The 144,179-nt window shown below is 45.5% G+C and overlaps 1 protein-coding gene across 4 annotated transcripts; it reads left to right on the top strand.

Annotated features, from left to right (window-relative positions):
* The first annotated feature begins 10,048 nt into the window (after positions 1 to 10,048).
* Positions 10,049 to 99,166, top strand: smarcc1a (SWI/SNF related, matrix associated, actin dependent regulator of chromatin, subfamily c, member 1a). 4 transcript variants are annotated; one of them, XM_055664701.1, is made up of 28 exons: positions 10,049 to 10,279; positions 16,345 to 16,464; positions 21,145 to 21,230; positions 25,071 to 25,152; positions 27,689 to 27,781; positions 29,754 to 29,823; positions 30,533 to 30,602; positions 31,192 to 31,267; positions 35,137 to 35,268; positions 39,698 to 39,822; positions 42,474 to 42,598; positions 44,060 to 44,119; positions 49,149 to 49,186; positions 51,866 to 51,993; positions 54,628 to 54,699; positions 57,663 to 57,776; positions 58,532 to 58,685; positions 60,909 to 61,043; positions 62,842 to 62,901; positions 66,587 to 66,845; positions 67,839 to 68,000; positions 70,353 to 70,411; positions 72,424 to 72,544; positions 73,119 to 73,285; positions 74,659 to 74,793; positions 78,296 to 78,599; positions 95,333 to 95,512; positions 98,919 to 99,166. In XM_055664701.1, the coding sequence occupies exons 1-28, from the start codon at positions 10,118 to 10,120 to the stop codon at positions 98,990 to 98,992; spliced, it is 3,363 nt and encodes a 1,120-aa protein (XP_055520676.1). In that variant the 5' UTR covers positions 10,049 to 10,117; the 3' UTR covers positions 98,993 to 99,166. The 4 variants fall into 4 exon arrangements, with proteins under 4 accessions (XP_055520676.1, XP_055520674.1, XP_055520675.1 ...); XM_055664699.1 differs by having other exon boundaries at positions 10,050 to 10,279; positions 95,330 to 95,512; XM_055664700.1 differs by having other exon boundaries at positions 10,050 to 10,279; positions 70,356 to 70,411; positions 95,330 to 95,512.
* Positions 99,167 to 144,179: the final 45,013 nt, after the last annotated feature.

Consider the following 144,179-nt stretch of genomic DNA (forward strand, 5'->3'; position numbering starts at 1 on the left):
TTTGATTTGTCCTGCCAAGGTGTAGCACCTCACATTTATCAGCATTAAACTCCATCTGCCATCTTTCAGCCCATTTTTCCAAATGGCCTAAATCACTCTGTAGACTTTGGAAATCCTCTTCATTATCCACAACACCCCCCCTATCTTGGTATATTTTTGGGCACTTCTTGGGCACTGGTATAATTGATGCCCTTTTAAAGCATGTGGGGACCTCAGACCTCAGAAGTGAGAGGTTGAAAATGTCCATACAAACTCCAGCCAGTTGGTCCGCACAGGTTTTTAGAACAGACCGGGTATACCATCAGGTCAAGGTGCTTTTCGGGGGTTCACCCCTCTGAAGGATTTCCTGACGTTGGCCTCTGTGACTGAGAATGAAATACCATCACATTGAATGGGGGCTCGGGAAGGCACATCAATGATCTCCTTATCGAAGCGTGTGTAAAGGAGATGAGGAAGAATGTCTTCAGTCAGCGGGTGGTGAATCTGTGCTGAACGGGATATTGAGGTTTGGTGTAGTATTAGAATTGTGTAGCATCTGCTCCTTTGAGCTAGCGGCACACAAGAACCTAAATCCCCTTATCTCAAGAATGTGATTCAATTTACAAATGTGGCAAAGGAAAATAAGATTCTTTGCGTGTGGGAGTGAGAATTGAAAATAATTTGAGCTGAGTACATTGAAAAATTCTTCCTAAAATGCTCACAAATGCTCACTTTGAATCTTCTGGAAAAGATGGGAATAGAAGGCTACAAGACCTATGCGTCAATTTGTTTGTTTGTATGTTTGTTGAAGTGGCGGCGCTGATGAATGGCTGCGGCTCGCCTGCAGTCCGTTTTTTTAAAACTTTTTTTGTGTTGTTTTTTTCGTTTTGTCTAGTTAAGTTTTTGGTTTTTAGGTTGTGTTTATGTGGGGGAGGGGCTGGGGGGTTCAATGAGGGCTTGCTGTCTCTCCCTTCAGGGGAATGCGACTTTTTTGTCGTATCCCCATTCTCTGCCTCCGTCTGCGCTGAGGCCTAATGGCGGAGCTGGCGACCTCGAGACTCCGGAGGCAGAGCCAGTCAGGACTTGCCCTGGGCTCGCTCCCGTGAGGGCGGTCTGGCTCGGGGCTGGAACGGCGCTCCCGTAAGGGGTTGTGATGCTCCCGTGAGGGCGGCCTGGCGCGGGGCTCGGACTCTCCCGTGAGGGGCTGTGGCGCTCCCGTCGGAGCGGCCCAGCTCAAGGGAGGTACGGCGCTCCCGTCGGAGCGGCCCAGCTCGCTCGAGGGAGGAACGGCACTCGCGCGAGGGCGATCCGGCTCGGGGCTGGAACGGTGCTCCGGTGGCTGGGACGGCGTTCTGGCGGCGGTGACCTGAGTCTGGGGTTCAGCCGCGGGCCGGCGGCTGCGTCCGCTGGACTGGAGGGTGGCAGCTTCGACCACCCCGGGCCGCGGTGTTTGAGCCGGCCCGTTTGCGGGGTTCGGTGAGCCGCGGGACTGTTTGTGCCATCGCCCGGTGGGGTATCGCCTCAGCGCAGAGGGAGAAGAGGAGGGAAGAGACTGCAGCCCTAAGATTTTTGCCTCCACCACAGTGAGGAGGTGCTTGGAGGATACACTGTGGTGGATGTTAATTTGTGTTTATTGTTGTTTATTATTGTATGATTGTATGTATGACTGCAGGCACGAAATTTCGTTCAGACCGTAAGGTCTGAATGACAATAAAGGTATTCTATTCTATTCTAATTCAATTACATTTTTTTTAAGTATTGCTGCAAAGATATTGCGAAACAAGAAACCACTATTTTGACCTTTTAAAGTCTTGTTGGTTCCAACATTCATGAAACATGGAGGTAGGAATGTTTTTCTCAATTGTGTTTAAGAAAATATTTGCTTAAAGTCGTTGCCAGTCCTGAATCATAACCATATGCACTGATTTGGTTCCTTCGGTTCTGATAATCAGGTTTTGTTTTTCTCATACTGACTTGCCTATTTTTTTCTCCTGAGTCTTTTAGAAGGCAATGTATTGCTTTCTGAATAATCGATTAGAATTTATTTCAAGTAAGATAATTACTATATGAGTACCTTTTTGGAATTGTACGTGTTGATACATGTTGGATCATAATTGATCAAGTGACTTATGGATGGATGTCTTGTCATTTAGATAAGATAATTATGATGTAGTATTTCAAGTTGTTTCTGTATATAACAAGGTGTACTTACCAATGTGTTCATTGCCTTCATTTTAGTTCAAAGGGCATTTTCCAGTTTACTCTCCAGATCGCTGATTTATTGTTCAGCTATGGCTCTGCAGGCATGGAAAGATCTCCCTTGCACAATATGGTTGTTCTTCATATGCAGAATTTGACGTTTGCTGAAAATTATAATCTCAGACATTGTCTCGGATATTACAGTCTTCTTCTTGCGTATGGCCTGCACAGCCTAAAGTTGTAGGTTAACTTGTTCTATTTGATCTTATTTGTGCACGTCGGGTTCATTTCATTAGTCAAAACAGGGTGGACCATGTGAAGGTTGCAATCTCCCACCCCAGATATTACAGTTGTCAGTGCAAATTCAAGTCCCGTATTTTGTCACATGCACAAGTACAGTGAGGTACAATGAAAATCTTGTTTGCAGCAGCATCACAGGCACATAGACTCGGCCAAACACATAAAGCCATTAATTTTACATAAAGACTGCAATAAAAAATTCAAGAAATATGGGTAAAACACAATTGGATAAAAAACATGTCGATGGCAGTGCAAGTGGTCTACGACCAGCTCTTCATACTTGGCCATCTTCCTCTCGTGGGCCTCCTCCAGACGGTCCTCCCACGGCACTGTCAGTTCCAACAAAACAATGTTTTTGGTCGCCTCTGGGACCAGGAGGATATCTGGCCTCAGGGTGGTCGTGGCAATGTGCTGTGGAAACTTCAGCTGTTTCACCAGGTCTACGGAAAGCTGTCAGTCCTGTGCAGTTGCCAGGATTCCTGACTGATTCCTGGCTGCTGTGATTCTTGGCAGCTGCACACCGGCCTTCACGAAGGTGATCATCTGGGTGGTGGGGCGTTCTCATCTGCAGCTGTTGATTCCCATGCTGATGGCTTCTGCAATGGGTTTGAGAACCTGGTCGTGACGCCATGTGTACCGGCCCTGCCCAAGAGACTTTGGGCAGCAGCTCAGGATGTGTTCCAACGTCCCCTTGCCTGAGCATTGCGGGCAACCTGGAGATTCCGCTTTGCCCCAGATGAAGAGGTTCGATGGGCTGGGCAGGACATCATACACTGCCTGGACCAGGAACTTGATGCGCTGTGGTTCAGCCTGCCAGAGCTCAGTCCATGTGACTTTTCGGTCCATGGCCTGCTCCCACCTTGTCCAGGCTCCCTGCTGCCTCAATCCACTTGCTCTGGTACACCTCTCCTCCTCCACCACTGCCCTCACTTCCTCCTGGACCAGCCTGCGCCTCTCCTTCCCCTTGGCCTTGTCAAACTGGGGAGATGGGAAGATTCCCAGGCCTGCTCTTCCCCGAGTCACTGCTCCCACCAGGACTCTGTGGCGTATCCGGGACTCTGCTTGCAGCACGGCTTCGCCGGCTCTCCACTTCCTCCCAGTTTTCACCTCCACCCCTGCTTGAGCCACTTTGGGGTCGCTGGAGTCCCTGTACAGCATCATCTCTCTGGCCCGAGTCACCTTGAACTCCTCCTCCAGGGACTTCAGGAAATCCAAGGAAGAGGCATATAAATTGGTCAGAAGAAGCGGCAAACCAGAGGACTGGGAGAAATTTAGAACAGAGGAGGACAAAGGGGTTAATTAAGATGGGGGGAAAAGAGAATGAAAGAACGCTTGCAGGGAATTAAAAAACTGACTGTAAAAGTTTCTTTAGGTATGTAAAAAGGAAAGGATTAGTGAAGACCAATGTAGGTCCCTTACAGTCAGAGACAGGTGAATTTATAATGGGAAACAAGGAAATTGCAGAAGTTAAACAAGTACTTTTGAAAGATCTACTGAACCCCACGGCAGAGTGACCCACCAACAGTGACAGGCTGTACGCAAAACCAACGTGGGCGTGAAGGCGCCACACTTTGGTTATGCCTTCACTAAGGAAGACACAAACAATCTCCCGAAAATACTAGGGGTCCGAGGATCTAGTGGGAGGGAGGTAGTGGGATCTAGAGGGAGGGAGGGAGGGAGTTTCCCAAAAACCCTTTCTGGCTTAAGTCCTCCCCCCACCATCTCCAGTTTAAATTCCAATTTGGAATATTTTGGAGGACCAAGAAACCAAGAACCAAGGAACTGAAGATGGCCAAAAATCACAGCGATACAGGGTAGCGTTCTTTCTAAAATCAAGATACAGTGCAGACAGTAAGTGGTCAAGATGAGACTTTCAATTATATAGATATCTTGTTTATAGTGCACTATGTTTACATATTCTGTTGTGCTGCTGCAAGTAAGAATTTCATTGTTCTATCTGGAACATCAGATGCTGGAGTAACTCAGTAGGTCAGGCAACATTCCTGGAGAACATGGATAGGTGATATTTCGGGTCGGGATCCTTTTTCAGCCTGAGAGTCAGGGGAGAGGGAGACACGGAGATCAGGAAGGGTAAGGTGTGAAAATGACAGATCAAAGCAGATATAGATTAAAAATGCTGGAGTAACTCGGCAGGACAGGCAGCATCTCTGGAGAGAAGGAATGGGTGCATTTCAGATTGATCTTCAGACTGATATCGGGGGAGAGGGAGATACGTAGATAAGGAAATGTAAGGTGTGAAAACAGGACAAAGGGGATGCAGATCAAGGAAAACAAAACGTGGCCATGGTAGCAAGTCTGGGTTAAAACAGATTCGAAGAGTCGGAGAAGAGTAGGAATCATAGTGGAAGGAGCAAGAGAGGATGTTGCAGAACTCTCGTCGGAGAGAGGAGGAGAACCTCTTCAATGTAGACATACCTTGAGGAGATTTTGCAGTGGAACAGACAAAATGTGAAGGAAGGAATTGCAGATGCAGGTTTATACCGAAGATAGACACAAAATGCTGGAGCAACTCAGTGGGACAGGCAGTATCTCTGGAGAGAAGCAAAGCAGATGCTGTGGAAGGGTTAATTGAAGTTCGAGAAATCAATACACATACAGTACTGCTAGGTTGTAAGCTGCCCAAGTGAAATATGAGGTGCGGTTCCTCCAATTTGCGCTGGGTCTCACCATGAGGAAGTTACTGGGAACTGCAGATGCTGGTTTAAACTGAAGACAGACACAAAATGCTGGAGTATCTTAGTAGGTCAGGCAACATTTCTGGAGAACATGGTTAGGTGATGTTTTGAGTCGACCCTTCTTGAGACTGAGAGTCAGGGGAGAGGGAGACTAGAGACTCCCTCATCAGGGGTTATGGGGAGAAGGCAGGAGAATGGGGTTAGGAGGGAGAGACAGATCAGCCACGATAGAATTGTGGAGTAGACTTGATGGGCCGAACGGCCTAATTCTGCTCCTATTACTTATGAATTTAGAGATAAGAAAGGGTAAGGTGTGAAGATTCATGGAAGGTGGTCTTGGAGCGGGGAATGCTCAAACTGCGGAACATCCTGGACAATACATCTCACACCCTCCATGAAAGTAAGCATGCAGGTACAGCAGGCAGTGAAGAAAGCTAATGGCATGTTGGCCTTCACTACGAGAGGATTTGAGTCTAGGAGCAAATAGGTGCTTCTTTTTTTGTTTTTTTTTTTTTGTTTTATTTATTTTATTAGAAGTTAATACAGCACAAAACAGTACAGTGGAACCTAATATTAGGTGCCAACTATGTAATACCGTAATCCATTCTATGTACAACCTCTAGTTTTATGTTATGAGAAGGAAGTAAGCAAGACAAGAAAAAGAAAACAATAGAAAGAGGAAAAAGTGGAAAAATAGATGGTAGAGAGTAGAAAAACGTGAAGTGTGTATATAAAAAAATTAAAAAAAGAAAGAGAGAAAGTGGAAAGTAGAAATAGAAGAGAAGGCCCAGTTTTTTCACACAGAGTGGTGAATCTCTGGAACTCTCTGCCACAGAGGGTAGTTGAGGCCAGTTCATTGGCTATATTTAAGAGGGAGTTAGATGTGGCCCTTGTGGCTAAGGGGATCAGGGGGTATGGAGAGAAGGCAGGTACGGGATACTGAGTTGGATGATCAGCCATGATCATATTGAATGGCGGTGCAGGCTCGAAGGGCCGAATGGCCTACTCCTGCACCTAATTTCTATGTTTCTATGTTTCTATGGCCCCTTAAAAGAGAATTTTTCAAATCTGTATTCGGAGATGTAGATCTATCCGCGTCATGAACTGAAATCAGCAATCTTACGGTACCGCTGCATCACATGATTCCAAAAAGTCGATGACTTCATTTGTATTGGGCCCTGGTGAGACCACACTTGGGAGTATTGTGTGCACTTTTGATCTCCTAATTTGAGGAATGACATAATTGCTATGCAGCGACTGGGCTTGTATTCACTGGAATTTAGAAGGATGAGAGGGCATCTTATAGAAACATATAAAATTAGGGATTGGACACGCTAGATGCAGGAAACATGCTCCCGATGTTGTGGCAGTCCAGAACCAGGGGCCACAGTTTGAGAATAAGGGGTAGGCCATTTAGAAGTGAGATGAGGAAACACTTTTTTCACACAGTTGTGAATTTGTGGAATTCTCTGCCTCAGAGGGCGGTGGAGGCCGATTCACTGGATGCATTCAAAAGAGAGTTAGATAGAGCTCTCAGGGCTAGCGGAATCGAGGGATATGGGGAGAAAGCAGGAACAGGGTACTGATTGTGATCAGTCATGATCACATTGAATGGCAGTGCTGGTTCGAAGGGCCGAATTGCCTACTCCTGCACCTATTGTCTATGTATCTGTGGCACACTTCTCATCCTGACGAGTACCTTCAGCAACAGGATGGTCCCACCAAGATGCAGGACAGAAAGCCACAGGAGATCCTTCTTCCCTCTGGGTATCAAACTGTACAACTCCTCCCCCTTCTGGCGTGGGGTAGACTGACTCCCCTCCCCCCTCCCCAGTCTTTCCACATCCCCAATTCCTTTCCACTCTTCACTTTAATTTCATATTTCATGTATCTTGTTGTCTTTTATGATTATTGGCAGATCAATTTCCCTCCTGGGATAAATCAAGTTCTGTCATCGCAAGCATGGATAGGACAAGTTTGGATGGATATGGGGCAAACGCAGGCAGGTGGGACTAGTGTAGATGGGACATTGTTGGTCGGTGTGGGCAAGTTGGGCCGAAGGGCCTGTTTCCATACTGTATCACTCTATGTCCCAGCTACACTAGTCGCACTTGCCTGCGCTTGGTCCGTATCCCTCCAAACCTGTCCTGACCTTGTACCCGTCTAACTGTTTCTTAAACGATGGGATAGTCCCAGCCTCAACTACCTCCTCTAGCAGCTCGTACTATAGGGGGGTTGCACGAAAGGTCACCGGGTCAGTGGGCTCGACGCATGGAGCAGCTAAATCCAACTGGAGGACATCCGTCTCTTCCGGTATATGTTATTAATGCTAGAAACGCGTACTTTCCTACCTGTTTAAAAACCGCCAAAACGTTGAATTTTTGTGCTGAAAAAAAATTGTGGGAGTCGGGGTAAGTGTGAGAGACATGTACCCAACTTCAGAATTCCAAAAGTGAAGCGAAATGAAGGTATAGAGAAGCGAGAACTGAAGTGACTACAGCAGCTGAAGTGCTTGGTAGACATTGAAAATATTGGGAATTATCACATTTGCTCACTGCATTTCATCCATTATTTGTGTTTTTTCTTCATTCCTTTGGTATCTAAAAATTCTCAGAAGTGATAAATCTGGCTGTAAATTTTTCTTCAGATGCCTTTTCATTTTGTATGTAAAAACCCACGAGAACCATGGGCGATTTAAAAAAATTACAGCCAGATTTATCACTTCTGAAACTTTTTAGATGCCAAAGGAATCAAGAAAAAACACAAATAAGTCAAGTCGTCAAGTTTATTCAGATGTGCAGTGAAATGAAAGTGGCAATGTTCGCGGACTTTTGTGCAAAAAGACAAACAACCAAACAAACTATAAACACAATCATAACACACATATTCTTTTACATAATAAATAATGGAAGGAAAAACGTTCAGTAGAGTTAGTCCCTGGTGAGATAGGCGTTTACAGTCCGAATGGCCTCTGGGAAGAAACTCCAATGTTAATGGCCAATGTTCGCCAAACACTCTGGATGTTGTTGTCCCTTCAGCTCTCGTTTCTATCTACCGTCATTTCTCCTCACTTTTGGAATTCTGAAGTATGCTAAATGTCTCACTCGCTTATCCCAATTTCCATAATTATTTACAGCGCAAAAATTGACAATTTCAGCGGGCTTTAACGGGCCCGCTATGCTGGAAACAATGGTAAGTGCCTACCTGCAGTTCATCGCGTGTACTCCATTTGGAGTAGCGTAGCAACAGTACGGGTCATGGGTCGTGACCCGGCTGCCGTGAAACCACCCTATAGGGAGCAAGATGCCAATTTCCGAGTATGAAAATGGCCATAACTTTTTTAATACTGAAGATATGAAAGTGAATTAGTTGTCAAATTAAACTTCTTTTTATGCTTTATCTGATGGGATAAATTAAAGACTTGATTTTGTGTGTGGGAAAAGTTATCCCTCGGATTCCCATTAAATCTTTTCCCCTTCACCTTGAATCTATGCCCTCTGGTTCTCGATTTCCCTGTGAGAACCTGTGCATTTATCCGGTGTATTACTCTCATGATTTTGTACACCTCTGTAAGACTCTATGACACCATGTGTGTCCTTTCACCCTTTTTTATTTTTTTTTTTAGTCCTGTCACTACAAAATGTTTGTTGGAGGTCTTCTTTTATGTGGTGGGTGGGGAGAGGGGAAGGGGGAAACTATTTTAATCCCAGTCCTACCTGGTCGGAGATGCGGTTTTCCTCCGAACCGCATCTTCGTCCTCTCTGTGCGGCCTACCATCGAGCTGGAGCGGCGTTTCCTACCGGGATTACAGCTTTGCCGGCGGTGCAAATGCTGGGACACCAACACGGAGCGGGCGATGCCTTAGCGGGTCGCCTTGCGGTAAGCTCCGGGGCACTGTGAACGCCGTCTGCAACATCGTTGAGCTGCGGCTGCAGAGCGTCCAGCCGCGGGCGGGCGGCACTGGATTTCAACACCGCGGGGCCTGGTGTCCGAGTTCGCCAGCGTCAGAGGTCCGGCCGGCGCGGCCTGAGAACTTTGGACATTGCAGTCTTCGGGGAGGAAGCGGCCGCTTCAGTCCAGGCCGCTGACGAATGTTCACCCGACGCCGATGATCCAGCTTCGCGGCAAGAGGGCCTGAAAACACCGTGTTGGCTGAGGAGGCCATATGTAGACCCCGACCTCGGGTGGACTATGAGGAGGAGGAGAACTGGATATTTTTAGTGCCTTCCCTCACAGTGAATTCTGCTGTGGGGGGACGTTGATTTCTATAGTGTACTGTTCTGTGTCTTTTTTCTTTTTCTTTTTCATTTTATATGGATTTATTGACATTTAATCTATTCAATTAGTTTAATCAATCTCTGTAAAGCACTTTGGTTCAAAGTGATTTTGTTTAAAAGTGCTATATAAATAAATATTACTTACTTACTAACACACGTGGGTGCTGGAAGTGGGAGAGAGGGGGGCGTGTGCGCACGCGCGGGCTGGTGATCTTTGGTGGTGACGTGGTGGCGCGTGCGCAGGGGGGTTGGAGGTGGTGTGGGCAAAGATCTTATAGCGCTTTGGTATAAGATGGTGGCTGGAGACGGTGGCGCGTGCAGCAGCATCTAGGAGCGAAGGAAATAGGAGACGTGGTTTTTTGGCGGTTTGGGGGGTTCGTGTGCGCACGCGCAGGTTGGCGGCGGCGGCGGCGGCGTGTGGGCCGTGTGCGCACGCGCGGGCTGGCGGCGGTTGGGGTGCGTGTGCGCACGCGCGGGCTGGAGGCGGTTGGGGTGCGTGTGCGCACGCGCGTGTTGGCGGCGGCGGGGGGCGTGTGCGCACGCGCGGGCTGGCGGCGGTTGAGGTGCGTGTGCGCACGCGCGGTCTGTGAGGGGGGGAAAGAAGGGGAACAATAAAGTTGGGTTGCGCCGCTTTGTGTGTGTTTGTGTGCGCGGTGATCTTTGGTGATGGCGGCGACGGGAGGAGGAGGAGCGGCGGCGGCTCCCGGCTCCACGCTCTCCCTCACCCGCAAGAAAGACGGCGGTCCCAACGTCAGGTTCCTGGAGTCGTCCGACACGGTGGGCCAGCTGGAAAGCCTGAGGCAGTGGCTGGCCAAGAGCTACAAGAAGGTGAGAGGCTGGAGCCGGGTTAACCTGCAGCAAATGGCGGCCGGGGCTGGCGGGCCCCGCTCTCTCTCCATCTCCCCCTCTCCCTCTCCCTCTCACACCATCTGCAGCCTTTACTAGACCGCTGACAGCCAAGGGACAGACCTGGTGGCTCTCGCTTTGTTCTATGTTCTCCCCCCAAAACAACAGTCGCCACAATCAAATGGTTTATCGAGAAACCAGGAAAGAGCAGCATAACATTTAGACACAAGGAACTGCAGATGCTGGGTTGCACAAAAAGAAAAGTGCTGGAGTAACTCAGTGGGTCAGGCACCATCTCTGGTGAACATTGATAGGTGACGACATTTCAGGTTGGGGCCTTTCTTCAGACTGAATGTGGTTGGAGGAAGAAAGCTGGAAGATCTGCTCTAAGATCTTTGGTGGCAATGATAGGTGGATGCAGGTGAAGGGTGGGTTTTTAGCAGTCAGGTGGTTGGACAAAGGCCAGAGATGGCAAGGCGAAAATTGTGAGATCCGGACAGATGTGTGAATTGTGAAGCCAGAGAAATGAATCTAGGTGCAGAAACAACAACAGATGGCGGTTTATGTGAAAAGGCACAGAGATTCAGAATCAATTTATTGGCCAAGCATGAACACATACAAGGAATTTGACTTGGTGCTTTGCTCCACATGGTAAAAACACAATATACAGCAGACAATTAAAAAAACAAAAACAAAACATTAACTTATAAATGTAAAAAATAAAATACGAGTAACAAGAGATTCAGGAGTATTATTGTTATGTCGCAGATAGAGCAATGAAATTCTTACTTGCAGCAGCACAACAGAATATGTAAACATAGTACACTGTAAACACGATTCAAGATTCAAAATTCAAGAGATTTTATTGTCATGTGTCCCAGATAGGACAATTAAATTCTTGCTTTGCTTCACCACAACAGAATATAGAAGGCATGAATACAGAACAGATCAGTGTGTCTATATACCATTGTATAAATATATACACACACGAATAAATAAAACAGATAAAGTGCAAATAAACAGATCATGTTTATGTTCATGTACTCACAGTTTTGTTTGAGTTGAGTTCAATAGCCTGATGGCTGTGGGGAAGAAGCTGTTTCTGAACCTGGACGTTGCAGTCTTCAGGCTCCTGTACTGTCTACTTTTTACACGATGCCTTACACCTTATTCTTAAACTGTGGCCCCTGGCACTGGACTCCCCCAACATCGGGAACATGTTTCCTGCCTCTAGCATGTCCAAACCCTTAATAATCTTATGTTTCAATAAGATCCCCTCTCATCCGTCTAAACAAGCCCAGTCGTTCCATTCTCTCAGCATATGACAGTCCCGCTATCCTGGGAATCAACCTTGTAAACCTATGCTGCACTCCCTCAATACCAAGAATGTCCTTCTTCAAATTAGAGGACCAAAACTGCACAGAGTACTCCAGGTGTGGTCTCACACTATACAACTGTAGAAGGACCTCTTTCCTCCTATATTCAAGCAAATAGTTTCTGACATACCAAATCTCCGTAATTTTCTCAGGAAGTAGAGGCGGTTAAGTGCTTTCTTTATAATGGCATCAGCAAGGGGCAGTTTTGTTAAATATTACACATGTAAATATCTCAAGTGCACTTGGAGAGTTCCAAGATGCTGTTTTTGTGTCTGGATGTGGAGGCTTTGATAGATCGGAGTTGCCTCTCATAGGGAAGGACTTCCAAGAGTTTGTGGCCAGGATGAGAGTGGTCATAGTTGATCTTACCGCTCTCTTCTTGGCCCTTGCAGCGTACAGTTTATTGGTGGGGGGAACGTTGCAGCCAATAACCTGCTCAGCTGAGTGAATGATGAGCTGCAGCTCCTGGGTGTCATGTTTGGTGGCTGAGCTGAACCAGACCATGCTGGAGGAGGTGAGGACACACTGTGATGGCAGTGGACCATCCTTGCCTGTGGCACGTTGTGTTTCCTCAGCTGCCGCATGAAGTACATCCTCAGTGTTGGGCCTATTTGACTGTGAAGTTGATGGTGGCCTCCCATTTGGGGTACCTGGAGATTATGCTTCTGAGGAACTTAAATGTTTCCACAGTTGTGACTGTAGTGTTGTTAATGGCGAGTGGGGGGTTATCTCCTAAAGTCTACAATCAATTCCACCGTCTTAAGAGCATTGAGCTCCAGGTTGTTGCATAAGCACCAGGACGCCAGATGTATCACTTCCTGTCTGTAGGCAGATTCCTCCCCATCCTGGATCAGTCCAATCAGGGTTGTGTCATCCGCGAACTTGAGAAGCTTGACAGTGGAGTCAGTGGAGGTGCAGTCATTGGTGTAGACAGGGTAAAGGGGAGGGGAGAATACGCAGCCTTGCGGTGCTCCTAGACTGAGATGTTCTTTCTCAGCCTCGCATGCTGCTTCCTGTCTGTCAGGATATTGGTGATCCACTGACTGAGGGGTTCAGGCACAGTCATCCTGGAGAGTTTGGAGTGTAGTAGCTCTGACACAATGGTGTTAAATGAAGAGCTAGAATCCACAAATAGAATCCTTGTATAGGTCCCCTGGATGCTGGACGATGAAGTGCAAGCCTAGGTTGACTACATCATCCACTGATCAACTGGCCCGTTATGTAAACTACAGGGGGTCCAGCAGTGGTACTTTTCAAGCTGGTCAGGCAGTATCTCTGGAAGACATGCATGGGTGATGTTTCGTGTTGGGTCCTTTGGATTCTGTTTTACAAAATTGTACACGAAGTGCTTGGGTAACTGTGGAGTAATTATGTACAAGGAACTACAGAGTTTATGCAAAAGGATGCGGTGCTAGAGTAACTCAGCAGGTCAGCCAGCATCTCTGGACAATATGGGTGTTTTGTGTCTGGACCCTCCTTCGGGTTCAATGGAGTTTTTTGTCACGTGCCTAGATATAGTGAAATTCTTTGTTTTGCATGCAATTCTGCAGTTGTACAGGGCCCTAGTGAGACTACATCTAGAGTATTGTGTGCAGCTTTGGTCTCAAATTTGAGGAAGGACATTCTTCCTATTGAGGGAGTACAGCATAGGTTCACAAGGTTAATTCCCGGTTTAGACGATTGAGAGGGGAGATTATTGCTGCTTGCTTAAATTAACATCTTTACTCTCAAGCCTTTCTTGACGTCCTCTGAGGGAGGGCTTTATGTATGTACTTAATCTATGAACCAATTTTGTATAACGTTAGTTCCTCCACCAATGTAAAGCCCTTTGGCCAACGAGAGTTGTTTTTTAAATGTGCTATAGAAATAAAAGTGCCTTGACTTAACAATGTATCGGGTTGTGCGCTCGAAGATGATTTTCAGTGTCCTTTATGATAGAGCAGGGATCTCCAAACTATGGCCAATCCGGCCCGCCACGGGATTTTATCTGGCCCACAGCAAGCTCTTAACGTGTTGTGGGCTATTTGGCGGGTTCTGTGGTAGTGCGGTTTTACAGATACAGTGCGGAAACGGGCCCTTCGGCCCATCGAAGCGATGCCGTACGCACTAGCACTATCCTGCACACACTCGGGAAAAAATGAACATCCGCAAAAGTGGTGTGTGGGAGGAAACCAGAGCATCCGTAGAAAACCCACGCAGTTACAACCTCCGTACAGACAGCACCCATAGTCAGGATGGTACCCGGGTCTCTGGCGCTATGAGGCAGCGACTACCGCTGCTCCTGTGTTGGTAACGTGTGGTGGAGCGAGGAGGAAGGGGGGAGTTAGTTGGCGGGAGCGTCAGCCAGGGTGGGTGTGTAGCGGTCTGCTTGCCATGACGGTGACCCGTGAACAGCTCCCGCTCCGGGGCACCACGCCGACCTGGACCCTTTGACCAGGGGTCCGCCGACACGTGCCGGCGCGACCAGGGGAATCCTCTCCTGCCCTCCTCTCTCTGGGTGTGTGTGCCCGATGGGTCAGCATTATGCATGCTTGGGTCTTTGTTAATATGCCCGTGGGTGATCACAGTGTGTGTGTGTGAGAGAGAGATAGAGAGTGTGAGAGAGCCTGTATGTGTGAGTCTGTGTGTGCGAGTGAGTCTGTGTTTGTGTCGGTGTGCGGGTCTATGCATCTGTGTTTTGGTGTGTGGGAGTCCACGTGTGCGTTTCTGTGTTTGTATGTCACTTTGTGTGTGTGTGTGTGTGTGACATTTCTTTATATTTCCAATGCCCTGCAAAAATGTGCCAAATATATAATGTGACCCTCATGCTGAAAAGTTTGGAGGCCCCTGTGATAGAGGATAGACTAGAGCTGTACAGTATGGAAACAGGCCCTTCAGCCTACCGTAAGTCTGTGCTGACCATCAGCCACCCATTTACAATCATCCTATGTTAATACCATTTTAAAGTCTCTACACATTCTTATTCCTTATCAGATTCCATCATATGGACCTTTTGTCTTCTCCACATAACAGCTGTCTCTATCCCCTATTCCTTATCAGATTCCATCATATGGACCCTTTGTCTTCTCCACATAACAGCTGTCTCTATCCCCACCTGATTCATTTATCATGCAGCTTCTTCTTGGCCAGTTCCACATATCACTGGCTAGCTCCTGCCACACCCATTCCTCTCACCTCTTTCTACCAGGTATCTTCTCTCTACAACATCAATCTGAAGAAAGGTCCCCACAAAACGCCATCTGTCCATTTCCCTCCACAGATGCAGCCTCATCTAAGTTCCTTCAGCAATTTGTGTTTTTTTTGGCATCTTTTCAGTGAGGTATTGGTGCATTCAAGAGCAGTGCGCGTGAATTGTATACCAGCATTGTTCACGTGAAATCTGATGCACATTTTAGTCGGTAATGTAATTGAAGGAAAACGCATAAATGATCAAGTATAGATAAAGGGGCCACGTCGAGACGTGTTGTGGCTGTGGAAAAAAAACATTGAATGGCTGTTTAAATAATGGGGCGGAAACCCCTGCACATACTGGAAATCTGAAATAAAGAGAAACAATGAAAATGCAGGAGACATTGAGCAGATCAGACGACCTCCATGGAAAGATGAACAAACTTAATGTTTGTGGTCCAAGATCAATCATCAGTTGGCCTGAATTCACTCTTGCTCTTTTAACAGATGCTGTCTGAGCCGCTAAGTGTTTTGACGATTTTCAGAATAAATGGTGAAATATTGTTTATTGTGATTGCGCAGATTTGAGCAGTGGTGCTGTCACTTATTGCAAAGGGTGGAGACAAATTGAGAAGGGACAGGAAGGGTGCGTTACTCTTTTAATAGGACGTTGTTGATACTTGTTTTCAAAATGAAAGGGTTGTACATCAATGTTGTCGCAACGCAGTCTGAAGAAGGGTCTCGACCCGAAATGTCACCCATTCCTTCTCTCCAGAGATGCTGCTTGTCCCGCTGAGTTTCTCCAGCATTTTGTGTCTATCTTTGGTGTAAACCATCGTCTGCAATTCCAGCTGACCTCCCGGTGGCTCAGCACTTCAACTCCCCCTCCCACTCCGTCTCCGACCTCTCTGTCCTGGGTCTCCTCCATGGCCACAGTGAGCAGCACCGGAAATTGGAGGAACAGCACCTCATATTCCGTTTGGGGAGTCTGCATCCTGGGGGCATGAACATCGAATTCTCCCAATTTTGTTAGTCCTTGCTGTCTCCTCCCCTTCCTCAGTCCCCCTGCTGTCTCCTCCCATCCCCCAGCCTTCGGGCTCCTCCTCCTTTTTCCTTTCTTGTCCCCACCCCCCCCCCCCCCGATCAGTCTGAAGAAGGGTTTCGGCCCGAAACGTTGCCTATTTCCTTCGCTCCATAGACGCTGCTGCACCCACTGAGTTTCTCCAGCTTTTTTGTGTGTCTGCAATTCCTTCCCACATATCAATGTTGTTTTACTTGGGTAAGCTATGATGCATGCACATTAAAACCCAGCAATTTGGTTGATTGGACAACTGCTTGCGATCTGAAACGGCACTTCACTGGAGATACTAAATAAATGAGGGTAACAGATCTTGCAAGGACAGATTTTGCATATTGACAGTGAACTTTGAATTTCTTTGTTAGCAATTCTCGTATGCAATTCTTGTTTTGATTGACAATAACATTTTTAACTTTTTTTTCCAGTTTGTGCAGGCAGATTCCCCTTCAAACAAAACACTGGCTAGTCTTGTGGTGCAACTACTCCAGTTTCAGGAGGATGCGTTCGGCAAGCATGTCAACAATCCTGCGTTGACCAAATTGCCAGTAAGTGGTTTTCATTTGCCCTTTCTGGCAGGCCATTGGTCTTTCTATGTAATCGAAAATATTGGTCAGGGCTGGACTACAAGACACTAAGTGCTGGATTAATTTATCGGATCAAGATCCTACTTCAGATTGACTCTGAAGAAAAGTGCCGACCCAAAGTCACTTCTCCTTGTTCTCCAGGGTTGCTGCCTGACCCGCTGAGTTAGTCCAGCACTTTGTCTTTTTTTTTTGTGAACTAGCATCTTTCCTGTTTCCATATGGGCTGGACTCCAAGTGGCACATGAAATATGGTGTTGACTTGTGCTCCAATCTCGCATCACATGTTGCATTCAGGACATGGCAACATTAGGTGTTGGAGCACCACCTGCAATGACAAATGTTTAAGGGTCTGAGTGCTGGTGCAGGTTTCCCAAAAAGTTAATCTGCAAGTCGGATCTGTAATAAAGAAAGCAAACTCAATACTAGCATTTATTTCGAGAGGGCTTGTATACAAAAACAGGGATGTAATGCTGAGGCTCGATAAGGTGCTGGTCAGGCCGCATTTGCAATATTGTGAGCAATTTTGGGCACCGTATCTGAGGAAGGATGCGCTGGCTCCGGAGAGGGTCCAGAGGAGGTTTACGATACGATAAACTTTATTCATCCCCAGAGGGAAATTGGTCTGCCAGCAGTCACAACACACAACAAGGTGCACAAAAACTTGAAATTAAAAGTGAAAACAAAAAGAATAGGACAAGCGAGCGTTGGCTGGCTGGCTGCCGTGTGCACGGCGCCTAAACCGGAACGAATAAACAAACGCACACAGACTAATCACCCCGGCAGATTCTAAACTAGAGTGTCCCCCACATTAGGTCCCCCTTTGTTCCCCCTCCGTCCCTCATGGCAGTCCCCCAAGCTGGGTCCCCATTGTTCTTCATGGCGGTCCCCCCACGCTGGGTCTCCATTGTCTCTCCCCCCCCCCCCACGCTCCACCGCCACCGAAGTTCCTGTTGCCTCCGCCAATGCTCCGTTGCTGCCAAGGCCCCACTACCGCCGATGATCCCATTCCCATCGCTGTGGCTCCTTCAGCCCAGACAGGCCTCGCCGCCCGGCTTCTCCCCAGTTCCCTGGGAGACCTTATGGGGCGCGTCAGGCCTACCGCAGCGCGTTCTTGTAGTTGACGCCGCAGTTGTTCATCTGGTGGACTGGCCCGCGTGGCTCCCCGGGACACCAGAATGATCCGAGGAATGAATAGGTTAACCTACGATGAGCGTTTGTCAGCACTGGGCCTGTACTCGCTGAGGTTCAGAAGAATGAGAGGGGACCTCATTGAAGCATATAGACTAGTGAAAGGCTTGGATAGAGTGTATGTGGAGAGGATGTTTCCACTAGTGGGGGAGTCTTGGACTGGAGGTCACAGCCTCAGAATTAAAGGACATTCTTAGGAAGGAGATGAGGAGAAAATTATTTAGTCAGAGGGTGGTGAATCTGGAATTCTTTGCCACAGAAGGCTGTGGAGGTCAAGTCTGTGGATATTTTTAAGGGAGAAATAGATAGATTCTTGATTAGTACAGGTGTCAGGTTATGGGGAGAAGGCAGGAGAATGAGGTTAGGAGGTAGAGATAGATCAGCCATGATTGAATGGCGGAGTAAAATTGATGGGCCGAATGGCCTACTTCCACGTGTCACATGACATGACTTATGAGTAGTGTTAACTAATAATTTTGGAGAGAACTGTGAGATAGTTGGATGGGTGACATGAAGCTTATTTGAAGGTACGTTTGGAGAGGATGAGAGGCTGAGAGGGCATGCAAGAACGTGGGCACCAAGGACGTGAAAGCCTGTCCATGATTTCATAATGCAAATTGTAAATTAGGGAGAGGTCAGCACTGAGTAGAAAGATTAAGGCTGGTGAAACAGGCGAGGAACCTTTTCACACAGGGAGTGGTGAGTCTGGAATTCTCTGCCTCAGAGGGCGGTGGAGGCCGGTTCTCTGGATGCTTTCCAGAAAGAGCTAGATAGTGCTGTTAAAGATAGCAGAGTCAGGGGATATGGGGAGAAGGCAGGAACGGGGTACTGATTGGGGATGATCAGCCATTGAATGGCGGTGCTGGCTCAAGGGGCCGAATGGCCTACTCCTGCACCTATTGTCTATTGAAAGTTGGAGGAGAGATTTGAGGGGGAGAAATAGATAAGAATTTGAAGTATCATTACTGAAAGGTGGACAATTTTGAGCAGAGAGCAATTTTGAATATAGCTAATGAGTGAGCAAGGCTTGGGATGAGGATGCATGTTGGAGATTTTTAGGGAAGGTGGAACAAGGCTCGCCAAGAAAGCAAGGAAGAGTCAAATCTGAATGTGAACATTTACAGGGTAATTTGTTGCTGCTGGGGTGATGTTGAGTTGCATCTTGAAAGAAATGTTTCAGAAAGAACTGCAGATGCTGGGAAAAATCAAAGGTAGACAAAAATGCTGGAGAAACTCAGCGGGTGAGGCAGCATCTATGGAGCGAAGGAAATAGGCGACGTTTCGGGTCGAGACAAAATAGATTAACTTGATGACAGCATCTTGAAAGAAAGCCATCTTGTTGGAAATTCATGTTAAAGGGAAGTCGGAGTTTTGTGCTGTTGTGAACGGAATTGACGAGCGTGGAGTCTTAGGAATCCAGTTTGTGGCAGAAATTGATTCTTTATAATTCCTTATTGGAGTAAGATAATACTCTCTCAGTTTTGTGAGCAAAATTTGTGATACACCAGAAGATAATGTAAGTTAGGTGGTAACTTCAGGAATAGAAAGTGGGAGTTCTCAGTAAAGGTGTGCTTTCAGATGATTATAGCAAGGAGCAGTATAGGTAATTCTACTAATTTGACCTCTTATTTCACACCCGGTTTATTTCTAAAAGTTGTTAGAATCTAATTTGCCACACTAGTTGGTGTTTTTATCACTGCACAAAAGATAATTTCTTAGTCCAGCTATTTTACTAATTACTTTAAAACATTGATCTCAATTCCCGACCCACTCGCCAAATTACATTTCAACATTTAGCTCCCTATAATTCCCCCAGCCTTGCATATAGAAAAGCAACAGCAGTGCTCCAGGTCTTGCTACCTCTTATCGAATCCACACCACAAGATTAGAAATTGATCTGCCAGAGCTGAACGCATTTCTCGGCATCTGCATACAATGGCGTCTTGTGCTTGTGTGTAGTGGTGGCAAGATTGGTGGAAACAAGGCCGTGACCTCAACGCTCTTTCCTTGACCCCAGGTCTTGCTTCATGGTTTACTTTAGGTTCTGTTGATTAACTTGATGACAGCATTCTTCAGACTTCATTGAGAATTAACAGAATCTTGCCTTCCACATTTTATTACCTAAATACTATGATTGTTAGATAGTCTGGGTGTGTAAGAGATGTACAGCATTGAAATAGGCCCTTCAGCACAACATGTATGGGCCGAGCCTATCAATATTAATCTCATGTGTCTTTGTTAATCCATATCCTACTTTGCCATGCTCATTCAAGATGCATCTTCAAAATTGTTACTGTTCATTCCTCCATCACCACATCTGGTAGCTCATTCGAGATACTCATTGTGTGGGAAAAGCGCTCCTACACCCTTTAAAGCTACTCCCTCTCATCATAAACCTGTTTTTGACATCTCTGCCGTGGGAATTAGACGCTGGCTATCTCCCCCCTCTGTGCCGCTCATAACTTTACGTACCTCTATCATGTCACCTCTCGGCCTCGGCCTCCTTTGCTCCACTCCTTCTGACCTAGCTACCAGTTTAAGCCCTCCCCTGGTTTAACTTCCTAAAATGCATCACCTCACACATCCAAGTTAAATGCCATCTGTTATTCCCTTGCCCATTTTCCCAGTTAATCGAGAACAAGTTTCCTCATGGCCTACTCTGCTACCATTTTTGTGACATTCATAAAATTGCTGAAAATGCTGATCTTGTTATCATGCAAATAGTTAATAATGGACTGCAGTGGAGCCAGCATCGATCTCTGCAGCACACCATTGATCAGGGGCCACTAATGAAAAATAATCTTCTGTTACTACACTCTGCCTCTTACTGCCAAAACAATTCTGTATTCAATTTGTTGACTTTCCCTTGATCTCCTCTTGTTCTTCTGGCCCACCCCACCATGTGACTGGACTTGTCAAAGGCCTTATTAAAGTCCTCATGGACAACCTGCCCTGCCCTCTTCAATCCTCTTGATCACCTCTTCAAAAACAGTTAGGTCATTTTCTTTTCAGTTTCAGTTTGTTTATCATCATGTTTGCCGAGGTACAGTGAAAAGCTTTTGTTGAATGCAGACCAGTAAGCAGAAAGACAATACACGATTACAATCGAGACGTTATCGTGTACAGATACATGTTAAGGGAATAACATTTAGTTTCAGAGACACAAATCCATCTTGATTATCCATCATCAGTTCTAGCCTTTCCAAATGCAAATCAACCTGAGCCTCAGAATCCCTGGTAATAATGTTCTCATCTCTGCAGCAAGCCTCACCAGCCTGTGGTACCCTTGCTTAGCCTTTTCCCTGCTGCCCTTTTTAAAAATAAAGGAATATATCTTGTTGATCGATGCTGATTACCAATTGTAAATGTGTTTCTCAAAGCAATTGTAAATACTCTCGAGGGCAATGATATGATCAGCATTGAAGTTTTGTTTTGTTTCTTTTCCGAATCTAGGCGAAATGCTTTCTGGATTTCAAAGCAGGAGGAGCCTTAGGTCACATCCTTGGTGCTGCTTACAAATTCAAAAGTGAGCAGGGATGGTAAGTCAGCTCGGTGTCGAATGCATTGAGTGTTTGGGTAGGATTTGGTGCAGTGGTGCATTTTGTATTTAAGATGTCATTAGGTTGAGAGCATATCAGAGAGCATATCTGATTGTACTCCTATGAAGCAGCTTTTAAGAAAATGTTACACAACCTTGGTAAGAAGATTATAGACCCGCATTAAAAAAAAAATACATGAATGGGAGCAATCGTTCAATGGTACTTTGTTAGGATTGTATGATAGAAGCCCACACGGAATATGGAAACAGGGTTGCCATGTTTTAGGCACCATCTTGTACTCTTCTAGTACAACATTGTTTGAGTCTTAATGGCCATAAAGGCCTGTTTTTCAGACAGCAGCTCTGGATCGGTGATGCAGGGATCACCTGGCCAGGTGATATGTTGATGTCCTCCACTGCTGCTCCATGCCGCTGCAGGCTGTGTCTGTTTCTAGCTCCCCACCACTGGGATTGCGCATGTTTAATCGAGCTGCAGGCTCTTCAGGGCCTCCAGTGGCTCACTCTGCTGACTCAACCATCCTGACACTTCCTCAACATCGGCCCTAGAACCCGCCAACCCTCGGTCTCCGTGCCTTGTGGTGCATCCACTAGCCGACCCCGAGCGCCTCTTGAGTGCGCAGGATAGCCCCCAGCATGCGCACCACATCCCTCCCTCCCTGTACCCTCATCTTGAAGGATCCGAGATTTGATGCTCATTTAGCTAATTTTCTCTCCTTCTTCCCTCCCCCCAGCCAGGTTCTGCTAACAAGGTCATAAGTGTTAGAAGCAAAGTTAGGCCATTCTGCCCAACAAGTCTACTCCGCCATTCAATCATGGCTGATCTATCTCTCCCTCCTAACCCCATTTTCCTGCCTTCTCCCCATAACCCCTGACACCTAATGACCTAGTTGTATTTACTACTAGACTAAGTGGGACCCGTTCGGTCCCATGTTCACACGGGAGGGCTGGTCCCCCAACGCAATATTCCACCTCTCCACCAATTCCAATATTGGTGGCCAGTGGAGGGGGGGGGGGCTTTCTGGAGCACTAGTATGGGTGTTGTGGGCTGAAGGGACTGGGTTCCAGAGGGCTAGTATGGACATTGTGGACCAAATGGATTCTTGGTCTGGCAGCTTAGTCACTCGGGCCTGGTGGGCTGGCAGCTCAGTCACTCAGGGCTGATGGGCTGGCAGCTCAGTCACTCGGGGCTGATGGGCTGGCAGATCAGTCACTCGGGGCTGGTGGGCCGGCAGTTCAATCACAGCTATTCCTTGAAATTCCATTTCAAGCAGAGTTCAGGCCACCACATTCAATTTCACCAGCATTTCAAGCAGAGTGCAGGCCACCACATTCAATTTCACAGCATTTCAAGCAGTCACCAAATTGGCAAACAACTCATTGCATTGTCATTAAGGGCTAACAAATCATTTATTGCAAGTACATTGCAGACTCACAGTTCAGTTGATTCACAGCTTGTGGCCTCTCCCTAGCGATCTTCCAGAGTGACTGACTCGCATCCAGGCATCAGAGGTTTTATAGTCCTGCCCCCCTCCTTCCCCCCCCCCCCCCCCCCATCCCAGAAGGGGCATTACCTTCATCGTGGTGATTGGCAGGCGAGAGGACCAATCAGCTGATCTCAAGATTTTTTAAACACTCGTAACTTTTTTAATTTTCATCGATCAGAAAAATCCTCGGGGCTGCCTCAGCGGAGGAGGACTGTGTAAGATGGCCAAAAATCATAGCGATATAAGGGTAGCGTTTTTTCTAAAATCAATATACAGCGCAGACAGGAAGTGGTCAAGATGAGACTTTTAGTTATAGACTAGACCAAGTGCAGACCCGTTGGGTCTGTTTCCCCAACGGCGTTTGCGGGGGGGGGGGGCTGCGGTTGCGGCATCACACTCACACTAACCACCCCTCAAACACACAGGTGAGGGGAGAGGGAGACATGGGTGGGGAGAGGGGAGGGTGAGGGGATGGGAGTAGAGGAGGAGGAAACGCAGAGATTTGGGAGGGAAAGGAGAGCGGGGTAGGGGGTGAGAGAGGGATGGGGAGAGGGGAAAGAGGGGGAGGGGGGAGAGAGAAGTGGAAGAGTGGGGAGGGAGGGGTAGGGGGAGTGATGGAAGAGGTGTGGGGGGAGGGAGGGGGAGAGTGAGGGGTGGGGTAAGGGAGTGGTTAAGAAGAGGGACAGAGGGGTAGAGAGGGAAGGGGGCGGGGGTTAGAGGAGAGGGGGGGGGGGGGTAGAGAGGGATGGGGTGGGAGGAGGAGGGGGAGAAGGGTGTTTATTTGGTTCAAAATCAATTGTATTTTCACATTAATGTGAAGCTTTAACATTTTGACCTTTCTAGGAACGTTTGTATTTGGACTCCAATGAATTTCTGTGGTAGTTCAGTTGCTCTGCAGCTTTTTACACATTGAAATCCCTTACCAGTGACAGAAATAATCATTAACTTAATTTTCTTTTGACGAATGGTTACTTCCTATTATAGTACATTTGAAGATCGATTCAGTGAAATAGCAATTCATTCATCTGCCACAAGAGAGCAATTGCACTTCTTCAAACACCCTTTCCCAGCTTCTCCTGCCTGTTGTGATTGTATTGTATTCTTGTATTCAAATTTTATTGTCGTTGCCTCACTTTGAGACAACGAAATGAATTTCCCGTACAGCAGTATCGTTAAAAAAAATCACAAGAAAAATAATAAAAATAAATAATAAATAAATAATAAAACATATTAAAAAAAATAAAATTGAAATTGAATTAAAAATTTAACAAAAGCACAAACACAAAAAGTCCACAACACAACATAACATAAATGGCACCCAGGTGAGGACGGCACCATAGTCCAGTCAGATACATGATTTACTGCTGGGTTATATTTTTACATGCCTTTGATTTGACAAAGTGACAGAATTCTTAAGGCATCTGGCCAAAAGGATTTGAACAAGATTCAAAATAGCATCCAGAATATAATGGAACATTTGATTGGCACCCCATTGACGTACTGAGCTATGATCCCTTTAAGTGCTGAGCAAGTTTGAAGGGCACGTCTTGCATTAATGTTTTTTTTAAACTTGCTCTGACATCCGGATCACTGCAGTGTCATTGCTGCTCCTGTGTGTTTAATTTTGTTTAAAAAAATTAAGGATTAATAATCAATTATTGTTAAGGGGCAGCACAGTGCCAGACACCTGGGTTCGATCCCGACTATGGGTGCTGTCTGTACAGAGTTTCTGCATTTTCCCCGTGTGGGTTTTCTCTGAGATCTTCAGTTTCCTCTCACACTCCACAGATTTGTAGGTTAATTGGCATTCTATAAATGTAAATTGACCCTGATGTATATAGGATCGTGTTAATATGCGGGGATCGCTGGTCGTTGTGGGCCGTAGGACCTGTTTCCGCGCTGTATCTTTAATCGAAACTAAATGTGTACCATTCCGATATGATCACTGCATGGTTGTCAGCATAATTAAATTGGGGGTCATCTGAAATGAAGTGGGATTAAATCATTGTTATTTTTCCCATCTTGTTGCAAATGTTGACCTCGCTGCCATCATCCGTCCTGAAAAGGACCCAAGCTTCCGGCGACAATTGGTGGAAGCCATCACTTGTCGCAGTAGATGATGGTGGTAGCAGAATTAGCTCACGATACTTCCAGTTTCCAGCCCCCCGCTTCTGCTATGGGGCCATTAATTTTCCATGAATTGAACTGGTTAAGCAAAGTTTTCTCGATCAGACTGATGTGCGGATACTAATTTCAATTTGGTTTACTTTTAAGCTTTTCAGTGTAATTGTTTGGAAGTTAATAAACACTTGGACTTTACTCCATTTTTTTTTAAGGAGACGATTTGACCTGCAAAATCCCTCCCGAATGGACCGTAATGTCGAGATGTTTATGACGATAGAAAAGACATTGGTGCAGGTACGTGTCCCAGCGTCTCAGCCTCCGTGTGAGAGAAGAGAAGATAGACACAAAAAGTTGGAGTAACTCAGTGGGACAAGCAGCATCTCTGGGGAGAAGGCAGGGGTGACGTTTCGGCTCGAGACCCTTCTTCAGAGAAGCGGGATTGATGCATCCTGCTGAAGAACCTCCCCCAGAACTTTCCAGCATTTTCCGTCTTTATTTTATGTTTCCAACACCTGTAGTTTTTTTAATATTCGGGTTTATTTCTCCTCTCACAAGGAAAAGTCTGTCGTGAGCTTTTTCTGGAAAGTTGTGCTTGAGAGCTTCTTTGATAGAAACATAGAAAAGAGGTGCAGGAATAGGCCATTCGTTCCTTCGAGCCAGCACCGCCATTCAATATGATCATGGCTGATCATCCAAAATCAGCACCCTGTTACGGCATTTTCCCCATATCCCTTGATTCCCTTAGCCCCAAGAGCCAAATCGAACTCTCTTGAAAATAGGATGCTTTGTCTGATTCACTAGTCGTGGGATTGTGACAAAGCCTAGAAACAGGGCACATAATTTAGGGTTCTGGTGTGATATAAAGGAAATTCTGTCATATTTTACCAAGAATATTTAGGCTCATTTGTGGGCGGTGGTCATAGATATTTAATTAATGACTTCATTTTAGACAATGATGTATCAGATTTCAGCCATCAGAATGGCCAATTACCATTCATGTATGATATCAGTGAATAATATATTTTAAATATTTAATAATTGTAAATGGAAATTTGTGCTTTTTCACACAAATTGACTGAATTTAAATTCCTTATTTGTTCTTAGAGGTATTTATTTGGTGTGTCAAGGTCGACCTATACCAATGTTTCTGAAATGATCCTGCAGTCACAGGAATCTGATGGAACAAACAATCTGCTGGGGTAATTTAACGGGATGAGCAGCATCTTGTGGGACATAGTGATTAAAGTATGAACATTTGAGTTATTGGCAGGTTCAGGGTTTTGAGTCTCGATGTCGACTATGTGCCTGCCTCACCCCCACCACCACATGCTATTTGACCTTCTGAGTTCCCCAAGCAAATTGTTTCTTTCTCTGAAACAATTGTCCAGTTACAAAACTGCAATACTCCCTCTTCCCCCTGCTGAAACAAGAGGGCAAGCTTGATGCTCTGGCCATCTGCTTTTGTGGAAGGTTAAGGTATGGTATTATTTTAATGTCTTCTGGAATTTTTAATTAGCAGCTTGCACATAATTTGTAAAGGGCCCACACTTACAAGACTTTTTCGGCGACTTGCCGGCACCCGCCATAGGTCGTTACAGGTCGCCGAAAATGTTCAACATGTTGAAAATCCAGCGGCGACCAGAACAAGGTACGACTCTTTGGGCAACTACTCACGACCATACGGGCTTCACCCCCGCGACGTGTCGCCAGGGTGTCCCCTGTATGGTCGTGAGTAGTCTCCTAGTCACCCAAAGTAGCGTCTTTCTGGTCGCTGCTGAATTTTCAACACGTTGAAGAGTTTTGGCGACCTATGACGGGTGACGGCAGTTGCCGTAAAAGTTGTGCAAGTGGGACAGGCCCTTAACTTTTTGTTTGAGAAGGAACTGCAGATGCTGGAAAATCAAAGGTACACAAAAATGCTGGAGAAACTCAGCGGGTGCAGCAGCATCTATGGAGCGAAGGAAATAGGCAACGTTTCGGGCCGGAACCCTTCTTCAGACTGATCAGGGGTGGTGGGGAGAAGTATGGGAAAAGGAGGAGGAGCCCAAGGGCTGAGGAAGGGAAGGAGACAGCAAGGACTAACAAAATTGGGAGAATTCAATGTTCATGCCCGCAGGATGCAGACTCCCCAAGCGGAATATGAGTTGCTGGTCCTTCAATTTCCGGTGTTGCTCACTCTGGCCATGGAGGAGACCCAGGACAGAGAGGTCGGGCCGGTCTCCTCCATGGCCAGGCTCCTCCTTAACTTTATACATTTTGTCCTTTCATGCAATACAATTTGAGGTTTGTAGGATATATACAATTGGATCATTTTTGGTTTTGCATTTTATAAAAAAAGCATTGGCAATTTTTTTTTTTTCGTTTTCTGCCTCTGATCCTGTGGCACAACGTCAACTCATTCCCATATGGATGAATTTTGTCAGCTTTTTTCATTTTTTAAAATTTAGACTTCGCAGCTGTTGGCTTCCTCTAGTGGCTTCACCGAGAACTTCACTCAGGAGGAAATAAAATACTGATCCTCCCTGTGTTAATAGCAGGTGTTGGACTGTGCAATACCTGTTCCGAGGACTGCATCAGGAGGGCGGCACAGTGCTGCTGCAGCAGCCTCACAATATCAGTGGTCCTGGTGCTGTCTGTGTAGAGTTTGCATGGTCTCCCTGTGACTGTGTGGGTTTCCTCCGGTGCTCTGGTTTCATAGTTCTTGAATGTTTCCTCCATAATTAAAGGGAAATACAGGTGCTGTGCTCATGCAACTTTGCTATTTGAAATCAATAGAATTTAAAAAAAAAAAAAAATGTATTTCTCACGGTATAAACTTTTTTTTTTTTAGAACAATTGTTTCACGAGACCAACGATCTACCTCTCTCCTGAACTTGACCAGAAATTTGCAAATAAATGGAAGGATGTTATTAAGAGACATCAGGTATGTATACTTTCTACATGGACCAACTTGAAGCTCTTAATCAAAATGCAATGTGCTGGAGGAACTCGGCAGGTCGGGCAGAATTGGGCCGGGAGTTGTCACATTGTTAGCCAGTGAAATTGGGTTTTTTTTGGCGGAAACTCCAAATAATTCCTTGGATAGACTAGAGTAATGCAGCGTGGAAGCAGCCCCTTCGGCCCATCTTGCCCACACCGGCCAACATGTCCCAGCTACACTAGTTCCACCTGACCACGCTTGGCCCATATCCCACTAAACCTCTCCTGCCCATGTGCCTGTCTTAAAAACCACTCTGCTATGTACCTCTACTCGAGTCGCTGCAGTTGCTGCTCATTAGAGCGGAGATGTTTGCAAGGTGATCCAGAGATAATCATGAAATTGTTAATGTTCAGGGCCTAAGTGATTGAAAGAAGCGACTGCAGTTGATTGAAACATTAAGAGTAAGGGGACAGAGAATGAGAGTGATCGGCCAAGGAACCAAATGTCTTGCAAGGAGAAACTATGCAGCAAATGATCAGGTTCTGGAAAGGAAATCTCCAAGTAGGGGAATGAGACAACCCAGATTACTGTTATGTCTTTAGTTCAGCCTTTAATACAATCATTCCGGACATTCTCATAGGTAAACTGGTCACTCTCGGCCTCCCCACTTTCACATGTGCCTGGATAAAGGATTTCCTCACCAACCGGCCCCAGACTGTGAGACTCGGCCCCCACCTCTCCTCCACTCGCAGGTTGAGTACCGGTTCCCCACAGGGCTGTGTGCTAAGCCCCCTCTTATACTGTCTCTACACCTACGACTGTAGTCCGGCCCACAACAACAACCGCATCGTCAAATTTGCTGACGACACTACTGTGGTCGGACTTATTTCGAAGGGAGACGAGGCAGCCTACAGAGAGGAAGTCCTGAAGTTGACAACCTGGTGCTCAGAAAACAATCTGGCTCTGAACACCAGGAAAACAAAAGAGCTCATTGTCGACTTCAGGAGGCACAGCACCGACTTAGCCCCCCCTACACATCAACGGCGAGTGTGTGGAGAGGGTCAACACCTTCTGGTTTCTCGGTGGTGTCCATATCGCTGCTGACATCTCCTGGACGGACAACACGACAGCGGTCATCAAGAAGGCTCAGCAGCGGCTGCACTTCCTGAGGGTCCTCAGGAAGCACAACCTGGACTCTAACCTGCTGCTGACCTTCTACCGCTCGTCCATCGAGAGCCTGCTGACATACTGCATTACAGCATGGTATGGCAGCTGCACCATGGCAGACAGGGAGAGGCTTCAGAGGGTAACCAGGACAGCGCAGAGGATCATTGGCTGCCCTCTTCCCTCCCTGATGGACATCTACACCTCCCGCTGCCTTAGCAGGGCAAAGAAGATCATCAAAGACAGCTCCCATCCTGCGTTTGGACTGTTCGACCTGCTGCCCTCTGGAAGGCGCTATAGGTGCATCAAATCCAGGACAAACAGACTCAGGAATAGTTGCTTTCCGAGAATTATATCTACTATAAATTCAAATTCACACATGCACTGACTACACCGCCCAACACGGACTTCCATCTGTATATATGAATCTAGCGCCGCAGAATTTGTGCACCTATTCCCCCCCACCTCCCTTCTGTTTTTTGTTTTCTGTCTCTTGTTTTTTGTGCTAAATTGTATGTATGCACTGAGTACGAGCAGCTTTCAGTTTCACTGTACATGTATAGTGACAATAAATGGCATATCTATGTAGAACTAGCACACAGTCCACAGCTGAATTGTCTCCATGTGCAGTTGCCATTCCGTAATTCCATTAAGGGAGATGAGTGAAGTAAAAGTCTGTTTTTTTAATTAAATGTATGGCTCTGTGACCTGTAAGAGTTGTGGCTATCTCCTGTGTCTTGTATGAATCGCATGTAGAAATTGTACTATGCAAGTTAGTTTGAACTACTCGTGTTACCTCCTTTTACTTCAGGGGACAATATCAGAAGATAAATCGAAAGCCTCCCATTTAATTTATCCTGTTCCGAGCTCCCTGGATGAAGGTAAGTAATATTGTGAGTGTGCTCGTGTTCAGACAAATGTTAGTTGGGTTTGGATGTTTAATCTAATACTTGAAACTGATACCTAAATAAATTTGGCGTGATTGCATGTTTTCTGAAGTGAATAGTTTGCGGTAAGACGTTGGGGAGACCGCATTTAGGATATTGTGTTCCGTTCTGGCCACCATGTTCTAAGAAAGATATCGTCAAGCTTGAAAGGGTTCAGGAAAGACTAGAGGGTGTGAGCTATAGGGAGAGGTTGAGTAGGCTGGGTCTCTATTCGATGGACTGCAGGAGGATGAGGGGAGATCTTATTGAGGTATACAAAATCATGAGAGGAATAGATCTGGAATATGCACGCCGTCTTTTGCCCAGAGTAGGGGAATCGGGGACCAAAGGAGATAGGTTCAAGGTGAAGGGGAAACAATTTAATAGGAATCCGAGGGGTATCTTTTTCACACAAAGGATGGTGGGTATATGGAACAAGCTACCAGAGGAGGTAGTTGAGGCTGGGACTAGCCCATTGTTTAAGAAACAGTTAGACAGGTACTTGGATAGGACAGGTTTGGAGGGATATAGACCAAGCACAGGCAAGTGGGACCAGTGTAGCTGGGACATTGTTGGGCGAGTTGGGCCGAAGGGCCTGTTTCCGCAATGTATCAAAGACTCTATGATTATTCCCCTTTCTGACCTTAAATATCTTATGTTGCAGAGGAATGGATGAGACCTGTAATGAAGAGAGAGAAGCAGGTTCTGGTACACTGGGGAATGTTCCCAGATAGGTATGTACTGGTGTGACTGAGGTAAAACATCACGAGTGAAGAACGTGGAAAACTAAAGTTCTATTCTATGAAGGTCCTTTTGACTGACTTATTTTTTAATTTCATAAGAAGAGATCCTTGAAAGTTTGTTTGCATTTATAAATCATGATTTTATGCACCTCTAAGGTCACACCTCTCCCTATCACTTAAGCCCTCGAGTGCTGGCAATATTCTCGTAAATTCTTTCTGCTATGTTTCCAGCTTAATGCCGTTGTTCCAGTGGCAGAGTTACCAAATCTGTACACAGTTTCCCCCCCCCCCCACTCCCCCATGTGCAGCTAATGTTTTGTCCCACTGTCATGTAGCGTGTTAACTCCTATACTTAATGCCCTGAATGATGAAGGCTGATGATCCAACTACCTACCACCTTGTCTACCTGTGATGCCACTTTTAAAGAAAGATGTATTCCTCCTTGTCTTGTTTTAATTCAAATATTTGAATTAATTATTGTATGTTATTAATTTGAGCCGTTAATTGCTTTCCTTTGTTGCTGCTTGTTATCATTATATACATATATTCACAATACAAGTTGTACTTGTTTGTTTACTAGCTATGACACTTGGATACCTGTCAGTGAAATTGATGCTGAGATTGAGGAGCCACCAATTCCAGAAAGACCATGGAAGGTCAGTCAAAATCATTGGTGCAAAACAAATATGGCAATCACAAATAAAGTGTGTAAAATGAAAAACTGCAAGTACAAAGTGCTCTACCAGTACTTTGTAGATTGGCAATATGGAGGAACTTCTTCCAGCAGCCAATTGCTGGTGAATTGGCCAAGAGTCCAGAGTGTTTTATTGTCATAAATTCCAGATGAAACTCTTACTTACAACAGCACAACAGAATATATAAACATGGTACTCTGTAAACAATATAATAAATTAGAAAAGCTCAGTGCGTGTATATATGCACATATATACAGATCATATGAGCATACACGCATACAGTGCCCTCCATAATGTTTGGGACAAAGACCCATCATTTATTTATTTGCTTGTGTACTCCACGATTTGAGATTTGTAATAGAAAAAAAACACGTGGTTAAAGTGCACATTGTCAGATTTTATTAAGGGCCATTTTTATACATTTTGGTTTCACCATTTAGAAGTTACAGCTGTGTTTATACATAGTCCCCCCCATTTCAGGGCACCATAATGTTTGGGAAGCATGTCTTCATAGGTGTTTGTAATTGCTCAGATGTGTTTAATTGCCTCCTTAATGCTGTTATAAGAGAGCTCTCAGCACCTGGTATTTCCATCATCTTTGGAAACCTTTATTGCTGTTTATCAACATGAGGACCAAAGTTGTGCTAATGAAAGTCAAAGAAGCCATTATGAGACTGGGAAACAAGAGTAAAACTGTTAGAGACATCAGCCAAACCCTAGGTTTATCAAAATCAACTGTTTGGAACATCGTTAAGAAGAAAGAGAGCACTAGTGAGCTTATTAATCGCAATGGGACTGGCAGGCCAAGGAAGACCTCCACAGCTGATGACGGAAAAATTCTTTCTGTAATGAAGAAAAATCCCCAAACACCTGTCCGACAGATCAGAAACACTTTTCAGGAGTCAGGTGTGGATTTGTCAATGGCCACTGTCTGCAGAAGACTTCATGAACAGAAATACAGAGGCTACACTGCAGGATGCAAACCACTGGTTAGCCACAAAAATAGGATGGCCAGGTTACAGTTTGCCAAGAAGTACTTAAAAGATCAACCACAGTTCTGGGGAAAAAAGGTCTTGTGGACAGATGAGATGAAGATTAACTTATATCAGTGATGGCAAGAGCAGAGTATGGAGGAGAGAAGGAACTGCCCAAGATCCAAAGCATATCACCTCATCTGTGAAACACAGTGGTCGTCTTCTTGTTCTTGCGAATGAAACCTAAACCAAAGGAATAGTTAGATCTCAAGCCGTGTGTTGAGCAGCCAGGTTGTTGTCTCTGCGTCAATGTCTGCCAGGCCCTGAGCTCCATTTGGTGGGTGGTAGAGCGGGCACCCTGAGATGACATGGTTGGCTGTCTGTTGTTCTGCTCCGCATTCACAGGCTGGGCTGTGTCAGAGCCCCCATCTCCACACGCTGGCATTGAAACGCCCAACTCCAGTACCAAGTCTGTTGAGCTTCACCCATGCTCCTCTGGGGAGGTCTGACCTTGGACAGCGTTTATCTGGTGAAGAGCTTTGTGCTTAAGACCAGTGATGGACAGCAGAGTAGGCTACGTAGACTGAAGAATGGCATCCCACAGGGATCCGTCTTGGCTCCGCTGCTTTTCAATGTGTACATCCATGACCTCCCAGAGACCATCGCTGGAAAATATGGGTATGCTGAAGATCTAGCCGTCCTGATGAAACACGGAGTGGAAGACAATCGAGAGCTTCTTGAGTCAAGACATGGGGACTTTGGCAGTATACCTATGACAGTGGTGTCTAAAGCTGAGCGAAGGCAAAACAATGTCAACAGCAGTGACTAAACAGCAAGGAAGCTAAGCGAGAGCTAGCTGTTTTCGTTAACAACAGGCGCTTGGACTTCCAACAAACGCCCACTTATCTCGGCATAAAGCTGGACAGGTCGCATACATTTTGTCAACACCTGGCTGGTCTCCGCGACAAGGTCATGGCAGGTAGCGGCCTCATCCGACGCCTGGCAGGAACATGTTGGGGAGCCAGTCCATCAACTCTTTGCACCTCTGCCTTAGCTCTTGTGTGTGCCCCAGCTGAGTACTGCACACCCGTATGGAGTAGTAGTAGACATACTAGCCTGGTAGACACGAGCCTGAACAGCACCTTATGAACCATCACTGGGTACCTTCAACCTCATCCAGTCGAGCAGCTCCCTATACTTGCAGGCATTCCGCCTGCAGGGATCCGAAGGCAAGCAGCAACTCTGGCACTATCTTGTCGTGCCATGGACCCAGATCACCTCCTCCATCAGGCTATCAGCAGAGAGCAGAGGCCACCCCGACTGAAGTCCCCTTCATTCCTTTGCTCCACATAGAAAACAACTAGCATCCATCCAGCCAACTGAGAAACACAGTGGTGGGGCTGTTGTGGCCTGGGCATGTATGGCTGCTGAAGGTACTGGCTCACTTATCTTCATTGATGGTACAACTGCTGATGGTAGCACAATGAATTCTGAAGTGTATAGACACATCCTATCTGCTCAAGTTCTAACCAATGCCTCAAAACTCATTGGCTGGCAGTTCATTCTACAGCAAGACAATGGTCCCAAACATTCTGCTAAAGCAACAAAGGTTTTCAAAGCTTAAAAAATGGTAAATTCTTGAGTGGCCAAGTCAATTACCCGATCTGAACCCAATTGAGCATGCCTTTTATATGCTGAAGAAGAAACTGAAGGGGACTAGCCCCCAAAACAAGGATAAGCTAAAGATGGCTGCAATACAGGCCTGGCAGAGCATCACCAGAGAAGACACCCAGCAACTGGTGATGTCCATGAATCGCAGACTTCAAGCAGTCATTGCATGCAAAGGATATGCAACAAAATACTACACATGACTACTTTCATTTACATGACATTGCTGTGTCCCAAACATTTTGGTGCCCTGAAATGGGGGGACTATGTATAAACACTGGTGTAATTTCTACATGGCAAAACCAAAATGTTTAAAAATGGCCTTTATTAAAATCTGACAATGTGCACTTTAACCATGTGATTTTTTTCTATTACAAATTTCAAATTGTGGAGTACAGAGGCAAATAAATAAATGACGGGGTTCTGTCCCAAACATTATGGAGGACACTGTATGTAGACATAAAAAACAAACAATAATAGTGCAATCATAATAATAATAGTCTATGTAGTTAAGAGCTTATTTGAGGTTGTCACGTTTAATAACCTAATGGCTGTAGGGACGAAGCTGTTGCCTAAACTGGACGTTACAGTTTTCAGGCTCCTGTACTTCCCTACAGGTGGCAGGGGTGAAATGAGTGTGTGGCCATGGTGTTGTGGGTCTTTGAAAATGCTGGCAGCCTTTTTGCAGTAATGAATGTACACTGATGTTTTAATCAAAAATGTTAATCTCCTTGGATATGTCTTTATGAGATGGTGATAGACTAGTTGTGCGATAGAGCTTTTAGTCTTTGTCCTCCACAAACATCTCAAATGCATTTGCTTAAATTGAACTGAAGAAAGGTCACAATTATTTGTGCAAATCTATCGGTGACTTGCATGGTTCCTTAAACGAAGTGAAATCACGAATTTGTCTTTCCTTTAGTAAGATCGGGCCCAAGTATGATGAAATAGATGGTCGACAAGTAGGAATGGAATTATGCAGGGCTGTCCTGAAGCTGAGAAAATTGCATAGTGACAGGCTTGACACAATTAAATGCCAAGTTACATTTGTAAATGGTTAGATGTGCTCACGTGGGAAGTTGACGCTATTGGACCCATCAGCATGTTTGTTTGGAGCATTGTGAAAACTCCACTGTTTTATCCTGGGTGGATTTTCAATCTATTCTAACCTTTTGCTGATCTGTTCAGGTGCATGCCAAATGGATCCTGGACACTGATGTTTTCAATGAGTGGATGAATGAAGAGGATTATGAGGTTGACGAAAACAAAAAACCTGTCAGCTACCGACAACACATTCCTATCAGGACAGTAACAGAAGAGGTAGAGTATGACTGTATTTGTAAAATAATATTTTTTAATATTGAAAAAAAACAAATGGAGCAAGAGTGGAAAGGCTCGGGTTTTTCCTGAGAACGGCCTTGAATGCCAGGAATGAGGACAGACTATTCATATTAAAATTAGGTTTTCAGCGGTTGCATTGTAGCTTAAATGTTTTTTTGCTGCAGTCTTTTATCAGTCAAGTTGGATATTATACTTTTTGAATTGGGCTATTGTGTGGCCAAAATATCGTGGTGCTAGTAGTATATTTTAAAAAGCAAAGATTAACTAAGTTCCTGCTGATAACATTTATTGTTTTGTGTCAGTCTTGGGCAAAATGGTTAGTCTTTCCTCCTGTATCTTTATTTCCTTTCAGTTATTAATACCTAGGATGAGAATAACTGTAATTTTCACACCTTACCCTTCCATATATCTAGACTTCCTCTCCCCTAACACTCTGCCTGAAGAGTCTGGACCTGAAACGTCACCCGTTCCTTCTCTCCATAGATGCTGCCTGTCCTGCTGAGTCACCTCCAGCATTTTATCTCTATCTTCAGCAGATTAGTTTAACATTTAATTGTGTTCATTTAATAAACATTCTTTGCAGACTGACAAAATTAAAAAAAATACTACAGGTGCACAACCTTTTATCCGGTGTTCCAGAAACCGAAAAGCTCCGAAAACCGGCCATTTTTTCCAGATGTCGTCTGCGCACCAAAGCTCGCGTTTGGCGCCAAACTTGACCCAAAATGACCCACGGTCAACCCAGGTCTGTACTACTGTAGCGGCTGCCTCCTCCCTGGAGACCGGGAGACGCTTAAACATCTGTAAATCATTGCTTAAATGTTAGTCAGTTAGTTTGGAGGGCTTTTATGTGAATGGGGGGTGAAGGGGGTAAACTTTAATTCTTAACTGGTAAGGAGCGGTCAATGACTTACCGGGTCGCTGTGCAGAAGCTCCGAGCGCTGTGGCACAGCTCCAACCCCGCAACTCTATTGGCTGCGAGGCGCTCCAAATCCAGCGCGGCATTTACGTCCCAGCTCCGAGAATGTCGGGAGTCGGCGGCGTCGCGAGCAATGCCTTACCGGGTCGCCGTGCGGCAAGCTCCGGAGCGCTGTGGCCGCCTTCTTCCAACATTCGCGGAGCGTCGTGGAAAGAGCCGCGGAGCTGGGGGCTTTCAAGGGCAAGCTCCGAGGCTACCCCTGGCTGCGCGGCTCCAAAACTCCAGCGACCGCCCAAATCCGCGACGTCACAGCGCTGAGAGCTTGCCGCATAAGGCATTGCTCGCGACGTGTACTCCCGAATTCTCGGAACGTCCTATTTAACTTTTAGTTGGGTGGTTGCCGGGGTCGGAGCTACAACCGGAGCCGCCCGCGGCCGGACGGAGCATGGAGTACGCCGACCAGTTCCTAGCTTAAAGTTTCCCCCTTCACCCCTACACCACCACCACCACCACATAAAATCCCTCCAAACTTGACTAACCCCGGTCTCCGGGGAGGAGGCAGCTAAAAAAATCTTCTCCGAAAATGTCCGAAATCCGACAAGTGTCTGTTAGCCCGGATAAGAGCTATATCTTTCAATTCTCTTGAATACAGCTAAGACCTTGCTTTTACTGTCATGTTTCTGAGCAAAACAATGACTTATTTGACAGGGCATTTTGCGGACTTCATCTATGCAGGGGCAAGTAGCTTTGTCAATGTGGCATATGTACTTGGCATTTTTTGTGGATGAGCATTACACCGTTCCTGTTTCTCCCCAAAAACTAGTTGGAGCTATGAACTCTCTTGATACAGCTGGTTTGTGTCTTCCTATATAACTTTGTCCTCTTAGTTTTTTGTTTTGTGTTTTTTGAATATTACACTGTCAACTGGGTTTAATGTGCTCCACAATTCGCCAGCCTGCTTAGTCTGGTGAAAATCATGAAGCATTGAATGTAATTATGCTGCTGATCCTTGTTTTCCTGATTATTTTCACTATTGTGCCTTAAGCTCGCACTGCTCCCTTGTCAAATGCTATTTCTGTTAACCTTTTCTGAAATTGGCTTGTTTTGCATTTCTTTAATCTGAGGATTGATGGAGGCATCTCTTCTGAGGAATTGAGTCTTTTGTTGTGCATTGTTGAGCAAGAAAACAAGAACCTCATCCCTTCAAAAACAAGCATTAGTTCATTATTATTGTCGCGTGAACTGAGGTATAGTGGAAAGCTTTTTGTAGCGAGCTATCCAGACAGCAGAAGAACTATACATGATTGCAATCAAGCTATCCGCAGTTTGAATGAGTGGAGTGATTGTAACGTGTGATTGCAGATCCACTTCTAAGATCCGCACGCTGGCTTGGGCACCATCTTATAGCAGAAGTTTATAGAACTAGAAATTCTGAAGAAGGATTTCAACCTGAAATGTCACCCATTCCTTCTCTCGAGTGATGTTGCCTGTCCTGCTGAGTTGTTCCAGCATTTTGTGTCTGTATAGAACTAGAGTTTGGTCAAGCCTGCCAACAGCAAACCTTCTGCCTGTTGATTTGGATGATAGTTTCCACTAAGGTGTCATCTTCCATGTCCAAGGTTCAGGGTAAAATTGCCAAAGGAGAAAGGAAGTTCTGCCAGTGTACTGGCCAACATGTATTATCCCACTTAAAAGTAGTAAAATTGTTTGTGTATTTGTGGGACTGCAGTCTATCCAAACATTTCAATGACTTCTTGTGTTATGAGGGTTCCTGAACCTTGCTGGATTATATGTTTTGCAGGAGCAACAGAGGCCAAGATACTGGCCAGGAAATTTAGACTGAAGTCAGTTTTGGGAGTGTATTGGCCGGGCTGCAGTTCCAGAGCCCCAGCCATAGGGGGCCGTCTCACTCGGCTTGGGCGCTGCATTTCGGGGGGGACTTCCAGGAGAGGGATTTCAGACATGCTCTTGTAATTTTGTCCAGATTAAAGGAGTTGCCGGAAAATCGGCGGTTGACCTATTACTATTCAAAACTAATATGTGATCTTCCTGGGATCATGAAAGATGCTGGAAAAAAAATCTCTTTTTTTCCTTTTTTTTTAAACTACAAATTTGGGCTCTTTCTGAATTTCTTATCTAAATCAATCTCCAAGGATGCTGCCTGACCTGCTGAGTCACTCCAGCACTTTGTCTTTTTGTTGTATAAACCAGCATCTGCAGTTTCCCAACTCTATTTTGCTGTTCCACAGCGAAATCTCAGCATGGTATAACTTCTCTCAATCAGTCTCTAGAGATGCTGTCAGAGACACTGTTATTCTAGCAATTTGTCTTTGTTGTACATTTTGTTTGTCCTCGGCACTTTCAGCAGTACTTTCTTATATAATCCATTGTTAATTTGAACAATATGCCTCCATTTATTTAGGTTTATTTTATTGTCAATAAAATAAAATGCCCTTTTCAGATTTTTGGTGGTCAGAATTAATAAACCCTTGTCTAAAACAATTAAGCGGGAGTTATGTAAAGATGAGGTTCAGTGAATTATATTAATTTGAAATATTGAGAAATGTTTAAAATGTTCCGACAAAAGGACTCCTTGCTTAACATTTGTCACCAGATTCTAAGATGATTAATTTGAAATGTCAAATAATATACGTGGCCCACTAGTGGTGTAGGAAGGAACTGCAGATGCTGGTTTATACTGAAGGTTGGCACAAAATGCTGGAGTAACTCTGCATCTCTGGAGTAAAGGAACGGGTGACATTTCGGTTTGGGACTCTCTCGGACACGTTCACTGTTACTTTTCTCCAGAGATGCTGCCTGACCCACCAATAGGGAGTTGGTAAAGGATCGGGACCCTTCTTCAGACTGAGCCCTTCAGCACTTTGTGCTTGGCTCAAGGTTCTAGCTTTGGCAGTTCCTTGTCTCCTGTGGGACCTAATGTAGCATAAGCTCATCTGTAACTAATCCACCAGTAAGTTTCTTGAGGATACCGAAAATGAAAATGGGCTGTGAACTTTGTGAGGAACGACCGTAGCATGACATTTGAATCTTTAGTTTGATACATTGTGGAAAAGGGCCCTTTGGGACAATTTACAGATGGCAATTAACCTACAAACCTGCATGCCTTTGGAGTGGGAGGAAACCCAAGCACATGTAGAAAACCCATGTGGTCACAGGGAGAACGTACAAACTCCGCACAGACAGCACCCATAGTCAGGATCGAACCCAGGTCTCTACCGCTGCGCCACCATGCTGCCCCGCTATTCTTTTTTCTGTCCATCTGATCCTAACGAACCTGCCTGCGATTGATGTCAGTCATTCAGCACAGAAACAGGCCCTTTGGCCCAACTTGCCCATGTCAACCGAGGTGTCCCTTTTACACTAGTCCCATCTGCCCACATTTGGCCCATATGCTTCTAAGCCTTTCCTAATACAGCATTGTACGATGAGTATTTTTCACAACCAGCATGTTTAAATGTTTCCAACTAGGCATCCCGTACACCAGATAGGAAGGATAGAAAATCAGCAGCAGGGTCGAAGAAGAGGAAGCGATCCCGTTCCCCTTCTCCAATCCCAACGCCGACTGAATCCCGGAAGAAGAGCGGAAAGAAAGGGTAAGTCAAACTTTCCTTTAAGTACGTTAATCATGGGCGTCATGTTGGGGCTGACAGTTACAGAGCAGTAAAACAAAATTGTATCCTATTAGTGATCTACTATTGTTCTTGTGTATTGGAGTTAGTGTGTTATTGTCTTAAATTTATTAATCCACGTGATCCAGAAGCAATGCAAAACAAGCTATCAGGGCCAAGAATCTGCAGGAAGACTTGTGTAGAATTTATTAATATTTGCAGGACGCTGATATTCACCTTTGTCTCAAAATCGAAGACCTCAATGAGCAATATACAGATGTTCCACTTTGAAAATTTGCTGGTGAATAATATGTTATTTGAGGCAAAATCTTTATATAAATTTAAAAAAAAAAATAGTTTTAGAGATACAGCACGGAAACAGGTCCTTCGGCCCACCGTTCAAGCTGACCAACGATTTCCCTGAACACTAACGCTATCCTACTTGCACTAGGGTCAATTTACAATTTTGACTGAAGCTAATTAACCTACAAACCTGTACGTCTTTGGAGTGTGGGAGGAAACCGGAGCATCTGGGGGGGAAACCCTGGGGTACAAACTCTGTACAGACTGCACCCGTAGTCGGGATTGAACCCGGGTCTCTGGTGCTGTGAGACAGCAACTCTACTGCTGCACCACTGTGCCACCTTTGTAAATATTCTATATTTCCCATTGAAAGGAAATTGGGGTGAATACTTGACAAAAAGTATGCCTGCTTAAACCTATTTGAATGGATGGTTTTGGAGTACGAATTGAGCAAATAGATTTAGTTGATTATTTCGGGCTATAGTTCTCAGAGGCAACGCTGACTAAATATGAGCTTAATGGCTTATGTTTAGCAGCTTAATTTAATTTCTTAGTTTGTGTGAATGGCTTTAGCCACAGGTTGAAGGGTTGCTGTTTGTGTGATTGTTCTTCATTAGTCTTCCAGTGAGGCTGCAGTGTCTTGGTCATTTTAATGTATTTTTCTTTAAATGACAGTGAGAGAGCACCAGACTTGTTTTGACATTTAAATTTAAAAAAAATAGGTCTGATATGACCCAAAATAATTGTCTGGAGGGCTTTCCCTCAGCATATCTCTTGCACTGATGAATACAAGGCATTTGATTTAAGCGCTGAGGAATTTGGCTGAATTATATCTTTGGGGTTAATTTAAGCATTGTGCCTATAGACGATCATGAATGGGATGTTGGGGTAATGGCCGGGTGCTGAAATTGCCACATGAGTGGAGTAGAATCCTGCAGTAATCAGTGTTGGCATCTAGGTGTAACCATGTTCATAAGTGTTTGGTGATCGTTTCGCCGAACACCTCCGCTCAGTTCGCATTAACCAACCTGATCTCCCGGTGGCTCAGCACTTCAACTTCCCCTCCCATTCAGAATCCGACCTCTGTTCTGGGCCTCCTCCCATGGCCAGAGTGAGCACCACCGGTAATTGGAGGAGCAGCACCTCGTATTCCGCTTGGGCAGTCTGCACCCTAGCGGCATAAACATTGAATTCTCCAATTTCCGGTAGCCCTTGCTGTCTCCTCCCTTTCTCAGCTCTTCCTCAGCCCTCGGGCTCCTCCTCTTCCTTTCTCCTTTCTTCTCCCCGCCCCCCCACCCCACATCAGTCTGAAGAAGGGTTTCGGCCCGAAACGTTGCCTATTTCCTTCGTTCCATAGATGCTGCTGCACCCGCTGAGTTTCTCCAGCACTTTTATCTACCTTTATAAGTGCCAGAAATGACAGGTTAATTGTGCATTTTTGCATGCCAACATGTCCTTGCATTTTGAGTAGACAAAAACTGTGTCAAACGTGAGCAGAGGTAAATGAGCATTTATTTTTGCATTCAAAAGTCTCGTTTAGTTTATTGCTGCGTTTGTCAATAGACAATAGGTGCAGGTGTAGGCCATTCGGCCCTTCGAGCCAGCACCGCCATTCACTGTGATCATGGCTGATCATCCCCAATCAGTACCCCGTTCCTGTAGGTTTATAGAGTCCAGACAACCTACAAACTTGCATGTCTTTGGGATGTGGTAACCCAGAGTACCCGGTGGAAACCCACACGACCAGGGAGAACGTACAAGCAGCACCAAAGGTCAGGATCAAACCCAGGTCACTGCCATCATGAGGCAGCTGGTCTACCAGCTGTGCCATTACGCTGACACGATAATTTAATTTTGAATAGATTATAGAAATTGGGGGTGAATTCGCTCGGGTTTGGTGAGTTAATGAATGATCAAAGTGTTTAAGGTATTCATAGGAACTGATTGATGAAGCAAGTTCAATGAACTCCATGCAGGTTTTGTTCAACACAACCTATACAGGCACTGTTCAATGCGCATAGTTCCTTCTATAGATGCTTTTACTAGGTTCCAGCATCGGTGGTCTTGTGTTTCAATAGACTAGATAGCTTATTGGCATGCTGGGAAATGTCAATTCACAAGTGATGGGAGCAGAATTAGGCCATTCAGCCCATCAAGTCTACTCCAACATTCAATCATGGCTGATCTATCTTTCCCTCTTAACACCATCTATTGAAAGAAAATGATGAAGCTGAAGATTTTGCATCAGGCCATCAATGCTTGATGTGGTGCTGGTGCTGCAATGTGTCGAAACAAATTGAGCGCCGGGTTTCATGAATTTTCGTTGCCTGCAGGCAGTCGACCCCGTACCTGAAGAGAAGAGGGCAGAGAGATGAAGAGGAGCAGGAAGACCTAACAAAAGACATGGAGGATCCTACACCTGTACCCAACGTGGAAGAAGTTATTTTACCAAAAAATGGTAAAGAAGTGATGCTATCATTCCTTCATTCTGTTGTTGCTGGTTCTTGCCAAATTTGTGTTGCAATATGTGTTTACATGTTGGAGGTTTTCATTGATTTTTTTCATCTCTACCTATGAGATTTTTTATTCACCGTGCACATTGCCTTGTTTCATTTAAAAACATAATTAGTGACTTTGGTTCTTTTAGCTTTAATTCCTTCCATCTTTTTTGAGATGTGAAAGTGGAGCAATATGTATAACATTTATTGAAAGAACATTTTAATACCCAATACAATACCGTTTATTGTCATTTGAACCTCAAATGAAGTTCAAATGAAATTTGGTTTCTGCTGTTATCCAACAAGAAAAAAAAACCCAAGACACACAATTTGCACAAACATCCATCACAGTGAATCTCCTCCTCACTGTGATGGAAGGCAAAGTCTTGCCTCTCCCCTGTTTTCCATTCTTCTCCCGATGTTAAAGCCCCCGGTGGCCGTTAATGCCGCGCCGGGCGATGTAAGGCCCTGCTCTGGGTCTTGATGAAAGTAATTGAAACCCAAGATTGGATGGGTTGGAGTTTATGGAAAAATAGTGAATGTTATGCTTGGTTGACGCATAATTGTTTTATAGAACAAATCCAGCACAAGAACACTCCCTTCTGCCACAATGTCTGTGCTAAACATGATGCCAAGACCATCTCTTGTATGCCTGCACATAATCCATATCTCTCCATATCTATGTGCCAATCATAAAGTCTTTTATATGCCACAATTGTATCTGTCCAAACCACCAGCCCAGGCAGCATGTTCCAGGCACCCACCACCCTCTGTGTAAATGAAAAACAATTGCAAACAGTACTCCAAAAACAGCCTATAAAGCTGCATCATGACATGCTGACTCTTATATCCAATGCCCCGACTATGAAAACAGGCATACCATTTGCTGGCTGTACCCCTCCATCTACATGTGACAATAGGTGCAGGAGTAGGCCATTCGGCCCTTCGATGTGCTGCCACTTTCAGGGATTTTGGGACTTGGGCCCCAAGATCCCTCTGTACATCCATGCAATTAATTGTACATGATAGCATAGTTTTATGAATTGAATAACTGTTCCTGAATACGAATCTGGAAGCAAAGAAATGTGTTATGGCATTAAATCCTCGTGGAGTGTGACAATTATAACATTGGATATAGATTTTGATGGCAATAAGCTGGTCCAATGGCAATAGGCCAAATAGTATTGTTGCGGGTGCAGTTTTGAAACATTTTGCTTCACAAACTCCATGCTGACTAGCCTACTTCTACTCGTATTGATGGACACAGTTAGTTTTTATTGGGACCTTTTCATGAATGTTGACAATTTGTGGATTGTGAATGACTTGGAAATTAGCCCAGAAATCAGACCTTATGCTTTCAGAATAAATCTGTTCTGTTTTGATATGTTATTAACGGTTACTATAATCCCTTTCTTTACTAGTGAACACCAAGAAGGACAGCGAGCACACACCTGTAAAAGGAGGTACAATCGCAGATTTAGGTAATGTATAGTTGTTATGTCTATCCCTCTTGCTTTTCATTTGGTGCGAGGCAAACCCTTTTATGCTAACCCTTTTAAATGCAGGAATGTAGTTAATGCAATTGGACTGCACTCGATCACTAGTGGTGATGCTGTCTCAATGGGCAGTGAAGAAAGCGAATGGTATGTTAGCATTCGTAGCAAAAGGAATTGAGTATAGGAGCCGGGAGGTTCTACTGCAGTTGTACAGGGTCTTGGTGAGACCACACCTGGAGTATTGTGTACAGTTTTGGTCTCCAAATCTGAGGAAGGACATTCTTGCCATAGAGGGAGTACGGAGAAGGTTCACCAGACTGATTCCTGGGGTGTCAGGACATTCATATGAAGAAAGACTGGATAGACTTGGCTTGTACTCGCTAGAATTTAGAAGATTGAGGGGGGATCTTATAGAAACTTACAAAATTCTTAGGGGGTTGGACAGGCTAGATGTAGGAAGATTGTTCCCGATGTTGGGGAAGTCCAGAACAAGGGGTCACAGTTTAAGGATAAAGGGGAAATCCTTTAGGACCGAGATGAGAAAAACATTTTTCACGCAGACAGTGGTGAGTCTTCTTTTCTCATTTCTTCACTGCTTGATGATTTTCTGAAATATTAAAATGTCAGCGATGACAGCAGGATTTAGCCAGTATAATTTTGGAAACATGACATTTGTGGTAAAAACTCATTATTTCAATGAGCGCAAGGGGAGGCTTGCAGTTTGTGAAGATACGTTTAAGTCTTGATATTGTTTGTTTTCGGCTCCTAATTGGAGTTCCCAGAGTGCATGTAATAATCATTCTTGTATATGCAACGTTTTTATTTATCTATGCCTTCAATTATCTTTATCTGGTTCATTAGCTTGCCACCTCCAGATTTATTGTACTTGTTACTCTGCTGTTTCCCCTTGCTAACTCTCTCCTGTGTTTGTCATCTTTGCCCAGGACTGCTCTTGCTTATTCACTCCCCACCATTTTCCTTTGTCTAGACAATGGATTTCACCTTGTTGCCTCAATAGAAGAAGCATAGCCGAGGCAATTCGTTTGATCCACTGAGACCATGTCCATCATCAGGCACCCAATTTCACTAATCCAATACTTTAAATAAAAACTTTTTATTTCCTTTTGATAGATCATTTAATATTAACCATATTAAAATACACAGCCGATTTATTGAGCAAAATATGACACGGTGCTGGAGTAACTCGGCTGATCTGGCAGCATCTCTGGAGAACATGGATAGGTGATGTTTTGGGCCAGGACCCTTGCACTGTTTTAAAAAAAAAAAAAAAAAAATGATTGAAGACTTCAGCAATTCTATACAAGATATAGAAAGCCATTTTGCCGCACGCTGTGCACTACATGTACCAGTGTTTTAAGCTGCACACTCATTTGCTGTAAATGCTGTTCTGTGTGAACATTCTTTTTGACATTTGATACATTTCTGGTATTTATAAAATCAGAGTGATACAGTGTGGAAACAAGCCCTTCGGCCCAACTTGCCCACACCGGCCAACATGTCCCAGCAACACTGGTCCCACCTGCCTGCATTTGGACCATATCCCTCCAAATTTGTCCTATCCATGTACCTGTCCAACTGTTTCCTTCAATGTTAGGATAGTCCCAGACTCAACTACCTCCTCTGGCAGCTTGTTCCATACATCCACCACCCTTCGTGGGGAAAAAGTTACCCCTCAGATTCCTATTAAATCTTTTCCCCTTCACCTTGAACCTATGTCCTCTGGTCCTCTATTCTCCAACTCTGGGCGAGAGATTCTGTGCATCTACCCGATCTATTCCCCTCATTTTTATACTCCTCTGTAAGATCACCCCTCATCTTCCTGCATGCCAAGGAATAGAGACCCAGCCTACTCAACCTCTCCCTATAGCTTAGACCCTCGAGTCCTTGCAACATCCTCGTAAATCCTCTCTGAACCCTTTCAAGCGTGACAATATCTTTCCTATGACATGGTGCCCAGAGAGCTAAGCACAATACTCTATATGCGGTCTCACCAACGTCTTGTACAACTGCAACATGACCTCCCAACTTCTATACAATACTCTGACTGATGTAGGTCAATATGCCAAAAGCCTTTTTGTTTTCACTAATCAATCAATCATTCATTCAATCAAAAACTTGATTGTCATTCATAAATACACCAATAAAGGCAAGTCTGAACAAAATTCCGTTGCATCTGGCTCACCGTGCAACATAAAAATAACAAAAGGATCAAATTGATAAAAAAGATTAAATAGATAATAGTGGTGGCACATTAACAAGTAACAAGTAGCCTTTATTGTCATTCAGACCTTGCGGTCTGAACGAAATGTTGTTGCCTTGCAGTCCTACATATAGTAAAAATGACAAAACACACAATAAACACAAATTAACATCCACCACAGTGAGTTCACCAGGCACCTCCTCACTGTGATGGAAGGCAAAAGTCTTTGTCTCATCCCTTCTTATTCTCCCTCTGCGCCAAGGCCGCTGCCGCTGTCGTTCCACTGGGCCCGCGGTCGGGTCGAGTGGCCGCTGCAGCCGGAACGTGCCCCAGCTCCGAGTTCTGGTCGCCGCTGCCGCGGAATTACACGGAATTCAAGAGTCTGGTGGCTCGGGGGAAGATGTTGCAAAATCTGGCTGTTCTGCTCCAGCTTAATCTAAATAATTACAATGCATTAATTCTATTTCATGTCATTCTAGTATTTTAATTAGTTCTAGTGTTAGGTTGTTGATTGTTTGCAGACCTGTGTCTTGATATCCTTCCCAAACCAACCTTCACTTTTACCCATTTTCCTGTGTGTGGGGGAGGGGAGGGGGGAAGGAACTGATCCTTGATCATCTTCGTCCAGTATCCTTTGTAACTAAAATATAACCTTGGCTGGCCATGTACCTAGACCTTCATCTCCCTGAACTGCTTGAATGTTCTCTTATTGAGGTTTCATTAGTGAAGGAAGTTTTTAGTCTAGAGCTATTTTACTCTAATGAAGAGAGGAGTGGTCCTTTGGTTGTGGGAATGCAACGGAAGCTGGTAGGGTGTGGGTGGTTGGATTGGGCGTCCTGCATAAGTGCCTTATTTGTCATGTAGTTAAAATGGTTGTAGTTCAGTTTGGGTGTAATTGGTGATTCCCATGAACAACAACAGTGATCTTTTTAACAGCGTTGTTCCTTTTTCCTCAGTTTTCAATTCACACAGTCAATTGTGTTTAGTTTCCTAGTGGGGAGATTTCAACTTGTAGATTCTAGTATGAAATTCACTGCAGAGAATATTTTCTACTTTTAAATTGGTTTTGTCTTTCCCTGTTAACCTTGTTGGTATTATTAATAGGTACAGGGATTGTGAGCCAAAGCACGAGGTGTAACTGAATCAAATATGATTGGTTTGGTTTGAAGCCAGCTCCTATTTTTTTACATGCCGTATTAAACTTTTGTGGAAACGCGTACTGCATTCTACACCTAACAAAAAAGGCACAACTTGGATTTATTTTCCTATGTGAAGGCTCTGCAGAAAAAGTCCCGGGCTGTGTGGGGTGGCAAGAGCGGGTTGCCTAGGAGAGTAATTGCTTGGATCTGAGACCTTTGCTCTTCACCTTTTTTTATTTTTAGAATTGACATGTGATTTGTCTGTTCTTGGTTGCTGAACAACCTGTTTTGGTCCTATTTCCAGTTTTAATAATGGGTTTGTGTCGCAAGATGCCATTCATTTGCGGGCGGTCACGGTGACGCCGCGGGGGAGTTGCTGCCTTACAGGGCCAGAGACCTGCGTTCGATCCCGACTACGGGTGTTGTCTGTACAGAGTTTGTACGTTCTCCCCGTGACCTGCGAGGGTTTTCTCCGAGATCTTCGGTTTCCTCCCGCACTCCAAAGACGTACAGATTTGTAGGTTAATTGGCTAGGTAGATGTAAAAATTGTCCCTAGTATGTGTAGGATAGTGTTAATGTGCGGGGATCGCTGGTCGGTGCGGACTGAAGGGCCTGTTTCCGCGCTGTATCTCTAAACTAAACTAAATGAGGGGGTGCAGGGGGGACGACGATGACTGACTCATTAAAATCTACCAAATAATGAATGGTATCGATAGTGGGCATGGGAAGAATGATTCCAGTAATGGGAGAGTCTGGAACCAGAGGGCACAGCCTCACAATAAAAGGATGTATCCTCAAAAAGAAGATGATGATGAAATTTAGCCAGATGGTGGTGAATCTGTCAAATACATTGTCACAAACGGCTGAGGAGGCCAAGACATTGGGTATTTTTAAGGCAGAGATAGTGTCTTGATCAGTAAGGGTGTCGGGGGTTATGGGGAGAAGGCAGGAGAATGGGGTTGAGAGGGGAAATAGATCAGCCTTGATTGAATGGCGGAGAAGACTCAAAGGGCTGAGAAGCCTACTTCTACCTCTTTGTCTTATGGTCTTATTCCAATACCATGAATGTATGATTACCATATAGAGTGATCTAATATATATTTCCGACGTGTACAAAATTTAACTTTGGAGAGACAGCGCGGAAACGAGTCCACGACAACGCGTGATCACACCGTATACCAGCACTATCCTACACACTAGGAATCATTTATTATTTTTCTGAAGCCAAATGACCTACAAACCTGTACGTTTTTGGACTGGGAGATAACTGGGGCACCCAAGGACAATCTATGTGGCCACATGGAGAACGCACAAATTCTGTAGAGACGTCACCCACAGTCAGGATCGAACCGGGATAAGTTCATAAGTCATAGGAAAATAATTAGGCCATTCAGCCTATCGTCTACTCCGCCATACGATCATGGCTGATCTATCTCTCCCTCTTGACCCCATTCTCCTGCCATTCTCTCTGGCGCTGTAAGGCAGCAGCTCAGCCGCTGCGTCACTATGCCTTTGTATTATAATGAAACTTGCTGGTGTGGTTGAATCGATCATTCTTGGTCATATCAAACACTTGTTGATTAAGAACGCTGCCTGCATCTGTTTCTCTTGGTTGCACGAGTTAAAATCCCTCTTGAAATTGTGTTGTTGCAGATGAGCAAGAAGATGAGCCGTCATCTGCAGGAGGGAAGGTAATAAACACAAAGCTCATTTTGGTCAGCCAATAGTGATGTGAAAATTGTAGCTATGGCAACAACTGTTTTCTTTTCCCCCCAGGCACAAAAATAACTGTTTTTCTGTGTTCTGTGATGGTAGCATTTGTGCTTGTCTCATGCATGCTACTTATTGGTGGTTGATATTCCCAGTCTTGTGAAGCAATTGTAAAGCTGATTCCACCAAGATGAACACAGAAACCCACAGGAGATCATTTTACCTTGTGGGTATTAAACTGTACAACTCCTCCCACCTCTGACGTGGGGTAGACTGTCTTACCCCCCCCCCCGGGACTATCCACTCGTCATGTAGAACGGAGACGAGGAAACACTTTTTCTCACAGAGAGTGTTGAGTCTGTGGAATTCTCTGCCTCAGCGGGCGGTGAAGGCTGGTTCTCTGGATATTCCCAAGAGATAAGGCTCTTAAAGATAGCAGAGTCAGGGGATATGGGGAGAAGGCAGGAACGGGGTACAGATTGGGGTTGATCAGCCATGATCACATTGAATGGCGGTGCTGGCTCAAAGGACCAAATGGCCTACTCCTGCACCTATTGTCTATTGTCACTTTAATTTCGTGTTCCATGGATCTTGTTCTGTTTTATGACTGTTGGCAGACCAATTTCCGTCCTGGCATAAATGAAGTGGTATCGTATTGTAAAATTTTGATCGCCTGTTTCCGGGCTTACAGGATGGCAGAAGGGAAATATGTAAATGGCATCTTGTATTTCGCCTGCAGGACCAATGGTTAATTTGATGTCCCTTGAATATCCATAAAATGTAAATGGTCAGATTGTCTCGACAGTTCTAACTGCCTTGTGAATTGTAATTCTATACACCAATATTGATCAGTTTCCTGTTAAGGCATTGCAAAATTCTGTCTGAGATCTCCCCTCAACCCTGTTCGCAAAATGAACAGCTACCTATAGGTTACATGAATCAATCAGAACCACAGTGATCGACTGACATCATTGGTATTATTGTCGCATGTAATGAGATACAGTTAAAAAAAACTTGGTTTTGAGTGCTATCCAGGCAAATCATACCTTGTGTGAACATGAGGCAGTGCAAAGGGGAAGGTGAATAGACAATAGATGCAGGAGTAGGCCATTCGGCCCTTCGAGCCAGCACTGCCATTCAATGTGATCATGGCTGATCATCCCCAATCAGTACCCCGTTCCTGCCTTCTCCCCATATCCACCGACTCCACTACTTTTAAGAGCCCTATCTAGCTCTCTTGAAAGCATCCAGAGAATCTGCCTCCACCGCCCTCTGAGGCAGAGAATTCCACAGTCTCGCCACTCTGTGAGAAAAAATGTTTCCTCATCTCCGTTCTAAATGGCTTACTCCTTATTCTTAAACTGTAGCCCCTGGTTCTGGACTCCCCCAACATCGGGAACATGTTTCCTGCCTCTAGCGTGTCCCAAGTCCTTAACTATCTTATATGTTTCAATGAGATCCCATCTCATCCTTCTAAACTCCAGAGTGTACAAGCCCAGCTGCTCCATTCTCTGTGCAGAATAGATGGCTAAAGAGAGAGTGCAGGTTAAAAAAAATAGTGCAAGGGCCTCACGAATTGATTGGAAGATCAGGGATTCACCCACTGCACACGAGAGGCCCATTCTAGAGTCAGATCAGGAGCTGTTCTTGGTGGTAGGTACTTCCAAGCTCATGTATTTCCTGGCTGCAAGGAATGGAGCACAGAGAATGATCGGGTTAAGACGTGTCCTTCATGACACTGGCTGCTTTCCCAAGGTATAGTGAAGTGCAGATTGAGGGGGGAGGGGGTCTGGTTTGCATAATTGTCTGGCTGAGGTCTCAACTCTCTGCAGTTTCTTGTGGTCTTGGGCGGAGCAGTTGTCACACCCAAGCTGTGATGCATCTGGATGGGATGCTTTGGATCGGGACATGTTGTTGATGTTGTTTATGCTTTAAGAACCTGAAGCACTTGACCATCTTCACTTCAGCATCACTAGTACAGACTAGGGAGTGTCCTCCACCCTGCTTCCCGAAGTTGATGACTGGCGTCTTCAATTTTCTAATGCAGAAAGCATGTGCTATTTTCCTCCATGGCTTTAGTTGCTGCCTGGTCTGTCGCAGCTGCTGCTGTGCTTGGTTTTAATCCCGGTCCCAAAGTAAATGAAGAACAAAATGAATCGCTTAGCGATGACTCTCTGATGCCTGTACTCCAAAGTGCAAATCCATGCCCTACAAGCAGTTGAGGTATGCTTAATCAGTTTTTGATAATGCTAGTCAAAGTTGTGTGTTTGATGGGAAACGAGAAGAATTTGTCACTCTGCAGAAAGCTGAGTTTTTCAGCATCCACCTAATGGCACCTTGTCCAATAAGCAGCGCTTTTTGAAGTTGGATGCAAAATGCTGGAGTAACTCAGTGGGTCAGGCAGCGTCTCTGGAGAAAACAAATAGGTGACGTTTTGGGTCGGAACCCTTCTTGACCCTGTAATCTGAGGTTCTTCCTGGTCGTGGTCTGATCTGCCAATAGGATTCGGACCTTGGGCCACCTTGTACAAAAACGAGCATTGTTGATGCACTTCCTTTCATAGAATGAAATTGCGAGCACTTCAGCTGTTGCAAAAATTGGGAAATTGCATCAATTTAAGATGATTATGCTAAAAATAGTTATTTGTTATTCAACATTAGGAAGAAGAGGACAATGCCAGTACTAAACCAGATCACTTGCATCCTGTGGACCAAGCAGAGGATAATGTCACTGAACAGACGCATCACATTATCATTCCTAGCTACTCAGCATGGTTTGACTACAACAGGTAAGAATAAATATTCTATTCATTTTTCATGTTTTTCACTTCCGCTTGGTCCGTCTTTCTTTCTTTCACTTGCAACCATTCCCAGTATCCACCGGGCTCTTACATGCAACACTTAAAACGGAGACGAGGAAACACTTTTTCACTGAGTTGTGAGTGTGGAATTCTCTGCCTCAGGGCGGTGAAGGGTAGTTCTCTGGATACTTTCAAGAGAGAGCTAGATAGGGCTCTTAAAGATATGGGGAGAAGGCAGGAACGGGGTACTGATTGGGGATGATCAGCCATGATCACATTGAATGGCGGTGCTGGCTCGAAGGGCTGAATGGCCTACTCTTGCACTTATTGTCTATTGACTAACCTCAGCAACTATGATCTTCGAGGAAAGACTGGTTGTACTAGTGACCGGTTTTGCACAACTATGGTTATCTAGTATTAGTCATTGATTTGTTAAATTTATGACACATTCATCTGCCGTTGCATTTATGGGTCTATTAAGCTGTCCATTATGGGGCTAAATGATGTCTTTAATTTGGACACTGTCATAAGGGCCTGTCCCATTTGGCGTCATTTGCGCGCCGGGCAGGTAGCGCGCAAAGATTTTGTGAATCGCAAAATCCTGGGGCGCCGCGCGTCACTGCCTACGTCACTACGCACCATGCGCACGTAATGCACGCCTTGCGTGCGTCATGACGCATAAATGACGCTCAAGTGGGACAGGCCATTTTCTGTGACGTCACATAGGCCTCCTGCAGCATTCCACAGACTAAAGACAGATCCTTCATAGTTCTGATTCAGTAATTGGTTTGGTTAACTCCCGCCATTTTTGCATGAGTGCCATTTTACATATCCCCTGTTTTGTTTACACTGGAACATAGAACAGGACAGGAACTGACCCTTTGGCCCAGGATGTCCATGCCCAATGCAATGCTAGTTGAAACAAATCTCCTCTGCCTACACCTGATCCATATTACTTCTGCTACACTTTCCACTATTCCTCCTCTTTTTTCGTTGTACTTTTAATTCCTCTTTTTCTCCCCATTTCCAACAAACAGGTGCTAGCAACCTGACTGCCAGCAGTGCATCTTGTTGAGCACTACTGCATTTATCCTTCATAAGCTTTGAGGTCTGGCAGTGAATGCATTACTTTGAGTTGTGAAACTGCATTTCTTGACTAGCTCTTAAAAAAGGATGCCATGTAATGGACTAACTCAGTGGGTCAGGTGGCATCACTGGAGAAGAACCTGTCCAAGTTCTCCATAGTTGCTGCCCGACCCGCTGAGTTACGGTAGCACTTTGTCTTTTTCTACCAGTGAGTATTTTCACTTTCAGCCTCAAGTGGGCAACATGACAGCAAAACATTTCTAAAATATCACTCATTCATTGACGATTTAGAGTTGGGTCGCATCACTGAAAGAAGGGCTTGAAGGATTCTTAATACTTCATATGATTAAAATGAAGAACACTGACATATGTTTAGGTAAGGAACTGCAGATGCTGGTTTATACCGAAGATACATAGATACTTAAAAAATTGGTGTCCAGTTCGGTAAATAAAAACGAAATCTCCACTATAAATGGCTTTCTGCGAGACAGTGAGCCTCTGCCCCGATGGTTGAGTGTGTGGAAATCCGCGGATTGGAATTTAGCGGAGAGCGTGTTCGTGGGTGCAGGCCGACCGTCTTTGCATGCGCATCTCTACGGCCAGCGCTCAGCTCCGCTCGTGTAGAGTAGCGTTTTTCCTCTGTTCCCCCAGGCCTACCGTACCGGATTTGGGGCAGGGAGCACAGAGTCATGTACACGTACAGAACACTTGCACTGCATTCAAGTTTCTGTATGTCATAGACACCACAATGTTCTTTTTTTTTTAACCTGATTCAATAGATAATAGGTGCAGGGTTGGGCCGTCAATGTGATCATGGCTGATCATCCACAATCAGTACCCCGTTCTTACCTTCTCGTCATATCTCCTGACTCCGCTATCTTGAAGAGCTCTATCTAACTCTCTCTTGGAAGTATACAGAGAATTGGCCTCCTGCTTTCTGAGGCAAAGAATTCCACAGATTCACAACTCTCTGGGTGAAAACGTTTTTCCTCATCTCCATTCTAAATGGGCCACCCTTAATTCTTAAACTGTGGCCCCTGGTTCTGGATTCCCCCAACATCTGGAACGTGTTTAAGCGAAAACCAGCAAAGAAATGGTGTCATTTCAAGGTATAATTATCAAAAAAATATCAAATGTTTCCTGCATAATTTGATACTTCTCTCTAATTAGAGTAAACAAGCAAGGAACTAGGGGTGTTGGTGTAATATAACATGTTTTCAATATGACGTAAGTGTAAATAAGCAAGGATTTGGTGTCATTTTAAGGTATGATTATAACATTTTCTGTAAACTAAGTGACAAGCAAGTAAAATGTGTTATTTTAAGGTACAATTTAAAAAAAAAAACAATGTAAGTTAAGGGTCAACAGGGAAGAAAACGCTGTCATTTCAAGGTACAATTATCAACAATTTTCTGCTACGGGTTTATGCCCTTTGAGGAAAAATGGGAAATGCCTTTTTTCAGGCCATGTGTTTAGTTGCAGCAGATATATTCAATGTGGAGATTAGGTAAACAATGGGATTTCCTCCTTTTGTAGCATTCATGAGATAGAACGCCGTGCCTTACCTGAATTCTTCAACGGAAAAAATAAGTCCAAGAGTCCAGAAATGTGAGTAAATAAAAACTTAAACACTTGTTCTCTCACAAATGAGCTGAAAATATATTTGCATTTTGAGTGTCTTAACAATTTTCAATTCTTTCAGTATAGTTGTTCGGTGCTTGTTAAGAAATTCTGTTTTGAGAGATTTTTGTGTAAATGTAACTGAGCAGCAGATTGTAGAAGTCTTTTGTTCGCTTGCTGATGTTAATATACGATTTACATCTCCAAGGATATATTTTCTTGCCCTGTTTGTTCAATTCTGATCTGTTGTGAAACATTTTGCTTTTGAGATTTTCATTGTAATTTCATAAATGATGCGAGCAACATCAAGGTTCAGGAACAGCTTATTCCCCACAGCCATCAGACTATTAAACTCAACTCAAACAAAAATCTGAACTTTAATAGCCTATTGCACTATTCAATGGTATATGGACACACTGATCTGTTCTGTATTTATTTATGCCTATAATATTCTGTTGTGCTGAAGCAAAGCAAGAATTTCATTGTTCTATCTGGGACACATGATAATAAACTCTCTTGAATCTTGAGCTGAATTAGGTCATTTGGCCCATCATTCAATCATGGCTGATCCATCTTTCCCTCTTAACCCTATTCTCCTGCCTTCTCCCCATAACCCTCGATACCTGATCTGATACCCTGTCTTCTTTTATTGACTTTATATTCTCTATCTTCTTGGGCTTTATTCCTATTGATCAAATTAGGCTGAGTTATTGTTTCTGCCAAGCGCAAGTACAGTTTTTCATTGTTTGTTTTGAATGTTTAATTGATGGTGTAAAGGTGGAGCTGTGTAAGATGGACTCGGACAATGTCAAAATCTATAGCTGAATAACGGGAGATGTTCAAGCATCTTGTCCATGACAAAGGGGGATTCCATGAGAAAGACACACAACCTGTGGGTAACAAACGATACCACGGGTTATGTTAAACTGAAAAGTAGGGCATACAAATTGGCAAGAACTGGTGGTAGGCTGGAGAGCTGGGAGGGTTCAGGGATTTAGCAACGAACGATTAAAACCTCAAAAAGGAGTAAATTGATTTGAGATCAACTTTGTACATAATATCAAAACTGTACACGTTTCTATGCGTGTCTCAATTGGCAATGGCAGTTAAAGAAAGTGAAACTGTTAGGAAATGAGGCTGGTAAATGAATAAGGGGAAACAAAGTTTTAAATGAATTATACACAGCCATCTTCACTGGAAGAATCTGCAAATATCTCTAACATAAGATTTGAAATAACTGAGTGGATCTTGTAGAAATGCTAATCAATGGATGAAGTATTGGAGCAGCTCACTGGGCTGAAAATTGGCGAATCGCCAGGACCCAATGGCTTAGATTTTTTAAATAAATGCCAGCAGAGATGGCCAAGGTGTTGCTCCAACCTACCTCATTGTACACCATGGATATTTTTCTCTTTAGCTGTAATGTCATAAGGCTTGGACACTCCAAGCATTGAAATATTTTTCCCTTTGTACAACCTGCTGTGCAGGTGAAGGACTTGATTGTGCTCGTGTTTTGTTGATTTGACTGGATAGCATGAAAACCAAGCTTTTCACTGAGCATACCAATATGTACAGAAGAGGATCTGAGGCCATCGGACTGAAAGGCAATGCAGGCTTGAGGGACTGAGTAGCCAACTCCCACTCCTTCAAACTTTTGTTTTTATTTTTGTTTCTTCTGCCCTGGAAGAGGTTCCTGTATTGTGCTTGATACAACCCCTCTTTTCTGAGAACCGTGAAGAATAAAGCTTGGTAGCGCTTGTCGTGATGTTTTGGCAGATTAAGTAGTGTGTTTCTGTTTGCGAATTTAAGTTGCAGCTTGTACTTTTTCTGAACAGAATGATGCCGTCAAAAGTCCTGTTTCCTTCAATGTCACTCCATCATTGTGTTCATTTGAATCAGCTATGCTTGTTTTGGCATTTCTATATTTGAAATGCAAGTTTATTTTCAAATTGCAGAGGTCATGTTGATCTTATCCATCAAATCCATATCTTGCACTCGGGTAGTTAATCTTCAGTGATATTTTGGTTAATCTTGTATGTACTGAACCTTATGCATAAGTATATATTATACTGTTATCTTCAGAATGCGGAGATGAATTGTGCTTGAATTAATTAATTGAACTGAAACCTTTTTCACTTCTTGCGAATTGGGTTCATTACTTCATTTATTGTCACATATACCAATTGGTGTAGTGAAATTCACTGGCCAGGTCAGTCATACAATTTAAAAAAGCAACAGACTCAGAAAACACATTTTAACATAAACATCCATCACAGTGACCCCTACACATTCCTCACTTTGATGGAAGACCAAAATAAAGTTCAAAGTCCTTCACTTGTTGTTCTTCCTTGACCAGAGGTCTCGAGCCCCCCGTTGACGGGACGGTCTTGACTCCCGTAGCCGGAGGCGTTCGGGCCCTCTGCGTCGAGGCGTTCAGCTCCCCTACCCTGTCAGCTCCCATGTGCCGGGCGATCAAACCTCGCGTCGGGGCCGGTTGAACCTTCTGCGGCGTTGGAGCTCCCGACTAGCCTCTCCCGAGACTGTGAGCCTGCAGTGGGAGTGATCCCAGGCAAGGGATCCGCTTACCGCGATAGGGCTCACGACAGTCCGAGGCGGCTTCCAGCTCTATCGATGGTGGGCCGCAGAGCCCGGAGAATGTGATCCGAAACTTGATCACATCTCCGGGAAGGTAAGATTCCCCCGATTTCCCCAGAAGAACATTAAAACAAACTTTAAACTAATGCTAAAAATAACAAAAAGGATGAAAAAAACGAACAGACTGTCGGCAGGGCTGCCATCTTCCTCCTCCGGCGCCCCATGGATTTGGTATTTGCGTTTGGTATTTTAACAAGCAAATTACAAATTACTTGTGATAAATGTTAGCATATTTCATAGGACCTCGTTTTCAAAAAGAGCATTTAAAAAAAAATATATTGTGTCCAAATCCACAGATATTTGGCATATCGAAACTTCATGATAGATACTTACCGATTAAATCCTCAAGAATACCTGACCAGTACGTCTTGCCGGAGAAACTTAACAGGGGATGTGTGTGCTGTGATGAGGTAAGGCAAGGGCATTTGTGGAGGTGGGAGGGGCAACAGAAAATGAAAAGCAGCAATCTAACATTTTAATTGGCAGAGGAAGAAAACAGATGGAATGAAACAAGATAAAGGACTGCGTTTTCAATCCTTTTATTCCCCTTTCTCTTTGCCAATTAAAGCATGTTTGATTTCTGCTTTCCCTTCATTCTAAAGAAACTTCACCGACTTTACCTGTTTTCTTCATATGCTGTTAGCCTGATTATTTATAGTACTTAAATGTCTTATTTAACATTTTCAATCAACGGATTTTTTTTGATTTCTCTGAAAGGTTTTGTCTTGAAGTAAAGATATGAATGGTCTGTAGCTAAAACTTCACACGTGGGTTCTGTCTGACTGTTTCGCATGCGTCCTTTTTTCTTGCCACAGTGACTGGGAAAATTGGAGATAAGTAACAAACATGTAGGTGCTCTTAGTCACACAATGTGATTACTCCAGGGATAATAAATCAACGCATGTTTTCTGTCATATGGTGATTAAGGGGGACGATGGAATGCTTGTTTGCCTTCCCCTCCATCCCCAAATAAAAGTTAAAAATTAATGCTCACGTTTAAAACAAAAAATACTGCATCTATTACTTGTGGTATTGGTAATGATGAAAGTGCAAAATAAACCAATGCATACAAGTTGGTACCATGAAGAGGGAACTCTGCTGGATTGGACGTGTGCTGGTGAACACACTTGACCGTATATATTCATGTGCACCCTGCTTTCTGCAGAGTTCATGCCTTCTTGGAGCAGTGGGGCCTCGTGAATTACCAAGTGGATGCCGACAGTCGACCTCTGCCAATGGGACCTCCTCCAACCCCCCACTTCAATGTTCTTGCGGATACGCCCTCTGGCTTGGTGCCAGTTCATCTCAGGACCCCTCAAGTAAGAAATGCAAAATCATCTCTGGGCCCCCTTTCCCTCTACATTCCCAAGTTAAGGGCCTGTCCCACTTACGCGACCGTTACAGGCGACTGCCGGCACCCGTCATAGGTCGCCGAAACTTTCAACATGTTGAAAATTCAGCGGCGACCAGAAAGACGCTACGACTGCATGGTTGTGAGAGGTCTCCTATGGTCATGAGAGGTCGCCAGGGGTCGCCTGTATGGTCGTGAGAGGTCTCCTATGGTTATGAGAGGTCTTTCTGGTCACTGTTGAATTTTCAAATGTTGAAAATTTCGGCGACCTATGACGGGTGCCGGCTGTCGCCTGTAAAGGTCGCGTAAGTGGGACAGGCCCTGATTCAGATTCAGATTCAATTTTAATTGTCATTGTCAGTGTACAGTACAGAGACAACGAAATGCATTTAGCATCTCCCTGGAAGAGCGACATAGCAAACGATTTGAATAAATAATAATAAGTGTCCGGGGGGGGGGGGGGGGTGGTGATTGGCAGTCACCGAGGTACGTTGTTTAGTAGAGTGACAGCCGCCGGAAAGAAGCTGTTCCTCGACCTGCTGGTTCGGCAACGGAGAGACCTGTAGCGCCTCCCGGATGGTAGGAGGGTAAACAGTCCATGGTTGGGGTGAGAGCAGTCCTTGGCGATGCTGAGCGCCCTCCGCAGACAACGCTTGCTTTGGACAGACTCAATGGAGGGGAGCGAGGAACCGGTGATGCGTTGGGCAATTTTCACCACCCTCTGCAATGCCTTCCGGTCAGAGACAGAGCAGTTGCCATACCATACTGTGATGCAGTTGGTAAGGATGCTCTCGATGGTGCAGCGGTAGAAGTTCACCAGGATCTGAGGAGACATGTCCACTGTAATGTAACCTCTTGTTTATTGGTTTATCTGGTGGAATTTGGAGAAATTTTGTGTACATTTTTTCCATAATGCAAGACTTGCCGGTAAGGTATTACCATGTGCATTTATTTACCTAATTGGCTATTAAATATAAAATGTTTTGCACCACTGATAATCGTGATTCCCTGAAAATGTTTGTTTTTGTGGTAAATCAGATGTAGATTCCCAGACTTGGTGTTTGTGTTTATTTTGGATCATCATGTAATTTTTAAGCAAGTATTTTTGGTTTGCATCTTTGAATAGGTATATACTTTACATTCACTACACCAAATGAGGTTAATCTTCTCTTTTTAACATTATAACGTAAGCCCCGTTTCTTTTGTGCAAATGAATGCGTTTTCTTTTTAATTGAATTCGAGGCTTGGTAAAGCTGCTACTTAATAGCCCCCGAGAGCCAGGTTTGATCCAGACCTCTGGTGCTGTTCATTTGGAGTTTGTGCGTTCTCATGGTGACTGCGGGAGTTTCCTCCGGTTTCCTCCCATATCCCAAAGATGTGCTGGTTTAACTGCCCCTAATGTGTAGGGAGTGGATGCGAAAGTGGTATAACATAGACACTAGACAATAGGTGCAGGAGCAGGCCATTTGGCCCTTCGAGGGAGCACCGCCATTCAATGTGGTCATCCCCAATCAGTACCCCCGTTCCTGCCTTCTCCCCATATCCCCTGACTCTGCTATTTTTAAGAGCCATATCTAGCTCTCTCTTGAAAGCATCCAGAGAACGGGCCTCCGCCGCCCTCTGAGGCAGAGAATTCCACAGACTCTACACTCTCTGTGAGAAAAAGAGTTTCCTCGTCTCTGTTCTAAATGGCTTACTCCTTATTCTTAAAATGTGGCCCCTGGTTCTGGACTCCCCCAACACTGGGAACACGTTTCCTGCCTCTAGCGTGTCCAACCCCTTAACAATCTTATATGTTTCAATGAGATCCTCTCTCATCCTTCTAAACTCCAGAGTGTACAAGCCCAGCTGCTGCATTCTCTCAGCATATGACAGTCCCGTCATCCTGGGAATTAACCTTGTAAACCTACGCTGCACTCCCTCAATAACAAGAATGTCCTTCATAAGATTAGGGGACCAAAACTGCACACAATACTCCAGGTGTGGTCTCACTAGGGCTCTGTACAACTGTGTTAGGACCTCTTTGCTCCTATAGAATCTGTATGAATGGGTGATCGATGGTCAGCATCAATTCAGTGAGGTGAAGGGCCTCCTTTCATGCTCTAGCTATGTCATACCTGCCTGAAATCATGAGCAAACTGTTTAAATAGACTTGGATTACTAAGTTATTGTTGTTTCATGTCCACTAAAGTCGCAAATTGTGATGCAGATTCCAGCCTCCCAACAGTTGTTGAACTTCCCAGAAAAGCCAAAGGACAAACCGGCTGACCTGCAGAACTTTGGGCTACGGACAGACATGTACGCAAGAAAGGGCACCTTGGCTAAAGTAAGCATTACATTTTTACTTGAAGGGATTTCCATGGGTCTGGAGATTTTTGTAAGGGAGAATTCACGGAAACTCTGCTGGATGCAAAAAAATTGATAAAAATGTAAGGAAACTTGAAATGTTGGTAGAAACAGGAAATGGATGAATTGAACCTTGGAGCCTATTTATGTGCTAAAATTATCGATTTTGTTTGGATGCGAAAGTGACTTGGATCCATTTATTTTACATTTGCCATCTGGGCACATTCATATTTTGGCTGCCATTTGAAAGATTAGCGCTTTTTAATTCAGAAATTGCACATCAGAAGCTTCCAATTTTTTTAGTTCAATCTCCAATAAAGGTTTAGATTTCACACATTCATGTGTAATGATATTTTTTTTATATTTTCGTAATGAAACTAGAATTGACTATTTCTTTCTGTCAACATTTTCTTTTGTTTTTTTCTCGTCTGTCAATCGAACAGCAAATGTTTTTCACAGTACCTCTGTAGATGTAACAATAAACTAGACTAAACTAACCTTTTGCGATGAAGCAACAAAGTTCAAGAGCATGAAGTGCTGGAGTAACCCAGCAGGTCGGGCAACATCTCTGGAGAACGTGGATAGTTGACGTTTCGGTTCTTGAACCAAAACGTCTTCACCTATCCTTGCTCACCAGAAATGTTGCCTGACCTGTGGAGCTACTCCAGCACTTTGTGTCCTTTTGTGTATTAACCAGCCTCTGCAGTTCTTTGTTTTCGCAAGCAACACTCACTGAGCTACCTAAGGTTCATCAGTTGGTTAGTTGAAAGTGAAATCGGAAAAGCAGAAACCTTTTGAGAGGTACATGTAATGTTTTGTTTGGGATGAATGAATTTCCAAAGAGATTAATGTTAGGAACTTCATTTTTAAACTTGGACTCCGCCCCCCGCCCCTGCCCCCCCACCCCTCCAACATCCAAAAATATCAAGAGAATCATGTTGTTAATAATAACATGGTATTAATGTGCCTAAACCTCTGCCATTGCTTTACTGGGAGGTTAAATGGGATTAAGATGAGTAGGTAAGTTTTACATCCTCATGGTACTATGGCCGGAGGTAGATATTTGGAGCCTGATGAATTCTGAGAATCGTCATCATTGATCACATCATAAAATAGACTTTCAGTGTTCCAGGACTCTGAAGATACTCTGGCTTATAGACAGTAGACAATAGGTGCAGGAGTAGGCCATTCGGTCCTTCGAGCCAGCACCGCCATTCAATGTGATCATGGCTGATAATCCACAATCGGTACCCCCCCGTTCCTGCCTTCTCCCCATATCCCCTGACTCCGCTATTTTTAAGCCCTATCTAGCTCCTAAAGTATCTTTGGCTTACTTGTGTACTTCACATCTTTGGTGGGGTATTGTAATGAAGCAGTGGTTTACATCAAGAGGTTGATGAAGCTAGCAGATTAAATCATATCCCATGTGTTATTGGGATGGAATTAATGGTTTCTCAGCCCAGAATAGAGATCTAATGTTTCTCATTATCGAATGATCTTTGCTGGAAAATGCAATTGTAACCATGGCGATGGTAACTCGCTCTGGATTGGCACCATACAGATGAACATATTGCCCATGCTGTGCATTTGTGTGTCAAGTCTTTTTTTGGAAGTGTTGCTATCTACTTGTGAATCTCTGAAGACTTTGTGCCTTGGTTTCATGAATAGAAGAAATGAAAGGAAAGCTTCAAAAGTAAATCAAACGATTGAGGCAGTGCATTACGTTAGCACCTTTCCAATTACATGCTTCATATTTTTCCACTGTGTCTATGTTGCAGCAAAGCAAAGCCAGTGCAGCCCGAGACTGGACAGACCAGGAAACCCTTCTCCTGTTAGAGGTGAGTCATTCTCATTCAAAACATCATTCATTCATTGTGGCAGCAGCTCGGGCACAACAGAAGACAGTATGAAAATAATATGTTTTTGTTGCTATTCATGGACCATAAAGCAATGCAGCACCAGAACAGGCCCTTTGGCCCACAATATGTGTGCCAAACATGATGCCAAAACCAACTCTTATCTACCTGCACATTATCCATATCCCGATGTTGGGAAAGTCCAGAACTAGGGGGTCACAGTTTAAGGATAAGAGGGAAGTCTTTTAGGACCGAGATGAGAAAATCATTTTTTACGCAGAGAGTGGTGAATCTGTGGAATTCTCTGCCACAGAAGGTAGTTGAGGCCACAGTTCATTGGCTATATTTAAGAGGGAGTTAGATGTGGCCCTTGTGGCTAAAGGGATCAGGGGGTATGGAGAGAAGGCAGGGATGGGATACTGAATTGGATGATCAGCCATGATCATATCGAATGGCGGTGCAGGCTCGAAGGGCCGAATGGCCTACTCCTGCACCTATTTTCTATGTTTCTATGTTTCCACTCCATGTACCTATCCAGAACTCTTAAAGGCCACTAAGCACAACCTCCCCCAACAGCATGTATCAGGCACTCGCCACCCTCTGTTTTTCAAAATAAAAACTTGCCCTGCATATCTCCTTTTAACTTTTCCCCCCTCATCTTAAAGTTGCGCCCTGCTGATGCTTGATTTTTCCATAATGGGGGACAAAAGATTCTGACTGTCTACCCTGTCTCTGCCTACCATAATTTTATATACTTCATCAGGTTGCCCTGCAACCTTCAGCGTTCCAGAGAAAACTATCCAAGTCTTTCCAATCTCTCCTTGGAGCCAATGCCCCTAATTGAGTTGTCATTCTGGTAAACCTCCTCTGCTCCCTGTTTAAGAGGGAACTGCAGATGCTGGAGAATCGAAGGTTACACAGAAAAGCTGGAGAAACTCAGCGGGTGCAGCAGCATCTATGGAGCGAAGGAAATAGGCAACGTTTCGGGCCGAAACCCTTCTTCAGACTGATCGGGGGTGGGGGTGGGTCGGGACAAGAAAGGGAAACCTCATCTTCCAACCTCATCTATTGCGTCCGCTGCTCTAGATGCCAGCAGATCTATATCGGTGAGACCAAGCGGAGGTTGGGCGATCGTTTCGCCGAACACCTCCGCTCGGTCCGCAATAACCAAGCTGACCTCCCGGTGGCTCAGCACTTCAACTCCCCCTCCCACTCCGCCTCCGACCTCTCTGTCCTGGGTCTCCTCCATGGCCACAGTGAGCAGCACCGGAAATTGGAGGAACAGCACCTCATATTCCGTTTGGGGAGTCTACACCCCCGGGGCATGAACATCGAATTCTCCCAATTCTGTTAGTCCTTGCTGTCTCCTCCCCTTCCTCAGCTCCCCTACTGTCTCCTCCCACCCTCCAGCCTTCTGGCTACTCCTCCTTTTCCCTTTCTTGTCCCCACCCACCCCCACCCCCGATCAGTCTGAAGAAGGGTTTCGGCCCGAAACGTTGCCTATTTCCATCGCTCCATAGATGCTGCTGCACCCGCTGAGTTTCTCCAGCTTTTCTGTGTAACCTCCTCTGCTCCCTTTCTGAAGCCTCCACATCCTCCATGTAATGGGGCGACCAGAACTGCAATACTACAACTACAGCCTAATTGAAGGCCTATAAAGCTGCATCATAAGTTCCTGACACTTGTACTCAATACCTCAATGCTACAAGATCAAGCATGTCATATGCCTCCTGCTTGTGTTGTCACTTTCAGGGCGTCACGGACTTGGGCACCTAGGTCCCCCTCTGTACTTCAATGCTGCTAACGGTCATGCCATTAATTGCATATTTTCCCCTGACATTTGACTTTCCAAAGTGCAACACCTCACTAGTGGTCTCTATTCCATGGAGCTCAGGAGGATGAGGGGAGATCTTCTAGAGGTATACACAATCATGAGAGGAATAGATCGGGTAGCTGTACAGAGTCCTTTACCCAGAGTAGGGGAATCGAGGACCAGAGGACATAGGTTCAAGGTGAAGGGGAAACGATTTAATAGGAATCCGAGAGGTAACACTTTCTCACAAAGGGTGGTGAGTATATGGGGAAAAGCTGCCAGAGGAGGTAGTTATCCCATCGTTTAAGGAAGAGACAGGTACATGGGTAGGGCAGGTTTGGAGGGATATGGATCAAGCGCAGGCAAGTGGGCTACCCTAGGACAATGTTGGTCGGTGTAGGTGAGTTGGACCGAAGGGCCTGTTTCCACACTGTTTCACTCTATGACAGGGGTGGGGAACCTTTTCACGTTGGAATGCCGCATTAAGTTAGCTGTAATCTAATAAGGCCACATCCAAGAAACTTCAATTAGATATACTTCAAAATTTACATTGTTTTGTTAAAATATCCCTCATGGCTTTCTTATGTTTTAATTGTGGCCGTCAGTCGGGGAGGATTATTTAGTTGAATCTTCTTTTACTCTTTGGTATTTTAAATACGTTCATTTTAAGATTAAAATAAAAATAATAAAAGACGAACAAAAGCATTAATAAAAATAAAAGGATTTGTTCTACAAAATTTGGATTCATTCAAAAGGCTACAGGTTCCCCACCCCTGCTGTATGACCTCACACTTGCTCTGATTAAACTCCGTCTGCCGTATCTCCGCCCCTTTCAGTAGCTGATCTGTATCCCACCATGTACTTTGACAGCCTTCCTCACAATCTGTGACTCCAGCAATCTTTGGGTCGTCTGCAAACTTGTTAATCAACCGGTTTAGTCCAAGTCATATAATATATCACAAATACGTGCAGAACTCCACTGGTCACAGACCTCCAGCCTGAGTATTGTCCTTCCACCATAACCCTTCCAGCCCAACCCTCTGTCAGTAAGTCCGCCATGAAACCAAGCAAATCCTATCCTGAAAAAATATCTCCAGTAGCTTCCCTACCACTGACATGAGGCTCACTGGCCTATAATTCCCTGGTTTTTCTCTACTTCCATTAAATAAAAGAACAAGTCCTCCGGGACCTTGCCTGTGACTTGAGAAGACGCAGAGATCTTCATCCAGTCTCCCACAATCTCCCCTCTTGCCTCTCAATAACCTGGGATAGATCCCATCAGATCCTTGGGATTTATCCACCTTCACAATCTTCAAGAGCCCCAACACCTTATTTTCGTAGAGAAAAACATTTTGAATAGGATGCAAGTAACAGTGGTGTCTGGCTGTTCGCATTTCATAGCCTGCAATCTGCTTCCTTGTAATCTTCTGAAGGAAAAAGAATCCCCAGACTACATCTACATAGCAGAATTCAGCGCTCTGGTGAACAACTCTGCTTGGTTTCTTTCTCCTTGGTAATTGTCTTGGTTTACTGTGCATATAAAAGGCCTTGGGATTTTATTTAATCTGACTTGCCAATGACATTTCATGGTATCTTTTGGCCATCTATTATTTTAACTTTTTTTCATCTCTTCCTGAAATGGCATCAATCCATTTTCTCTCTGAGATGCTGCCTAATCTGCTGAGTTACTCCAGCAATTGTGTCCTTTGTGTATTAGCTAACATCCTCAGTTCCTTGTTTCTACACGCTGACTCTCAGCTGCCATGAGTTTACCAGAGTTCCATAAATACGTGCTTATACCAAATGTAACTACAGCTGATTTATTTGAATGAAGTGAATCTTTTTCATGTTTAGGCTCTGGAAATGTACAAGGATGACTGGAACAAAGTATCTGAGCACGTTGGAAGCCGCACGCAAGATGAGTGCATACTGAATTTCTTGCGGCTCCCCATTGAAGACCCATATCTTGAAGACACCGATTCCTCCCTTGGTCCTTTGGCCTTTCAGCCGGTTCCCTTCAGCCAGTCTGGGAATCCTGTCATGAGCACTGTGGCGTTTCTGGCCTCTGTCGTGGATCCCCGAGTTGCTGCGGCGGCTGCCAAAGCTGCTCTAGGTGAGAAACTAACAGACATAGTTTCCAAAAGCTGTGTTCTCCCAACGCTTCCCAGCCCTGCGGCACAGTGGGGCAGCGGTAGAGTTGCTGCCTCAGCGCCAGAGACCCAGGTTCGATTCTGACAACGGGTGCTGTCTGTACGGAGTTTGTATGTTCTCGCTGTGACCGTGTTTTACAATAGACGATGGGTGCAGGAGTAGTCCATTCGGCCCTTCGAGCCAGCACCGCCATTCAATGTGATCATGGTTGATCATCCCCAATCAGTACCCCGTTCCTGCCTTCTCCCCAGATCCCCTGACTCTGCTGTTTTTCAGAGCCCTATCTCGCTCTCTGTTGAAAGCATCCAGAGAATCTGCCTCCACCGCCCTCTGAGGCAGAGAATTCCACAGACTCGACACTCTCTGTGAGGAGAAAGTGTTTCCTCGTCTCCGTTCTAAATGGCTTACTCCTTATTCTTAAACTTCTCCAAGATCTTTGGTTTCCTCTCATGCTCCAGATGTACATGTTTGTAATTATTTGGCTTGATATAAATGTCAAAAAATGTACTCCGTGTGTGTAGGGTAGTGTTATTGTGCTGGGATCGCTGGTCGGCACGGACTCGGTGGGCAAAAGGGCTTGCTTGTGTGCTGCATCTCTTAAACTAAAAACTCTTGTATTTGAAATTTCCTCTCTGGGGGAGAGATAAAACTGATCTATACCTCTCATAATTTTATATACTTTTATCGGGTATCACCTCACCTATTTCTCCAGGGAACATGATGCAAGGTCTGTTTCCCAAGGCCTCTAACTGCAAGAAGTGGAAATGGACACCAGATGAATTGCCTATGTAATTTGGTGGAGCAACTTTTCTAATCTGCATAACCATGGCAGTTCATAAAATAGGTTACTTTCATAATCGGGGATGTCGATTCATTTAATCTGCATCAGTGTTAGTGGTGGATTGGCATAGAGATGGTGAAAAGGTGTGGAGCGTAAATGTATATCTTTCTGCAGAGGAGTTTTCCCACGTTAAGGAGGAAGTGCCGGTGGAACTGGTGGAGGCGCATGTGAAGAAGGTGCAAGAGATGGCCCGGTCTTCGGGGAAAGTTGACCCTTCCTATGGCTTGGAAAAAAGTGGCATTGCAGGCACTGCTCCAGAGGAACCAGAGAAAACTGGTGAGTTAGAACAGTTGCATTTGCATTTAGCCAGCATTATTGAAGCAAGTCACTTTTTGATTATAATGGACATTGACTTGTTGTTAGAGTGTGCTCTTTTTGTTCCGGAAGACATGTTCTCCTCAGCCTGTGAGGTCCACCCCCCAGATTTTTTTAATGAAATCCATTACCTATGCATGAGCACTGTGCTTTTGGCCAAAAGGGATCCCCGAGTTGCTGTTCTTGGAGCCAAAGCTGCTGTATAATATTTGACAACATTCAAAGTTTTGAAAAAGCTGTGTTCTCCCAACGCAAACCCAGCCCTGGGGGGCGGGGTGGGGCAGCGGGGAAAAAATGCTGCAAATCAGCCCAAACCCAGGTGGGGGGTCTGCGCTCCCTAATTTTATGTATTATAACGGGGCAGTAAATATTAAAAATATGATCCACCTGCTGTACAATTCTGCACAGCAGGCGCACTGGATGGTACTGGAAAAAGGGGACTGCTCCCCGAGTACTATAGGACCGACCATCCTCTCACCAGTAAATTTGAATAATAAAAATTATAATAAAAATCCAATTATACATAACACAATAATCCCATGGAAACAAATAAAACAGACTTTAAAATTTCAAGAAACCTATCTCTTTTTAATACCAATAGTCAATAATCCATCGTTTTGAACCAGCATCCAGACAAATCATTTATACAATGGGAAAAAGAAGAGAATTCCACAGCTCGAAGACACTCTCTGAATTAGGGAAAGTATCATTTCCAACTCGTCTGAAATCTATAATTTGAAAAATCCAATATTTTAAACTATCTTCAAGATCTTGGTTTCCTCTCATGCTCCAAAAATGTACATGTTTGTATCATAATATGGCTTGGTATAAATTGTCAAAAAATGTACTCCAAGGTGTGTAGGGTAGTGTTAATGTGCTTATATAATCGCATTTTCGGCACGGACTCGGTGGGCAAATGGAATTAGAAAAGTGCTGGGAACTTAAATTAAAAACTCTCGTATTTCAAATTTCCTCTCTGGATAGAGATAAAAACTGGTGCTATACCTCTCATCAACGTTACGGCATACTTTCATCGGGTTTCACCTCACCTATTTCTCCAGGGAACATGATGCAAGGTCTGTTTCCCAAGGCCTCTAACTGCAAGAAGTGGAAATGGACACCAGATGAATTGCCTATGTAATTTGGTGGAGCAACTTTTCTAATCTGCATAACCATGGCAGTTCATAAAATAGGTTACTTTCATAATCGGGGATGTCGATTCATTTAATCTGCATCAGTGTTAGTGGTGGATTGGCATAGAGATGGTGAAAAGGTGTGGAGCGTAAATGTATATCTTTCTGCAGAGGAGTTTTCCCACGTTAAGGAGGAAGTGCCGGTGGAACTGGTGGAGGCGCATGTGAAGAAGGTGCAAGAGATGGATATCAAATCTGTTTGAAACATTACATCTGGAAAGTTGACCCTTCCTATAAAGGCTTGGAAAAGAGTGGCATTGCAGGCACTGCTCCAGAGGAACCAGAGAAAACTGGTGAGTTAGACCAGTCAGGACCTGGTAACGGGAGGTAAAATAGCATTATTGAAGCAAGTCACTTTTTGATTATAATGGACATTGACTTGTTGTTAGAGTGTGCTCTTTTTGTTCCGGAAGACATGTTCTCCTCAGCCTGTGAGGTCTCCCCCCAGATTTTTTCCTAATGGGGCTCCATTACTTTGCATTGACTCTTTGCTTTTGCACGACTCTCTTGCTATTTCTGTTCTTTCCCCAATGTGCTTTATAAAGCTCTAACATGGCTGTCAGGATGAAAGTCTTGACACAAAAAATGAGCAAGCAAGGGTGGGGTGTAGAATTGAATTGGGACTTCTAAAAAAATGCTTGCAAAAAATCTTTAAAAAATTTAGCTTGGTATAAATAAATGTCAAAAAAATATCCTCCGTGTGTGTGTGTGTGCGTGTGTGTGGTAGTGTTAATGTGTGGGGATTGCTAGTCGGCGTGGACTCGGTGGGCAAAAGGTGCTGTATCTTGTTGGCGTCTGAAGGTGCTGACCTTCTGTGCTGTATCTCTAAACTACACTAAAAACATGTGTATTTGACATTTTCTCTCTGGGGGAGCAATACAACCTATCTATACCTGGCGGGGGGGGGTGTGGAAGAGATGTTATGCGAGAAAGGATATATGATTTGGGCTTTGGTGTTGGGTGACACGGGGTGCTGTATGCAAAATGAAGAGATGGATCGTAGAAAAACAAATCTTGCGTGATGAAATATGAATGTTCTGCAATGTAGCTTGTAAGTTCTATACCAAAACTCATGGGTGCTCTATAATAGTTGTACCTCCTGTTTCATTCTCTTTATCAGCAGATGTTGAAGAGGAGAAAATGGAAACTCGAGAATCGGAAAGTCAAGAATCTGAAAAGGTGAGCTGTTCTGCACACTAAGAGCATCAACGGGCTGAGCAGTCCTCGTTCTCAGCCCAATGTCATGAATGAAGGACAAATTTGGTTAACTTCTTGGTTAGTAAACCGGATTTGATCCCGATTACAGTTCTGTGTGTAGAGTTTGCACGTTCTACCCTGTGACCCACGTGGGTTTTCTCCGGGTGCTCCAGTTTCCTCCCACATCCCAATGACGTGCAGATTTGTAGGTTAATTGGCTTGTGTAAGTTGTCCCTGGGGTGCAGGATATTTTTAAGGCAGAGATAGATAGATAGATGGGGAGAAAGCAGGAGGATGGGGTTGAGAGTGAAAGATAGATCAGCCATGATTGAATGGCAGAGTAGACGGTGGGCTGGATGGCTTCATTCTGCTTCTATCACTTATCAACTAGTGTACCGGCGATCACTGGTAGGTACGGACTCGATGGACCGAAGGGCCTGATTCCTCGCTGTTTCTCTCAACTAAACTAAACTAAATGTACGGGAGGTACGAGCTGGAAACGGAGCACTAAACCTCATTGAAAATATCTGCCATTGTTGTGCTAAACTGTTTTATATTTAGTTGTTAATTCTAATAGCGTATTTCACAATCTCTCAATGATCTGTACACAAGCTAGTTTCCCACTCCTCTCTCCTGAGCTTGTTGCTGCTTCCTGGGCGCGCCTTGTCCTTGATGCCAATAGACAAAAGGTGCAGGAGTAGGCCATTCGGCCCTTCGAGCCAGCACCACCATTCAATGTGATCATGGCTGATCATCCCCAATCAGTATCCCGTTCCTGCCTTAGACATAGAAACATAGAAATTAGGTGCAGGAGTAGGCCATTCGGCCCTTCGAGCCTGCACCGCCATTCAATATGATCATGGCTGATCATCCAACTCAGTATCCCGTACCTGCCTTCTCTCCATACCCTCTGATCCCCTTAGCCACAAGGGCCACATCTAACTCCCTCTTAAATATAGCCAATGAACTGGCCACGACTACCCTCTGCGGCAGAGAGTTCCAGAGATTCACCACTCTCTGTGTGAAAAAAGTTCTTCTCATCTCGGTTTTAAAGGATTTCCCCCTTATCTTTAAGCTGTGACCCCTTGTCCTGGACTTCCCCAACATCGGGAGCAATCTTCCTGCATCTAGCCTGTCCAACCCCTTAAGAATTTTGTAAGTTTCTATAAGATCCCCTCTCAATCTCCTAAATTCTAGAGAGTATAAACCAAGTCTATCCAGTCTTTCTTCATAGGACAGTCCTGACACCCAGGAATCAGTCTGGTGAACCTTCTCTGCACTCCCTCTATGGCAATAATGTCCTTCCTCAGATTTGGAGACCAAAACTGTACGCAATACTCCAGGTGTGGTCTCACCAAGACCCTGTACAACTGCAGTAGAACCTCCCTGCTCCTATACTCAAAGCCTTCTCCTCATATCCCCCGACTCCGCTATTTTTAAGAGCCCTATCTAGCTCTCTCTTGAAAGCATCCAGAGAACCTGCCTCCACCGCCCTCTGAGGCAGAGAATTCCACAGACTCACCACTCTCTGTGAGAAAAAGTGTTTCCTCGTCTCCGTACTAAATGACTTACTCCTTATTCTTAAACTGTGGCCCCTGGTCCTGGACTCTCCCAACATCGGGAACATGTTTCCTGCCTCTAGTGTGTCCAAGCCCTTAATCTTATATGTTTCAATGAGATTCCCTCTCATCCTTCTAAACTCCAAAGTGTACAAGCCCAGCCGCTCCATTCTCTCAGCATGTGACAGTCCCGCCATCCCGGGAATTAACCTTGTAAACCTACGCTGCACTCCCTCAATAGCAAGAATGTCCTTCCTCAAATTAGGTGACCAAAACTGCACACAATACTCCAGGTGCGGTCTCACTAGAGCTCTGTACAACTGCAGAAGGACCTCTTTGCTCCTATATGTCCAAGCAGTGTTTTGTACCAAAGGTGACACCATTCTCATGCAGAAAAAGAATTTGTGTTCAACAGACACACTTGCCTTTTACCAGGTGGAACACAAAGAAGAGACTGAAGCAGTTTCGGAGAATACAGAGAAGATTCAAGTTCCATCTCCCAAAGAGTTGGAGAAACCCCCAGAAGTGGAAATGGCAAGCACTGACGTGAAACCAGGTATGTTTAATGTAGTGAGTTTTCAAAAATCGATTGATGTGCTTATGAAGAATAAACTCATAGCATCGCGTTATTTCCTAAGCGTGAATGCTTGCCATCCACCAGACTCAATGCTAAATAACAGATGAGATATCTTTGCATTCGGTGTGCTTGTATGAAGGAACAGTCAACTTTAATTGGGTTTGTTCAGCATAATTTATAAAAATGCTACAACGAGTAGTTGGACAGAGTGTGTTAAATGTGGGGTTTAGTAAGCGGTTCTGACTGGTAAGCTAATAGGAAATCTTTACAACAAAACCAACATTTCTAATGTTCTCCAGCAATGCTGCCTGAGATATTCCAGCACTTTTTTTTTTTGTTGTAAACTAGCATCTGCAGTTCCTTGTTTCAACATGCCAACACCAGTCTGAAGAAGGGTTTCGGCCCGAAACGTCGCCTATTTCCTTCGCTCCATAGATGCTACTGCACCCGCTGAGTTTCTCCAGCATTGTTGTGTACCTGCCAACATTACTTGTCTGTTCTTGACAATTGTTGAATTTTCACACATTTTCTAAACCTTATTTTGTTCTGCCAGCTGGATCTGAAGACAAAGATAAAGAAGAGAACAAGGAGAATATTGACATTAGCAGCAAAGATAAAGAAGTGGACGTTGGGAAGAAGAAGCTGCAGCATCACATTGGGGAAGGAAACATTGTCACGGCTGCTGCAGCAGCCCTGGCATCAGCTGCTACAAAGGCAAAGGTAACTGCGTTTCTGAGCAAACTCTAAGAACAGACTTAAATTAGAACAGGCAAGTGGGACTAGCTGAGGAGGGGCATCTGGGTCGGATACGATTTATGTAAAATAAACAAATACGACAGATTTAATTCAGTTTATTGTCATGTGTACAGAGGTAGTGGGGAGATGAGTGTATGGCCAGGATGGTGAATGGTGAATCACAGAGAGTGGTGAATCTCTGGAACTCTCTGCCGCAGAGGGTAGTCGAGGCCAGTTCATTGGCTATATTTAAGAGGGAGTTAGATGTGGCCCTTGTGGCTAAAGGGATCAGAGGGTATGGAGAGAAGGCAGGTACGGGATACTGAGTTGGATGATCAGCCATGATCATATTGAATGGCGGTGCAGGCTCGAAGGGCCGAATGGCCTAATCCTGCACCTATTTTCTATGTTTCTATGGTGTGGGTCGTTGATGCTGCCAGCCTTTTTGAGGCAGCAAATGCGATAGATCCCCTCGATGGAAGGGAGGTCAGAGCCGATGATGGACTGGGCAGTGTTTACTACTTTTTGTAGTATTTTGAATCTTGAATGTACGAGTTGGGCCGAAAGGACTGTTTTCATGTTGTTTGGCTAAATAACTGAAGACCTTAAACAGAAAATGGGAATAAGATTTATGTAAAATAAAGAAATACGATTCAGTTTATTGTCATGGATACAGAGGTACGGTGAAAGGTTTTGTTGTGTGCTATCCAGTCAGCAGAAAGACAATACATGATTATAATCGAGTCATTTACAGTGTAATCATGTTTTGTCTTTCTGCTGACGTGTTAGCTGTTAAGCATACAGAAAGATAGCATATCGAGCTATAAGATAACTGACCCTTTGTTAGTTGAGAAGTTTTGGGCAGGGCACCAGGAGAACTCTCATTTTCCTCATAGAGGAAACAATGTCTCAGCTTCAAACATAAGGCGTCTGTGCAGTGTTGAATTCTCACTTGCTATCAATAGATATACACTTTCCAGTAATTCATATATGAAGTATTGGAAGGTCCCAAAATGCTTCAGTGACATAACTTGGACAGGGCTTGACACCCAGCCAAAATAAACTTAATCAAAATAATAAGATCTGGAGGTGTGTCTTTTCATACTTCTGTTTAGATATACAACGTGGAAACGGGCCCCGTCGGCTCACCAAGTCCGTGCTGATCAGGGATCACCCCATTCAGAAATGGCTCGTCAAGCTACTAAGACAGTCTAGGCTGGGCAATAAACACCCATTTTGTTTGCCATGTCCATATTCCAAAAAAATGAATTAAATGCATTCCATGCAGGACGAATGGATTGTCTTTATTGGATTTAATTTTTCCTGCTTTATCGCTGAATCTCCTCATTTTACACCAGCACCTCGCAGCGGTGGAGGAGAGGAAGATCAAGTCCCTTGTCGCTCTTCTGGTGGAAACACAAATGAAGAAACTGGAGATAAAACTCCGCCATTTCGAGGAATTGGAAACCATAATGGATCGAGAGCGAGAAGCGGTAAGATCTTTTGTCCTGATGCTCGTGATTGTGAAGGAATGCAATCAGTTTGAGATATAGCAAGAATGAGACATAAAGCTGGAATAACTCAGTGGGTCGGACAGCATCTGCGGAGAAAAGGCATGGGTGATGTTTCGGGTCGAGACCCTTCAGACTGTCAGAGAAAAGGGAAACGAGGCTATTGACGGTGATGTTGAGAGATATAGAACAAATGAATGAAATATATGCAAGAAGTTAACTGTGACAAAGGAAACTGGCCATTGTTCGCTGTCTGCTTGGTGAGAATGAGTACAGACACCGAGACTCAAAAAGACTCACACATTTAAGCTGGCTGGAGAACATGGCCCATTTGTTGGTGTCAAAGGGAACTTGCTACTTACACTAAAGTAATCCGCAAATGGGGTATGATTTTGTTTCAAATAATGCTGGAAACAGCAGGTCAAATGTCATCTGTGGAAGTAGCATCATGAATCTGGGCCCCTTCATCAGAACTTTATCACATATTACATTACATTATTTATTTGCATTTGGCCCAAATCTTTCTAATCCTTTGCTCTTCAATCACCTGTCAAAATGTATTTTTAACGCATCCTCTGGCAGCTCATTCCATGTCTGTGTGGGGGGAAAACAAATTGTCCTCTGATCCGCTCTGGCAAGGCATGTGCAGTAAATGACTGGACTCTGGGGAGTTATATTGAATGAAGAGAAGAGAGGACAAGTATACAGTTCCCTGAAAGTGGCGACATCACTAGACAGGGTGGATAAGAATGCATATGGCAGGCTTGCCTTCAGGATAGTGGCATTGAATGCAAATTTGGGGGTGCCATGTTACAATGTGCACACTTGTTCAGTTAGGTTTATTATTAGTGTACCAAGGTACAGTGAAAAGTTTCTGTTGCGTGCTAACCAGCCAGCGGAAAGGCAATATGTGATTACAATTGATCCATTCACAATGTATAGATACTCGATAAGGGAATAACGTTTATTGCAAGGTAAAATCTGATCAGAGGTAGATAATAGCTCAGTGGTGCTCACTCGTTATGGTAGGATGATTCAGTTGCCTGATAACTGCTGGGAAGAAACTGTCCTTGAATCTGGAGGTGTGCGTTTTCACACTTCTATACCTTTTGCCCGATGGGAGAGGGGAGAAGAGGGAGTGGCCAGGGTGCGGCTGGTCCTTGATTATGCTGCTGGTCTTGCCGAGGCAGCGTGAGGTATAAAAGGAGTCAATGGAAGGGAGGTTGGTTTGTGTGATGGTCTGGGCTGCGTCCACGATTTGTTGCAATTTCTTGCGGTCTTGGATGGAGCTGTTCCCAAACCAAGCTGTGATGGATCCCGATAAAATGCTTTCTATTGCGCATCTATAGAATTTGGTGATGGTTAGGGTTGGGGACATTATAAATATTTTTTTGCTGGAAAAAAAATGCTTATTTCTCCTGGAAAAAATGCTATTGTTTAATCAAGACCTACCTCTGTTCAGATTCTGGACACGCCTCCTGACATAAAGACGTGAGTGGTTAATTGTCATGTATACCAACAAAGGAACAATAAAACTCTTACTTGCCAGACCTGTTGGGGTCTGTGCACACTATTTTTGGATCACCTTTAAAATTGTGAGGTATAAATGGAACAGTGCGGAATGGGCCCTTCGGCCCACCGTGTCTGCACCGACCAGCGATCCCCTCACACCAACACTATCCTACACACACTAGAGACAATTTGCAATTTTAACAAAGCCAATTAACTAACAAACCCGTACATCTTTGGAGTGTAGGGGGGAGCCGGAGCCCCCGGAGAACCCCCATGCTGGTCACGGGGAGAAGGAACAAACTCCGTAGAGACAGCGCCCATAGTCAGGATGGAACCCTGGTCCCTGGCGCTGTGAGGCAGCAACTCTACCGCTGTGCCGCCCACTTTTCAGTGCATGGCTTGCACTTCTTCGAAAACCTAGTTTGAAGCACTTTTTACTTTGAGGAAATCTCCTTGCACCTTCCTTAACCTTTTCTTGCACTTTCTTTCTTTTGCCTGAACTTTAAATCTCTGTCTTCAGCCTTTCGATCATCAGCCAAAGGGAACAAAACCTCCTTTTACTACATTTTCAAAATGACAAGATCTCGTATTCTGTTATCAAATATCATTTCAACCTTATTTGCTGGAAGAAGAATGATCCCGGATTAAGATTTTAAAAAAAAAACAACTAGAAACCATGTCTGACAATGTAATCATCCACTGCAACGTCCAATAATACAATTGTGAAAATATTTCAGATTTTTAGTTTAGAGGTACAGTCGGAAACAGGCTCTTTGCCCCACCGAGTCGGTGCCAACCAGCGATCTCCGCACCGTAACACCACACCACTCCATGCACACTAGGGACAATTTACAATTTTAAGAAGCCAATTAACCTGCAAACCTGTATGTATGTCTTCGGAGTGTGGGAGGAAACCGGATATCCCAGGGAAACCCACGCAGGTCACGGGGAGAACGTAGAGACGAGTACTTGTAGTCGGGATGGAAGCCAGGTCTCTGGCGCTGCGAGGCAGCAACTCTACCACTGGGACACCGTGCTGCCCAATGTTTGCCAATGAAATTGAAGTAAAAAGGAATTGTATCAATTTTCCTGAAAGAAAGCTCAGAGGGAAGCTATAATCCTTAATAAATGTAAACAAACTCTCTAGTTTCCAGTTATCAATATTGACAAATGATTTACTGAGTAACGCAAGCCGTGATTTTAATTCCTGGTAGACACAAAATGCTGGAGTAACTCAGCGGGACAGGCTGCATCTCAGGAGAGAAGGAATGGGTGACGTTTCGGGTCGAGACCCTTCTTCGGACTTTTAATTCCTGGTATCTACTCAGTAGGTTGATAAAGAAAGGAACCAGGTTGGGATGCTCTGTATATGAAGGAACTGCAGATGCTGGTTTAAAGCTAAGATAGACACAAAATGCTGGAGTAACTCAGCAGTCAGGCAGCATCTCTAAAGAACATGGATAGTGATGTTTTGGGTCAGGCTGATTTTAGGGAGTGGGGGGGCGAGGGGGAAGAAAGTTGGGAGAGAGGAGAGGCAGGTAATGGGTGAACACTGGTAGGGGGAGGGGTTGATAGATGGATGGTTGGATCAACTGTCAGGGATTAAAACAGGGTGTCAGACAAATGCATTGAAGAGTTGCAAATTTTGTAATAGAGGGGGAAGGGCAAGAGTGGTGCAAGTCCAGGGGGAGGTGTGAGAAGGAGCATAGGGGCTGTTGGAGGTGATTTGAAATTGGAAGATTCAATACTACTTTCCTTGAGCAATGATAACCTGGAGAGAACAGGCTTGGCTTCAGCCCTATTGTCATTAAGGATCGAATAGACAATAATGTTTACACTAAATCAGGTCACTGGGAAATTAAGGATGACCGGGCAGTCGAGTAGAATTAAACATCAGAAATTACTTGCCTTGAGGCAAGATCATTTGTTGACGTGCACATTTGTTCAGTGATTTTTATGCACCTTGTTTCAGCTGGAACAGCAACGGCAGCAGCTGCTCACTGAGCGACAGGCCTTCCACATGGAGCAGCTGAAATATGCTGAAATGAGAGCTCGGCAGCAGCTGGAACAGCAGCAGCAACAGCAACAACAACAACAACAACAACAGCAGCAGCAGCAGCAGCAGCAACAACAACAGCAGCAGCAACAGCAGCATTCACAAAACACTCCCTCTGCACCGGGCATGCAACAACTCAGCTCTATGGGGGTGATGCAGCAAGCTCCAGTGCTGCCACCGCCTTATCCAATGATGCACCATCAGATGCAGCAGCAGCTCGGTCAGTATTATGTTCACAATGTTGCACCAGGGGCTTGTGTCGAACAAAGCAGCTAAGTCAAGTAGTCAATTTTATTTCTATAGCACATTTAAAAACAACTCATGTTGACCAAAGTGCTTCACATTAGTGCAGGTACTAACATTGGTACATACATAACAATTCATACATAAAGTGTTTAGGAAGGAACTGCCGATGCTGGTTTATACCAACGATGGATGCAAAGTGCTGGAGTAACTCAGTGGGTCAGGCAGCATCTCTGGAGAAAACGAACAGGTGATATTTTAGGTCAAAGCAGCGAATGCAACGATTTTCATTTAATGGCTGCCATCTCAGTTGGGTGTCTCAGCAAAACAAAAATAAAAGACACACAGTGCTTCAGCATCTACCTGAACCAGTGAGTTACTCAGCACTCTGTTTTTGTAAACCAGCATCTGGATTTTTTGTTGTTGTTTTAAGTATCGGGGCAGCACAGTGCGCAGCGGTAGAGTTGCTGCCTCACAGTGCCAGAGTCCCTGGTTCGACCCTGACTATGGGTACTGCAGAGTTTCTACGTTCTCCCTGTTACCACATTGGGTTTTCTCCAGGTGCTCCGATTTCCCCCTTGCACTCTAAATATGTAAAAGTTTGTAGGTTAATTGGCCGTTACATTTTTTTTTAAACTCTCTCTAGTGTGCAGGATAGTGTTAGTGTATGGGGATCGCTGATAGGCATGGACTCAGTGGGCCGAAGGACTTGTTTCTGTGCTGTATTTTAAAACAAAAACTAAAATAAATGTACTGGGCACAGCGACCCCACCACCTCGGACATTGCATGGCCCATTGACTTCCGTCAGCAGTTTGATACTCCAGATATCTGCATTTGCAGTCACTTGTGTCTGCGTTCATATACATGTGTTTTTTATCTCATACATTCATGGGATTGCCATGTATTATATACTTAATTGATCCAGCATGCGCTTGGAGCACTAAGCTGATACGGGAAGCTGGGTCGTCTGGCAATAGACAATAGACAATAGGTGCAGGAGTAGGCCATTTGGGCCTTCGAGCCAGCAATTCATGTGATTCAATGTGATCATGGCTGATCATCCACAATCAGTGTAGCGGCAGATTTTTCATATCTTTCAGGTAATTAGCACCCTAGCCGCTAATTGGATGAGAATGGATAAGGGGAATATCTTCGGTACGCATGCAAGCTGACTCAGAGACCTTCAGAGCTTCTCCATTCATAAAGCTTCAGCACAGTCTTTTAATGAATATTTTCTTTATTGTAGATATAAAACAGTAAGATGCATCCAAGGTTTTTCCGACTTGTTCCGGCAATCTTCTTCGAACTCCAACTCATTACTTCGGATATTAGAAAGCTCCTCGTGTCTCCGTAACAATGACATGCCTTGACATGGTCGAAGGACTAACCTTCTCCCTCGTCTCCCAAAACGAATCTAAAAACTAAACTTCTGCGCAAGCAGTTAAGCTGTAAACACGCCCAAAGACACGTCATAAATCCCACCCACATTATAACGGGCAGTCTAAAATTTAAAGGCACATGCCATCCACAATGACATGCAAAACATGCCAAATGGCCACTACAATCAGTACCCCGTTCCTGCCTTCTCCCACATCCCCTGACTCCGCTATTTCTATGAGCCGTATCTAGCTCTCTCTTGAAAGCATCCAGAGAACCTGCCTCCACCACCCTCTGAGGCAGAAGGCTGTGGAGGACAAGTCAATGGATATTTTTAAGGTAGAGATACATAGATTCTTGATTAGTGTGGGTGTCGGAGGTTATGGGGAGAAGGCAGGAGAATAGGGTTAGGAGGGAGTGATAGATCAGCTTTGATTGAATAGTGGAGTAGACTTGATGGGCCAAATGGCCTAATTCTACTCCTATTCCTAATGACAAGTTTGAGGTGCTGAATAACCAACTACTGTTTTTATGGAATTTTTCGGATAAAGGGTTTCGACCAGAATCGTCACCCATTCTTTTTCTCCAGAGATGCTGCCTGACCCGCTGAGTTACTCCAGCACTTTGTCTATCTTAGGTATAAACCAGCATCTAGAGTTCCTTTCTACACGTCCTGTTTTTACGTCTCTGATTTTCTATGAATTCCAGCGTGTCAGATGAGGCTTTGTGCGTTGGGCTACCATCCCTTTGAAAAATGAAATGACCAATTCTAACTGATGTAGAACCTTGAAAGATCTTCAAAAATTCATCGAACACCAGACAAATGTGTAATGTAGCTAATAGTCTAAGGTAGTAAATATGGTCGTCGATTTACACATGGAAAGATCATTCAATCTGAAAGATCATTATGGAAAGATCGCCCAAACAACCAATCTCATTCATTTTCTTGATGGCGTTGAAGGCCTGAAGGCTGTAAAGTTTTCGTTGCTTCAGGTGTGATTAGAATTGGAGGGGCAAGAGGTGGAGGTGTTGCATTGCTTGTCAGGTAAGATATTACAGCAGTGCTTTGGCAAGATAGATTAGAGGATTCGTCTAGGGAGGCTATTTGGGTGGAACTGAGAAATGGGAAAGGGGTAGCAACACTTATAGGGGTGTATTGTAGACCGCCAAATGGGGAGCGAGAATTGGAAGAGCAAATATGTAAGCAGATCGCAGATATTAGTAGTAAGCACAAGGTAGTGATTGTGGGAGATTTCAATTTTCCACACATGGACTGTGAAACACATTCTGTAAATGGGCTGGATGGTTTGGAGTTTGTAAAATGTGTGCAGGATAGTTTTTTGCAGCAATACATAGAGGTACCTACTAGAGAAGGGGCGGTGCTGGACCTGTTAGGAAATGAGACAGGTCAGGTGGCAGAGGTATGTGTTGGGGAACAGTTCGGGTCCAGTGATCACAATACCATTAGTTTCAATATAATTATGGAGATGGTCAGAACTGGACCTAGGGTTGAGATTTTTGATTGGAGAAAGGCTAACTTTGAGGAGAGGCGAAAGGATTTAAAAGGAGTGAATTGGGACATTTTGTTTTATGGGAAAGATGTGGAAGAGAAATGGAGGACATTTAAAGGTGACATTTTAAGAGTATAGAATCTTTATGTCCCTGTTCGATTGAATGGAAATAGTAAAAATTAGAAAGAGCCATGGTTTTCAAGGGAAATTGGACACTTGGTTCGGAAAAAGAGAGAGATCTACAATAATTATAGGCAGCATGGAGTAAATGAGGTGCTTGAGTAGTATAAAGAATGTAAAAAGAATCTTAAGAAAGAAATTAGAAAAGCTAAAAGAAGATATGAGGTTGCTTTGGCAAGTAAGGTGAAAGTAAATCCAAAGGGTTTCTACAGCTATATTAATAGCAAAAGGATAATGAGGGATAAAATTGGTCCATTAGAGAGTCAGAGTGGACAGCTATCTGCAGAGACAAAAGAGATGGGGAGATATTGAACAATTTCTTTTCTTCGGTATTCACCAAGGAGAAGGATATTGAATTATGTGAGGTAAGGGAAACAAGTAGAGTAGCTATGGAAACTATGAGATTCAAAGAAGAAGTACTGACACTTTTGAAAAAATATAAAAGTGGATAAGTCTCCAGGTCCGGACAGGATATTCCCTAGGACATTGAGGGAAGTTAGTGTAGAAATAGCAGGGGCTATGACAGAAATATTTCAAATGTCATTCGAAACGGGAATAGTGCCGGAGGATTGGCGTACTGCGCTTGTTGTTCCATTGTTTAAAAAGGGTTCTAAGAGTAAACCTAGCAATTATAGACCTGTTAGTTTGATGTCAGTGGTGGGCAAATTAATGAAAAGGATACTTAGAGACAATATATATAAGCATCTGGATAAACAGGTTCTGATTAGGAACAGTCAACATGGATTTGCGCCTGGAAGGTCATGTTTGACTAATCTTCTTGAATTTTTTGACGAGGTTATTCGGGAAATTGATGAGGGTAAAGCAGTGGATGTTGTGTATATGGACTTCAGGAAGGCCTTTGACAAGGTTCCTTGTGGAAGGTTGGTTAAGAAGGTTCAATTGTTGGGTATTACTGGTGGAGTAGCAAGATGGATTGAACAGTGGCTGAATGGGAGATGCCAGAGAGTAATGGTGGATGGCTGTTTGTCAGTTTGGAGGCCAGTGACTATTGGGGTGCCACAGGGATCTGTGCTGGGTCCACTGGTGTTTGTCATGTACATCAATGATCTGGATGATGGTGTGGTAAATTGGATTAGTAAGTATGCAGATGATACTAAGATAGGTGGTGTTGTGGATAATGAAGTAGATTTTCAAAGTCTACAGAGAGATTTAGGCCATTTGGAAGAGTGGGCTGAAAGATGGCAGATGGAGTTTAATGCTGATAAGTGTGAGGTGCTACATCTTGGCAGGACAAATCAAAATAGGACGTACATGGTAAATGGTAGTGAATTGAGGAATGCAGTTGAACAGAGGTATCTAGGAATAACTGCACAGTTCCCTGAAGGTGGAATCTCATGTAGATAAGGTGGTAAAGAAAGCTTTTGGTGTGCTGACCTTTATAAATCAGAGCATTGAGTATAGAAGTTGGGATGTAATGTTAAAATTGTACAAGGCATTGGTGAGGCCAATTCTGGAATATGGTGTACAATTTTGGTTGCCAAATTATCGGAAAGATGTCAACAAAATAGAGAGAGTACAGAGGAGATTTACTAGAATGTTGCCTGGGTTTCAGCAACTAAGTTACAGAGGTTGAACAAGTTAGGGCTTTATTCTTTGGATTCATCCTTAATGATGAGAGGGATAGACAGAGTTGATGTGGATATGCTTTTCCCACAGAGTAGGGAAGATTCAAACAAGAGGACATGACTTGAGAATTAAGGGACAGATGTTTAGGGGTAACATGAGGGTGAACTTCTTTACTCAGAGTGGTGGCTGTGTGGAATGAGCTTCCAGTGGAGGTGGTGGAGGCAGGTTCGTTTTTATCATTTAAAAATAAATTGGATAGTTATATGGACGGGAAAGGAATGAAGGGTTATGGTCTGAGCGCAGGTGTATGGGACTAGGGGAGAATACGTGTTCGGCACGGACTAGAAGGGCCGAGATGGCCTATTTCCGTGCTGTAATTGTTATATGTGAAGTGCTGTTTCTGGATATAAAGTTGGGAGGTCATGTTGCAATTGTACAAGTCGTTGGTGAGGGGACGTTTAGGGTATGGAGTTCAGTTTTGGGCACCATGTGAAGCGGGAGATAGTGCAGAGAAGATTTACAAGGATGTTGCGAAGACTTGGGCCTGGGTTATAGGGGGAGGTTGAGCAGGCTAGGACTCTTGTATTTCTTGGGGCACAGGGGGATGGGGCGTGATCTTATAGAGGTGTACAAAATCATGAGAGGAATAGATTGGGTTGATGCATCATCTCTTGTCCAGACTAGAGGAATTGAGATCCAGCAGACATAGACTCAAGGTGTGGGAGAGGAAAGATTTAGTAGGAACCCAGGGAGTAACGCTTTCTCAAAGGACGGTGGGTGTATGGAACGAGCTGTCGGAGGAGGTAATTGAGGCGGGTATTATGGCAATGTTTAAGAAACATTTGGATAGGTACATGAATGGGGCAGGTTTAGAGGGACATGGGTGAAAATCGGGCAGATGGGACATGTTGCCTGATGTGGACTACGCTGTTTGACTCTATGTTGGAACAGTCTATTAGGCAAAGGGTAGCAAGAATAGCATGGCGAATTGAAGTGGCAGGCAATAATGCAATAATGCAAACTGACCAGATAGTCTGCAAAGCAGTTACCCAACCTGCCTTTGCCTTCCCCAGTGGCAAGGATTCCACATGAACATCAGATACAGACCCTAAATGGGAAGTAGTACGAATAATTGCTGCTTGGCCTGGCAGGAATTAATTTATCCCTGCGTGATAGAAAAGGAGAAGGTGGCAGGTCAAGTTTAGTTTAGAGATGCAGCGCAGAGGCCCTTGGCCCCACCAAGACCACACTGACCAACGATCCCCACACATTAACACTATCCTACACACACTAGGGACAATGTGCATTTATACCAAGCTACTTGACCTACAAACCTTGCTTCTTTGGAGTGTGGGAGAAAACCGAAGATCTCGGAGAAATCGCACGCAGGTCAGGCTGAGAACGTACAACTCGATACAGACAGCGCCCGTAGTCAGGATGGAAGCCTGGTCTCTGGCGCTGTGAGGCAGTAACTCTTGGGTGTTGCAAGTCCTGTGGTTGTATGGGAGGATGACATGAAAAAGGCAACTATCCAGTGCAGCAAAGTGGATGTTTTAAATCTGCATGCAGGGCTTTATGGAAAAATGGACAAATAAGTTGGAAATTGCAATGTCTGCAAATAAAATCCTGTTGAATTGATATTCCACAAAACAGTAATTTCTGTTGGCAAGTTTTTTTTTGTATTTCTCTTTCCTGAAGTTTCTTTGAACAATATTCAGAATGTTTTATTGAAATCTCATTTTTGATGGATGTGCTTTCTGTTTTTTCATTCTATTTTTGAAATGGGATTAATGAGACCACTGCTGACGTTGATTTTCAATCTTCCTCACTCACCAATCCAGATTCTTTTGTTCTTTCCCCCAAGCTTTCACCAGCACTCGAGAACACAATTGAGAATAAATAACACAGCATTTCTAGATTTGACATCTTATATAATGTTCTGCTGATATTTTTTGTTGTATTCAAGGGCTAGATGTCAATATTCTGCAGTTTTTAAGTGTAATTTATTTTTTGTCTTTATACATTTTGTAGCACAATTCTTCCGAGTTAAATATAATCATCATAAAACCACTACAAAGAATTGAATTACAAACTGGAATGTTGTTTTATATTTTGGACCTTGAACACATGAATGAATTAGCTTTCAGGGATGAGTTGCTGGGTGCAGAATATGTAGCAATGGAATAACATTGTCTCCTTGGAGCTGATTTCTGGTCTTCCTAAACCAGATCATCTTCCTCTAAATTATTCCTTGGCGACTGAGCAACATGTCTCTAAGGTTTTATTGTGATTTGATCCCTTTCTTGCAATTTAGAACACAGGAGTAACCCATTGAAAACCTGTATCTCTTCTGACATTCAATAGAATGCTGGCATAGTGGTAGAATTGCTGCCTTTCATTGCCAGTGACCTAGGTTCAATCCTGTGCATGGGTGCTGTCCGCACGTTCTCCCTGTGATCACGTGGGTTTCCTCTGGGTGCTCCGGTTTCTTCCCACATTCCAAAAACATGCAGTATTATAGGTTTAGGAAGGAACTGCAGATGCTGGTTTAAACCAAAACATAGAAACATAGAAAATAGGTTCAGGAGAAGGTCATTCGCCCCTTCGAGCCAGCACCGCCATTCAATATGATCATGGCTGATCATCCAAAATCAGTACCCTGTTCCTGCTTATTCCCCCTTATCCCTTGATTCCTCGTGAAAACATTCAATTAATCCACAGATTCACAACTCTCTGGTTGACAAGGTTTTTCATCTCCGTTCTAAATCAATCAATCAATCAATCAACCTTGTTTAAGAGGGAACTGCAGATGCTGGAGAATCGAAGGTTACACAGAAAAGCTGGAGAAACTCAGCGGGTGCAGCAGCATCCATGGAGCGAGGGAAATAGGCAACGTTTCGGGCCGAAACCCTTCTTCAGACTGATCGGGGGTGGGGGTGGGTCGGGACAAGAAAGGGAAAAGGAGGAGTAGCCAGAAGGCTGGAGGGTGGGAGGAGATAGTAGGGGAGCTGAGGAAGGGGAGGAGACAGCAAGGACTAACAGAATTGGGAGAATTCGATGTTCATGCCCCGGGGGTGTAGACTCCCCAAACGGAATATGAGGTGCTGTTCCTCCAATTTCCGGTGCTGCTCGCTGTGGCCATGGAGGAGACCCAGGACAGAGAGGTCGGAGGCGGAGTGGGAGGGGGAGTTGAAGTGCTGAGCCACCGGGAGGTCAGCTTGGTTATTGCGGACCGAGCGGAGGTGTTCGGCGAAACGATCGCCCAACCTCCGCTTGGTCTCACCGATATAGATCTGCTGGCATCTAGAGCAGCGGACGCAATAGATGAGGTTGGAAGAGATGCAGGTAAACCTCTGTCGCACCTGGAACGACTGCTTGGGTCCTTGAACGGAGTCGAGGGGGGAGGCAAAGGGACAAGTGTTGCATCTCCTGCGGCCGCAAGGGAAAGTGCCCGGGGAGGGGGTGGACCGAGAGGGAAGGGAAGAATTGACAAGGGAGTTATGGAGGGAGCGGTCTTTGCGGAAGGCAGATATGGGGGTCAGTTTCGCCACCTCCAACGTGACCCCACTACTCGCCACATCTTCCCATCTCCCCCCATATCTGCCTTCCGCAAAGACCGCTCCCTCCATAACTCCCTTGTCAATTCTTCCCTTCCCTCTCGGTCCACCCCCTCCCCGGGCACTTTCCCTTGCGGCCGCAGGAGATGCAACACTTGTCCCTTTGCCTCCCCCCTCGACTCCGTTCAAGGACCCAAGCAGTCGTTCCAGGTGCGACAGAGGTTTACCTGCATCTCTTCCAACCTCATCTATTGCGTCCGCTGCTCTAGATGCCAGCAGATCTATATCGGTGAGACCAAGCGGAGGTTGGGCGATCGTTTCGCCGAACACCTCCGCTCGGTCCGCAATAACCAAGCTGACCTCCCGGTGGCTCAGCACTTCAACTCCCCCTCCCACTCCGCCTCCGACCTCTCTGTCCTGGGTCTCCTCCATGGCCACAGCGAGCAGCACCGGAAATTGGAGGAACAGCACCTCATATTCCGTTTGGGGAGTCTACACCCCCGGGGCATGAACATCGAATTCTCCCAATTCTGTTAGTCCTTGCTGTCTCCTCCCCTTCCTCAGCTCCCCTACTATCTCCTCCCACCCTCCAGCCTTCTGGCTACTCCTCCTTTTCCCTTTCTTGTCCCGACCCCCCCCCACCCCCAATCAGTCTGAAGAAGGGTTTCGGCCCGAAACGTTGCCTATTTCCCTCGCTCCATGGATGCTGCTGCACCCGCTGAGTTTCTCCAGCTTTTCTGTGTAATCAATCAACCTTTATTGTCGTCTTGCAAGCAACAGTTCTACAGTGCAAAATGAAAAGATGTTTCCCAGGGAAGAGCGGAGCATCGCACATGAAATTTAAAACATTTCACACATAATAACACTAAAAACAATCCAGTCCCTGATGGAACAGTATAAATAGTTAAAAGCAGGTAAAACACAACGTTAAAATACAGTAAACCAATCATAAAAATGTCCGGGGCAGCTGATTTGAGTGGCCAGTGCCAGTTATTAAAGTGGCCAGTGCCAGTTATTAAAGTGGCCAGTGCCAGTTATTAAAGTGTCCGTGCCAGCCGCAGAATCAAGAGACTGTGAGTACAGAGTGACTGTTTAGCAGCCTCACAGCCTGTGGTAGGAAGCTGTTTAGCAGTCTTGTAGTCCGGGCTTTGATGCTTCGATACCTCTTGCCTGATGGCAGGAGATCCAGGTGTATGTGGAGGGGGTGCTGTTTGTCCTTAGCAATTCTCTGAGCTTTTTTCAGACAGCGGCTCTGGAACAGTTCTTGTACCGAGGGTAGGGAGACGCCAATGATCCTCTCTGGTCCCCTCACTACCCTCTGCAGAGCCTTCCTGTCCGAGCAGTTGCAGGTGCAGTACCACGTATTTATGCAGTACGTGAGTACAGACTCCACCGTACCCCTGTAGAAAGTCCTGAGGATGTTGGTGGGGAGTGAGGCCTGTTTTAGTTTCCTCAGGAAGTGCAGTCGCTAATGGGCCCGTTTGACGGTCCCAGTGGTGTTCCTGGACCAGGTGATTTGCACACCGTAATTTGCACACCGAGGAACTTCATGCTCTCCACTGTAGTGCCACTGATGTTGAGGGGTGTATGCTTTGGCTGCGCCCTCCTGAAGTCGACAACCATCTCCATAAATGGCCTACCCCTTATTCTTAAACTGTGCCCCCTGGTTCTCCATTCTGGGAGATGGACACACAATGCTGGAGTAACTCAGCGGGACAGGCAGAATCTCTGGGAGAAGGAATGGGTGACGTTTCTGGTGGAGACCCTTCTTCATACTAGTCAGGCAAAAGCATTTCCCCTGACTAGTGTCTTTATCAGCCAAGTATGTTTTGCAACAGAGGAGCAATTTGGTTTACCATATAGTCGTGCCAAAAAAAGCAACAAGACACACAACTACATAAAAATTTGACATGAACATCTACCACAGCGGCTCCTCCCCATTCCCCACTGTGATGGATGGCGATAAAATCTTATCATTCCTCCTTTTCTGCTGGAGCAGTTGAACCATCCGCAGTCGAAGCATTAGAGTCTTTTTACCCTTACAATTCCTTAGTTCTATCCATACTGACTCCACACATCTCCTGTTTTCAACGTCACCCCTTGCAAGGGACTGAATTTCATTCCTCACCAACAGAGCTACCCCACCCACGAGGTACAGGAAGCAATCTAGAGATAACCACCCTACAAGTCCTGCTTTTCAGTCTTCTTCCTAACTCTCTAAATTCACGTTGCAGAACCTCCTTCCCCTTCTTCCCGACGTCGTTTCTGCTTATGTGCACAATTACTGCCGGCTGTTCTCCTTCCCTCTCGAGGATGTTCTGAATTTGGTTTGTGATATCTTGTACCCTGACACCAGGGAGGCAACAGACCATCCTCGAGTCTCGCCTGCCGCCACAGAACCTCCAGTCCTCACCTCGGACAATGGAGTCGCCCACCACTATGGCTCTGCAGGACGTTTGTCTCACCAGTCGAGTGTACGGATGATTAGTTTAGTTTGGAGATACAGCTTAGAAATTGACCCTTTGGCCAACCAGGTCTGCACCAACCAGCGATCCCTGAGCACTGACATTACCCTGCAATTTTTACCGTTGCCAAATAACCTACAAACCTGCACGTCTTTGGAGTGTGGGAGGAAACCAGAGCACCTGGAGACAACCCACACAGACATGGTGAGAATGGACAAACTCTGTACAGACAGCACCTTGTTCAGCATTAAACCTGGACCTCCGAAGATGCAAGGCAGCAACTCTCTACTGCTGCACCACTGCCATTCTTCTAAATTCCAGCGAGTACAGGCCCAGAGCCGACAAACGCTCATCATAGGTTGAAAGGTATCGGAGAAAACCTGTACAGGTCACAGGGAGAACATACAAACTCTGTGCAGACAAGCACCCGTGGTCGGGATCGAAGCCGGGTCTCTGGTGCTGTAAGGCAGTACCACTACTGTCACGACACTGTGCCGCCCTGTTTCCTTGCAGCTGGAGAATTTTATTTTAGTTCAGTGAATCATGTTGTCGAACCTGGTCACGTTTATTGCCCTCAGCACAAGTACGGCCAGGTACAGTGAAAAGCTTGCCTGTAGCAGCATCGCAGGCACAAAGACTCCACAACACACACAACATAAATTATACATAATTATACAAGACACTGAAAAGAAAATGACTATGTAACTGCACATTCATGCAAACACAATTAGAAACACGTCATTGGTTGTTCCAGAGGTTATCTATTGCTGATTTAGTTTACTTGGTACTTGTGCATTAAAGTAATTTGGTTTCACATGATAAACTTGGATGCACATGTTAGGTGGGGATTAAATTGTAAGCTTCCCAGAATGATGAGGGCATACGATGTGGTAAATGGAATAATTACATTGCTCTTTATAATGTTTTGGACAAAGACCCATCATTTATTTATTTGCCTCTGTACTCCACAATTTGAGATTTGTAATAGAAAAAATCACAGGAGGTTAAAGTGGGCATTGTCAGATTTTAATAATGGCCATTTTTATACATTTTGGTTTCACCATGTAGAAATTACAGCAGTGTTTATTACAGCAGTCCCCCCCATTTCAGGGCACCATAATGTTTGGGACGCAGCAATGCCATGTAAATGAAAGTAGTCATGTTTAGTATTTTGTTGTATATCTTTTGCATGCAATGACTGCTTGAAGTCTGCGATTCATGGACATCACCAGTTGCTGGGTGTCTTCTCTGGTGATGCTCTGCCAGGCCTGTATTGCAGCCATCTTCAGCCTATGTTTGTTTTGGGGGCTAGTCCCCTTCAGTTTTCTCTTCAGCATATAAAATGCATGCTCAATTGGGTTCAGATCGGGTGATTGACTTGGCCACTCAAGAATTGTCCATTTTTTAGCTTAGAAAAATTCCTTTGTTGCTGTAGCAGTATGTTTGGGATCATTGTCTTGCTGTAGAATGAACCGCCGGCCAATGAGTTTTGAGGCATTTGTTTGAACTTGAGCAGATAGGATGTGTCTATACACTTCAGAATTAATTCTGCTACTACCATCAGCAGTTGTATCATCAATGAAGATAAGTGAGCCAGTACCTTCAGCAGCCATACATGCCCAGGCCATAACACCCCCACCACCGTGTTTCACAGATGAGGTGGTATGCTTTGAATCTTGGGCAGTTCCTTCTCTCCTCCATACTTTGCTCCTGCCATCACTCTGATATAAGTTAATCTTTGTCTCATCTGTCCACAAGACCTTTTTCTAGAACTGTGGTTGCTCTTTTAAGTACTTGGCAAACTGTAACCTGGCCATCCTATTTTTGCGGCTAACCAGTGGTTTGTATCTTGCTGTGTAGCCTTCTGTCATCAGCTGTGGAGGTCTTCCTTGGCCTGCCAGTCCATTTGCGATTAGTAAGCTCACCAGTGCTCTCTTTCTTCTTAATGATGTTCCAAACAGTTGATTTTGGTAAGCCTAAGGTTTGGCCGATGTCTCTTAACCGTTTTATTCTTGTTTCTCAGTCTCATAATGGTTTATTTGACTTTCATTGGCACAACTTTGGTCCTCATGTTGACAAACAGCAATAAAAGTTTCCAAAGGTGATGGAAAGACTGGAGGAAAGACTAGGTGCTGAGATCTCTCTTATACCTGCATTAAGGAGGCATTTAAACACACCTGAGCAATTACAAACACCTGTGAAGCCATGTGTCCCAAACATTATGGTGCCCTGAAATGGGGGGACTGTGTATAAACACAGCTGTAATTTCTACATGGTGAAACCAAAATGAATAAAAATGGCCTTTAATAAAATCTGACCATGTGCACTTTAAGTCCTCCCTCCAACATCTCCAGTTTAAATTCCATTTGGAATATTTTCGAGGACCAGGGAACCAAGAACCACATGTGTTTTTTTTTCTATCACATATCCCAAATTGTGGAGTACAGAGGCAAATAAATAAATGATGGGTATTTGGCCCAAACATTATGGAGGGCACTGTATATTTCTGGAAATGACTTTGTGGAGGCAGTGTTAAGGTTCACTTCTTAAAACAGACAACTCACAGTGGGTTAGGTAAACCAACTCAAGCTTTACTGATCATCAGCCGGCAAGAGTGTCAGGGATACAGAGTCAAGTATGCAACAGACACTTAACTCTCCTGAGCTACCACTCTAATGAATGAAGACATACGGCATATTTTATAGTGTTTTGGAAACGTAGTCACATGTTTATACAGAGTTGCAGCAGTGACGTTTAACACAAATCAATCACAGGGTGTACCCATTCAAAGTATACTTGTCACTAATACAATACATGTCATTCTGTGGTTATGTCGATCACAAACTTTAGTTACAAAACCCCGAAACACCAGGAACTTAGTCAAAGATCTATCATCTGCCGTACCTTCGTAAACAATGTAAGGATCTTTATCAGTTGCCCACAGAAGTTTCTGTTAACCCAAGTCCACAAAAAACAACATCCTCTCCCACTATTGTTAATCATCTTTTGCTTGGGCACAACAGGAAACACTATCAGAAAACATAGAAACATGGAAACATAGAAATTAGGTGCAGGAGTAGGCCATTCGGCCCTTCGAGCCTGCACCGCCATTCAATATGATCATGGCTGATCATCTAACTCAGTATCTCGTACCTGCCTTCTCTCCATACCCTCTGATCCCTTTAGCCACAAGGGCCACATCTAACTCCCTCTTAAATATAGCCAATGAACTGGCCTCAACTACCCTCTGTGGCAGAGAGTTCCAGAGATTCAACACTCTCTGTGTGAAAAAAGTTCTTCTCATCTCGGTTTTAAAGGATTTCCCCCTTATCCTTAAGCTGTGACCCCTTGTCCTGGACTTCCCCAACATCGGGAACAATCTTCCTGCATCTAGCCTGTCCAACCCCTTAAGAATTTTGTAAGTTTCTATAAGATCCCCTCTCAATCTCCTAAATTCCAGAGAGTATAAACCAAGTCTATCCAGTCTTTCTTCATAAGACAGTCCTGACATCCTCAGGAATCAGTCTGGTGAACCTTCTCTGCACTCCCTCTATGGCAATAATGTCCTTCCTCAGATTTGGAGACCAAAACTGTACGCAATATTCCAGGTGTGGTCTCACCAAGACCCTGTACAACTGCATTAGAACCTCACTGCTCCTATACTCAAATCCTTTTGCTATGAAAGCCAACATACCATTTGCTTTCTTGGTAGCTTGGTATGCAGGCTTCCTGATTGCTACAGTTCCTCTAGTATAGTACAGAATTATAAAACTTCAGTTTATTCAGAACCCAAAAAAGTCAAGCTAATCTTTTACTTAGTAAAATATTTGACATTACAATTATTACAGACCAGGATATTCTCATCCCCTCCTTTTATCAAGTTGAATGATACCACTACAGTCCTTGGTTTTGGTGCACAGCAAAGGCTTCCGGCATTTCAGTACATAGATCAATACAACGATCAGCAGTACAATAGTGAATTATCATTCCCCATATTCCCCCAAACATGCTAAATGGCCACCATTCTCCACCTTTATTAACGTTATGGATCCCCTACCTCTGCAATCTTCTTTATTTCTCTGGTGATATATGCTGCTGAATCTGTAATGTTAGAGGATTCATTGGGGACACAGGTGCAGCATTCCTGCCCTATTATAGCACGGGTCCCTTTTATTCTGCAGGACTATAGGGCAAAGTGCAACCATTTCAGTTGTCATGGATGAGAGGGCCTTTTGCTCGTAGGTAAAGGCGTCCGCAGTTTCATTAACCAATTTCTCCAATACAGAGGCCATGTTAATCAATTCCCGTGATAGACGGGCTTAGCCCTCATGGGGATATACAATTCAGTTAGATGTTATACAGCTCGCATGTGAGGGACAACAAAGGCCAAATAACAGCATCCCCATCAGTTGTGGGTTGTCCTGATCAACCTTTCCCAGTTCTTCTCATCCCCAGGTACATACCAGGTAACCATGGGTATGCCCGGGATCCACATACAAAATGCGTCCCATTTATCGAACGCAGCGGCCACTAACACTAACCTTGGTGTACGTGCTGTTCCCTAAGTATACCCCGTTGCCTCTTTTGTCACAATAACAGGTGGTATTAACTGGGCTCTGGGGGGGCAATCCACTAATTTAAGCTGTGGTAGTTCCAAAACCCTGGTCTCATTTACCTTCCATCCTGGCTTAAAGCCGTACACCATCCCTCTTATATGGGTTTGTCCTCGAGTTTGCCATTCTGAAGGCACCACTAGTTGCTGTTTATCGCGAAAACAGTGTAAGGCCAGAATCTCAGTGAGGTTAAAGGGTATTGTCAAGAAGGGTATTCCTCCACCATTATTAGGCTGTGGGCCGAGCATCAAAAATATGTCTAGAAATCCATTTTCGTGACCCACGTCCCAGAACTACATGAAATTCTCCACAGATTTAGATGAAATATAATTGAGAAGGAAGTCATAACTCGTCAGTGCCAAAAGTTGCACATTAATTAATTAAACTAATTAGAAAATGAGATCGGGAAAGTAAGCACCATCTAGTGGCCAATGCCCATATTACACCATGGGCAGCCTATTTCCGTGTTGCAGTCTATTTAAACTATATATTATTATACCCATATAACTTGTAAATATGACTGTAATATATAATTAAGTATAATTATATTATATAAAAATAATATGAATATAATTGTGTTTTGTTAATGACACTGTGGCAGAGGTCCTGCTCCTGAACCAGCCTAATTAATGGGTGAGGGCAGTTCTTGTGGGTTCCTCCCTTTACTGAACCCCACTGACTGCCAGTGTGCAGAGTGGGGGTCACGGCCATAGTGGGACTGGGGCAGTTCCAGGCTGGGGGACAGTCTTGCAAGGCACCTTCCAGTCGCTTTAATAGGAAATTTAATGAGACTGCAGCAGAGGTCCCGGGTTTTAAGGGCTCATGAACTTGCCTAATTAAAGGGTCAGGCCAGATCCTCTGGGTTCCCCCGTTTACTGAACCCCACTGACTGCCATAGTGGGGCAAGTAAGGTTGTACTGTTTGTTTTGAGCTAGCAGAAGGACTGCTTTCTATTGTTGTAACAATAAGAGGAGTGTGCAAGTTATGGATCTCTTGCTGATGTTCTTCGCAAATTGTGTACAGGTAATATATATTGGTTAAAGTTTTAAGGTGAAGACCGACGCAAAGTGCTGGAGTAACTCAGCTGGTCAGGCTGCACCTCTGGAGAAAAAGGATGTGTGACGTTTTGGGTCGGGACCCTTCTTTAGACTGACTTTTCAGGTCCCGACCCAAAACTTCACCCATCCTTTTTCTCCAGAGATGCTGCTTGACCTGGTGAGTTACTCCAGCACTTTGTGTCTATCTTCAGTATAAACCAGCATCTGCAGTTCCTTTCTACACAAAGTTTTAAGGTGCAGGGTTGGATGTGCTCTTTTTGACAGTATATTTTCTCGTACATTTTGCTGATAGACTTTGTGGTTTATCTTGTTCTATATATTATATATATATGTGTGTGTGTTTATATATATATTCCAGTAGGCCAGATGCCTGGAGCTGGGCCAATGGTACCAGGGCAACTGATGGCAGGACGAATGATGCCCAACCTCCAGCCGAACTTGTCCTCAGGAGCACCTTCCCATCCAAACCCGAGCGCTGCACCACCGCCAACGCTCGGTAACGTGATGGGCCCACGACCGACGGCAGCCACCAACGGCATGTGTGAGTGTTTCTCTCAAACATACGTCCACTTCCCTGTGGTATGCGTCATGCACTGTGTGTGGTTCACAATAACTCTGCAGGTTGAACATAAAAAAGAATATATGAGGTTGATGGTAAGCTTGTCCGTTGTTTGGGTGAAGAATGTCCAAGACACCGTGGGAGCCCAGTGCTCAGGAAGCACAGTACGGTGATGTTTTTGTGTGATTAGTGAGAATAATTTTGTTGGCAAACATTGCAACTGATTTGTGCAAATAGTCAGAAGACCCAAAAAGTCACCTATTCCTTTTCTCCAGAGATGCTGCCTGACCCACTGAGTTACTCCAGCACGTTTAATGCGATGTAATTGCAGTCCATTAATTAGCTTTTCTGAGTTCTGGGGAGGGGGATGGAAATCACATCCCTTTGTCTCCTCAGGCATGGAAACAAGCCCTTCAGCCCAACTCGTCCGAGATACCCCATCTAAACTCGTTATATTTACCCATGTTTGGTACATTTCCCTCTTAGCTTTTCCTCTCCATGTACCTGTGCAGGAGTCTTTTAATGTTGTTACTCAATTACCTCCTCTGGCAGCTTGTTCCATATACCCACCGCCCTCTCGGTGACAAAGTTGTCCTTCAGATTCCCAGTCAATCTTTACTCTCTACATTAAACGTATATCCTCTGGTTCTTGATTCCCCCACTCTTGGTAAAAGACTCTGCATTCACTTCATAATTTTATATGCTTCAATAAGATCATCCCTCAGCCTCCTGCGCCTCAAGGAATGAAGTCCTAGCCTGCCCATCCTCTCCCTATAGCTCAGGCCCCCGAGTTCTTGGCAACATCCGCGTAAATATTCTCTTTCCATCATATCCTTACCTTTAAAAAAAAATAAAATAAAATTCTGCAACATTCATTACAATTTAGGCGAAGTCTCTGTCCTTAGTTGAAATTTCTTTATTATTGAAGACTCTCAAACTATCTTTAATTGGACTTTATCGCACTTAACTTGCACTAAATACCATTCCCTTTATCATGTGTCTGTACACTGTGGTCAGCTTGATTATAATCATGTATTGACTTTCCAGTGGCTGGTTTGCACGCAACAAAAACCTTGTCACTGTACCTAGGAACATGACAATAAACTAAAATAACTAACTTGCATACAGTGTCCTCCATAATGTTTGGGACAAAGACCCATCATTCATTAATTTGCCTCTGTACTCCACAATTTGATTCAAGAGAGTTTATTGTCATGTGTCCCTGATAAGACAATGAAATTCTTTCACCATGTAGAAATTACAGCAGTGTTTATACATAGCCCCCCCCCCCCATTTCAGGGCACCATAATGTTTGGGACACAGCAATGTCATGTAAATGAAAGTAGCCATGTTTAGTATTTTGTTGCATATCCTTTGCATGCAATGACTGCTTGAAGTCTGCGATTCATGGACATCACCAGTTGCTGGGTGTCTTCTCTGGTGATGCTCTGCCAGGCATGTATTGCAGCCATCTTTAGCTTATGCTGAATGTCTCTCCTCCATACTTTGCTCTTGCCATCACTCTGATATAAGTTAATCTTCATCTCATCTGTCCACAAGACCTTTTTCCAGAACTGTGGTTGCTCTTTTAAGTACTTCTTGGCAAACTGTAACCTGGCCATCCTATTTTTGCGACTAACCAGTGGTTTGGTTCTTGCAGAGTAGCCTCTGTATTTCTGTTCATGAAGTCTTCTATGGACAGCGGTCATTGACAAATCCACACCTGACTCCTGAAGAGTGTTTCTGATCTGTCGGACAGGTATTTGTGGATTTTTCTTTATTATGGAGAGAATTCTTCCATCATCAGCTGTGGAGGTCTTCCTTGGCCTGCCAGTCCCATTGCGATTAGTAAGCTCACCATGCTCTCTTCTTAATGATGTTCCAAACAGTTGATTTTGGTAAGCTCAGTCTCATAATGGCTTCTTTGACTTTCATTGGCACAACTTTGCTCCTCATATTGATAAACAACAATAAAAGTTTCCAAAGGTGATGGAAAGACTAGGAAAGAATAGGTGCTGAGAGCTCTCTTATACCTGCATTAAAGAGGCAATTAAACACACCTGAGCAATTACAAATGCCTGTGAAGCCATGGGTCCCAAACATTATGGTGCCCTGAAATGGGGGGACTATGTATAAACACAGCTGTAATTTCTACATGGTGAAACCAAAATGTATAAAAATGGCCTTTAATAAAATCTGACAACATGCACTTTAACCACATGTGATTTTTTTTTCTATTACAAATCTCCAATTGTGGAGTACAGAGGCAAATAAATAAATGATGGGTCTTTGTCCCAAACATTATGGAGGGCACTGTATATCACTATATTCTGTCATTTTCAAACATCTGATTGCCTATTTCTGATATCATGTGTTCCTCATCAGCGGTTTTAGCATTTCTCCAATCTATATGATGGAATCAGTGAATAAGTCTGTTAAACTGTGGTTAATTATGCCTTGAATAACTTACCGAATAGTGAAGAGTCTAGATAGAGTGGATGAGGAGAGGATGTTTCTACTAGTGGGAGAGTCTAGGATCAGAGGGCACAGCCTCAAAATGAAAAGACGTTTAGAAGGAGATGAGGAGACGTTTCTTTAGTCAGAGGGTGGTGAATCTGCAGAATTCATTGCTGCAAAAGAATGTATATTTTAACGGCAGAAATAGATAGATTCTCGATTAGTACGGGTGTCAGGGGTTATGGGGAGAAGGCAGGAGAATGGGGTTGGGAGGGGGAGAGAGAGATCTGCCACGATTGCATGGCAGAGTAGATTTGATGGGCCGAATGGCCTGTTTCTGGTCCCATCACTTATGACCTTATGATCTGTAGTTCCGACACATCCTTGTAATTTCTTCATTCCACATGCTGGGAGCAGCGAGTAAAACCCCTGTCCCACGGTACGAGTTCATTCCAAGAGCCCTCCTGAGTTTGCCCTGATTCGAACTCTGAGATTTACGGTAATGGCCACTCGTCGGTACTCGGGGCTCTCGTGGACATTTTCCAACATGTTGAAAAATCGTCACGAGTCTTCCCGTGCTTACCTGCCGTTAGCGAGTCTTCCCGAGTACCTGCCGTTAGCGTTACGAGCCGCTAAGAGACGTCCCCGAGCTCCGACGTACCCGCTACGTTCATTCTCCGTGCTTACCACGAGTTTGATTTTTTAGTTAACTCGGAAGAGCTCTGGGAATGAACTCGTACTGTGGGACAGGGCTATTAGTGTGCTCAACTGTGGTCCTGTTAATCAATTCACAAACACAAATAGACTGGGATTGTTTCTTTGGAAAGAATGAATTGCACCTGTCAGTGGCCTTTTGGTTTTTCTATTGGGCGGACTGGTGTTTTTTGATGTAAAATATTAACAGCCTTGTTTTGTTGTTTTGCCCCTGCAGACCCAGGGCCTGCGGCACAGCCGGATGCAGCAGCGGTCCCCACAACAACAGCAGCGACGCCTGTGGCTCCGTAACCAGCAATGCTGTCAGTGGGGGGCCTGCTCAGTGAAACCCAAGTAACCGTCTCCTACGTTTCTATCCAGCTACCTCCCTTCTTGTCGACAGCACGTTCCAAAATGTTTGCCTCCATTTTGTTTTTGCTCTCCCTTTTTACTGCAGTTGGTTTTCTTTTTGGAAAATAGATTTTCTTTGGGGAAAAAAAATAATTAAAACCTGTTCTAGATACTTTTTCCACAAAAAAAATGTTAATTGCCTACCTCATTTTTGGTGGATCTTGTGGCAGACGGGTCGACCTGTCACGAGGGAACATGGTCAAGGATCTGACTGAAGGAACAGGAAAAGGCTTGGGCGTCCATTGTTAGAAATCAGTTTCAGTGGCGAGAGAGAATAGACACAATACTTATCTCTATATGCGCGGGGCCCGTCTACAGCAGCAGACCCCTCTCCGCCTTGGTGAACCCCTCCGAAAATCACCTCACGGTTTATAGACAATAGACAATAGGTGCAGGAGTAGGCCATTCGGCCCTTTGAGCCAGCACCGCCCTTCAATGTGATCATGGCTGATCATCCCCAATCAGTTCCCCGTTCCTGCCTTCTCCCCATATCCCTTGACTCCACGATCTTTAAGAGCCTTATCTAGCTCTTTCTTGAAAGTATCCACAGAACCTGCCTCCACCTGAGGCCGAGAATTCCACAGACTCGCCACTCTCTGTGAGACAAAGTGTTTCCTTGTCTCTGTTCTAAATGGCTTAAACTGTGGCCCCTGGTTCTGGGCTCCCCCAACATTGGGAACATCTTTCCTGCCTCTAGCGTTTCCAAACCCTTAACAATCTTATATGGTTCAATAAGATACCCTCTCGTCCTTCTAAACTCCAGAGTGTACAAGCCCAGCCGCTCCATTCTCTCAGCATATGACAGTCCCGCCATCCCGGGAATTAACCTGGTGAACCTGCGCTGCACTCCCTCAATAGCAAGAATGTCCTTCCTCAAATTAGGGGACCAAAACTGCACACAATACTCCAGGTGTGGTTTCACTAGGGCTCTGTACAACTGCAGAAGGACCTCTTTGCTCCTATATTCAATTCTTCTTGTTATAAAGGCCAACATGCCATTCGCTTTCTTCACTGCCTGCTGTACCTGCATGCTTACTTTCATAGACTGATGTACAAGGACCCCCAGATCCTGTTGTGCTTCCCCTTTTCCCAACTTGATGCCAAATTTACGGCGCCTGCCTTTATACCGGCAGAAACAAACCGCCGAAAAAAATCCTCACCACAGCCTGGTCATTAGCGCAGTTTTCAGATTCAAATTGTCACCTACGGCAGGGGGCTGCATCTGAGTGAGGGGCCTCCCCTTTTAGGAAACAAGGCGTTATTGAGCAGTTTGTTCGCACGCAAAGCTCTTGCGGCACGACCCTGTTTCCATCCTTGCACTCAAGCAGCTTGTGCTGTTCATTTGATTATCTCCTTCAGCTGGCAGTTCTGTATCACTCTCGCTACTTGTAGACCGTACATGAATGGACACTGGTTTTCCCATCTTGGAAGAAAGGAATCCTGTGGGGATACCAGTTTCATAAGTTCTTGGAGCAGAATTAGGTCATTCGGCCCATCAAGTCTACTCTGCCATTCATTCATGGTCGATCTATCTTTCCCTCTCGACCTTATTCTGCTGCCTTCTCTCCATAATCCCTAACTTTCGTATTAACTTGTGGCGCAACGGTAGACAGCTTCACTTACAGCGCCAGAGACCTGGGTTCAATCCCAGTTACCGGTACTGTCTACAGAGTTTGTCCATTCTCCTCGTGCCCTGCATGCATTATCTGCAAGGGCCTGTTTCTGCACTGTATCTCTAAACTAAACTAATCAAGCATCTGTCAATCTCTGTCTTAAAGATATCCATTGACTTGGCCTCTACAGCCGTCTGTGGCAATGAATTCCACACATTCACCACCCTCTGATTAAAGAAATTCCTCTTCATCTGCTTTCTAGTGGAAACATCCTCTGCATATCTACTCTATCCAGACCTTCCACTATTCGGTAAAGGGGCTGTCCCACTGCAGCGACCTAATCTGCGGGTTCAGAAGAGTATCTTCAACCTTCAAGCTCGAGGGCTCTCGCCTGAAAAACCTCGAGCCGGATCGACCGTCAGCGATGAAACCGCGAGCTGCATCGACCGTCTGCGCGCGTGGGGGTACACACATGCACACACACGCGTGCGCGCGCGGCAGGGGCCAGGGAAAGCGGGGGAGCGCTGTCTGAAATTCACACCAGGGATAAAGAGGAAGGTAAAAGACGGCTGCACGGTGTACGGTAAGTCCTTTAGAGGGGGGGGTGGGGAGAAGGAGTGGAGACATTTTTAAGAAGCCAGACAACTTATAATAAAGTTTTCCTTGGTCCTGAAAACTCCAATGATCCAATTAAAATGCCCGGTCACCGAAGGAGATTGCCTGCGGCTCCCCTCGACTGCCTGTAACTACATAGCGACCCCACTCCACTGCACTACGAGGTCAAAAGAACCATGCCGACCAAATTTTACTCGCGGAGAATTTTTCAACATGCAGTCCCCCCCACGCCACGTCTTCCTTTGTTCCCAGCGGCGATCTTGGCATCCTGTTCAGCACGGACATTGTGGGCCAAATGGCCTGTTCTTGTGCACCATCGCTCTGTGTACGAAGCACAAAATTGTACATTTCTGCAACTCCAGGGCATTGTAGAGCCACAATGAGTCTTACTCTCATTAATTAATTGGTTCATCTCCAAAATTAAAAGACTGAGATCTGTTCTTGTGACGACATACAAATTAATACCTTCTAAACTTGAAAGATGCTTAGGGCTTTGTGGTGAAATGATATTGCTTGCTCAGACACCTCCCAGTAAATTGCGGCTAATGTGCCCTTTAAATGAAATCTGAGCAAGGTGCTTGAGCTAAGAGACTCATTGATTGAGGCAAATTAATTGAGAAGCTGAAAATAGAAGTGATTTGTTTCTACTAAAGAAGGGGAAAGATTTAAGAGTAACCTGAGGAGCAAACATTTCACTGAGGCTAGTGGGTATACGGCACCGTCTGCCAGAGCAGGTGGTTGAGACGGGTACCACAAAAGCATTTAAAAGACATTTGGACTGGTGCATGGGTAGGAAAGGTTTAGAGGGGTAGGGGCTAAATGTGGGCAGGTGGGACTAATGTAGATGGGGCATCTTGGATGACATGGTCTAATTAGGCCGAATGGCCTGTTTCCGTGATGTGTGACTAATCGCACTTTCATGTGTAGTTAAGCTGTATATGGTATAAAAGTTCATAGATTTGGACAGGAAAGGTTTAGAGGAATATGGCAAAATACTTGCCTGGTTTGGCAGCCTCTTGAATGAGAAACAAGAGCTCACCTTCCAAGTGTAAATAGGGCTAGCTTAGATGGGGCATCTTGTTAGATTGGACGAGTTTATTGATACTTCATTGTCAGGTGTACTTGGTACAGGGAGATTCTGTGTGTGCATACAGTACATGTATGCCGAAGTATTCAATATAGTCGCTCTTCCTTCTTCCCCCCTTCACAACGTTCCCATTCCCTCTTTGTTCTCGGGCCCCTCATGCCGGGTCCATCTTGCTCTTGGCAGCGCGTCCTCCACTTACTGCCAGGACTCGTGAGAGCCCGTCCTTGTCCCTGCCCGCCCGCCGATGCCTCTCCTTGCTCTGCCAGCGTCCGGCAGTGCGCTCTCCAGGAGATCGGCCAATGGGCCTCTTTCCGTGCTCCATGACTGTTTTCATTGCTCTGACCACAGTATTCCTTGGTAACAGAGGCAGCGAGCATCTCGCAGCCCTTGCCAAACCTGAGGCCCCAAACAATATTTTTGCCTCTTGTGTCATTGTGGGCTTCGGCGTGCAGTCCCAGCAAACCATAACGCGATGTCATGAATGTCTGCCTCTATTACGGAGGGAGAGCACTCTTCCAGACAACAGTCCCAGTCGCTCTTTTCCTTAACGCAACGCCATGTCTTCAGTACATGTCAAGAAACTCGAATTGGGGGGGGGAGAATATTGGTTGATTTACTTTTTCCCCTCAAATTCTAAGTGAATTTTGTTTTTCAAAATGGAATGGAATACTTTGCCACATGTGACAAGTCACAGTGAAATTCTTTACTTGTAAACCCACGGTATGTAAATAGCCGCCACATGAATGGCGCTGTCAATGTCCCAAAGTAGCCCCCACCAGCTCCTCCCTTGTTCTCTACCCCCCAGCCCACCCACCCGGATGGTGATCCCCATGCCGGGACTTCCTTTGTGTTCCCCCCCCCCCCCCCTCACAGTGGTCTGCCCACGCTGTCTCCTATGGGTTTCCCCACCCCTATGGTCTCACTTTGTTCGGTTTGGCCATCGGTGTGCATGGTGAATTTCCATAATCCAAACAACTAACGTCGGGGTAGTCTTTGAATTATGATTCTTTGAGTCATAATGTGATACATTGATTGTGTGCCAAACGCAGGCAGGTGGGACCGAGTGTAGCTGGGACTTGTTGGCCGGTGTGGGCAAGTGGAGCCGAAGGGCCTGTTTCCACGCTGTATGAATATAATGATTCATTGAATCAAAGTGGTACATAGACTACTCCTACAGTAGTTGTTTGGGTTAAGGAAATTCACCTATGCATATTTCACAAATCGCCATAAAAAAAAATGGATGAAATATGATTCGGGATGTTTATTTTCTTACAGGTTGAGGTTATAACTTCAAAATTCCAACAGATTTGTCATTATTGAATCCATCTTTAACCTGCCCAGTCCTATTGCTATCCACGTGCCTTTTTACCAATAATGTTTCAATATTTTGCAGACTTAACTGTTCTATGGGATAATTTCCTCTTTTTGTGAATAACTGGTTCGACACCTTTGTGCATAGGTGGAGGTCACTTTTCAACCTCTGGATTTCTGGCGGCACAGCGGTAGAGTTGCTGCCTCACAGCGGCAGAGACCCGGGTTCTATCCTGACATAGGCTCCAAAGCCACACTCAGCAAAATCAATAACCCCACTCACCATTGATGGCACCACTGCCTCCCCATCTCCCAAGGCCCGCAACCTTGGCGTGATCTTTGATTCCACCCTCTCCCTTGAGCCTCACATCCGCCATGTCATTAAAACCTCCTACTTTCAACACCGCAACATCGCCAAACTCAGACCCTCTCTCACACCGCCCGCTGCTGAAAGACTCATCCATGCCTTCATCTCCTCCCGACTGGACTACTGCAACTCACTTCTCCTTGGCATCAGCTCCACCTACATCAACCGACTCCAACTGGTCCAGAACGCAGCCGCCCGACTCATCATCCACACCAAATCCTGGCATCACATCACTCCAGTCCTCAAACAAGTTCACTGGCTTCCCATCTCCCACAAGATCACCTACAAAATCCTGATCCTCACCTACAAAGCCCTCCACCATCTGCCCCCCCCCCCTACCAACCCTCACGGTCCCTCAGATCCACATCAGCCGGTCTCCTCTCCATCCACAAGTCCAACCTCCGCAGTTTTGGGGACAGAGCCTTCTCCACGGCAGCTCCCAGGCTCTGGAACTCCCTCCCCCAACTGATCCGCAATTCCGTGTCCCTCACCATCTTCCAGCCCCGCCTCAAGACCCATCTCTTCACCTCTGCCTATCCTTAGCCCCACGTCCCCCTCCCTTTTCATCTGTGCATTAATTGCCTCATATTGTGTTTTGAATTGTATTCTCTTTACTTTGTGTACTAGTCATGTCTCTACTATTTATTTCATTCCCCTTGCATGTTTTTCCTCTACCTGCTAAATTTTTGTAAGGTGTCCTTGAGACTCTTGAAAGGCGCCCATAAATAACATTTATTATTATTATTATTACGTGTGCTGTCTGGACTGAGGTTGTACATTCCGACTGTGACCACGTGGGTTTTCTCCAAGATCTCGAAGGGCCGAATGGCCTACTCCTGCACCTAATCTCCATGTTTCTATGTTTCTATCTTCCGTTTCCTCCCACACTCCAAAGACGTGCAGGTCTGTAGGTTAATTGGCTTGGTATAGATGTAAATTGTCCCCAGTGTGTGCAGGATAGTGTTGGTGTGCGGGGATCGCTGGTCAGCACAGACCCGTCGGGCCTGTTTCCTTGCTGTCTCTAAACTAAACTAATGCATCCAATATCTCCACAAGTGTATCCTTCAAGATTCAATTTAATTGTCATTTGGACCCCTTGAGGTCCAAACGAAATGCCGTTTCTGCAGCCATACATTACAGACACATAGACCCAAGACACAGCATAATTTACATAAACATCCATCACATCGCTGTGATGGAAAGCCAAAAATCTTATCTCTCCACTGCACTCCCCCCCAATGAGTCAAAGTCAAAGCCCCCGGCTGGCGAAGGCGATTGTCCCGCGGCCATTAAAGCCACGCCGGGTGGTGCGAGGTCGCACACCGGGTCTTGGTGTTAGAGCTCCCGGCGTGCGCTCGCATAGTCCCGCAGCCATTCCAAGCCGCGCGGGACGGTGATGTCAGGCCCCGCTCCAGGAGCTCTTTAACCCCGCAACTCGGGCGGGAGAAGTCGCCGTTGCAGGAGCCCTGAAAAGCGGTCTCCCTCCAGGGACCCGCGGGCTCCCGGTGCCGCCGTCCGCCAGACCCGCAGTTGCAGCCTCTGAATCTCCGGAGGTCGGGCCGCAGCAGCAGCAGCGCTCCACCACCACTCCACCCGCTCCGGACTCGGCCAGCCCCGCGACGGTGAGGTGAGTCGTCGGCACCAGAGTCCCCGGTCTTCTCCTGTTGGAGGCCGCTCCACGTTGCAGCCCCAACGACAACGGAGACCCGACAAAGAAAAGGTCGGGTCTCCCGTGCAGGGAGAGATTTAAAAGTTACCCCCTCCCTCCCACCCCACCCCCACCCCCCCCCACACACACACCCCAACAAAAAATAACAAAAACTACATAAAAAAATAGACAAAAAATAATAAAAACGCAGACGGCGTTCAAAACCCTAGGGTGTAGCATATCAAGTACGCAAGCAATCTCATTAAATTCTCCATTGTTTTTTTTAATTATTATGCTGATTTCTTTCAGCTTCACTTTCATTCTGATTTTAAAAACAACTGAAGTGCTTCATTTTTTATTTTTACCCCTTTACCTAATCCCTGCTTACATAGTCCAAAACAATTTTTTTGAAGTGCTGAAATGAAGCAATTTCACCACATTATTTATGCATTCTATTTATAAGCTGCCTGCATTCAGCAACTGAAGAACCTTTATCTAACCAGCTTGAATATTGTAAGATTTCTGTATAAGACTGAAGAGTTGGGTTAGTTGCAATAAGAAAGGACATTATATTGACTGTGGTGCAGGTACATAGCAATTATGCAGCAGCTTGCTTACATTTTATATTTTGATGATGTCCGCCCATCATCAAATGTGTTGAAGGTAAACACAAAATGCTGGAGTAACTCAGCGGGCGAGACAGCATCTATGGAGAGAAGGAATGGGTGACGTTTCAGACTGAAAAAGGGTCTCGACCCGAAACGTCACCCATTTCTTATCTCCATAGATGCTGCCAAACCTGCTGAGTTACTCCAGCATTTTGTGTCTACCTTCGATTTTATCCAGCATCTGCAGTTTTTTCTTACACGTCAAAAGTTAATTTGCCTTTCTTTGCCATACTGCACTGGAGGAACTTAATGGGTCATTATCTCTCTGCCGACTGGGCTTGGATTTGCTGGAATTTAGAAGGATGACAGGATATCTTATAGAAACATATAAAATTGGCCAGGGTAGATGCAGGAAAAATGTTCGCGATGTTGGGGGAGCCGAGAACCAGTTTAAGAATAAGGGGTAGGCCATTTAGGACTGAGATGTGGAAAAAACCTCTTCACCCAGAGAGTTGTAAATCTGTGGAATTCTCTGCCAGAGAAGGCAGTGGAGGCTAATTCACTGGTTGCTTTCAAGAGAGAGTTAGATTTAGCTCTTTGGGCAAAGGGAATCAAGGGATATGGGGAAAAGCAGGAATGGGGTACTGATTCTAGATGATCAGCCATGATCATATTGAATGGTGGTGCTGCCTCGAAGGGCCGAATGGCCTTCTCCTGCACCTATTTTCTATGTTTCTATGCCCTCCACAGATGCTGCTTGACCTGCTGAGTTCCTCCAGCAGTTGGTTGCTTGTGTACTATTTAATTCTGTTGCTGGGTGTTGGAAAAAGGGCAAAGTAACCCGAGGTGTGGAGATCACTGAAAAGTTTCAGCAAAATTGTGCGTTTTATCAGCCACTTGTACAATAGTCAAGATTATAGACGGTGGACAAAAATGTTGGAAAAACTCAGTGGCAGCATCAATGGAGCGAAGGAATAGGTGACTTTTCGGGTCGGGACCCTTCTTTAGAATGATGTGGAGGTTGGGTGTGGGGGGGGGGGGCAGGATGAAGAAAGGAAGAGGCAGAGACTGTGCTGTGGGGGAGCTGGGAAGGGGAGGGGAAGGAGGGAGAAAGCAAGGACTACCTGAAATTGGAGAAGTCAATATTCATACCGCTGGGGTGTAAACTACCCAAGCGAAATATAAGGTGCTGCTCCTCCAATTTGCGGGGGGATTCACTCTGGCCATGGAGGCCCAGGACAGAAATGTCAGATTGGGAATGGGAGGGGGAGTTGAAATGCTGAGCCACCGGGAGATCAGGTTGGTTACTGCGATCTGAGCGGAGGTGTTGGGAGAAGCGATCGCCAAGCCTACGCTTGGTCTCACCGATGTAGAGCAGCTGAAACTTAGAGCAGCGGATGCAATAGATGAGGTTGGAGGAGGTGCAGGTGAACCTCTGCCGCACCTGGAAAGACTGCTTGGGTCCTTGGATGGAGTCAAGGGGGGAGGTCAAGCGACAAGTGTAGCATTTCCGGCGGTTGCAAGGGAAAGTACCATGGGAGGGGGTGGTTTGGGTGGGAAGGGACGAATTGACCAGGGAGTTACAGAGGTGGCAGTCTCAACCATAGTCAAGATAATGGTCTCTTTATTGCAATTCCAAAGTTTTGTGTAGAAATATCCAGTGCTGCAGTGTTTTGCTTTGGGACTTCCTAAATCCTGTGTTCAAAACCATTCTAATAACGAGCTGTTGAAGTCTTGCTGTTGCGGGGGAGTGGAGTGTTGAAGCCTTAGGGTGGGGGAAGTGGAGTGGGGGTGAGGGTGATGGAAGAAGAGCAGCTGGCGAAACTCTGGGTCAGGCAGCATCCGTGGAGGGAAACGGATGGTTAAGGTTTCTGATCGAGACCCTTCATCTCCAGACCCCTTGACATCTTAATTGAAAGATGCAGCATGGAAACAGATCCTTCGGCCCATCAAGTCCATGCCGACCATCAATCACCCATTCACGCTAGTTCTATGTTATCCCACTTACTCATCCGCAGCGATTTAGAGGGCCAATTAACCTGCAAACTTGCACATCTTTGGGATGTGGGAGGAAAACCGGAGCACCTGGAGGAAACCCACGTGATCGCAGAGTGAACGTACAAACTCCACACCAACAGCACCCGAGGTCGGGATTGAAATTTTAAGAATAAGGGATTTTAAGAATAAGCCAATTAGAATGGAGACGCGGAAACACTTTTTCTCACAGAGAGTTGTGAGTCTGTGGAATTCTCTGCCTCAGAGGGCGGTGGAGGCCGGTTCTCTGGATGCTTTCAAGAGAGAGCTAGATAGGGCTCTTAAAGATAGCGGAGTCAGGAGATATGGGGAGAAGGCAGGAATGGGGTACTGATTGGGGATGATCAGCCATGATCACATTGAATGGCGGTGCTGGCTCAAAGGGCCGAATGGCCTCCTGCACCTATTATCTATTGAACCCACGACTCGCAGTGAGGCAGCAGCTCCACCCACTGTTCCTCCGCTGCTTTTTTTTGTCTTGCCACAGATTCAGCATCTGTAGCTTCCTGTGTCCCCCCTTTCTGTGTAGGCATTAGCTACAGGGTTTTCACAAAATGCTGGGGTAACTCAGCGGGACAGGCAGCATCTCTGGAGAGAAGGAATGGGTGACGTTTCGGGTCGAGACCTATGTTACAACCTGCATGTCATTTATTAGAGGCTATGCTGCATCAAATTGCAATTCGTAAGCTCCATCCCGGAGGAGGAGGAGGTGTGGAGAGTCTTTGGGAAGAACATCACCTTGAATAATGTACATCTGGACTTTGCCAAGCTGAATTAGTGTCCTGCGAGCCCTGTACTATGAGTGTCTCTTCATCACACGGGAGCCTTGGAGCACAGGGGGATGAGGGGTGACTTTGGAGGGGTGTTAAAATCATGAGGGGAACAGACGGGGTGAAGAGTCATAAGGAATAGCAGTATTAGACCATTCGGCCCATCAAGGCTACTCCGCCATTCAATCATAACTGATCTATATCTCCCTTCTAACCCCATTCTCCTGTCTTCTCCCCATAACCTCTGCATAGAGTCTTTTACTGAGGATAGAGGAATCAAAAACTGGAGAGCAGTAAGTCTGAGGGGCAACTTTTTCCACGCAGAGGGTGATTGGTATATGGAATGAGCTGATAAATGAGGTAGCTGTCAAATACACTAATAACAGTTAGAAGACATTTGGAAAGGTACATGGACAGGAAAGGTTCCCAGAGAGCAATCCTGAACTACCATCTACCTCATGGGACCTTCGGACTATCCTTGATCGGACTTTACATAGAAAATAGGTGCAGCAGTAGGCCATCTGGCTCTTCGAGCCAGCACCGCCATTCAACGATCATGGCTGATCATCCAAAATCAGTACACTGTTTTTTCCCCCCATATCCCTTGATTCCATTAGCCCTAAGAGCTAAATCAAACTCTTGAAAACATCCAGTGAATTGGCCTCCACTGCTTTTTGTGGAAGTGAATTCCACAGATTCGCAACTCTGGGTGAAAAAGTTTTTCCTCATCTCAGTCCTAAATGGCCTACCTCTTATTCTTAAACTGACCCCTAGTTCTGGACTCCCCCAACATCGGGAATATTTTTCCTGCATTTATCATGTCCAATCCATGAAGGATTTTACATGTTTCTATTAGATTCCCTCTCATCCTAAATTCCAGTAAATATAACCCCAGTCGACCCACTCTTTCATCTATCAGTCCCGCCATCCTGAGAATTAACCTGGTGAACCTACGCTGCACTCCCATCAGTACCAAGAATATCCTTTCTCAAATTAGGAGACCAAAACTGCACACAATACTCCAGATGTGATCTCACCAGGGCCCTGTACAACTGCAGTAGGACCTCTTTGCTCCTATACTCGACTCCTCTTGCTGTGAAGGCCAGCATGCCATTTGCTTTCTTCACTGCCTGCTGTACCTGCATGTTTACTTTCAGTGCCTGATGTACAATGACACCCAGGTCTCGTTGCACCTCCCCTTTTCCTAATCTGACACCATTCAGATAGCAATCTACCTTCTTGTTCTTGCCACCAAAGTGGATATCCTCACATTTATCTAACATTAAACTTCATCTGCCATGCACCTGCCCACTCACCCACCCTATCCAAGTCACCCTGCAGCCTCATAGCATCCTCCTCACAGCTTACACTGCCACCCAGCTTTGTGCCATCCGCAAACTTGAAGATCTTACATTTAATTCCCTCGTCTAAATCGTTGATGCATGTTGTAAATAACTGGGGTCCCAGCACCGAGCCTTGCGGTACCCCACTAGTCACTGCCTGCCATTCTGAAAAGGACCCGTTAATTCCTACTCTGCTTTCTGTCTGCCAACCAGTTCTCTATCCACGCCAATACCCTACCCCCAATACCATGTGCTCTAATTTTGCACACTAATCTCTCGTGTCGGACCTTGTTATGAAAACTCAAACCGAGCGGGAATGTTCAGTGTGCGTGTTGCCGCTGCAAAAAGGAGGTGGACGTGACTGCTTGCAGCCACTCATCTCCCCTCCACTCACTCTCAGGATGTTGAGTGTTTGGTGGTGCCATTGAGCCAGCAATATTCCCCTATTTCCAGTGGCTTTCCCCACACCCAATCGTCAGAAAAAAGTCAATATCTTCAATGCTGTCTGCTAATGAGGGGAGCAGAATTAGGCCCATCAAGTCTACTCCACGATCTATCTCGCCCTCCTAACCCCATTCTCCTCTCCGTAACCCCTGACACCCGTACTAATCAAGAGGAGACAACGAGCCAGGTAGGAGTCGCACCTACAATCTTCTGATCCGCAATCAGACGCATTACCCATTGCACCACTGGCCCAAGCTAATGGTTTGTTGACTGTCCAGAGAGGCTGGAGCTGAGGTCAGTAATGTTTGTGTTATATGCATTGTAACTACCAGCTAATGACATCTCCAGCTAGACCTTATCCATCTCCTGACATTTGCTCATATTGCTGTCACTGCACCCACATTATCAACATCAGTGAGAGAGAGCATTGTCAGAGAAACTAGTTGGGAGCAGAGTATGTGGCCCCTCTGTGGTCCACAACTTCAGGGAGCACTGATGAGATGCTGTCATTGCTTGGAAACATGGCAGTATCTTTGGCAAAGCCACACCCTTGTCCTACATTGCTGCACCATTGTTCCAGTCTGCAGTATATTGGAGACATGAGGAATTGAAAATGCTGGAATCTTGAGTAAAACACAAAAGTGCTGGAGTAACTCTGGGTCAGGCAACATCTCAGGGAGATATGGACAAGTGACATTTTGAATCGGGACCTTTCTTCAGAATTCGGGCATTCAGCCCATCAAGTCCACTCTGCCATTCAATCATGGCTGATCTATCTCTCCCCATCAACTTCATTCTCCTGCCTTCTCCCCATAACCCCCCGACACCCGTACTAATCAAAAATCTATCTCCCTGCCTTAAAAATAGCACTGACTTGGCATCCACAGCCTTCCGTCACCTGTCCATGCCCTCCAGAGATGCTGCCTGACCAACTGAGTTACTCCAACACTCTGTGCTCTGCTGTGGTATCTTTTCTGAGGGAACATAGTTATCAAAAGTCTCCTTCATTACCCCCCCTCCCCCACCCCAGGTAGAGTTGCTGCCTTACAATGCTCATAGCGCCAGAGGCCCGGGTTTGGTCCCGACTACGGGCGCTGTCTGTACAGAGTTTGTACCTTCTCCCCGTGACCAGCGTGGGTTTTCTCCAGGATCAGTGGTTACGTCCCACACTCCAAAGACGTGTAGGTTCTTTGCTAGATACATTGGCTGGATACATTTGTAAATTGTCCATAGGGTGTGTAGGGTAGTGTTATTGTTCAGGGATCACTGGTCAGTGCGGACTGGGGCCGAAGGGCCTGTTTCCGTGCTGTATCTCTAAACTAAACTAAAATTCATTGTAATTGATAGTCATACCGTGTGGAAACTATCCCTTCGGCCAAACCTGCCCATGCTGACCAAGGTGCCCCATCTGCACTAGTCCCAACTGCCCGCATTTGGCCCATATCCCTTTGAACCTTTCCCATCCATGTACCTGTCCAAATGTCTTTTAAATGTTGTTATAGCATCTGCCTCGACTATCTCCTGGCAGCTCGTTGCATATACCCACCACTGTGTGATTATGCAACATTAATATGTCAGTGCCCACAGTTTTAACCCATATGATGATTTTCCTACCCTTAAATTATTTTGAGCAACAACTTAAAATGTGAAAGTAATTGTCTCTTGTACAATTTTTGCTGACATTATCTAAAGCACACCAGTCTCTGTGACTGACTGCACAATTACCACTCTGTCTCGAATGATTCACCCCATAAGTGCAGAGTGTACTCTTCACAACGTAGGTATTTCAACATCTCATTAAAGGCGGCTTCAACAGATCGTCCTGAACTATTGATCTCCATCTTCAAAACCGACAAGGGCAGAAGCGTCACGGGGAGATGTTATAGGAAATGTTATAGGTGTTAGGAAATGAGACGGGACAGGCGGCGGAGGTATGCGTTGGGGAGCACTTCGGGTCCAGTGATCACAATACCATTAGTTTCAATATAATTATGGAGAGGGTCAGAACTGGACCTAGGGTTGAGATTTTTGATTGGAGAAAGGCTAACTTTGATGAGATGCGAGATGATTTAAAAGGAGTGAACTGGGACATTTTGTTTTATGGGAAAGATGTAGAAGAGAAATGGAGGACATTTAAAGGGGAAATTTAAAGTACAGAATCTTTATGTTCCTGTTCGGTTGAAAGGAAACAGTAAAAATTGGAAAGAACCCTGGTTTTCAAGGGAAATTGAACATCTTGTTCAGAAAAAGAGGGAGATCTACAATAATTATAGGAAGCATGAAGTAAATGAGGTGCTTGTGGAGTATAAGGAATGTAAAAAGAATCTTAAGAAAGAAATTAGAAAAGCTAAAAGAAGATATGAGGTTGCTTTGGCAAGTAAGGTGAAAGTAAATCCAAAGGGTTTCTACAGCTATATTAATAGCAAAAGGATAACGAGGGATAAAATTGGTCCATTGGAGAGACAGAGTGGACAGCTATCTGCAGAGCCAAAAGAGATGGGGGAGATATTGAACGATTTTTTTTCTTCGGTATTCACCAAGGAGAAGGATATTGAATTATGTGAGGTAAGGGAAACTAGTAGAGTAGCTATGGATACTATGAGGTTCAAAGTAAAAGAAGTACTGACACTTTTGAAAAATATAAAAGTGGATAAGTCTCCAGGTCCTGACAGGATATTCCCTAGGACATTGAGGGAAGTTAGTGTAGAAATAGCCGGGGCTATGACAGAAATATTTCAAATGTCATTAGAAATGGGAATAGTCCCCGAGGATTGGCGTACTGTGCATGTTGTTCCATTGTTTAAAAAGGGTTCTAAGAGTAAACCTAGCAATTACAGACCTGTTAGTTTGACTTCAGTGGTGGGCAAAATAATGGAAAAGATACTTAGAGATAATATATATAAGCATCTGGATAAACAGGGGTCTGATTAGGAACAGTCAACATGGATTTGTGCCTGGAAGGTCATGTTTGACTAATCTTCTTGAATTTTTTGAAGAGGTTACTAGGGAAATTGACAAGGGTAAAGCAGTGGATGTTGTCTATATGGACTTTAGTAAGGCCTTTGACAAGGTTCCTCATGGAAGGTTGGTTAAGAAGGTTCAACTGTTGGGTATAAATGCAGGAATAGCAAGATGGATTCAACAGTGGCTGAATGGGAGAAGCCAGAGGGTAATGGTGGATGGCTGTTTATCGGGTTGGAGGCAGGTGACTAGTGGGGTGCCTCAGGGATCTGTGTTGGGTCCTTTGTTGTTTGTCATGTACATCGATGATCTGGATGAAGGTGTGGTAAATTGGATTAGTAAGTATGCAGATGATACCAAGATAGGGGGTGTTGTGGATAATGAAGAGGATTTCCAAAGTCTACAGAGTGATTTAGGCCATTAGGAAAAATGGGCTGAAAGATGGCAGATAGAGTTTAATGCTGATAAATGTGAGGTGCTACACCTTGGCAGGACAAATCAAAATAGGACATACATGGTAAATGGTAGGGAATTGAAGAATGCTGTTGAACAGAGGGATCTGGGAATAACCGTGCATAGTTCCTTGAAGGTGGAATCTCATATAGATAGGGTGGTAAAGAAAGCTTTTGGTATGCTAGCCTTTATAAATCAGAGCATTGAGTATAGAAGCTGGGATGTAATGTTAAAATTGTACAAGGCATTGGTGAGACCAAATCTGGAGTATGGTGTACAATTTTGGTCACCCAATTATAGGAAGGATGTCAACAAAATAGAGAGAGTACAGAGGAGATTTACTAGAATGTTGCCTGGGTTTCAACAACTAAGTTACAGAGATAGGTTGAATAAGTTAGGTCTTTATTCTCTGGAGCGCAGAAGGTTAAGGGGGGACTTGATAGAGGTCTTTAAAATGATGAGAGGGATAGACAGAGTTGATGTGGACAAGCGTTTCCCCTTGAGAATAGGGAAGATTCAAACAAGAGGACATGACTTCAGAAGTTTAGGGGTAACATGAGGGGGAACTTCTTTACTCAGAGAGTGGTAACGGTGTGAAATGAGCTTCCAGTGGAAGTGGTGGAGGCAGGTTCGTTGGTATCATTTAAAAATAAATTGGATAGGCATATGGATGAGAAGGGAATGGAGGGTTATGGTATGAGTGCAGGCAGGTGGGACTAAGGGAAAAATAAAAGTTGTTCGGCACGGACTTGTAGGGCCGAGATGGCCTGTTTCCGTGCTGTAATTGTTATATGGTTATATGTTATAGACAATAGACAATAGGTGCAGGAGTAGGCCATTTGGCCCTTTGAGCCAGCACCACCATTCAATGTGATCATTGTATTGTATTGTATTGTATTCAATTTATTGTCATTGTCTCAATTTGAGACAACGAAATGAATTTTCCTTACAGGCAGTATCATTAAAAAAGAATCACAAGAAAAATAATAAAAATAAATAATAAATTTATTCATCCGTGGTCGGGGCCTTCCGAGCACCCGCAGTCGCCGCCCCGGGTGGCCCGATGTTCAGGCCCTCACGCCGGGCTGGTGGAACGCCGATGCCGAACCCCGACGGTGAGCATCCTCCTCCTCAGCGGCCCGGACCTCCCGATCAGCCGCCTCCCGCTGCCGGAGTCTGCAGCTCCTGAGTCCGCAGGCCGAGCCGGGCAGAGTCGCAGGACCCCGCGTTGTAGTCAGCGCCGCCCGCGTTGGGAGCTCTGCAAACCGCAGCTCCATGATGTCGGTGCAGCAGGTCCAGCACTCCGGGCTCCAGACAGAGACCTCCGGTAAGGCATCGCCAGCCACGCGATGTTCCAGCACTGTCCCGCCGCTGCTGGAGCTCCGGTCGATCCCGGCAGGAAAGGCCGCGCCAATCCAGGTAGGTAGGCCGCTGGGGGGGGGGGGGGGGGCGAGGACGTGACTCGAATAATAGTCGCGTCCTCACCAGGAAGCGGCTGAAGGACGGTATCCCCCGCACCGTGCCCTCTTCCCCCACATAAAGACACCAAAAAAATTAAAAAAAAACACACTTTAACATAACTAAACAAACAAAAAAACAAAAAGATACCGGGCTGTAGGTGGAGGCTGCTGGCACCAGCGCCACCGGAAGTACTATACGATCATGGCTGATCATCCCCAATCAGTACCCCGTTCCTGCCTTCTCCCCATATCCCCTGACTCAACTATCTTTAAGAGCCCTATCTAGCTCTCTCTTGAAAGCATCCAGAGAACTGGCCTCCACACTCACCACTCTGTGAGAAAAAGTGTTTTGTCGTCTCTGTTTTAAAAGGCTTACTTCTTATTTTCAAACTGTGGCCCCTGGTTCTGGACTCCCCCCAACATCGAGAATTTCTCTAGTGTGTCCAAACCCTTAATAATCTTATATGTTTCAATGAGATGCCCTCTCATCCTTCTGAACTCCAGAGTGTTCAAGCCCACCTGCTCCATTCTCTCAGCATATGACAGTTCCGCTATCCCGAGAATTAACCTTGTAAACCTACGCTGCACCCCCTCAATAGGAAGAATGTCCTTCCTCAAATTAGGGGACCAAAATTACACATCTCTAGATCTAATTTCTTCTTGAAGTTAGTCAGGTCTGATAAGGTCCTCGAGGTATCGGCTGCGGGAGGCTCCCTGCCCGTCGAGGTACAAAGGTGGATGGGCGCGGAGAGGAGAGGAGAGGCTCGCTGGTCGATCCACACAACCAAGGTAGGCGACAGCTGGAGGCCCTGCTGCAGCCTGGGGGCTCGCCTGGATCGGGCCCCGCTCATAACTACTAGACTGGACTTGGAAAATGGAGCCAATACATGGCGCTTCTTGCATGGGGGATCAGTGGACTGTTTCTGTACACTTGCTAATCGGGGATGTGTGTAGTTACGGCAACACTCTACTGCACTGTTTGTAAGAAAATAATTTCACTGAGTTTACACATGTGATGAAAAAAGCACCACCACTACATAGGTACAGAAGCTTGAAAGCGAGCAGCACCAGACTCAGGAACTGCTTCCTCCACTCTGTTATCAGGCTTCTGGACAGTCCTTCCATAAGCTAGGGTAAAACCTACATCTTTGCAGATATTGGACTTTGTCTCTGGAATTGTGTTACACTGAGAAACTATATTCTGCACTCTACCCCTTTGCTCTCCTTTTGTAGTTGAGTTTGGAAATATATATATATATAGTGTGTGTGTGTATATATATATATATATATATATATATATATATATATATATTGTGTGTATATATATATAAATGCTGGAGTAACTCAGCTGAACAAGTACATCTCCGGATAGAAGGCAAAGGTGACGTTTCGGGTTGAGACCCTTCCCACTCCAGTTAACAACAACCTAAGAAGTATTGATGCATAGAGGTGCCTTAGGATGCACGTTCATAGCTCAGAGAAAGTAGTGACACATAGAAAATAGGTGCAGGAGTAGGCCATTCGGCCCTTCGAGCCTGCACTGCCATTCGATATGATCATGGCTGATCATCCACCTCGGTATCCCATCCCTGCCTTCTCTCCATACCCCCTGATCCCTTTAGCCACAAGGGCCATATCTTATTCCCTCTTAAATATAGCCAATGAACTGTGGCCTCAACTACCTTCTGTGGCAGAGAATTCCACAAATTCACCACTCTCTGTGTAAAAAATGATTTTCTCATCTCGGTCCTAAAAGACTTCTCTCTTATCCTTAAACTGTGACCCCTAGTTCTGGACTTCCCCAACATCAGGAATAATCTTCCTGCATCTAGCCTGTCCAACCCCTTAAGAATTTTGTAAGTTTTTATAAGATCCCCCCTCAATCTTCTAAATTCTAGCGTGTACAAGCCGAGTCTATCCAGTCTTTCTTCATATGAAAGTCCTGACATCCCAGGAATCAGTCTGGTGAACCTTCTGGTAAACCTTCTATGACAAGAATGTCTTTCCTCAGATTAGGAGACCAAAACTGTACGCAACACTCCAGGTGTGGTCTCACCAAGACCCTGTACAACTGCAGTAGAACCTCCTTGCTCTTATACTCAAATCCTTTTGCTATGAAAGCTAACATACCATTTGCTTTCTTCACTGCCTGCTGCACCTGCATTCCTACTTTCAATGACTGGTGTACCATGACGCTAGGTCTCGTTGCATCTCCCCTTTTCCTAATCGGCCACCATTCAGATAATAGTCTACTTTCCTGTTTTTGCCACCAAAGTGGATAACCTCACATTTATCCACATTATACTGCATCTGTCATGCATTTGCCCACTCACCCAACCTATCCAAGTCACCTTGCAGCCTCCTAGCATCCTCCTCACAGCTAACACTGCCCCCAGCTTTGTGTCATCCGCAAACTTGGAGATGTTGCATTTAACTCCCTCATCCAGATCATTAATATATATTGCAAATAGCTGGGGTCCCAGCACTGAACCTTGCGGTACCCCACTAGTCACTGCCTGCCATTGTGAAAAGGACCCGTTTACTCCTACTCTTTGCTTCCTGTCTGCCAGCCAGTTCTCTATCCACATCAATACTGAACCCCCAATACCGTGTGCTTTAGGTTTGTATACTAATCTCTTATGTGGGACCTTGTCGAAAACCTTCTGAACGTCCAGATATAACACATCCACTGGTTCTCCCTTATCCACTCTACTAATTACATCCTCGAAAAATTCTATAAGATTTGTCAGACATGATTTACCTTTCATAAATCCATGCTGACTTTGTCCAATCAATTCACCACTTTCCAAATGTGCTGCTATCCCATCTTTAATAATTGACTCCAGAATTTTCCCCACCACCGATGTTAGACTAACTGGTCTGTAATTCCCCGTTTTCTCTCTCCCCTTTTTAAAAAGTGGGGTTACATTAGCTACCCTCCAGTCTTCAGGAACTACTCCAGAATCTAAAGAGTTTTGAAAAATTATCACTAATGCATCCACTATTTCTGCGGCTACTTCCTTAAGTACTCTGGGAAGCAACTTATCTGGCCCTGGGGACACAGGCAGATAAGGAGGTGAGGAAGGCATTTACCTTGCTTGCGTCCTTGAAACTTACCGAATGGTGAAAAGCTTGGGTAGAATGGAAGTGGAGAGGATGTTTCCACTGGTGGGAGAGTCTAGGATTAGAGGTCACAGCCTCAGAATTAAAGGACGTTCTTTTAGGAAGGAGATGAGGAGGAATTTCTTTAGTCAGAAGGTGGTGAATCTGTGGAATTCTTTGCCACAGAAGGCTGTGGAGGCCAAGTCAATGGATTTTTAAGGCAGAGATAGATAGATTCTTGATTAGTATGGGTGTCAGAGGTTATGGGGTGAAGGCAGGAGAATGGGGTTTGGAAGGAGAGAAAGATCAGCCTTGATTTAATGGTGGAGTAGACATGATGGGCTGAATGGCCTAAATCTGCTCCTATTACTTATGGCCTTCATAGGCAGGTGTGTTAATCATCAGCATTCGGATATCGTGTGTCTGTTGTACAAGGCGTTGGTTGCCACATGTGGAATATTTTGCACAGTTCTGGGTACTAATGTTGAAATAATGGAATAACGGATAGAGTACAGAAGAGATTTTAGGCTTAAGACCTCATTGATACAGTGTGGAAACAAGACCTTCGGCCCACCGAGTCCATGGCGGCCAATGATCTGAATTATCTGAATGGTGGCCGATTAGGAAAAGAGGAGATGCAACAAGACCTGGGTGTCATGGTACACCAGTCATTGAAAGTAGGCATGCAGGTGCAGCAGGCAGTGAAGAAAGCCAATGGTATGTTAGCATTCATACTAAAAGGATTTGAGTATAGGAGCAGGGAGGTTCTACTGCAGTTGTACAGGGTCTTGGTGAGACCACACCTGGAGTATTGCGTACAGTTTTGGTCTCCTAATCTGAGAAAAGACATTCTTGCCATAGAGGGAGTACAGAGAAGATTCACCAGACTGATTCCTGGGATGTCAGGATTTTCATATGAAGAAAGACTGGATAGACTCGGCTTGTACTCGCTAAAATTTAGAAGATTGAGGGGGATCTTATAGAAACTTACAACATTCTTAAGGGGTTGGACAGTCTAGATGCAGGAAGATTGTTTCCCATGTTGGGGAAGTCCAGAACAAGGGGTCACAGTTTAAGGATAAGGGGGAAATCTTTTAGGACCGAGATGAGGAAAACATTTTTCACAGAGAGAGTGGCGAATCTCTGGAATTCTCTGCCACAGAAGGTAGTTGAGGCCAATTCATTGGCTATATTTAAGAGGGAGTTAGATGTGGCCCTTGTGGCTAAAGTGATTAGGGGGATATGGAGAGAAGGCAGGGATGGGATACTGAGTTGGATGATCAGCCATGATCATATTGAATGGCAGTGCAGGCTCGAAGGGCCGAATGGCCTACTCCTGCACCTAATTTCTATGTTTCTATGATCCCTGTACATGAGTGCTATCCTACACACAGTGGGAACAACTTCATAATTTTACCGAAGCCAATTAATTTAACCAAAGCAAATTACGTCTTTGGAGTGTGGGAAGAAACCGGAGCACCCAGAGAAAACCACTCGGACACGGGAAAAACGTACATAACCTTGTCTCCGACAATGATTTAACTGACATTGGCTCTCCTATTGTTCAGCACTGCCTCCTGAGCCGCTTTGGCTTCATGTCTGATAAGATTAGGGAACAGTCTAGTCGTTTAGTTTAGAGATACAGTGTGGAAACAGGCCCCCTGGCCCACCGAGTCCGCACCAACCACTGATCCCAGCTCATTAACGACAATTCACTTCCAAACCTGTACGCCTTTGGTGTTGGAGGAAACCGAAGATCTCAGGGAAAACCCACGCAGGTCACAGGGAGAACGTTCAAACTCCATACAGGCAGCACCCGTGGTCAGGACCGAACCCGGGTCTCTGGCGCTGCAAAAAGGCAGCAACTCTACCGCTGCACCACCGTGCCGACCTTGTGGCTTTACCTTGCTTTTGCATCTATATGCCAACCAGTCAGCGGAAAGACAAAACATGATTACAATCAAGCCATTTGCAGTGTACAGATACATGTTAAGGGAATAATGTTTAGTGCAAGGTAAAGCCAGTGAAGTCTGACCAAGGATAGTCCGAGGGTCACCAATGAGATAGATAGATGTGTTGAACATGATGCCAGGTTAAACTGATCTCATCTGCCTGCATGTGATCCATATTCCCTGCATTTCCATTCACATATCCAAAAGCCTCTGAAACACAGGTGGTGGAGGTAGATACGATAGTGGTGTTTAAGAGGCGTTTAGATAGGCTCATGGATATGCAGGGAATGGAGGGATAGGGTCATGAGCAGGCTGATGAGATTAGTTTAACTTGCCATCACGTTGAACACAGACACTGTGGGGCCGAAGGGCCTGTTCCCGTGGTGTAATGTTCTATTAGTGGGCAAGATCAGTCAAAGATTTATTTGTGTGGGAAGGAACTGTGAATGCTGGTTTACACCGATGATAGGCACAAAATGCTGGAGTAACTCTGGAGAGAAGGAATAGGTGATGTTTCGGGTTGAGACCAATTTGAAGAAGGTGTCTCGACCCGATACGTCAGCAATTACTTCTCTCCGGAGATGCTGCCTGTGTTACTGAGACGCTGAGTTACTCAAGTACCTACTTGTCCATGTTTGCTTCAGGTGCTCAATGCAAATATCCGATTGCATTCCTACTCACTGAGGAGGGGAAGGATTGGGAAGGAGGGATGAACAGAGTGAGGGAGAGCAATGAGGGTGAAGTGGAAAGAAGAGGAGGGACAAATAGAAAAAAGAAGAAACCCCTTCCCCCAACCCTGCAACCCACTGCTGAGAAAACACTTTCCTCTTTCCGAGCACCAAACTGTATAACCTAGCAACGGCACAGTTGTCTGAGCATTGCCGCACTTACACAGGGCTCTGGGGTCAATGATAGAACACTGGAGATAATAAGGCAAGGATGTTTTATTCATTTTTTTATATAAGGGTTAATTGGACATCAACGAAGATCGGACACAAATCCTTTGTGATATTTTGGCACAAATAGCTGTTCATACCCATTAGATCCGTTGTAAATCAATTGAGACGGCATTGCCTTATCTGGGTCAAATGCAGCTGCTGCTTGTATCACATGGTGATGGGTGGGGAGAGAGCGTTAGGTGATTCTTCATTTCACACACACACACATGGCATTGAAACGAAACAAATTTGACTGTAAGGAATTCTGATGATATTTCACTAACCTTATGGTTAATGTTTAAGCTAAGTGAAAAATACATTGTTTTCCTTTCAGCAGCGAGCACTTGGTTGAACTGTGATTCAATGGCAATGTCCTTATCTTCACCACTCCAGATACATAACCGCTGCTGTCATTCCAGTCCAGCACCCAAGCTTCAACTTTAATTAAGGCACAATGTTGGAATAGAACTTGCACTGGGGACCAAGCTGCCATCTCATCTTCCCATGATCTCTGTTCTGTCAATTGTAAAAACTATATATATTTTTAAAGAGAGTCGTGAGTCTGTGGAATTCTCTGCCTCAGGTGGGGGCCGGTTCTCTGGATGCCTTCAAGAGAGAGCTAGATAGGGCTCTTAAAGATAGCGGAGTCAGGGGGATATGGGGAGAAGGCAGGAACGGGGTACTGATTGGGGATGATCAGCCATGATCACATTGAATGGGCGGTGCTGGCTCGAAGGGTCGAATGCTCTACTCCTGCACCTATTGTATAAATAAATTAAAATAAATTGGGAAGGGTTGGGCAGGTTAGAGAGGAGAGGTGTAGATGGGGTGGGCAGCCAGAACCTCTCTCACCCAGGGTGGAAATATCAAGGAATAGAGCATTGATATAAGGTGAGAGGGGTGAAGATTAACAGAGATGTGCGGGAAAGTTTTTATTGCATGCCTGGAACGTGCTGCAGGTGATGATCAGGCAAGAGACAAGAATAGGTTCCTCACTGATCCCCCTCTGTAATTCCTGCTGCTCCCCTGCTTTTCAGTAACCGATCCATGTTCTACACAGATGCTGCCTGACCCGCTGAGTTACTCCAGCACTCTGTGAAACGTCACCTATCCATGTTCTCCACAGATGCTGCCTGACCCACTGAGTTACTCCAGCACTCTGTGAAACGTCACCTATCCATGTTCTCCACAGATGCTGCCTGACCCGCTGAGTTACTCCAGCACTCTGTGAAACGTCACCTATCCATGTTCTCCACAGATGCTGCCTGACCCGCTGAGTTACTCCAGCACTCTGTGAAACGTCACCTATCCATGTTCTCCACAGATGCTGCCTGACCCGCTGAGTTACTCAAGTTCAAGTTCAAGTGAGTTTATTGTCATGTGTCCCAGATACATACATAGTATATTTGAGTATAGGTGCAGGGAGGTTCTACTGCAGTTGTACAGGGTATTTGTATTGCGTACAGTTTTGGTCTCCAAATCTGAGGAAGGACATTATTGCCATAGAGGGAGTGCAGAGAAGGTTCACCAGACTGATTTCTGGGATGTCAGGACTGTCTTATGAAGAAAGACTGGATAGACTTGGTTTATACTCTCTAGAATTTAGGAGATTGAGAGGGGATCTTATAGAAACTCACAAAATTCTTAAGGGGTTGGACAGGCTAGATGCAGGAAGATTGTTCCCGATGTTGGGGAAATCCAGGACAAGGGGTCACAGTTTAAGGATAAGGGGGAAATCCTTTAAAACCGAGATGAGAAAAACTTTTTCACACAGAGAGTGGTGAATCTCTGGAACTCTCTGCCACAGAGGGTAGTAGAGGCCAGTTCATTGGCTATATTTAAGAGGGAGTTAGATGTGGCCCTTGTGCCTAAGGGGATCAGAGGGTATGGAGAGAAGTCAGGTACGGGATACTGAGTTGGATGATCAGCCATGATCATATTGAATGGCGGTGCAGGCTCGAAGGGCTGAATGGCCTAATCCTGCACCTAATTTCTATGTTTCTATGTCTCTATGATACATAGAAAATAGGTGTAGGAGTAGGCCATTTAGTGTAATCCGCAAACTTGGAGATGTTGCCTTCAATTCCATCATCCAGATCATTAATATATATTGTAAATAGCTGGGGTCCCAGCACTGAGCTTTGCGGTACCCCACTAGTCACTGCCTGCCATTGTGAAAAGGACCCGTTTACTCCTACTCTTTCCTTCTTGTCTGCCAGCCAGTTCTCTATCCACATCAATACTGAACCCCCAATACCGCGTTCTTTAAGTTTGGATACTAATCTCTTATGTGGGACCTTGTCGAAAGCCTTCTGAAAGTCCAGATACAACACATCCACTGGTTCTCCCCTATCCACTCTGCTAGTTACATCCTCGAAAAATTCTATAAGGTTTGTCAGACATGATTTACCTTTCGTAAATCCATGCTGACTTTGTCCAATGATTTCACCACTTTCCAAATGTGCTGCTATCCCATCTTTAATAACTGACTCTAGCAGTTTCCCCACTACCGATGTTAGACTAACTGGTCTGTAATTCCCATTTTTCGCTCTCCCTCCCTTCTTAAAAAGTGGGGTTACGTTAGCTACCCTCCGATCCTCAGGAACTACTCCAGAATCTAAAGAGTTTTGAAAAATTATCACTAATGCATCCACTATTTCTGGAGCTATTTCCTTAAGTACTCTGGGATGCAGCCATCTGGCCCTGGGGATTTATCGGCCAATGAACTGGACAGTAATAACAGCAGGCAGGTGTGGCAGGGGGTCCAGTATCTCACCAACTATAAGACCAACCTTGGAGCTGTTGAAGGTGACGCCTCGCTGGCAGAGGAGCTGAACCACTTCTTTGCTCGCTTTGAAGTGGAGCCACCCGAGACAGCCACATCACAGCACATGGTCCACAGCAGCCTAACCCTCAAGATAGAGGAGCATGAGGTGAGGCGCACTCTACGGGCCATCAATCCAAGGAAGGCTACTGGACCTGACGGCGTCTCTGGACGCATGTTGAAGGACTGCGCAGACCAGCTGGCTGGAGTCTTTACAAGGATTTTTAATCAGCCTCTGGCCCAGTCCACTGTCCCACCCTGTCTGAAGTCCTCCACCATAGTCCCCTTGCCCAAAAAAACCAACATCTCCAGCCTCAACGACTACCGGCCAGTCGCACTCACACCAGTGGTGATGAAGTGTTTTGAAAAACTGGTCCGGGGTCATATCACATCACTTCTGCCCCGAAGCTTTGACCCCCACCAGTTTGCGTACAGAGCAAATAGATCTACAGAGGACGCTGTAGCCACAGCTCTCCATGCTGCACTGTCTCACCTGGAGCAGCGGGGGAGCTACGTGCGGATGCTCTTTGTGGACTACAGCTCTGCTTTTAATACCATCCTTCCCCACAAACTGGTGGACAAACTGGGGGACTTGGGACTTCCACACTCCACCTGTACGTGGATAAATAGCTTCCTGTCGGGTCGCAGCCAGAGAGTCAGAGTGGGCCATCATACATCCACGGCCCTCAGCCTCAGTACCGGCTCTCCACAGGGCTGCGTACTGAGCCCCCTGCTCTACACCATCTACACACATGACTGCACCCCCGCCCACCACAGCAACACCATTGTCAAATTTGCGGATGACACTACGGTGGTGGGACTCATCTCCGGGGGGGACGAGTACGCCTACCAGGATGAGGTGGAGCAGCTGACAGTGTGGTGTGAAGAAAATAACCTGCTCCTCAACACCTTAAAGACAAAGGAAGTAATAATAGACTTCAGGAAGAACAAAACGGACATGGTACCATTGACTATCAGAGGGGACTGTGTAGAGAGGGTGGCGGATTTCCGCTTCCTGGGAATCCATATTGAGGAGGACCTGGCGTGGAGCGTGAACATCACTGCGCTGCTGAAAAAGGTCCAGCAGAGACTGCACTTCCTGAGGGTGCTCAGGAAGAATAACATCACTCAGAGACTGCTGCTGTCCTTTTATCGGTGCTCCATTGAGAGCATACTAACATACTGTGTATGCGTGTGGTACACCAGCTGCACAGCGGCTCAGAGGAAAGCGCTCCAGAGGGCCATTGACAACGCCCAGAGGATTGTTGGCTGACCTCTCCTTACCTTGGAGGACTTACACAGTTCCCGCTGCACCAAAAAATCCCAGAATATCATAAAGGACATTTCCCACCCCGGACACTCCCTGTTTGAACTGTTGCCGTCAGGCAGACGGTACAGATCTACAAGGACAAGGACAAATAGACTAAAAAACAGTTTTTACCCCACTGCTATAAAAGCACTAAATGTAGCCGCCAAGGAACGCAGGGGCGATACAGACTGTAGATAGCTAGTGCATGTGCCTTTAACATAGTGACCTCACCACCCTTAACCACTCCCCTTATTAGGTGTATAATTGCATGTTCCCTCCCTGGGGTCTCTCTCTCTAGCTCCAGTGACAGACCACGTACAGCTAGTATAGCAATTATGTGAACAGTTAATAAAAGCTACAGTTAAGACAATGTGTTGTTGAGACTTCTTTACATGGTGTCTCAGCTGTGAGACCCTGCGCCTCCTGTTTGCCGGTTTTCTTTTAGTTTATACCCCAGTACCCTTATCCTGTTTCCTTCCCTCGTGCCATGGCAAACTCCTGCCGCAAGCCCGACCCGCTTGTATTTGATGGGGACATTGCCCATCGATGGGATGTCTTCCGACGTGATTTTCAGCATTATGTGACCATCGCCCACCCTGCTGCCACCGCTGAGACGCGTGCATCTCTGCTCCTCAACTTGGCCGGTCCCGACGCCCTGGAACGGTCCGAGTCGTTTGTGTATGCTGCTGGTGAGAGTGCCCTCGACCCGGTATGTCTCATTGCTAAGTTCACTGCCCTGTGTGATGTTCCCACCAACTCTATTTTGGAGCGTTTCAAAATGTTTGGCCGTCGGCAGAGCGCTGACGAGTCCGTCACTAACTACATCGCCGCGTTGAGGCACCTGGCTCGGCGCTGCCGCCTTGATGCCCTGACCCCCGAGCAGCTGACTCGTGATATCCTTGTATACGGCCTCCGCGATACCAAACTGAGAGCAGAACTTCTCAGAATGCCCGAACTTTCTCTGGATGCGGCTCTACACGCTGCACTCATGGCTGAAGCTGTCGCCTCTACCCTGCCACCCGAGGACACTCATGTCGACTTAGCCTCTGCCACCGGCCGCCCAAGAAACGTTGCCCCGCGGCGACAACAGGGTCCACCCCCACCCAGGTCAGGAGTCGCCCGCCGCTGCCCCAACTGCAACTTTGCTACCCATCAATTCAACGTGTGCCCTGCCCTGGGGAAGACCTGCAATTTCTGCAGAAAGCTAAATCATTTTTCTGCAGCCTGCCGAGCCCGCGGGAATCAAGCCCCCCCTTTTCGGAGAGTGCCGGTCAACCTTGCTCAGGCTGATAGTACTGTCTCAGAGCACCTGCCTGATGATCTCACCCTTTCTGATATCAGTTCCTCCGAAGGGGAGGCCAGCGTGTTTTCGCTTCTAGACTCTCATGCTTTGGTTGCTAACCCTTCTGTCCGTGTGACCGTTAATGGTACGACCTTCTCAGCTAAGTTGGACACAGGCGCTTTTGGAAATGTTATGTCAACAAGCCTGTTTCGCAAGATAAGGTCTGGTGAGAAAGTGTCTCCTGCTCACTCCCGCCTGCATGCATATGGGGGAGCTGTACTCGTTCCTGTGGGAAAGACAACTTTGCACTGCAAGGTCCTGGAGGCCTCTCGGCCCCTCACTTTCTACCTGCTAGATTCCGACAACGTGACCCTGCTCGGCGCCCGAGCATGCCAGGACCTCGGTTTGGTCTCCTTTCATCACGACATCCATCAGGTACAGACCCTCATGGACCCCCTGTTTGAATACCCTGACCGCTTCGATGACAGGCTGGGCAAGCTGCCCAGCTGCTACAAGATTGCTGTCGACTCCAGCATAGAGCCTGTGGTCCGCCCGCCACACCGCGTCTCCTTCGCCATGAAGGACAAGGTGAAGTCTGCGTTACTGAACATGGTCTCCAAGGGCATCCTGAAAGAGGTGAGCGAGCCCACCCGGTGGGTCTCCACCATGGTGGTGGCGGCCAAGAAGGACAAATCTGAGATTCGCATTTGCATCAACCCCAAGGACCTGAACCTGGCAATCAAACGCCCGCACTACCCGATGCGCACAGTAGAGGACGTCGCTGCACAGGTTGGCCCGGCCACTGTCTTTTCGGTCCTCGATGCCAAAAGCTCCTTCTGGCAGATACCGTTAGATGAACGTTCTTCCTACCTGACGACCTTCAGCACACTGTTCGGAAGATTTCGATTTCTGCGCATGCCATTCGGCATCAACTCTGCCAGTGAGGTGTTCCAGCGGACCATGGAGCAGCTGTTCGCCGGTCTGCCGTGTGCTATCATAGTTGACGACATCCTGGTCTATGGCAAGGACATGGCTGAACACGACCTGAACCTCCGTAAAGTCCTAGATCGGGCCCGGGACATTAATCTGAAACTTAACCCAAAGAAATGTCGATTCCGCGTTACAGAAGTCACTTACGTGGGCCACGTCTTTACCGCCTCGGGGCTGAAGCCCGACCCGGAGAAAACTGCTGCCGTCTCTGGAATGTCCCCTCCTACCGATGTGCCCGCTCTGCAGCGTTTCCTGGGCATGGTGAACTACCTGGGGAAGTTTATCCCCGACCTCAGCGAACTGAGTGCGCCCCTGAGGGAGCTCATCAAAAAGGACACTGCCTGGGCTTGGTTCCCGCAACACCAACGCGCCTTTGACGTCCTGAAGTCCCGACTGGTCAGTACCCCCACACTCAAGTTTTTTGACCTGCAGCACCCCATTGTTCTCACCTGTGACGCTTCCAAGTTTGGCCTCGGCGCCGCTTGCATGCAGCTCCACGACGGTCAGCAGCTGCCCGTTTCCTATGCGTCCCGCTCCATGACCCCTGCCGAGCAGCGCTACGCTCAAATTGAAAAAGAACTCCTTGCTGTGGTGTTTGCTTGCTCGAGGTTCAAGGACTACATTCTGGGCAATACCTTCACGATTGAAACGGATCACCAGCCGCTAGTAACCATTCTTAACTAGCCGATCCACGCTGCTTCCTCCAGGTTGCAGCGTATGATGTTGCAGCTGCAACGGTTTACTTTTACCATCGTTTACCGAAAAGGCAAAGACATGTTCGTTGCCGACACACTGTCCCGCGCCCCTCTGCCTTCCTCTGCCCGCCACCCCTACGAGTCGTCAGACCTAATGGTGCTTAATGTCAACTTTGTGCCTTCCAAGCAGATGCAGTCCCTCGTCTCCCACACTGCCAAGGATCCTACCCTGCAGCTACTGTCCGACATCATCATCCAGGGTTGGCCTGAACGCCGCTCCTCCTTGCCGGCCAGTGTAGTCCCATACTTCCTGGTCCGCGATGAGCTCGTCCTGCACGACGGCGTGGTGGTTAAGGGGCACAAGGTCGTAGTGCCCGAGTCACTGAGGGTTGCCTATTTTCAGTCTGCCCACAACGGTCATCCTGGGGCCGAGGCCACTCTGTCCAGCGCCCAGGGCCAGTTCTACTGGCCCAGCATGGCCAACGACATCCGGGAGTGGGTCTCTGCTTGCCCTTCTTGCAACAGCTTGGCTCCACATCAACAACGTCGGCCGCTGCTGCAACAACCTGCCCCTGATCTCCCCTGGACGGCGGTCGCTACTGACATTTTCGAGTGGCATGGGAAACACTTCCTGGTCCTCGTCGACTCCTATTCCAACTGGTTTGAGGTCGACCAACTCCACTCCCTTTCCTCCTCGGCTGTCATCGGGAGGCTGCGTCGCCACTTTGCCACGTTTGGCTCCCCTGCTCGCCTCCAATCCGACAACGGCAGCCAGTTCACCAGTGCCGAGTTCCAGCGTTTCGCTTCTCAGTGGAACTTTAAACATTTTACCAGCAGCCCTGAGTACCCGCAAAGCAACGGCCTGGCGGAGCGTGCAGTCCGCAGTGCTAAGGGTTTGCTGGAGCACTGTCGGCTGTCCAAGTCGGACTTCCACCTGGCCCTACTTAATCTCCGCAACATCTCCCGCGACCCTGCCCTGGGTTCGCCGGCACAACGACTGCTGTCTCGCAGAACTCGCCCCCCCCTCCCTGTTGCCCAGCAATCCCTTGTTCCCTCTGTTCTCCCCCCTGCTACTGTCCAGGAGCGTATCACCACCAAGCATGACTCGCAGAAGCGCTCCCACGACCAGTCCTGCCGCCCCCTGCCGCCCCTGTTTCCCGGCCAGGTCGTCCGGATGCAGACTGCCTCTGGCCACTACAAGCTCGCCACGGTGGTCGGTGATGCCGGCTCACCGCGGTCTTACTTGGTGGACCACGACGGGGTCATCTACTGCCGTTCCCGCCAGCATCTGCTGCTCGTTAACGAGCCCCGACCTCCGCCTGCTGCCCCCTTCTCCCCTCCCTTGCCTGTTTCCGCTCCTGCCGTTCCGCAGGTGCCCAGATCCCTCCCTTCGCCGTTGATTAAGCCCCCGTCTCCGCCTCCCAGCCCTCGTTCTCCCTCTACCCCGCCGGCGGGTGGGTCTTCTCCTGCCTCTTCTCCCCCTGTATCCCCGGTTCGCTCGCCTGCCCCGGCCCCGGCTGCTCTTGTTCCTGCAGGGGGAGGAGGTGGCGAGCTTCGCACCCGGTCAGGCAGGCTGGTCAAGCCGCCTGTTCGCTACGGGGATTTTGTTTAGCTCTGTAATCATTGTATGCCTGCTTGTAGCGCATGAGACGTGGTCGCCCTGTCACTGTTATATTGCTTTGTTCCAAGAGGAAGGATGTAGATAGCTAGTGCATGTGCCTTTAACATAGTGACCTCACCACCCTTAACCACTCCCCTTATTAGGTGTATAATTGCATGTTCCCTCCCTGGGGTCTCTCTCTCTAGCTCCAGTGACAGACCACGTACAGCTAGTATAGCAATTATGTGAACAGTTAATAAAAGCTACAGTTAAGACAATGTGTTGTTGAGACTTCTTTACACAGACTAAGGGACTGGTACACTGTGAAATCGACAGAAGGATGGAGGGTTGGGTGTGTATGCGTGCTTTGTTCGTGATATTTATTTAGTTGTTTATCTTTTAATATTTTATCTTGTATGTATCGTTAGCTTTTAGAAATGTTTGAATGCTGCACTGACTGGCTGACATTTTAAATTTTGTTGTACATGGTTCATGTTACAATGACAATAAAGAAACTATTCTATTCTATTCTATTCTATTCTATTCTATTCTATTTAATCCATTCAATTTACCCAACACCACTTCCCGACTAACCTGGATTTCACTCAGTTCCTCCATCTTCTTTGACCTGCGGTCCCCTGCTATTTCCGGCAGATTATTTATGTCTTCCTTAGTGAAGACGGAACCAAAGTAGTTATTCAATTGATCCGCCATATCCTTGTACTCCATGATCAATTCGCCTGTTTATGACGGCAAGGGACCTACATTTGTTTTAATTAATCTCTTTCTCTTCACATATCTATAAAAACTTTTGCAGTCAGTTTTTATGTTCCCTGCCAGTTTTCTTTCATAATCTATTTTCCCTTTCCTAATTAATCCCTTTGTCGTCCCCTGCTGGTCTCTGAATTTCTCCCAGTCCTCTGGTATGTTGCTTTTTCTGGCTAATTTGTACGCTTCATCTTTTGCTTTGATACTATCCCTGATTTCCCTTGTTATCCACGGATGCACTACCTTCCCTGATTTATCATTTTGCCAAACTGGGATGAACAATTTTTGTAGTTCATCCATGCAGTCTTTAAATGCCTTCCATTGCATATCCACCGTCAACCCTTTTAGAATTAATTGCCAGTCAATCTTGGCCAATTCACTTCTCATACCCTCAAAGTTACCTTCCTTTAAGTTCAGAACCATTGTTTCCGAATTAACAATGTCACTCTCCATCCTAATGAAGAACTCAACCATATTATGGTCACTCTTGCCCAAGGGGGCACGCACAACAAGACTGCTAACTAACCCTTCCTCATTACTCAATATCCAGTCTAGAATAGCCTGCTCTCTCGTTGGTTCCTCTACATGTTGGTTTAGAAAACTATCCCGCATACATTCCAAGAAATCCTCTTCCTCAGCACCCCTGCCAATTTGATTCACCCAATCTATATGTAGATTGAAGTCACCCATTATAACTGTTTTACCTTTGTTGCACACATTTCTAATTTCCTGTTTGATGCCATCCCCAACTTCACCACTACTGTTCGGTGGCCTGTACACAACACCCACCAGCGTTTTCTGCCCCTTAGTGTTTCGCAGCTCTATCCATACCGATTCCACATCCTCCAAGCTAATGTCCTTCCTTTCCATTGCGTTAATCTCCTCTCTAACCAGCAACGCTACCCCACCTCCTTTTCCTTTCTGTCTATCCCTCCTGAATATTGAATATAGGACAGATGGGATAATGAAATTCTTGCTTTGCTTCAGCACACAGAACATAGTAGGCATTGACTACAAAACAGATCATTGTGTCCATGTCTATATTACTAAATCTCTGATCTTGACCGCTTTTGGCCGACTGTGCTGCGATTTCCAAGAGAACGCCGCCACCTAGGGCCGTCATTTTTGGCCACCTCACTCAGATCGCCCGTCCGCAGTATGAGTGCGGAGGATTTTTTCCGTTGATGAAAGATCAGAGAGATATTAATGTTTTTATAAAATTCCCCATTCTCTCTGCTGCCCCTGGTGGCAGCAGGGGGAGGGACTATAAAACCAGGAAGTGTAGTGCCTCATTCAGTCTCTGCCAGACCAGGAAGCGAGAAGTTTACGGCTCTCTGAGCTGCGAATAACACTGAACGCACGTCTACTCCACGGTGAGTCCCCTCGATGCGGCTGTAAAGTGGCTGCAGCCCTTTTTAACAAGTTTGTGTTCACAAAATGAATTTTGGTTGTCGGGTGTCTGTAGCCCAATTGTTTGCCTCGCCTTTTTAACAGGTTTGTGTTCGTAAAATGAATCATGGTTCTCGGGTAGCTGCAGCCCAATTGTTTCCCTTGGCTTGGCTTTTAAAATCGTTGCAACAGTTGGATGCCTGCCCAAGCATCCATACGGCCCGCAATGTCTATACTAGCCCTCTGGAAACCAGTACCTTCAGCCCGCAACACCCATACTAGCGCAACAGACAGCCCCCCCACCCCCCCCACTGGTGAGTAGTATTGGAATTGGTGGAGAGGTAGACTGTTGCGTTGGTGACCAGCCCTCCCGTGTGATGCTGGGACCCAACGGGTCCCACTTAGTCTAGTACCATTATATAAATATATACACACATGAATAAATAAACTGATCAAGTGCAAATAACAGATAATGGGTTATTAATGTTCAGAGTTTTGTCCGAGCCAGGTTTAATAGCCTGATGGCTGTGGGGAAGTAGCTATTCCTGAACCTGGTCGTTGCAGTCTTCAGGCTCCTGTACCTTCTATCTGAAGGTAGCAGGGAGATGAGTGTGTGGCCAGGATGGTGTGGGTCTTTGATGATTCTGCCAGCCTTTTTGAGGCAGCGACTGCGATAAATCCCCTCGATGGAAGGGAGGTCAAAGCCGATGATGGACTGGGCAGTGTTTACTACTTTTTGTAGTCTTTTCCTCTCCAGGGCGCTCAAGTTGCCGAACCAAGCCACGATGCAACCGGTCAGCATGCTCTCTACTGTGCACCTGTAGAAGTTAGAGAGAGTCCTCCTTGACAAACCGACTCTCCGTAATCTTCGCAGGAAGTAGAGGCACTGATGAGCTTTCTTGATAATTGCATCAGTGTTCTCGGACCAGGAAAGATCTTCAGAGATGTGCACGCCCAGGAATTTGAAGCTCTTGACCCTTTCAACCATCGACCCGTTGATATAAACGGGACTGTGGGTCCCCCTCCTACGCCTTCCAAAGTCCACAATCAGTTCCTTGGTTTTGCTGGTTTTGAGGACCAGGTTATTGTGCTGGCACCATATGGACAGTTGCTCGATCTCTCTTCTATACTAGGACTCATCCCCATCAGTGATACGTCCCACAACAGTAGTGTCATCAGCGAACTTGATGATGGAGTTCGCACTATGACCGGCTACGCAGTCATGAGTATAGAGTGAGTACAGCAGGGGGCTGAGCACGCAGCCTTGAGGTGCTCCTGTGCTGATTGTTATTGAGTCTGACATATTTCCACCAATACGAACAGACTGTGGTCTGTGAATGAGGAAGTCGAGGATGTAAAACAGCATCTCAATTCCTTGTGTCTCCAGGCTGAGGAATAGTTTCTTGAACACTGCATTGCACTAACCGCAGCAACGATGATCTTCAATGGATCGTGTCTTTGCTTGCACTACGAACTTTGGTTTTTGCACTATGATGGTTACTGAGTATTATGGATATTAATATATTCTATTTTTGATTACTATAAATTATTCATGTTCATAACTTAAAGCAGCATTAGGCCATTCGACCCATCAAGTCTATTCCATCATTCAATCCTGGCTGATCTATGTCTTCCTCTCAACCCCATTCTCCTGCCTTCTCCCCATAACCCCTGACACCCATACTAATCAAAAACCTGTCAATCTCCACTTTAAAAATACCCATTGATTCGGTCTCCACAGATGCCGATGGCAATGAATTCCACAGATTCACCACCTTCTGGCTAAAGAAATTCCTCCTCGTCTCCTTTCTAAAGGTACGTCCTTTAATTCTGAGGCTACGCCCTCTGGTCCTAGACTCTCCCACAGTTAGAAATTCTTCCTCATCTCCTTTCCATTGTCCAGGTGTTATTGCATTGATGGGCCTGTAAGCTGCAGCAAGGAAGAATTTCCTTGTCGGTACATATTACAATGAAACATTCTTGACTCTTGACTTGACAGTAAGTGTAACGTTGCTGTTCAAACAAAACTGGGAATTGTAGATTAATTAACATCAGTTATCCTTCATTGAGTAATTAAAGAGGCATACTTATATTGAGCAGAGTCAAAATGATTTTATGAAATGGAAACCATGTTTAATAAATGTATTTTAAATTATTTCATTAAATAATTAACACAGTAAATATAAGGAAGCCTGTGGTGTAATACGTTTTAATTTATTTTAAATAAATGTATTTATTTATTTGGGGTGGCACGGTGGTGTAGCCCCACGGCGTCAGAGACCCGGGTTTGATCCTGTCTGTACGGAGTTTGTACAACCTCCCAGAGACTGCGTGGGTTTTCTCCGGGTGCTCCGGTTTCCTCCCGCACTCCAAAGATGTGTGGGTTTGTAGGTTATTGGCTTCAGCAAAACTGTAATGGTAAGGAAATGTGGAAATGATTCATTGTTAGCAGGTGACAAGGAACAGTACAATCAGTAAAATGTAACTATGAGTGTTCAAGAAGGAACTGCAGATGCTGGAAAATCAAAGGTAGACAAAAGTGCTGGAGAAACCCAGCGGGTGCAGCAGCATCTATGGAGCGAAGGAAAATTTAATCAGGAGGATAGGTGTCAGAGGTTATGGGGAGAAGGCAGGAGAATGGGGTTAGGAGGGAGAGATAGATCAGCCATGATTGAATGGTGGAGTAGACTGGATGGGCCGAATGGACAAATTCTATTCCTTATAGACCTTATGATCTATTAATCATTTCTGAGGAAAGTGAAACTAGTCAGAGAACTAGGAAGGAGAAGAGAGAGAGAGAGAGAGAGAGGGAAAGTAAGGGTTACTTGAAGTTAGAGAAATCAATATTCATACAGCTGGGTTGCAAGCTGCCCAAGTGAAATCATTAAGGCACCTTTGTGGCAGAAATGTGATATGCCATTTATCAGGCCATGTCTGGATGTTTTAGTTACAACATTGATGAACATTATACAATTATTAGTGGCCACTCCATCTTCTGGAAGAAGTGTCCCAACCTGAAACATCGTCTGAGATGCAACTTGACCCATTGAGTTCGTCCTGCACTTTGTGTTTTGCTCAAGGTTCCAGCATCTAGACTTCGTAAATCCAAGCTGACTCGGACCGATCCTGTTACTGCTATCCAAATGTGTGGCTATTTTCATCTTTAGCATTATAGACCAGTTAACCTGACATCGGTGGTGGGGAAGATGCTGGAGTCAATTATAAAAGATGAAATAGCCGCACATTTGGATAGCAGTAACAGGATCGGTCTGAGTAAGCATGGATTTACATAGAAACATAGAAATTAGGTGCAGGAGTAGGCCATTCGGCCCTTCGAGCCTGCACCGCCATTCAATATGATCATGGCTGATCATCCAACTCAGTATCCCGTACCTGCCTTCTCTCCATACCCCCTGATCCCTTTAGCCACAAGGGCCACATCGAACTCCCTCTTAAATATAGCCAATGAACTGGCCTCGACTACCCTCTGTGGCAGAGAGTTCCAGAGATTCACCACTCCCTGTGTGAAAAAAGTTCTTCTCATCTCGGTTTTAAAGGATTTCCCCCTTATCCTTAAGCTGTGACTCCTTGTCCTGGACTTCCCCAACATCGGGAGCAATCTTCCTGCATCTAGCCTGCCCAACCCCTTAAGAATTTTGTAAGTTTCTATAAGATCCCCTCTCAATCTCCTAAATTCTAGAGAGTATAAACCAAGTCTATCCAGTCTTTCTTCATAAGACAGTCCTGACATCCCAGGAATCAGTCTGGTGAACCTTCTCTGCACTCCCTCTATGGCAATAATGTCCTTCCTCAGATTTGGAGACCAAAACTGTACGCAATACTCCAGGTGTGGTCTCACCAAGACCCTGTACAACTGCAGTAGAACCTCCCTGCTCCTATACTCAAATCATTTTGCTATGAATGCTAACATACCATTCACGAATGGGAAATCATGCTTGACTAATCTTCTGGAATTTTTTGTGGATGTAACTAGGAAATTGGACAAGGGAGAGCCAGTGGGGATGTAGTGTACCTGGACTTTCAGAAAGCATTTGATAAGGTCCCACATAGGAGATTAGTGGGCAGAATTAGGGCAAATGGTATTGGGGGTAGAGTGCTGACATGGATAGAAAATTGGTTGGCAGACAGGAAACAAAGAGTAGGGAATAACGGGTCCCTTTCAGAATGGCAGGCAGTGACTAGTGGGGTACCGCAAGGCTCGGTGCTGGGACTGCAGCTATTTACAATATACATCAATGATTTGGATGAAGGGATTCAAAGTAACATTAGCAAATTTACAGATGACACAAAGCTGGGTGGCAGTGTGAACTGTGAGGAGGATGCTATGAGAATGCTGGGTGACTTGGACAGGTTGGGGGAGTGGGCAGATACATGGCAGATGCAGTTTAATGTGGATAAATGTGAGGTTTTCCACTTTTGTAGCAAAAACAGGAAGGCAGATTACTATCTAAATGGCGTCAAGTTGGGAAAAGGGGAAGTACAACGGGATCTGGGGGTCCTTGTTCATCAGTCAATGAAAGTAAGCCTGCAGGTACAGCAGGCACTGAAGAAAGCGAATGGCATGTTGGCCTTTATAACAAGAGGAGTCGAGTATAGGAGCAAAGAGGTCTTTCTGCAGTTGTATAGGACCCTATTGAGACCACACCTGGAGTATTGTGTGCAGTTTTGGTCCCCTAATTTGAGGAAGGACATTCTTGCTATTGAGGGAGTGCAGTGTAGGTTTACAAGGTTCCAAGGATGGTGGGACTGTCATATGCTGAGAGAATGGAGGGGCTGGGCTTGTACACTCTGGTGTTTAGAAGGATGAGAGGATATCTTATTGAAACATATAAGTTTATTAAGGGTTTGGACACGCTAGAGGCAGGATATGGGGAGAAGGCAGGAACGGGGTACTGATTGGGGATGATCAGCCATGATCACATTGAATGGTGGTGCTGGCTCGTAGGGCCGAATGGCCTACTCCTGCACCTTTTGTCTATTGTCTATTATCTGCAGTCCTTTGTGGCTCTCCCCTCTTCTGATCGTATCATGGAAAGAAGATCATTGATGAAGCATGTGAAGATGGTTAGGTTCAGGACTTATGGCGGAGGATCTGCTGAAGTGACATCACAGGACCGGGATGAATGGGTCCAGAGTGTGAAGCTTTTTCCCAGATACCATGATGCCACATTTGGTTGAATACTGTCCTTGATGCCAAGGACAATTACTCTCATCTCACCTTCTTGGTCCTTGGTTCATTATCCTTAACCCTAACCTTAATCCTTGTGTCAGAGGGTGGTGAATCTGTGGAATTCTTTGCCACAGACGGCTGTGGAGGCCACAAGTCAGTCGGTATTTTTAAGGCAGAGATAGATAGATTCTTGATTAGTGCGGGTGTCAGGGGTTATGGGGAGAAGGCAGGAGAATGGGGTTAGGAGGAAGAGATAGACCAGCCATGATTGAATGGCAGAGTAGACTTGATGGGCCGAATGGCCTAATTCTACTCCTATCACTTATGACCTTATGACCTTATGATGGGCAGCTGAGAACAAAGAAAGACCCGGCGGGGGGCGGAGCCGCCAAGAACTAGGTGGGACCCGAAAGGGGGTAGAGAGGGAAAATAGATTAGCGTGATTGAATGGGACAGCAGACTCGATGGGCTGAATGGCCTTCTTCTGCTCCTAATGCCCGGTGGTTTTATGGACCGTGGTGAGGGGGAATTGGATCAGAAGTAGCAGCATTTTTAGCCACACTGTTCCAGTGCTGTCTCGATACGATACGATTTGATCCCAGGAGGGAAATTGGTTTGCCAACAGTCATAAAACACAACCAGATACATGAAACATGAAATTAAAGTGGAACCAGTCTGTTGCTGAAGGTGCTCCTCAGGTTGACCAGTGTGTCATGGAGGGGGTGAGCTGTATTGTCCAGGATGCTCCGCAGTTTGAGCAGCATCCTCTCCTCCAAGACCAACCTCCAATGAAGCCAACTCCACTCCCAGTACGGAGCCGGCCTTCCTGATGAGCTCAGAAGGTTGTGAATCTTTGCGCAGTGAGCAGTGAGTTTTTAATTGTATTGATTTAAATTGATTAATGGCTACGTGGGTTTAGCAGGGAAAGGGAGATCTCATAGCATCACATAGAGTGGAAATGGGCCCAACTTGCCCACGCCGACCATCATGTCCCATCTACACTAGTCCCATCTGCTTGCATTTGGCCCTGTTCCATCTAAACCTATCCATACACCCGTCCAAATGTTTGGTAAACGTTGCAATAGTACCAGCCTCAACAACCTCCTTTGGCAACTTATTCCATACACCTACCACCCTCTGTATAAAAAAAGTTACTCCTCAAGATCCTCTTTCCCCCCCTCACCTTAAACCTATGTCCTCTGGTCCTCGATTCCTCTCCTCTGGGCAATAGACGCTGTGTATTTAACCCATCTATTCCTTTTAATTGTGTACACCTGTACAAGATCACCCCTCATTCTCCTGCACTCCAATAAGTAAAGCCCTGACCTGCTCAACCTCTCCCGATAGCTCAGGCCCTCGAATCCTAGCAACATCCTGGTAAATGCAGGATGAGAGGGCATCTCATTGAACCATATGAGATTGTTAAGGGCTTGGACACGCTAGAAGCAGGAAACATGCTCCCGATGTTGGGAGAGTCCAGAACCAGGGGCCACAGTTTAAGAATAAGGGGTAAGCCATTTAGAACGGAGAGGACGAAACACTTTTTCTCACAGAGAGTGGTGAGTCTGTGGAATTCTCTGCCTCAGAGGGCGGTGGAGGCCGGTTCTCTGGATTCTTTCAAGAGAGAGCTAGATAGGGCTCTTAAAGATAGCGGAGTCAGGGGATATGGGGAGAAGGCAGGAACGGGGTACTGATTGGGGATGATCAGCTATGATCACATTGAATGGCGGTGCTGGCTCGAAGGGCCGAATGGCCTACTCCTGCACCTAGTGTCTATTGTCCACTGCCTGTAAATCTTCTCTGCACCCCTTTCCAGGTTGCCAACATCTTTCCTCTAACATGGTGACTAATGATCTGATCAGCATTGTTTTGGTTTAAGGGTGAAGCGAGAGTGAGGGACCACACACTTGTCTGCTTCTTCACCATCTCTTTGCTCTCATGGCCTCACTGTAAGATCTCTCCTGAAATCCGGGCCAGAAGGTATCAACGCGGCCAAGAATAGATTCACAACAAAATTAATTGGCCGCGAATTCCTCTGCAACATGCAATGTGCTAAATACATGCAAATTCTTTCTTTCATGCACTGCCTTTCTAACCGATGCCAAGTCTTGTTGCATCCACCTTCACAACATCTGCCCCCTGTCCTCGCTGTAAACCTCCTCCATGTTATTCTGTCACTTCAGGCACATAACTTAGTCTGAAGTCACCACTTCCGGCATCTCCTTTTTTGACCTGCCACTTCTTGCTTCCATTACTCCTTCTTTTCATTTTCCAATCTTTGTTTAAAATTCATGCTCATTGAGACGTTTTCCATTGTAGGATTGCATGAGAATCGCATGAGATCTGCAGAGCTGAATTGTTTTTACATCAATGCTGGAACTCAGTGTGTGAAATAATAAAATGATGCATGTAATATCGCGAACAAAGGGCATGGAAGATGAAAGGGGAATGGAGCTGAATTATCTAACACAGGCAGCTGTCAATGGAGACAAATAGATCTTATTGCAAAACACAAAATGCTGGAGTAACTCAGCGGTTCAGGCAGCATCTCTGGAGAAAGAGGATGGGTGATATTTCGGGTCGGACTTCTTCAGTCTTTACACCCTTGATCAAACGTAGAAATACCAGGATCTGTTTGTTTGTCATCAAAATAAAACACATTTCTCATGAGTGGCTCTCCAAAGTGATTTGGGATGTGACCCTTCAACGTTGTCCATTCACCCCGAAGCATCTCTGGAGAAAAGAAATACGTGTTTAAGAAGGAACTGCAGATGCTGGAAAATCGAAGGTAGACAAATGTGCTGGAGAAACTCAGCGGGTGCAGCAACATCTATGGAGCGAAGGAAATAGGCAACATTTCGGGCCGAAACCCTTCTTCAGACTCAAAAGAAATATGTGACCTTTTGGGTCGAGACTCTTCATCAACTTCTGAAGAAGGGTCTCGGCCCGAAACATCACCCATCCTTTTTCTCCACAGATGCTGCCTGACCGGCTGAGTTACTCCAGCACTCTGTGTCTACGTTCCATCTGTGTCGAGGCCGCTTGGCTGGTGTGTCTTCGCCACCAACTTGAATCAAGAATCTACAAGCCATGGTGTCTCTAGTCTACTCTGTCGCCCACTCTCGACCTCGTCAGGACGCCTCCTCCGTGTCAGATATCTCCCTGTTTGCATGAGCTCACAGCGGCCTTTATAACGTCCTCGCCGTTTCTTTAGGTCTAGGACACATGGGCGCAGACTGAGATTCCATCTTCTCCATCCACCCTCTCGCTGGTGAACTTCCTCCCTGATCTCTCCCTTATGGGCATTCTCCATTCCCTATTGAAGGAGGGTCCCGACCCGAACCATCTTGGTTCTTGGTTTCTTGGAATTTTCCAACTGGAGGTGGTGAAGGGAGGGCTTAAGCCTGAAAGGGTTATTGGGAAGAAAGAGCTACTTTAAATTTAGTTGCATCTGGTTGGGTAACTATAGTTGGGTGGAGATTATTCCATGCTTTAATTGTGCGGGGGAAGAACGAATTGCTGTACACATCTGTCTTTGTAGCTGGGATCACAAATTGGATCGAATGCCCTTGTCTGCTCCTAATTGGTTTGGGTTTGGTGTAGGTCTTGTAATCTATGTCGAGCTGACCATTTAACATTTTGTAAAAACAGGTCAAACGGTGAGCTTCACGTGTGTATGTCTTGGAGAGGGTTCCACCCCCGACCAGAGAATTCAGAAGTTTGGTGACACTCGCTTCTCTCTCATAGGTGTTAGTAACAAATCGAGCTGCCTGTCTTTGGACACATTCGATGGAAGAAATGTTTTTATTTGTGTCCATCCATGTCCATTCCCTCCTCAGATGGATACAGAGTGCTGGAGTAACTCAGCGGGTCAGGCAGCATCTGTGGAGAACACGGATAGGTGACGTTTCACAGAGTGCTGGAGTAACTCAGTGGGTCAGGCAGCATCTGTGGAGAACATGGATAGGTGACGTTTCACAGAGTGCTGCAGTAACTCAGCGGGTCAGGCAGCATCTGTGGAGAACATGGATAGGTGACGTTTCACAGAGTGCTGGAGTAACTCAGCGGGTCAGGCAGCATCTGTGGAGAACATGGATAGATGACGTTTCGGGTGGAGACCTTTCTTCAGACGCACAGATGCTGCCTGACCCGCTGAATTCCTCCAGCACTTTGTGCTTTGCTCAAGGATCCAGCATCTGCAGTTCCTTGCGCCCCTTTGCTCTCTTTGATTTCAGAGTGATGTGGTTTCTGCTCATTTTTATTGAAAGCTCTATTAGTAATAACCCTTGGGTGGCAAAGGTTATGGGGAGAAAGCAAAAGCATGGGGCTAGGAGGGAAGATAGATCCAATGGCGGAGTAGACTCGATGGGCCGAATGGCCTAATTCTGCTCCTATCACTTATGACCTCTTAGTCGCTGTCGCCCCATTCCCTTCCCATTTAACTGACCATTGGCCTATTATCCGATAGGTTGTTCACTCTCTCTCTGCCCTATGTTCTGTGCTCTCTCTCTCCCCCCTCTCCTCAACTCACTGTCTCTCCCACCCATTCCCCTCTCTCTCTCCCTCTCCCCCTCTCCCTCTCCCTCTCCCTCTCCCATCAATAGTTTCCAACCCTGATGTTTACATTGTCTTTCTCCCTCCACCCAGTTCTTTTAATCCAATGACTCGCTCTCGAGGGGTCGGTGATAAAACGCTCAGGTCCCGACAGGGAGAGGGGAAAGGAGGATATTTGAAATTCCTCCATCATTCCCCTTGATCAGCGCGATGTTGAACGATTCTAGTTCAAGGTGAAAAGGAAAAACAGGTGTGAGACACTTTAGAGCAGTGGGGGCGGGTCATGGAGAGTAGCGATGGGAGCATCTTGATTGGGCCAACCAAATTGGTAACAATGCTGAGGAGGAGGATTTCCTACAATGTATACGGGGTGGGTTTTTAAACCAATAATAAGAATTTACGAACCTTTGGTCCCTGGTTCTGGACTCCCCCAACATCGGGAACATGTTTCCTGCCTCTAATGTGTCCAAACCCTTAATAATCTTACATGTTTCAATGAGATACCCTCTCATCCTTCTAAACTCCAGAGTGTACAAGCCCAGTCGCTCCATTCTCTCTGCATATGACAGTCCCTCCATCCCTGGAATTAACCTTATAAACCTACGCCGCACTCCGTCAATAGCAAGAAAGTCCTTCCTCAAATTAGGGGACCAAAACTGCACACAATACTCCAGGCGTGGTCTCACTAGGGCTCTGTACAACTGCAGAAGGACCTCTTTGCTCCTTTACTCAACTCCTCTTGTTATAAAGGCCAACGTGCCATTCACTTTCTTCACTGCCTGCTGTACCTGCATGCTTACTGACATACAGTGACAGTTAGGAATGATACATAAAACATTAAACATTAATAATAAATATGTAGAAGACCCGACAAGAGGACAGGCCATCCTAGACTGGGTATTGTGTAATGAGGAAGGATTAGTTAGCGTTCTTGTTGTGCAACAGTGGTCACTGTTGCTCCTTGGGCAACAGTGACAATAATATGATAGAATTCTACATTAGGATGGAGAGTGACACCGTTAATTCACAGACGAGGGTCCTGAACTTGAATGAAGGAGACTTTGAAGGTATGAGATGGGAATTGGCTAGGATAGTCTGGCAAATTATACTTAAAGGGTTGACAGTGGAGATGCAATGGTAAAGATTTAAAGACCGCATGGATGAACTCCAGAAATTGTTCATCCCTGTCTGGCGAAGAAATAAAACTGGGAAGGCGGCTCAACCGTGGCTGACGAGGGAAGTCAAGGATAGTGTTAAATCCAAGGAAGAGGCAGCAAACCAGAGGACTGGGAGAAACTTAGAACTCAACAGAGGAGGACAAAGGGGTTAATTAAGAGGGGGGAAAAGAACATGAAAGAAAGCTTGTGGGGAATATAAAAATTGACTGTAAAAGTTTCTTTAGGTATGTAAAAATGAAAAGATTAGTGAAGAAGAATGTAGGTCCCTTACAGTCAGAGACAGGTGGATTTATAATGGGAAACAAGAAAATGGCAGAAAATGAGTACTTTGGTTCTTTCACAAAGGAAGACTCAAACAATCTCCCAGAAATACTAGGGGACCGAGGATCTAGTGGGAGGGAGGAACTGGAGGGAATCCACATTAGTCAGGAAATGGTTTTAGGTAAACTGTTGGGACTGAAGGCAAATAAATCCCCAGGGCCTGATGGTCTGCATCCCAGAATACTCAAGGAGGTGGCCCTAGAAATCGTGGATGCATTGGTGATCACTTTCCAATGTTTCCCTGTCCCGACCTTTTCCCTGTCGGGTCTCCGTTGTCATTG

Source organism: Leucoraja erinacea, chromosome 43 (assembly GCF_028641065.1).
Source record: "Leucoraja erinacea ecotype New England chromosome 43, Leri_hhj_1, whole genome shotgun sequence".
Classification (NCBI taxonomy): domain Eukaryota; kingdom Metazoa; phylum Chordata; class Chondrichthyes; order Rajiformes; family Rajidae; genus Leucoraja; species Leucoraja erinaceus.

Coding starts and splice junctions, on each gene's coding strand:
- smarcc1a (XM_055664699.1), top strand. CDS start 10,118: ATGGCGGCGACGGGAGGAGGAGGAGCGGCGGCGGCTCCCGGCTCCACG. Junction 21,231..25,070: donor TTCAAAAGTGAGCAGGGATG/GTAAGTCAGCTC, acceptor TTTTTTTTTAAG/GAGACGATTTGACCTGCAAA. Junction 35,269..39,697: donor TCAGGACAGTAACAGAAGAG/GTAGAGTATGAC, acceptor GTTTCCAACTAG/GCATCCCGTACACCAGATAG.